This window comes from Oncorhynchus nerka, linkage group LG18 (genome assembly GCF_034236695.1).
Source record: "Oncorhynchus nerka isolate Pitt River linkage group LG18, Oner_Uvic_2.0, whole genome shotgun sequence".
NCBI lineage: Eukaryota > Metazoa > Chordata > Actinopteri > Salmoniformes > Salmonidae > Oncorhynchus > Oncorhynchus nerka.
In genome coordinates, this window is record NC_088413.1 from 42,129,613 (window position 1) to 42,273,791 (window position 144,179).

At 44.6% G+C, this 144,179-nt stretch overlaps 6 protein-coding genes and 1 pseudogene across 9 annotated transcripts in view; 2 read left to right on the plus strand and 5 right to left on the minus strand.

Moving 5' to 3' along the window:
• The first annotated feature begins 15,553 nt into the window (after nt 1-15,553).
• LOC115145894 (cell growth regulator with EF hand domain protein 1-like) lies at nt 15,554-25,589 on the plus strand. 2 transcript variants are annotated; one of them, XM_029687527.2, is made up of 6 exons: nt 15,554-15,691; nt 16,170-16,275; nt 16,800-16,865; nt 23,778-23,848; nt 23,922-24,046; nt 24,348-25,589. In XM_029687527.2, exons 1-6 carry the CDS (start codon nt 15,655-15,657, stop codon nt 24,738-24,740), a joined length of 798 nt encoding a protein of 265 aa, XP_029543387.1. In that variant the 5' UTR covers nt 15,554-15,654; the 3' UTR covers nt 24,741-25,589. The 2 variants fall into 2 exon arrangements, with proteins under 2 accessions (XP_029543387.1, XP_029543388.1); XM_029687528.2 differs by having other exon boundaries at nt 15,648-15,714.
• Nucleotides 25,590-25,997: 408 nt separating this feature from the next.
• On the minus strand, nt 25,998-31,281 carry LOC115145893 (cathepsin B-like). Its single transcript, XM_029687526.2, has 9 exons — nt 31,175-31,281; nt 28,441-28,652; nt 28,063-28,177; nt 27,869-27,984; nt 27,689-27,774; nt 27,436-27,582; nt 27,202-27,318; nt 26,965-27,093; nt 25,998-26,875 (listed from the first exon to the last, which is right to left on the minus strand). The coding sequence occupies exons 2-9, from the start codon at nt 28,644-28,646 to the stop codon at nt 26,802-26,804; spliced, it is 990 nt and encodes a 329-aa protein (XP_029543386.1). The 5' UTR covers nt 28,647-28,652; nt 31,175-31,281; the 3' UTR covers nt 25,998-26,801.
• An 876-nt stretch (nt 31,282-32,157) lies between these two features.
• Nucleotides 32,158-42,125, minus strand: LOC115146757 (XK-related protein 5-like). The gene is made up of 9 exons (XM_065003273.1): nt 41,928-42,125; nt 40,857-41,052; nt 37,176-37,342; nt 36,894-37,027; nt 36,730-36,808; nt 36,418-36,587; nt 36,216-36,327; nt 35,684-36,096; nt 32,158-35,379 (listed from the first exon to the last, which is right to left on the minus strand). The coding sequence occupies exons 1-9, from the start codon at nt 42,034-42,036 to the stop codon at nt 34,675-34,677; spliced, it is 2,085 nt and encodes a 694-aa protein (XP_064859345.1). The 5' UTR covers nt 42,037-42,125; the 3' UTR covers nt 32,158-34,674.
• Nucleotides 42,126-42,859: 734 nt separating this feature from the next.
• On the minus strand, nt 42,860-52,348 carry LOC115145892 (protein eva-1 homolog A-like). Of its 3 annotated transcripts, none has more exons than XM_029687524.2 (4): nt 51,760-52,348; nt 46,005-46,344; nt 44,829-45,179; nt 42,860-44,705 (listed from the first exon to the last, which is right to left on the minus strand). In XM_029687524.2, exons 2-4 carry the CDS (start codon nt 46,111-46,113, stop codon nt 44,593-44,595), a joined length of 573 nt encoding a protein of 190 aa, XP_029543384.1. In that variant the 5' UTR covers nt 46,114-46,344; nt 51,760-52,348; the 3' UTR covers nt 42,860-44,592. The 3 variants fall into 3 exon arrangements, with proteins under 3 accessions (XP_029543384.1, XP_029543385.1, XP_064860182.1); XM_029687525.2 differs by lacking the exon at nt 51,760-52,348 and adding an exon at nt 50,298-51,190; XM_065004110.1 differs by lacking the exon at nt 51,760-52,348 and having other exon boundaries at nt 46,005-50,039.
• A 16,901-nt stretch (nt 52,349-69,249) lies between these two features.
• On the minus strand, nt 69,250-82,747 carry LOC115145891 (intron Large complex component GCFC2-like; annotated as a pseudogene).
• A 1,385-nt stretch (nt 82,748-84,132) lies between these two features.
• LOC115146756 (intersectin-2-like) lies at nt 84,133-131,124 on the plus strand. The gene is made up of 39 exons (XM_065004111.1): nt 84,133-84,337; nt 100,334-100,412; nt 102,283-102,375; nt 102,475-102,538; nt 102,643-102,821; nt 102,904-103,254; nt 103,465-103,558; nt 103,708-103,850; nt 104,528-104,591; nt 104,719-104,856; nt 105,160-105,248; nt 105,398-105,660; nt 105,745-105,894; nt 108,336-108,476; nt 108,595-108,682; nt 112,372-112,511; nt 113,518-113,657; nt 115,162-115,895; nt 116,096-116,220; nt 116,339-116,565; nt 116,730-116,823; nt 118,326-118,522; nt 118,717-118,772; nt 118,862-119,028; nt 119,117-119,162; nt 119,285-119,406; nt 119,503-119,599; nt 119,729-119,923; nt 123,144-123,265; nt 123,348-123,454; nt 123,578-123,761; nt 124,032-124,130; nt 124,328-124,495; nt 124,598-124,810; nt 125,584-125,702; nt 125,841-125,923; nt 126,023-126,106; nt 127,930-128,103; nt 128,364-131,124. The coding sequence occupies exons 2-39, from the start codon at nt 100,406-100,408 to the stop codon at nt 128,519-128,521; spliced, it is 5,715 nt and encodes a 1,904-aa protein (XP_064860183.1). The 5' UTR covers nt 84,133-84,337; nt 100,334-100,405; the 3' UTR covers nt 128,522-131,124.
• Nucleotides 131,125-133,804: 2,680 nt separating this feature from the next.
• kcnk13a (potassium channel, subfamily K, member 13a) overlaps nt 133,805-144,179 on the minus strand; it is an 11,059-nt gene continuing 684 nt past the window's right edge. The window contains 4 exon segments of the mRNA XM_065004112.1: nt 133,805-135,909; nt 136,409-136,663; nt 137,098-137,444; nt 137,447-137,635. Coding sequence (XP_064860184.1) covers nt 135,748-135,909; nt 136,409-136,663; nt 137,098-137,444; nt 137,447-137,635 — 953 coding nt within the window. The 3' untranslated portion in view covers nt 133,805-135,747.

The window sequence follows — 144,179 nt, forward strand, 5'->3', positions numbered from 1 at the left end:
TAAATCTGCATGTAATGTGGGTGTATGATGCTCTAATACCCACAGGAGAATCCCCATGGAAACTCCTGTGACTACAATGAAAATAACAAACACGGGGCCTGATATCCCCAATCTCGTCCAGGGATAGCCCCTATCTCTGGACGACCTGTTAGTTGGTGTGCTGGGGAGTTGCTCCCACATCCTCACCAACTAAGGGTTCTGTGGTTGTAATCAAATTTAGGTCGCTCAAATCGACCCTGACTTCAGTCAGTGTTCTGGAAGGAGTCGGTGCTGGTGTACAATGAGTCAGGTGGTGCCAAGGTGCGCCCGATTTACCTTTGACCTGGACTGAGTGTGAAGTAACCTCCTTCACTTCGTACGGTCCAGTCCACCTGGGATCCGCCCACTTTCTTTTGTGGACCTTGATCCTTACCCAATCGCCAACCTTTACCCTCAGTTTCTCCGGATCTCCCGTCAGCTCCCCCTCGTGGACTTTGTGTATCTGTTTGGAAAGAGCTGCGGACAGTTCCGTCAATTTTCTTACATAGTCAGACATACCTATCTGGTGTACATCAAGAGGGGGCATATGACCTCCCTCTCTTGGTGGACCTGGCATTACTCTCCCTGTCATTATTTCGTGGGGTGAGAGATGAGTCCCTGCCCCAGGTGATGACCTCATGGCCATCAACGCCAGTGGCAGGGCCTCCACCCATGTCAGTTTGGTACCAGCACACACTTTGGCTATCTTACACTTAAGAGATTGGTTGCAGCGCTCCACAAGGCCTTGGGCCTGCGGCTTATACACGGAACCAAACTTGTGTATAATGCCGAACCTCTCCTCCACCTGTCTCAGATGTTTGTTTGCGAAGTGGGACCCATTGTCGCCCGGATATGTCTAGGGACCCCATATCTAGGTATTAGTTCTGACTGCAGCCACTTAATGACCGTTTGCCCATCCTCCTTAGCTGTTGGAATTGCTTCTACCCATCTAGAGAATCTATCTACCATCACTAGCAAATATCTCTTCCCGTTCTTTACATTGTCTTCTCCCATGTCTGTATAGTCTATACTGATGTCTTGGAAACATGCGTTTGGCACCGGGTAAGCCCCCATCGGGGTTTGGTAGGGCTTCTTTGGATTGTGGCTCCCACATATGTTGCATTCGTCACAGAATAAATCTGTCATGTCCTTCATGTGGGGGTGCCACCATATGTATGAAACCTTCTGTAAAGTTCTGGGTTTCCCTTCATGAGTGGGTCCATGGGCTTCCCTTATCAGTTCTGGACAGAGATTAGCCGGAGCCACCAGTCGGCCGTCATGGCATCTCCATATTCCATCTGGTCCCTTGGAGCCTCCCTTCTGTGTCCAAACCGAATGTTCGTAAGGGCCCGCCTCTTCCTGTAGTTCTAGTATGTGTTGGCTTGTCAATTCAGTCCTTGCCGGTTCTATCCCGAGCACCATCTGTCGGGGGCTGTATCCTCCTGCGGCCTTGGCTGCCAGGTCTGCGGCATCATTTCCTTGATTGATTCTGCTGGTCAGTCTTTGGTGGCCTCGGCATTTCATTATGGCCACTGTCTTTGGTAAGGACACGGCATGCATCAAACGTTCCATTTGGGCTCGGTGCTTGATGGGTAGGTTACCTGTAGTGGTAAAGTTGCGCCTAACCCATTGTGGTCCATCTATGTGCACAGCTCCGTGTGCGTATGCCGAGTCCGTGTAAATGTTTACAGTTTTTCCTTCGGCTTTCTCTAGAGCTTGAGTCAAGGCCACAATTTCCGCAAGTTGTGCCGATGCTGGCTGGGGGATAATTCCTGATTCCAACGTGACATGTGTTTTGTCATGCAGCTGCTGTACGACCGCATAGGCAGCTACGTTTCCTGTGTCTCCCTTGTAGCAACATCCGTCTGTGTACAGCCATAGGTCTGGAGATGTCAGTGGTTCATTTTCCAGGTCTGGTCTCAGTTTAAGCTCTTGTGCTGCCCTCTCTTGGCAGGAGTGTGCTAGGCCATCTTCTGCGGTAAGTGCATCTGCCATGTTCTTGTCGGTGTTCACAAAGGTGATGTGTGACTGGGTGCATTTGTTCTGGATTTTGTTTTTTCTGTCCGCACTGAAGGTAAATTCTTTGCTGATGAGGTATGCTGCCACCCCGTGGTGGGTGTGTATTTGCATCTTGTGGCACATTACCAGATGGGCCGTCTTCTCAATCGCCTTGGCTACCGCCGCAACGTACCTGGAGCAGGCGGTCTGGCCAGTTTCAATGTGGTCAAGTTTTGAAGAGTGGTACATAAGTACTCTTCTCTCCCCCTCATGTTTCTGAAAAAGGACGGCGGATGCAAAACCTTCCTTTTCAGAAACATCCAAGTGAAATGTTTTACCGTAGTCTGGTGCCGTGAGAGCAGCAGCCACGGACAGGTCAGTCTTCAGGTGCCCAAACGCCGTTGAAGCTTCAGGAGTCCATGTAAGTGGGGCCTGTAGGTTTCTTGGGCCAGCTTCTCGAACAATTTCTCTCAGAGGTTCAGTTCTTTCAGTATAGTCTGGGATGTGAGTACGGCTGTATCCCGTCAACCCCAGGAAAGAGAGCATTCCTGAAACAGTAATGGGCCTGGGATGATGTAAGATTGAGTCTCGGTGTGATTTTGAGAGTCCGGCCCCCTCGCTTGAGATTTCCCTTCCCAGGAACAGAACGGTTCGTCTGCATGATTGGACTTTTGACATCTTGACTTTGTAGCCTTTGACTGCCAGAAAGTCTAACAAGGTTTTAGTCATTTCTAGACAGAGGTCTGAGGTGGGAGCCCCCAGCAACAGGTCGTCTACGTATTGTATGAGTATCACTCCTTCTGGGATTTTCAGTTCTGCCAGGTGAGTCTTCAGAATATAATTGAAGATTCCCGGGAAGAAGTGTAACCTTGGGGAAGTACGGAATAGGTAAATTGCTGATTCTCGTAGGTAAAGGCAAAAAGTGGCTGGGAAGCCTCATCCAATGGGATGCTGAAAAAGGCATTGGCCAAGTCCACTACGGTGAAATACCGATGTTTGGGTGACAGGTTGCTCAGTATGATGTATGGGTCTGGAACCGGGAGATCGATGGGTGTGGTAACTTCATTTACAGCCCGGAAATCTTGCACCATCCGGTATGTTTCTCCTCCTGCCTTCAGAACAGGAAGTATGGGGGTGTTCCAGGGTGACCAAGTCCTGTATATGCACCCAGCTCCAAGGAGGCCTTCGATAGTGGGTCTGATCCCCTCAGTCTGTTCTTGCTTCAATCGATATTGGGTTCGAAATATTGGTATCTGTGCCGGATTGGTTAGGGTAATGCACACTGGTTGGACCTGTAACTTTCCCACTTCAAATGGTGTGGTTGTCCATATTGCCTTGTCTATGGACTCCAAGACAGCAGGAGAGGAAGGGTGATCAGAATATGGTTTCCCGTGATGCCTGGGGAGAGTGAGGCGCTCAGGCTGGCACTGTTCTTCAGTGTCCACCATGGTCAGACGCCACATCTCTTCGGTGGTGGCCTTCAACAGGCCTGGTGTACTAGTCGCTTCCCAAGTGAGTTTCGAGGCCCTTTTTATCATTGGACCCAGGCTTCGGGCCTCGTGTCCATTCCCTACTGCGAGGGTCACGTGTGGAGCAGAGTCGGGTCCCAGTTGATACCAAGGTTTAGTATGGTGTGGGAGTATGACTAGGGCTGCCACCCCCTCAGGGCCGCACACGATGGTAAGGCAGCGTATGTTTGGGGTAAGATGCATCATGTTTTCATCCCAATCTTGTGTGTAAGGTGTGTCTTCGTCGTCAGTGACGTTGAGAGTGCAGTGCAACTCTGCCAGTGGTGTCTTATAGGGATGAAAGGTGTATATTAGCTTCCTCCATTGGTTGAATTGAAATTGGATGGCAGGAGTTCCAGGTCCAGATTGTAGACACTTGAGCCAGTAAACCTCCTGTGTGGTGGATAGAGCAGGTGCGGGCAGAATTGGGAGCATCAGGATTCGGGCCCTTGGCGGTGGATCGAGCGCGACCTCCACACCTGACTCAGTTAGGTAGATTGCGCATCCTAACTTACAGAGTAGGTCTCGACCTAGTAGGTTGATTGGGCAATTTGGACAATATAGGAATTGGTGTTTCAAACTGGAAGGGCCCCACTGGAACAATAGGGGAGTAGTTTTGTATTGATCTTCAGGATTTCCTGAAACCCCCACCACCTTTACCTTGTCTGAAGAGAGGGGTTGATTAAAATTGATGGCGGAATATGTACATCCAGTGTCCACAAGAAACCTGTGGGTGACCCCTTGTACTACACATGTAATAGTGGGTTCCGTGTGGACAGAGAATTGTTGGCCATCTATTCCGACTGGTGGTGGTAGGCAGCCTCATTCCCATGGGGGATATCCCTCAGACATCCCCTGGAAGGTGGGACCGGTAGGGGGCGCTGGGTTGTATGCTGGTGGATATCCCTGGGCAGGGGCTAGTGGATATCCTTGGGCATGGGCTGGAGGATATCCCTGGGCAGGGGCAGGTGGATATCCTTGGGCATGGGCTGGTGGATATCCCTGGGCAGGGGCAGGTGGATATCCTTGGGCATGGGCTGGTGGATATCCCTGGGCAGGGGCTGGGTACCTTTGGGCCCCTCTTCCCCGTTGTCCACCTCTCCACCCCCTGTAGGCCAAGAATGACTGGCGCTGCGGAGAGATGGGAGTGGGGCAGTCTCTGGCGTAATGGCCTTCGTGGTTACAGTTGTAGCACTGAATGGGTCTGGCTTGTGGTGCCCCCCTCCCCCTCACTGGTCCTGGGGGGTTAGAGTAGCTTGGCTGGGCATAACCTCCATATCCGTAACTGGCTCCTGGATTTGGAGGGGCGGCGTATACGACTGGTGCCTGTGCGGGGGTCAGTGGTTCATGAGCGGCCACCAACATCTGGTTCATGGTCTGAGTCCAAACCTTGGCTATATCAGTGGATTCCTCCGCCACCAGTTGCTTTTTAGGCTTTGCGGTCTTTTGGGCCTCATTCAATTGTAATTTGAGCAACTGGAGTTGCAGCGACTGAACTTGTGAATCAGCCGTGCCTTTGTCTTTGTTGTATTGAGAGATGTGATGGTGGATATGGGAGTTGAATTGGGCAGTGGGCAAGGCCATCAGCCCCACTGTGGCCCTAAGTTTGGTTTTCACTTCTGTGGGTGTCCCATTCACCACCATCTCCTTCCACATGCTGAGAGTGGTTCCGCTTTGGTCATGGGATTCAATGTGGACTGACCTCCAGGTGGTCTTGGCCCTATCTAGGTATTGAGCTGCCTGCTCCCCGTCTTCCATCGCAAAAGAGGTAAGGGTTGCGTAATTTTTCTCGGTGGGATATGCCCTTCTGAGCTCATTCCACAGTGATACTCTGTATTTCTCAGGTTCTGTTGCTGACCCCAATTTTCCCAGTCCTGCTATGTTTATTAGGGCATTCATGGTCGTGTAGTCGGTTGACCTAGCCAATAAGGCCTTCATGTCCCCCAAGGCAAGCCGAACCCCGGAAGTTAGGGACTGAAGCTGAAGCAGCCAGGCTGAGGCTCCCCCATGTAAGCTCGGGAGCTGTTCCATCAGGGCCGTTAAATCTTGCATCTTCCAGGCAACGTATTCCTCTCGGTGCGTTGTGTCGTCCATCCTGAGTGGCATTTGATGCGACCCATGTCGTCTTTGGGCTTCTTCTTCTTCTTTTCTCCTTTGTCTGGCTATGAGGCGGCTCGACCGTCTTACTGCCGTTTCAACGGGGGTTGATTTTCCCTTAAAAACTCCTTGTATCAGGACTATTTCATCCGTTTCCCCTGCGACTTCTTCCATGAGTTTCAGTAGGCTTTCTGCCTCCCATACACCTGCGGCCGTGAGGGGAACGTCTTCCCCTGTCTCCTCTTGTGGTTCCATATCATCTCCTTCCTGTTCTTCCGGTTCGCTGAAAGACATTAAATTTTCTTCTTGTCGGCGGCCACTTGTGAAATACTCCTTACTAATATCGCTCCTTGGTTCCCCTCTATGTTCTCTGTACACACTGGATGTGCAGGAGGTGGGGGTTCCCCTCCCCTCTGACTTCAAGCTGCTCCCGTTGCCCCCTGCTCCATCTATGAATGGATTCCTCGTGTGGCCACTGGGGTGGAGCTGTTCTCGCATAGATCGAGGGGCATGCATGTCAGATGGCCCTGGTGTACACCTTTGTGCGCCCCCTGGTGTGGAGTGATCCTGTGGGCCAGGCTTTAATTCTTCACATTCCAGGTGGCCCCCTGTGATCAACGTATCCCCTCTAAGTACTCCTTCTTTTACAAGGAACACAGGGGCCTGTGTTGACGCGGGCCCGGCCCTTTTCCCCTCTTCAGTATAAGGTGGAGGCAGATTTGGTAGCACCGGGTAAAGGGGTCGGGTCGTTGAGGGCGCATGTGTTGGCGGGGCAGAGGGAAATGCATTTGGCGCCATCTCCTGGTAGTGGTCCGTCTGCTCATCTTCCCCTTTAGAGGGAGTGGCCACCCCCATCATTTCAGGTTTTTTATTCAGTTGTGCTCTTAGCGCCTCTTCAATGGCCCAAGTTCCTATCTTCAGTTCCATTTCTGCTCTTTCTCTCTTTTTAGTCCCTTCTTTCTTAAATACGTGATTTTTGTTCTTTTCTGCCTCTTTCTCTCTAGCTTCCCGCAGCGTCTCTCTTAACCCACATTCCATTGTTTTCAGCTGAACTGCGGATGGGGGTCCCCCTCCTAAATAACCTTCCTGTGTCCATTTTAGCTTTAATCCCTCCCAAACTTTCTTCATGTGCTTCCATTGTTCCTTACCCCCTGATCTACATTCTATTTTTTGTTCTAGGAACTCATTAAACCTCAGCTTTGGAGTATTGGGGTTCGCCATTGTGAATTTGCTTTAATCGTAATTTTATTTAATTCAATCGGAATTTAATCGTAGTTTTATTCGGGATTCTCTCCTTTTATCTGAATATAGTTAGTATATACTTCGCCCAATCGTTGACTAATAACCACTATGTACTCGAAGAGAGACTGCTGCACGTGCTCTGTCTTATCTCTGAGCTTCTCCTTTGTCTGTTTTAGATATAGAAAAACGCATGGGTCCGTATAGCGTTTGTGGAGCGCACAACCAAGGGATCTATTCGACTAATTAATCTCAACATTCAAATATTATATTCAGATATTATTTCAATTATACATCAGTCATTTCGTTTCTAATTATACATTTAACACAGAAGTCATAGGTACATACAATATAGAGGTTCCGGATTTATCCAATATCCCTTATTATAATTGTCTCTCTCTCTCTCTCTATCTAACCACCAACAATCTTAATGGAAACAATTACAACCACCTTGCATTTTAATATAAACAGTTACAAATAGACAATACAAGACAAAACATACAATTACAGGTTATATCTCTGACCTCTATTAATTCAACCCCTATCAGACCGAGCTAAGCGGATTTACTGGATAGAATTCAACTCTAGAATCCAATTCTATCCCCTACTGATCCCTATCGAATTGAACCCCTATCAGAATTAATACACGTTAATACACGATCTCTCTGACCCCTGAAAGCCGATCCCTATCGGCGAATCTCTTATCAGTCTAGCCTCGACCGGTTCCCGGGACAAAATTGCAATTTCTCCCCTCGGCGTTAGGTTTAATGAATAGTAGTTAACTATCCCCTGACTGATCTCTATTCCCGATCCCTATCGCACTAACCCCTATCAGCATTGATGCGCATGTCCAACCCCTATCGGAACTGAATTTATATATGTCCGATCCCTATTGGAACTTTTTAGGCCTTTAATTGATCTCTCATCATTGAAAGCTATCAGACTGTGACTGATATCTCATCATTGATTCATATCACACCAGCCGTCGCTGGCTTGTTTCTACATATCTTCACTACACTGTTCTTTTCGACTCGTCAGCAAATTATAAATTTACACAAGAATTCATACTTACTCGGAAATACTGATCAAAATTTAGGCAGACTATACGACAATATGCAAAGTTTGATTTAACAGGTTTTGCTTACCTTATTTACGGTGCACCTTTAGATCAGTTTCCCGAGTTGAGTAGAATTGTTGTCCACCCCCCGAGAATCAAATCACCCGTCCTTCTCGGATCTTCCTCTCCACGCGCTCACCCCCTCTCTCACACCCAATCTGCTCGCCCGACTGGACCGTTAGTTAACCATCCTCTGCTACCATTTCTGTTAGCAATTGGATATGTAGATGGGTGAGCCGGTCAAGGATCGATTCAGACTAAGTGGTAAATTTTATGACAAGTAAACAGTTTATTCAGAGTGAAAATATGTATTACAACGTAATTACGGCTCTTCCGTTAGTTCGTGTGGAACGGCAGGAAAGAGACCGTTCCTATTCAGTCCACCACTAATATACGGAACAAACAGAAGGTTGATTCTAGGAAGATCGGATCTCCGGATTGGTTCAGCTGGTAGTAGTCTTTGGTCTTCCGCCATTGGCTCAGTTGTCTGTCCGTCATCGTAGAATCTTCTTCGGGCACACAGTGTTCGGTTACAAAGGAGATTATGTGTAATGTGGGAGCTATCCTGTAGGGGACCCCACAGGCTTTACTGTGAGTTGTAGCCACGTAATTAGCAGTAAGTTAGTCACCTGCATACGAAATAGCAATTCCTTACAATGCCTCAAACAAGGGAAATGGATACGTGTGCGTGAGATATTTCTGTGTCTGATGAAGTGCAGTGCAAGCTACTTGACTTTTATTAAGACGGTGATGAAACTACAAATGGCATACATCAAGCTCTGATGAACTGTCTGGAAAAGCATGAACTTGATATTAGACACGTCACAGCCTTTGCAGCATTAATGCCAATGTCAACTTTGGAAAACACCACTCCGTTATTGGTTATTGAGCAGTGCCAACAATCGCATTCTGAAAGCTAATTGTCCAGCTCACATAACTCATAATGCCGTTTGCCTTTCCAATTGAATAATAATATGAATATACACTGTATATTAATTCACACAACACCATACCCACACCGCCGTGGCACCGTGCACGCCACCCTTTTGTCCCTTATTTCGTAGTATGTCACGAAAACGATGTGCGCGCTTCCATGGGGCAGAAGTCAGCCTGTTGTGATTTTGGATGGCCAGATTGTGAGCAAGAATGACACTGCCATGTGGGGAATAAGTTTCATCATGTCATCATGTTATTGATACCATGTCTCATTTTGAGGTGTTTTGGCTGATTTGGCTATTATTTTTCATGTCAATGCAAAAATGGCTAAAATTTGCGAGCTAGCTAACCAACAACTGTAATGATGTATGGTACCAGTACTATTTTCTACATTGTAGAATAATAGTGAAGACATCAAAACTATGAAATAGTGTCAAACAAATCTGTCCTTTGGTCTGATGAGTCCAAATTTGAGATTTTTGTTCCAACCACCGTGTCTTTGTGAGATGCAGAGTAGGTGAACAGATTATCTTTGCATGTGTGGTTCCCACCGTGAAGCATGGAGGAGGAGGTGTGATGGTGTGGGGGTGCTTTTCTGGTGACACTGTCAGTGATTTATTTAGAATTCAAGGCACACTTAACCAGCATGGCTATCATTCTGAAGTGATACGCCATCAAATCTGGTTTGCGCTTAGTGGGACTATCATTTGTTTTTCAACAGGACAATGACCCAACACACCTCCAGGCTGTGTAAGGGCTATTTGACCAAGAAGGAGAGGGGTGGAGTGCTGCATCAGATGACCTGGCCTCCACAATCACCCAACCTCAACACAATTGAGATGGTTTGGGATGAGTTGGACTGCAGACTGAAAGAAAAGCAGCCAACAAGTGCTCAGCATATGTGGGAACTCCTTCAAGACTGTTGGAAAAGCATTCCAGGTGAAGCTGGTTGAGAGAATGCCAAGAGTGTGCAAAGCTGTCAAGGCAAAGAGTGGCTACTTTGAAGAATCTAAAATATATTTAGATTTGTCTAACATTTTTTTGGGTTACTACATGATTCCATATGTGTTATTTCATAGTTTTGATGTCTTCACTATTAATCTACAATGTAGAAAATAGTAAAAAATAAAGAAAAACCCTTGAATAAGTAGGTGTGCCCAAACCTTTGACTGGAACTGTATTTGAAACAACAAGTGGGCACTCGTTTATTTTGCTCCATGGTTGCACGCATGTTGATTTTTGTTACTAAAGCAAGAACACAAGTATTGTGGACAGTGAAGGTTAAAGACAGTTGAATGTTAATCAGGTTTAAGATTGAGTGAACTGCTAATATCATTAAGGAACAGAAATGATCCCAGATTTGACCTTTAGCTCAATTCAGGTAAGCATTGTGTGTGTATATTACTTCTGTGTGTTTGTCTGTTCAGAATACTCCATATTGCTACGATATTACTGATATTGTGCCATCTCTGTAATAGTATAGGAGATCCAGACTAGGGATGGGCATTCTGGCTCTTTTCAGTGAGTCTGCTCAGCACACCAAAAAGAGCCTGCTACTTTTGGCTCCCACATGACTCTTTAAAAAAATATATGTATTATATTTTTTTCAAATCAAACAGTTTGTGATAGTTTGACTATGATTGGTGTTAAAACAATTCTAATTAAATTATTACATGAAATCATACTCTACCTTAACCACAATGCATTGATTTGTTATGAAAAAGAATGCTATTAAACATTTAAAGTATAACTTTTTCTCCATTTTCTCCCCAATTTCGTGGTATCCAATTGCTACAACTCCCGTACGGGCTCAAGAGAGACAAAGGTCGAGAGCCGCACTAATGTGTCGGAGGAAACACTTGTGCACCTGGCGACCTGGTCATCGTGCACTGCGCCCGGCCCGCCACAGAAGTCGCAAGTGCGCGATGAGACAAGGATATCCCTACCTTGCCAATTGTGCGTCGCCCCATGCAGTGCCTGAGACCACTGCTCCACCCAGGAGGCCCAAAAGTATAACTTTTTAATGTATATAAACAAAGTGCATATAAATGTAACAATTCAAAATGAATAAAATCTTTACAACATAATAATAGAATATTGCACCATATCAAAGAAAAATAAATAACAATGTGCAAAACTGCAGCATCCCACTTAAAACATTAAACTGGTCCTTCTTTTCTCTCTTCTTTATTGCCATGTTATAACCAGCAGCACACAACAATGCTGACCATATTTTTCTTTTATGAGAGATTTGCATTCAGAAACGCAAGCTGCCTCACTTGAGGGGCTGATGTGGTTCCTTCTCTCAGTAATTATCTGTACCGTTTTCGAGAAGACCCTCTGAGGGAACGGATGTGCCCACTATGCAAAGTCTCCTTGTCATGACTTTAGTAAGCCGTGGGTAGACAGAGGCCTTGTTCTTCCACCAGCTCAGAGGATCTGCAGGTCTTTGGAGGAGGGGCTCCTCGAAATAGGATCGGACCTCCATCATGGCATCTACTGAGGGATTCCTTCGTGCTGCATCCCTAGTTGCTCTCTCGTCAAACAGCAGACGTTTGTGGCACTACTGCTGGTGCTTCTGCTCCATCTGAACCCTCTTCTTCCTGTTGCCCTGGTGCCTGAGCCAGCTGACTGCTGGGGCTGTCCCTCCCTGCTGCTGAGGTTATTCTTTGAAGATCCTCAACAATCGCTCTGGCATCACTGAAGGCTAACTTCTTAAAACTGGCGCCGTGCACCGGTTTCTGATAGCACGTGCTTATATTCCATTCTGTGGAACTTAGGGTGTCTGTCACATGTTCTGTGGTTACATTTGAATTAGCTTCTCTCTGGCGGCTGGCTGTGATTCGCTGCAGACCCTTACACAAGAGTATCATTTTTGAGGCTGTCACATAGCTGAAAAGAGAGAACAGTAACTTATTAGTTCAGGTTCATGTTTTGTCTACTGATACTACATTCTCATCTACTGCTCATATACATATATACTTCTGGATTAAATAATGATGTAATAACTGCTTACTGTACCTCCACTGATCTCCACAGTGACCTGCTCAAAGGGTTCTAGGACTCTGCACACCTCTTCCACCACCTCCCATTCCTCATGAAACAGCATCAACAGGTGCATTGACAATGGCCAGAGTAGAGATGATGGCTTCCTTTGACTCAAGAAACTGCTTCAACATATAAAATGTTGAGTTCCACCTTGTAGTGCAGTCTTGTTTATTAGGCCTCAGCTCAGGCATCCCCATCTGGCGTTGTGTGGACTTTAGTTTTTCAGCACTTACTGTGCTCCTGTGGAAGTATTCACTTTGTCCACAGTGGGCTTCATCACCTTCAGAGTATCTCTTACAATCAGGTTGATTGTGTGGGCAAGACATGGATGATGGGTCCATTTTAAAATTTTAATGGCTTTGGTAATGTTAGCTGCATTGTCGCTAACACAACAGACCTCTTTTCCATCTTCTTGCCATTCTCTGGCCACTCAACAGCTCCTCTGCCATGTTCTCTGGGGTGTATCTGTCGCTGAACTCAAAACAGTCCAGAAGACATTGAAAAATCATCAATGAAGTGACATGTAACTGACATGGTTACCCTTGATGTCTAGTAGTCAGTGATAAGGCAAACTGCAGTAGCTTTTTGGACTCTCTCCCACACTGAAGCCTGTGTGCTCTCGTACAGTTGTGGAATAAGTGATTTTGAAAGGGTTTTCCTGAATTGTGTAAATTAGATTTAGACTATTGCTATCATTTCTGGAACCTCTGTCCTCCACAATGGAAAATGGCTGGAAATCAGTGACAATCATTTTAGCCAATGCAATATCAATTTGGCCTTGTTTTTCTACAGACAGACTTTGACATAAACTGGTCCATAGAAGACTTGACTGAGTGGATACATCTCCACTTGTGAAGGTGCTGGGTCCACCACTATCACTAGCAGGCCCGCTAGATTCTCGAAGCTCCGCTACAGCTAGCTTCACAGTTGGGTGCACAGTTTGCATATGCCGGTGTAGGTTATTTGTAAATCCGGCTTTATATGAGATTTTGTTTTTGCAAATTCTACACTGTGCTCTAACATTGTCTACATTATTAAAAATGCATCCAAATGCTTCTGTGCTTCCGACTCATTTTCCAGCTGTTGTTTTCAAAGCTGTCCTTTCTCTCCTCGGCTACTAAGTGTGTGACTGTGAGTGAATTGGCTCGGCCCTCCCTCATGCAGCTTTGGTTCATTGGTTGACACTGCGTGTCTGATTGGCAGGAACAACAGGTGAGGCTGTTAGTCTGTTCAGACAGTCAGAACAAATGTGTGTACGGTTGAGCATTTAGGCCTAAAGTTCCCATCATTGAAGGCAATCATACAGGCCACACTGACCATCCCAGTTAGCAGCTGTGAGAGAGATTTGACTGAAGGGAGGGCCATCCATTTTTATTTCAGAGAGCTACGATTTTCTCCAGGTGTCCCGCATTAAAAATAACATACAGTCCCTTAAAACCGAACAAACTGATGTAATTTGGACATTTTTAATGGAAAATCGTTGGCCTTTTGGGGGGATTGGCATATTCTCCCCGTCCCTAAGCGTCTTTTCTGTGCGTAAGAGAGAACCAACTTTACCCATGTCAACTCAATTGAAGCATTCATTCCATCGATTTATGACATTACACTAGTGAGCGAGGGTATTTATTCTATCTATATATGACATTATTCTGGTGAGCAAGGGTTTATTTAGCCTAGGGCAACAAGTAATGACAGAAGAGAAGCTGCATGTAGGCTATCTAATCCTAAAATGTGAACTTTATCACTGTAGCCTATAGTTGGGCGGTTGCGGATGGGTTATTGGAAATAGCCAGTGGGTGCTGAAGAAACAGCTGACCCGCGCATCTCTAGCGTGCGCGTGTCTGTGCCCTTGCCTCAATACGTGTGTGCGTGTCAGCCTCTCCCCGACAACCAATCTGGCGCTCCAGCACAGGGATCATGCTGAGATTGGGTAACAGAAGACAATATTTTCATCTCTCTCCTGCTCTCCATCCATCCCTCTCACCATCCTTCCCTTTCTGCCTCACTCTCCCTGATTTGAGACTGAGGCCCTCTGTTTGTTCTCTCCTTCCCTCTACCACATGTTCTTATTTCCTACCACCCTCGCCGCCTCCCTCTCGTTCTCCTCTGTTTGCATTACCGTCCTTTGGCCCACCACAATTCACAGAAGGAAAGAGAGGTCCAAAATAGGGAAAGTGTGTGTCAGACAAACTTTTTATTTCCATATCAAGTGAGAGACAACAGCACTGGGAGGAAATCCGCTAGTAAGACAATATTGCCGTCTAGTGGTGAAAACAAATCATTACAGTGGAACATTACAATAATGTGGTTAAACACACACGCAAACCTACACTGAGTATATCAAACATTAGGAACACCTTCATAATATTGAGTCCCCTCACCCCTTTTGCCCTCAGAACAGCATTAATTAGTCGGGGAATGGATTCTACAAGGTGTCAAAAGGGTTCCAAAAGGATGTTGACTTCAATGCTTGCCACGGTTGTCAAGTTGGCTTGATGTCCTTTGGGTGGTGGACCATTCTTGATATGCATGGAACTGTTGAGCTTGAAAAACCCAGCAGCGTTGCCGTTTGTGACACAAACCGGTTCTGCTGGCACCTACCACCATAGCCCGTTCAAAGGCACTTAAATATTTTGTATTTCCCATTCACTTTCTGAATGGCACACACAATCCATGTCTCAATGCTTAAATATCCTTCTTTAACCCGTCTCCTTCCCTTAATCTACACGGATCGAAGTGGATTTAACAAGTGACATCAATAAGGGATCATAGCTTTCACCTGGATTCAGTTGGTTCATTCTATGTAATGGAGAGTGCAGGCGTTCTTAATGTTTTGTATACTCTGTATACGTCGCCCTTTGGACTAATCATTGCTCAAACTCTCTATAACCAAGCAGCCACACCCTACTCCACCAAGCTTTTCCAACAGAGAGAGAGACAAGTGGACTACATTTTCCAAAACAATCCATTTGTTCCAACTGGAAATTCGTAGCTGTGTAGTCAAAAGAAACATTATAAATGAAGGTGAATGTTGTCATGTCAGTTATAATGATGAAAAGTAGGTATTGGACCAATGTAGTCTGCCAGTGAGAATGTGTGAGTGAGCTATTTTATTGCGGCTGCTGGCTGGCAAGGATGAGCGCCCTGCGGTGCACCATTTGCTCGGTAGCGGGGGACATCCATGCTCACAATTCGTGTAGAAAAGTGCAGTTCATGGGCTTATACGAGAAAGAGAGGCAGGGGGAAATTGCACTACAGAACAGTAGCAGCGCAGCTGCACACACAATCTACCGTCGTTCCCTCCCCGTCGTGCCTAGTCAGCTGCAGCTACGTGGCATCGCCAGTATAGGGCGGAAAGAGAGCCCTTAAATTGAAATTGAGAGAAAGCGAGAGACCGCACTGACCATGACACGTCCTCTCCTCGCCCGGGGTTCCACGTGGACCCAGTCATTGACCAAAACAGATCCCGTGGGCCAGTTCGAATACTTTCAAAATACATCCTTCCCCCCCATATATCGTCCACCTCTGCTGTTACGTCAGATCAGTGAACACTTAAAGGAAGAAAAGAAGGATGTATTGTAATGATTCGACCGGTGACTCGCTCTCGCCGCTGCGCAGTGCAGATATTACTGGGCTGAACTGTAGAATCTCCCGCTATGAAATCACAACCTCAATTTACAACACGGCGTTAGCATGCGTTTCTCTGTCTTCTCGTCAAACGGGCCATCAGGTAGGATAAGGCAACATTGCCATGTAAGATTGCAACTATTTAAAACGATGCATCATAACTTATTTGACAGACGTTTTTGAGTGAGAGATTGCTACGTTACTTTTGTAGCGTCAGATGGATACAATGTTGCAGCATTAGCATCACAGCTATCTCTGTAGTAATAATGGAGATGTTTTAAAGCACCAGGCCTACTGTATGTTATGATGATACCGCTTAATAATTCAACGTTGGACACAAATGCCAAATCACTGCAACTGTAAAATAGCCTACGCTCGCCTGGCCTTCCTACGGATGCAGAACTGATGGGCTGAAAGCATAAATGATTTCTCATAGCCTACGGTTATTTCCTTAGTTACATCTTCCAGAACATCATTCAGAAATGTTTGAATAACAAAATGAACGGCCTAAATGTTACAATACGCCTAAAATGTTTAATGTCGGAGCGGAATGACAGCCCCAGTTATTTTCGTACTTGCAGGTGCATCGTTAGAGACTGGCGCTGACATGTTGGTGACGGGTGTGCTTTCCCTGCTCCTACTCGCGCACCAGTGTGTTTCTGCACCACAGGTGCCCGGAGACCAAAGGTGGGCCCTGACACACACACATACACACATCGAAGGTATATGGTTTGGCCTCAAGTTTTTAATATGAACCTAGATGGATTTTCCAGCAGGTTTAGGTTTCCTGTTGGCTTGGGTATATTTTGCCTTCCTTTCTTTTGTTGTTTATTTGGTGAGCCAGTCAGACAACATGATGTGTAGTGCTCCTGACAGCATTCAGCCATCAGCCAGCACTGAGGGACTAGCGTTGTGTAGGAGTGATGCCACCTGAAGTAAAACATTTTTTTTTTTAACCGAGGAAGTCATATAGGAATAACAGAGACAGGAAGTATGATGTTTAGGGAATTACATCACATCCTGTCCCTGGGTGGTAACAACAACAGAGGAGAAATAGGGATCAGAGTTCCGAGTGAGCCTGTTTAAATAGTACCTCAGGTAGAGGTCAAAGATAATATTTCCCTGCACTTAATCCTATTAATAAAACCAACATAAAGTATTTGTTATCACAACAGTCTCTCTCTTTCTCTGTGTGTGTATTTGTCCCACAGAGTAGAGTCAGCAGGAGCCCCTCTCACACTGGCCAATCCCTTTGGCTCTGGAGACGAGGAGCGCAGGTGAGTGGCACCTTTTACTTTAATTATTACAGGGGTGGTCAACTCTACAAAATAAAGGGTTTAATGAGGCCAAATCTGGCCAACCCTCCTCCAGGAGAGCTGCTGTATGTGCAGGGCTTTGCTCGAGCCCTAATTTAACCCTTTAATCTGACAGGGGCATGTATATTATGTTAATTCACAACATCAGCTCTGGACTTTGAGTAGGTGTTATGATGTGTCTCCCAGACAGATAAGATACTGTATGTAGCTATGTTCTAACACAGGTTTATGATGCTGTTATAAAAAAATCAGTTTCTGCTATTACACAATTACCACATTTTTGGCGGCATGAATCTTGTGAAAGCGGGAGAAATCCATAAATTTGCCGTGTCATTGTATAAACCGCGAGGTTCAAAGCGTGGGAATAAAGTAGCGGCTTATAGTCCGGAAATTACGGTAGGCCTACTGTGTGATTTAAGACAGGTGAGCACAAGGGCATGCTAACTGTACACTAGGGGTTGAATAGCGTATTTCAGTCAGAACCCACTCCCTTTTCCTGTGATGAATAACTGCGAGAAACCGGTAAATTATAATAAATTCTTTCTATGAACAGCATGATGTGAAATGGAACTTTAAAATGTTTGTCTACAGACTTCTCTCTGCGATCTGCATGATCAATCATCATCACTCAGGGTGGGGGACAGACAGGGCATCTCAGTATGAAGCCCAGTTCACAATGCATATGTCATCTCATCATGGTTACTTTTTTTCTTGGCTCACCAATGTGCTGCAGCATAGCCAATACTACATTAACAGGCTATAAGTACTGAATCTGCGTCTTATTTACACATCTCCATCTGGCTTTCAGGGGTCAGCTTTTTAAAAATGTAATTTCAGCTGCAGAGTTTTAAAACAGCATATAGCTTGAATATCGTTGCTTTAAGTCAGTGCGCTCGCGAGCACTCTCGCAGTCTTTCTCTCTCGCCAAAATAGATCATTATGTTCAAGATTGATACTTTTGTATAAATAGTGTATGTGGACACCCCTTCAAATGAGTGGATTGGGCTATTTCAGCCACACTCGTCAACATTTCCCTTTACTGTGGCAATAGTGATCAAATCAGCGCAATATTAGCCGCTTTCATTGCAACATACCGAAACAAAACCAACTATGCAAGAGATTTCGGGAGTAGGAGTCTATTTCGCACGACCAGACCAATGCGGCATAACAAATCAGAGCTGCAGTAGGCCTATATGCAAATAGACCATTGTCATATATGGATATTACTTGAACTGTACTGTGCAGATCAAAGCAAGAGCTCCATGTAGCCATTTGTGCACATTTTGCTCATATCCTTTGCTAGTTAGTGAGATATTAGCCTGGTTATAGATAACTTCTAGTCCGCAATAGGGTCGTGACTGCCTACAAGAGCACAAAATGTGTACATTTCAAGACATCGTTGAAAAGCAAGTCAGGTAAAGAGATTTTTTTTTGTCATAAAGGGGCAGTGTTGTATTTTGAGGCAAGCTTGAATAAGCTAAGTAGCCAATAGGCAGAGAGCAGCATAATTTGTCTGATGCTCTGTAATAATGGTATGGGAATAATAATAGCATTTGATTTTGTAAAGTGGTTTCTTGCATCAAACAACAACATTTTCAGTCACCTCCTTGTCTGAAGGACAAGTGGATAAACAGGTTAATGTCAAGCCCTGCATGTTTTTTTTAAGTCTCATGGAATGTAGGTCTACTGTACATTGAACACCATACATTGGCTGCTACTGTAGGCTGAATGATAGAACAGCAATTTCCATGTTCATATGTCATGGGATGCATTTTCTCCATTGTTTTTTTATGGTAGGGCACTCTGGTAGGCGTATATTATGATCAAATATCCACAGTAGCCTAGTTGGCCACTGTTACAACTGTAACTTAAAGTGGGTACAGCCTCAGTGTTCACAGTAAACGCGCACAGGAAGTTGCACATAATCTTCATAACATTCAAGCTTGCGCTCAGCAGACCTGAAATTTGCTCAGTGACGAAACATTTTGAGGGAACATTGTGTACAGTAGTACATGCCATGCGCACCAGTTTGAGTGTGTCAAAAACTTTGCTGGGTTTTTCATGCTCAATAGTTTCCCATATGTATCAAGAATGGTCCACCACCCAAAGGACATCCAGCCAACGTCAGACCAGTGGTCGAAAACGGGTTATTGATGAAAGAGGACAAAGCTGGCTGTCACATTGTGCTGAGCAACAAACGGGCTACAGTTAGTCAACTGACAGTCCAGTACAACATTGGTGCCCAAAGACCCATAAAAGAATGCACAACATGTCGTACCTTGACACGAATTGGGTATGGCAGCCGACGACCTTATAGTTCTTTCAGCAAAAAAACAAGAAACTGTAGTTGCAGTGGGCTAAAGAACGAAAACACTGGACACTGGAGAATTGGAAACATTGCCTGGTCTGATGAATCCTGGTTCCTGCTGTTTCACACTGATAGGACGACTAGGGTATGGAGAAAACCACGAGTACATCCATCCATCATGCCTCATCTCAACATTGCAGGCTGGTGGTGATGGTGTGGGGTGTTTTCATTCCATACATTGGGTCCCTTGATAAAAGTGGAGCAACGTTTGCCACAGGATACAGTGAGGGGGAAAAAGTATTTGATCCCCTGCGGATTTTGTATGTTTGCCCACTGATAAAGACTGAAATGATCAGTCTATAATTTTAATGGTAGGTTTATTTGAACAGAGAGAGACAGAATAACAACAAAAAAATCCAGAAAAACACATGTCAAAAATGTTATAAATTGATTTGCATTTTAATGAGGGAAATAAGTATTTGACCCCTCTGCAAAACATGACTTAATACTTGGTGGCAAAACCCTTGTTGGCAATCACAGGGGTCAGACGTTTCTTGTAGTTGGCCACCAGGTTTGCACACATCTCAGGAGGGATTTTGTCCCACTCCTCTTTGCAGATCTTCTCCAAGTCATTAAGGTTTTGAGGCTGACGTTTGGCAACTCGAACCTTCAGCTCCCTCCACAGATTTTCTATGGGATTAAGGTCTGGAGACTGGCTAGGCCCCTCCAGGACCTTAAATTCTTATGGCTGCAATCGCGTTAACGGGAGCGATATGACAACAGCCAGTGAAAGTGCAGGGCGCCAATTTCAAAACATCAAAAATCTCATAAAATTCCTCAAACATACATGTATGTATCTCATACCATTTTAAAGCTAATCTTGTTGTTAATCCCTCCACAGTGTCCGATTTCAAATATGCTTTACAGCAAAAGCACCACAAACAATTATGTTAGGTCACCACATAGCCACAGAAAAGCACAGCCATTTTTCCAGCAAAAGATTTTCCAGCCAGAGTCACAAAAACCACAAATAGAGATAAAATGAATCACTAACCTTTGATCATCTTCATCAGATGACAATCATAGGACTTCATGTTACACAATACATGTATGTTTTGTTTGATAAAGTTCATATTTATCAAAATATGAGTTTACATTGGCGCGTTACATTCACTAGTTCCAAAAACATCCAGTGATTTTCAACAGAAATAATCATCATAAATGTAGATGATAATACAAGCTATACACATGGAATTATAGATATACCTCTCCTTAATGCAACCACTGTGTCAGATTTTAAAAAAACTTTACGGAAAAAGAAACCCATGTAATAATCTGAGACGGCACTCAGAAGTAAACGTCACAATAGCCGCAATGATGGTGTCAACATAAACAAGAAATTACATGATAAATATTCCCTTACCTTTGATCTACATCAGAAAGCACTCCAGGAATCCCAGGTCCACAATAAATGTTTGTTTTGTTCGATAATGTCCGTTATTTATGTCCAATTACCTTTTGTTAGCGCGTTTGGTATACATATCCAAAAGCTCATTCTGGTCAGTGTTACATCAGACAAAATGTTATATTACTGGTCGACGAAACATTTCAAACTAAGTACAGAATCAATCATTAGGATGTTTTTAACATATAGCTTCAATAAAGTTCCAACCGGAGTATTCCTTCGTGTCTTCATGAGCAATGGAACGCAAGTGGGTACCATGAGGAATAAGCGTGATCAGAAAATGGCTGACTGCCAGACACCTGATAGATTCTGCTCTCATTCACTCCCACAACACCGTAGAAGTCTCACTCAAATTTCTATGGATGGTTGACATCTAGTGGAACCCCTAGGCAGTGCAACATCATTAATATCTCAAGGGGATTTCATTGGGGACTCTGGTGAATACATACAAAGCTCAGATTTCTCACTTCCTGTTTTGATTTCTCCTCAGGATTTTGCCTGCCATATGAGTTCTGTTATACTCACATACATCATTCAAACAGTTTTAGGAACTTTAGAGTATTTTCTATCCAATACTAATAATATATTAGCAACTGAGACTGAGGAGCAGGTCGTTTACTTTAGCCAACTTATTCATCCAAGCTACTAAATACTGCCCCCCAGCCATAAGAAGTTAATATGCTTCTTTTTGAGCCACTCCTTTGTTGCCTTGGCCGTGTGTTTTGGGTCATTGTCATGCTGGAATACCCATCCACGACCCATTTTCAATGCCCTGGCTGAGGGAAGGAGGTTCTCATCCAAGATTTAACGGTACATGGCCCCATCCATCGTCCCTTTGATGCGGTGAAGTTGTCCTGTCCCCTTAGCAGAAAAACACCCCCAAAGCATAATGTTTCCACCTCCATGTTTGATGGTGGGGATGGTGTTCAGCCACCAGATCTCAATCTAATTGAGCATCTGTGGGATGAGATGGAACGACCTATTTGGAGTAGAGATCCACTACCAGCCAACTTGTCACAACTGTGGGAAGCATTAGAGTCGATATGGGAAAACACATTGTAGAGTCCATGCCCCGATTTAATTAAGGCTGTTTTGAGGGCAAAAGGACGTGCAACTCCATATTAGGAAGGTTTTACTAAAGTTTTGTACACTCAGTACACTGTGTGTATATATAGATGTCCTAGCATACCCCGTTCCAGGTAATACATTCAACGCAGTATTAGTCTTAAATTTAGCTAATGAATGATGGGTTATTGTCACGTCCTGACCTTAGTTCCTTTTTTATGTCTCTGTTTTAGTTTGGTCAGGGCGTGAGTTGGGGTGGGCATTCAATGTTTTTGTTCTAGGTTTTGTATTTCTGCTTTTGGCCTGGTATGGTTCCCAATCAGAGGCAGCTGTCAATCGTTGTCTCTGATTGAGAACCATACTTAGGTAGCCTGTGTTCCCACTATGATTTGTGGGTAGTTTTCTGTATTCACCTGACAGAACTGTTTCGTTTCTTCCTTTCACTTTGTTATTTTGTTTCGTGTGTTCAGTCTAATAAATAATTAACATGGACACTTACCACGCTGCATATTGGTCCGATCCTTCCTACTCCTCCTCAGACGACGAAGAGATGTATTACAGTTATGCATAAGCTTCTAACTTATAGCTTCTGTCTCTTGCACAATGCGCACCTTCACTCCGCTGGCTCCTTAGCTCTTGGAGTCCCAGTAAAAGCTAGACTATAGCTGGCTGGATTTTTAAAATCTAATAAGAGTGTTAGAAAACGGACGCAAGCTCTTTTTGGCTGACTGTTAACTACAGCAGCCAGTAGAACTCACGGCGAGTGAAAGAGTAGAGAACTCTGGATGGCGGTAGGCTACAGCAGTTATTTGTTCAGGCCCATAACCATTCGATCTTTAAGAGAAGTCAAAGCCGTCTGCATCTTATTCTAGTCCTATATTATTCAAGCATGTCATCACAATGATGAAGATAAGGACAGCGAAATGTATTTCCTTTAACTGTTGAAAGTCGAGGAAGGAATGACGCGACAATGGAGAGCGCAAGAGAAGGTAGGCTATTACGCACGCCGCACAACATTAGGGGAAATATGATGAAAGGTATATATGCTTCAGCCTGCTAATTATAAACATGTAAAATAGGCCTATTATATTTTAAAATGAAATTCGCCAGCCTATAATTGTAACTTTGTACTAGTTACGGTTTTGTACTGTATTATATGCACTGGAATTACACACCTCGTTCAATCCATGAAGCTGGGGGGAGAGCATGCAATGCTGGTGCAGGGCATGCGGCCGACAGTCCACACAAAGATTTTAGCCTACTGGAATTGTTTCATTCATTTACCCAAGACAGTATAGGCAGGCCTACATCTATGGGCTTTTATGTCTTTCTGTCGTACATAATGTGCGGTAGCCTATATATCATAGGCTATGTATTGGATAACGACGAAATCATTTGGGCTTTTTTGGGCTTAAGGATCTTTAATGTATGGCTCAAAGATTTAAGTGCCTTTGAACGGGGAATGGTAGTAGGTACCAGGCACACCGGTTTGAGTGTGTCATTAACCTCAATGCTGCTGGGGTTTTTCATGCTCAACCGTTTCCCATGTGACAACTGGGGGAAGCATTTTAGTCAACATGGGCCAGCATCCCTGTGGAATGCTTTTGACACCTCGTAGAGTCCATGCACTGATGATTTGATGCTGTTCTGAGGGTGGTGGTGGTGGGGGGGGGGGGGTGCAGCTCAATATTAGGAAGGTGTTCGTAATGTTTTAACATGACACTTCCGGTTTGGGTGGGGAAATATCTGCTTACACGGGAGAAAAGTGATTTATTCTCAGGATTGTTTGTACAAGAGCTATTTAACCCTACTGTACACAGAACACACCAGGGAGGGAACAGAGAGCTTGTTTGTAAAAACCTTGAGACATGTTGAGACTAGATTACACTTTCTGTACAGTGAAGTAATGTGCTACCCAGTCAGGTGGGCCTGAGGTTGAACCTTTTATCCCGAACCCTAACCTCTGTGAACCGTAACTGCTGGCCTCTAACCTCGTGTGTGTGTGTGTGTGTGTGTGTGTGTGTGTGTGTGTTAGGCTGCTGCAGAGCTACATCAAGGCCAACCTGAAGGAGGGACAGGGAGGACCAGATAGCACCTGGGAACAAGGTAAACACATCACACACACACAATCATTGACATAAATAATGAATAAAACATCTTCCTATTTTCTGCTGGTCAGAGGTGTTTTTCCTGTTTAGTCTCCATGACTATGACCGCAGCGGTGACATGGATGGCCTGGAGATGATGAGGCTGCTCTCTGAATACAACTCCCACAATAGGCCTGGAGAACAGTCAGCTGAGCCGGTGAGAGGGGGGTGTGTGTGTGTGTGGAACATCTGTAGAAAAGATCTTCATTGTTATGGTTAGGACATACTTTGTCTTGATCTTAGTCGGTTTGGCCTACTAGCTAGCAGGACATAATACAAGGGTTGTGTATCAGGATTCAAATAGATAATGTAGCCTGTACTGTTGTCAGTATGAAGATGTTACTGTTGGACTCACTTTAGCTGTAAGTAAATCTCCACTAACGCTGAAGTTGACCGTACAGTGTTTGTTAGTGAATATATACACTAAGCCAATGTTTTTTGTCGTGTGTGCGTCCCAGGTGGTGGACATGGTAGACTTTCTCCTGCAGACTCAGGATCTAAACATGGACGGTCTAATAGCACCCCCTGAGCTACTCTCTCCCCCCAAACTACAACAACCAGACTCCTACTCCCAGGGTGCACCTGAACAGGGAGGAAATGTGGCCCAGGAGCAGGTAAAGGTCCAAGTGGAAGTCAAAGTTGAGGAACCAAAACTAGAAAAAGCAGCACAGAAAGAGAATGTAGAAGAACAGCCCAAGGAAGAAGAATCAAAGCCAAGATTTGTGGGACAGGAAGTTAAGACCAATGAACATCCTATACAGGCAGAGGAGAAAGGACTGCATATCCCAGAGGCCCCTGCTGCTGATCATGAGCAAAATAGGCCTGCTCATCAGGGGCAGCCTGAAATGTAAACACACACAATAACATGCAAACAGCACTCCAACACTTCCGTCCAGACAATAGCAGGAGCCCTTTGACTGACAACAGAGTTAGCAAATCACAGCCCCTCATCTACCTTGGGAGGGGCTTGTTTCTTTCACATTGAGGGATTTTTCTTTGGTACTGAATTATAAGATGTCAGCCATATTGTTTAAGCTGCTGTTATTTCACATTGCACTTCTGAACAAGATCAATTGAGAATATAATTCAGTATTAAATGTATTTTGCCAAAAGATACCTTACACTGCTAAATAGTTCAGTTTATTGATTTTGGGGTAAATAGTTGCTTTCTGTTGAAGCTATGAAAATGAAGCCATATATTGGAATGGACAATCTGAAAAGTTAATGGACTGCATGCATGAACTTGTCAAACGCAATGCCTTTAAATGATACTTGGAGAAAGTATTCCCCTCTAGTGCAATATTAAAATGTTCACTCCTCATGGATGCAAAAGGAGTGGTTTGGTTTAAGAAATTCAGTGGGAAAAGCCCTTTAACTCATGGAATTGAGCTCCGTCACAGCAGCTGTTGACTAGATTCTCCCTTTTCCAGATCAAAAACCCCAGGCCTTTTCACTTAGTGAAAAACCTATAAACTGAAGTGCCATCTGGTGATCTATTTTGCTGCCTGCTCAGTAATACTAGAGCCCAATTTAGTCTCACTTCTAGGAGTGTGCACTTGTTCCTTTAAAATCCATGAGGGGAGTAAACACTTGAGTTGTGTAATCAATTTAGGAACATGGGATAAATATTTGGTTTGCTGTAAATTTCCTGAATTGGAAGGTTTGTATATTTGACCAAAAAAAAGCCAACATGACTGCCACCTTTGTAGTTTGTCAGTGGTCACTGATCGCACCTTGTTTTAAAAAGAAAAAAGGAATGTCCACTCACTTTTACATTTCCACTCGGGTTTTGGCATAGCAATTCCTAATTGGGCCCCTAAGCACTTGGAGCCAAGAGGATTTGACAGCTGTAAGCAATATTCACCACCTTGCCATCTAAGCTACCAGTATGTGGAAGGCTCACCATGTTGCTTACACTATTAAAACCCACAAGTGCCTATGGGTCCATACCTACTAATGACAATTCAGTCATCAGATGGGTCAAAGTAAAACAAAGAATGCCAAGGCATGCATGTATAGAACGTTAGGTGGACGTTTAGAAAAACATCTGGGGGGGGGGGGGGGGGGGGGGGAAAATCGACTGAAGGACATGACGGTTTGAGGCCAAGTCAAACATGTAAACTTTTATGTCATCATGCAACTCAAACAAGCATCTCAGAACACTTTTGATCAGAGTAAGGCGAGAACCATTAGAAAAATCATTCAAATCACAACCCATCAGTACAAAAAAAACACATCCATTTCTCAATGATGATCCAAGTTAACAAAATGTGCACAACTGATCACGTCGAATGAAAAATATATATAAAAAAAAAAAAAAAAGGGTTTAACACTTAAAAAGCATAATTAAATAAATGCATACTGGGACAGAAGTATTTTAGCATAGCTAGTGACCTTGCCATCACTGGCAACATCCTACTCACTCACTGGGGACGGTCTCAATAGTCTATAGTGATTATTCTCCCTGCACTGACAACACAACTGGACAGGTGAAAGCATATACGTCACAGGGATCCTCCATATTGCCTTCACCCATTCTGTGTTGTCAGATACAAGAGGAAGCCACTAGAGACACCCGGTGTGACATTGACCCAGAGCCACCCCGAGACATAGGTAACAGTACCACAGACATTAGTATTGTTCTGTCCTGTAGTTCAAAAAAAGTGAAATAGACTAAGCCATGGTCCAAATAGAACCCTAGCCACTACTCTTACACACTACTCAGATCTGAAGCAAATCAGAATAGGACAGGTATGAGCAATATGGTAGTAGCTCCATCTTTCCCTCTGATAGGGTGGAGTTTCCTTCTCTTAAATTATTTTGGAACTACAGAGTTGCCGGGTCTCCGTCTAATGGACAGGAAACCGGCGCATCTGCAGCCGCCTCATCACATCCCGTTAACATTGTCATGGTTACAAAGGGATGCCAGCCACCATCTCGGACTCGATGCCACAGTGGTCCTCACCTCGCACGATCTTGAAGAAACCTGAGACACAGGAGAGAAAATACACACATTAGACACCAGAAAAAGCTATTTCTCAACAGGTGAGGTCTTATTTGACCAGAGTGTCTCACCATTATCTCCCCAGTCAGTGTTCCAGGAGTTAGCAGCCAGCCAGTAAGGAGTTCCCCCCTCCTCTCCCCAGCCTAGGACCTTAATGGCATGGCCTCCTACTGCACTACCAGAGACATGCCGGTACACACCTATAGAGAGATAAGTGTTACGGTGTGAGAAATAGGAAAAATGTTTGATAGTGAAAAGTGAGTGGGTAAATGAAAGCAAAAGAGTGGAAAATAAGTGCGTGACCTCACCAGACTTGTAGAGCAGGAAGTCTTCATAGACAGTGAAAGCACCCTCTACAGGCCCATTCTTGTAGAGCTCCTTCATGATCTCCTTCTCGTCAGAGGGCACACTGTACGAACGCTTACCTAGAGGACAGGAGATAGGGCATGTGAATCTTCATGGGCCAGAGCCTTGCTTGAATACACTAACAGTACAGATTAAATCACTCATTTTCAAAGTAATACATAATGCATGTGTCTTACCGAAGTGCTTGTCCTGCTTGTAGCCAGGTGTGTATCCCGGCTCACACTGGTTGGTACATTGTGGGGTGTCACCCTCCTCTCCTTTACAGGGGGGTCGTGTGCCGTTGACATGGTGCTCACAGGGAGGGATGGAGTAGGGCCTGCAACCTGAGAGGAGACCAGACAGAGAATAAGTGCGTTTCACATGATGCTCAGAGAGGATGGAGTAGGGATGACTGTGGGGAAACAGTGAGAAAGTGTGCCCACTACTCACCAATGTGAGAGTCATAGAGTCCTCCAGAGACCAGCCCCTCTTTAGTCCAGAAGTCCCACGCAGCAGAGGGGTAACCACCATTACATCTAAGAACACAGACCAATGTAAGCGCACAAATCCCACCAACCTCCGATTCCTTGCGCAACCCCAGGGCACAGAGAAAAATTTATATGCACATACCCCATGCCACAACTTTCACAACAGCTGAGCAGGTCTTCAGAGGAGATCTCCACGCTGACTTTGGCATTGCTGTGGATACACACACGGTCTGAGATGGCCTCCGCAGCACCAAATGCCTTTAGAGGAACAAGCATGTCAAACACGCACTCAACTTCACAGATCAGTCACAGGAATATCCGTGTGTGTGTTCTTACCCAGCAGCTGCCACAGGAGCCCTGGTCCCTGACCTCCTTCAGAGTGGGGCAGTTGGGCCACTGCAGTCTGGGGTCAAAGTTCTTAGGCAGCTCCATGTCCCCTGTATACTGCACCCTACAGAGGAGAGAACAAGGCGGTCATTAACCCTACATGCTACAACCTACCTTACACACTAACCCTCCAGAGAGACAGCCATGGAGAAAGGGGAGAGAATAACAGGTGAGGACCAAGACTGAACATGTTTACCGTTACTGTGTAGTGTTGGTGGAATCAACCTGAAGTTGAGCCACTTTTCACTTCCTTCTTGCAGTCTCGATTCAGCACCAACACACTAGCTAGTACATTCCCTCAATACAACCCACACAGCTGACACTCACATGGTGGAGAGTTTGGGTCCTTTGAGCAGGGTGCCACACAGCTTCTTGACATAGCTGTAGTCCACATTATGAAAGTTGTGGCCAGCCTTCCATGTAGTGTTGGCCTCGTTGATGTAGTTTACCATCTCATGGGAGAGCGGAGGTAGGCGGGGCCGGGCACAGCTGATTGACAGCAGCCCAGATACCAGCAACAGCACACACCACATCACTTCCTGTAAGGACATGAAGGCATCATGGGAACTAGAGTGCAAACTAAAGAAGAGTAAGGCAATGTAGTTTTGGACATTTGCGTGCCCAGACGAAGTCAACCCCGCATCTAGACACCCACAGGTGGAAATTAGACTTAACTAAATGTGGAATATTTACCGAGATGTCGACTGACGATGGAAATTCTTCCACCAACTGTTGAAAGAGACTAGTCTCTCTATAACAGTATAACTTTAGACCGTCCCCTGGTCCATACCCGGGCGCGAACCAGGGACCCTCTGCACACATCAACAGTCACCCACGAAGCATCGTTACCCATCGCTCCACAAAAGCCGCAGCCCTTGCAGAGCAAGGGGAACTACTTAAAGGTCTCAGAGCAAGTGACGTCACCGATTGAAACGCTATTTAGCGCGCACCACTGCTAACTAAGCTAGCCGTTTCACATCCTTTACATCTCCACTCCATGTGATCCTTGTAAAGGTGAAGGCTAGGCCCTAATCAACAAGTTTGGTACGTAATCGCCTAGTTAATAACAAAGCTAATACCACATGCAGACCTACCACCTGCAGACTGGCGTCAGGTAGCCACAAGTGTTGTGACATGAGCATGCAGTCATGCAGGGACACAAACACGTGAGCTGAACTAAAGCAGCTCTTAAGAGCAAGGCCACAGAACAGACCACTCAGCACAATCAGATCAAGAGGACAGAAAGAAGTCTTCCGTTTAACGAGAGGGGGGACTTGGCTCAAACCCACAGATCAATACCAGGGCAGAGAGGGTGTGGTGTGTGCATGGTTCAGATACTGCAGTCAGTCTTGGTAGGGGAGTGGGGGGTGCTGCAATATTGAAGTCACATGGCAGGCATAAGTCAGCAGCAAAATCATCTAGAAAAGGGGCAAGTAGTTCAACATGAAATTCCCCTCAAAAACATGACTGCCTAGGACTCCTCTCAACTCAGCATTGACAATATTCAGCCAGGCAGGCAGCCAAGTACTACTTCCCTAATAGGCAGGGCCAGTAGCAATAACTTCTCTAATGCACAGGACCACTGGTCATATGGTATAGGAACATATGACTCACCAAGACTTTCAGATTTCATTTTTTGACTTGATTAGGGGTATTGCTACATGCCTATAAGACATTTTTTTCCCATCCTGTCTGAGACTGGTGCAACAAGCTATCCCATTGGCAATTGATAAAGCAGCACCATGTCTTCCATCAGTAGGTCAAGGTTAGGGTAACTCCAACCAACGTCTAAGCTAGTCTCAAAAGGAGATAAACAGGGCAACATTTAGTAAGGGGAAAATACCTGAACGTAGCTTATTCTTAATGTTTGTCCATAGGCTACCAGAGTGAGGACATACATTTTTTTCGGGAATAAACAAGTTGTGAAAACGTGATTAAATAGCCATCTTATTCTGCCGCTATACAACTTTGTATGCGTTGTTTGTTACCAACCTTGTTTTCTACGAAGTTGTTACAGATTCCTGTTGGAACGCACCACAAATTGTACCCACCCACTCATAAACACAGAGGAAATGGAAAGAGTATTTCTCAGCAGTGACTCTTATTGTTCTGCTTTGACATGAATCACTAGCCTCATCACATGGGAAATTAACTGACAAACGTTGGTTGGTCTGTCTGCAAGCACCCGCATATAACGGTCTAGATAGAACCTGTACGGACAGGATTTCGTTCTGGCTAAACACCAACACTCACGATTGAGCTAGCTACTCAATCAAATAACCATCAAGACATTAAGTTCGTTGGTTGAATTAAGTATTTGGCTAGTAGACTAGGACAATATGCCTGTACACAGGGTGACCAGGACAGGAGTGAATAACACTGCATATGAAATGGGGGGGTGGCCCAGGCACTTCAGATCACTTGACTTCGGACACCACAAGAGTCACTTTGAGATCCAATTACTAAGGGAGTGTCTGCCTTTCAATTTCTTATCCAGGGCTATCAGACTTGTTTACATTGAAACCAGGATTTCCGTTACATACCAGTCCAGACATGTTGTTTACATAGGGTAGGGAATTTATCCGAACCCTTTCAGAAAATGCCTTGAAGAAAAGGTATTGAGAGTTCTAGTCATTGCAAATTGTCATCGCACAACTCATAGCGCGCAGACGCGTATAGCGAAAACAAGTTGAGAGACGAGAATAGCATCAGGTTGCCATCAACCCATTTCAGAACTGGCACTCTGAAAGTAACGTAGCTGGCTGACAGAGACACCGCCCAAAACAACACCGCCGCGTTTCAAGCCGCATAACGTTAAGTCATTCCAAGTAACATTAATATCGATCTGTGTGTCACAACAAAAATGTACACCAGGAAATAAATAACTAGCTAACGGTATCTATCCATTGTTGTCTTATCCAAGAGGACAATCTTGCTCGCTTGCGAATTAACGTTAGTGTAGCTATTGTTGCCTACAGTAGTTAACGTAAACTAGCTAACGGTGTTGGCAGTTCCTGTAGTTACACTAACATTCCCCAAGTTGTGAATTCAGATACGTTACCTGTTGTCTGCTTGTCCGGTGTACCGAATAACAATTACACTACACGTGCACCTTTCTTAAACTGCTTTCGCCTTCCCGAGTCTGACGTTTAAATCCGGTGAATCACGTGACTTGTCACGAGCCTCTGGCGTATCCCTCGTGATTCTTGCAGATGCACGTTAGATTTGGTAACGAGTAAATTGATACAATAGGCCCGTGATTTAACCACTATAGGCCTATTTATTTATAACAACTATGATGAGTAGGGGATTTATTCAGGCGAGATGAAATGTGCACAATGTCAGACAGTTCTAGCCCAATAATGTTTGGACCATGTTTTTAACATGTTGGCTGTTGCCATGTTGTTGCTACCATACTATCTTGTTGTTTTAGGTCTCTTTATGTCATGTTGTGTTGTCTCTCTTGTCATGATGTGTGTTTTGCCCTATATTTTAATTACATTTATTTTTATTCTCAGCCCCGGTCCCCGCAAGAGGCCTTTTGGTAGGCCGTCCCCATAGGAGGCCTTTTGGGAGGCCTTTTGCTTTTTGGTAGGCTGTCATTTTATAAGAATAAGAATTTGTTCTTAACTGACTTGCCTAGTTAAATAAAGGTAAAATACAAAAATAAATACTCCTCCTGAACAGGCCCCTCGATGCAGGTAAAGCAGAAACGTAGGCCTATAGGATTTGCATTTACTAACACTTTCTACACAAAAGACTGCGTTTCAAGAACAACTTGTGACTGCAAAACAAGCCAAGTCATCATATAAAATAAAGCATCAAGAGGGCAAAATACATAAACCACAGCAAAGCTATTGTGTAACTAATAAATGATCAGTCCTCTTTCTGTTCCTCTGTTCGTTTAACTCAGCTGACAAACAACTTATTAGATAATCATGAAGAAACAGAATAAAGAAGGTGTGACAGATTGGGCTTGAACCCTGGTCGTCTGCATGACTAGATAAACAACAGCAACAGCATCCTTCCATCGTAACGGTGTTTATTCAGGTGTACTTTATACAATTATGAATAACCATTATATTATTTGAATAACGACATTAGATGAAGCAATCAGATGCATCACGTTCACCTGGTGTAACAATAATAACAACAACAACAACAAGATCTTATTAATACATTGTCAAGTACAGATACAAAACTTTACAGAGTCAAAACACAGTGAATCACACTACTGTACACATTTCATACAGTAAATGTGGGCAAAAAAAAGAAGAAAGCTGTATACAAATGCAGGAAGCTGGAAATTGAAGTGCACCATTCCATTCATTGTGACGAGCATATACAGATGTGACTGACAGCCATTGCAGCTGATGCTGTCGTTTCTACAAGGCAAGCGCTGATTATTTCATTATCAAGCCAGGCATTGAGATAGCATTCTAAAGCGTGTTTGTGCACCAAGATACATTTAAAAGTCCATACTGATATTAGTAGGCTATATTAGCTAGTATATTAACTTTGCATGGACATACATTCTAAAAGCTGGTTAATACAATGTGTGTGTAAGTGATTTCTCTTTTCACATCTATCATTAGATACAGTACACTGTCTTTGACAGGCTGTGTAAAAATAAGGACGAGCATGCAGTAGTACCATTTTCCTCAGCTCTAGGTAGCTCACACATTCCCTTTATATCAACAGAGATAAAACAATAGTTCTGAACTGATCTCGTCCCGAGCTGTCTCTCTCTCTCTCTTGAGTCTGGGGACAAAGTTAGTTCTGAATTCACTATAAACACAATCAAACAAAAATAAACAACAGTAAAAAACACAACATTCTGATAACACTGACCTCCAAACATTCATAGCAGCACATGACCTATAACCTATAGATTGGCCTAGCTCTATTTCTCTTCCTAGCCTCTTCTAGGAACAAAGGGCCCCCTTAGGGGGATAGGATAGGGATAGGAATAGGACCAGGCTGTAGAGGATCCGGAAGCTCATCAATACTACTAGCAGCTTGTTTCAGGCACTTCCACACTGATAGATACAGTCTGCTTTGATGCCACGTGAATAGATATGATTAGTTGGATCTTTCTCCTGTCTCAATGAACCCGACAATGGTTCACAAAGATCTTATATCTTCGCCATTTGAGGTAAATTCGAGACTTAGAAATAGCACCTATACTGACCGAAATGAATTGAACACTGAACACATTTGAATAATTTTGTATATATTTAAATACTAGTACCTATCAGACTTAAAGGTCTGATTGACATGTCGGGACTAGCTGTAAACAAATTTTAAATAAGAGTAACAATATCGGTTAAAATTTCACATAATGAAAGTATTTACGTACATTACCTATTATTGTTAGGTTACCTTTAGATTAAATATCACATTTGAATACTATAATAATGAATATATATACAGTAGCCTATAATAGTAGAGTAAAACCTAACATGTGATCAGAGCGTCTCCATTGACTAACTATTAGCACCCCTTCAATTATCCCAATCATATCATAATACCTCATAAAAGTGCAAACTGCCTCAAATTATTGCAGTTATATACAAGAAAGAAAGAAGCAAAGACAAACATATAAACTCTCTTCTCTGTCAAACCTTAATAAACCCCAACTTAAGCTATCATAGCCTAATGATGAATCATAATGCTTTATGATGGCACTAATTCAATCCATAGCATAAAGTAAACCACACTGAGGGTTCACTCACAATTTCTATGTCATAGAAATATAATCTAGTTTTAGATTCTATTTCTATGGTATATCCTCTAGCAGAGGTTTTAACCATGTTAAATCTGACACACCACACACGCCATTACTCTCACGGACATTATCATTTAATGTCAACATGAAACCGCATCTGTTATTAAAATAATACTGCATGGACATTCTGAGCATACTCACAGTGCAGTTTTCTTAATCTGTGATTGATTGAATCGGGGCCTAAGAGCAAAAGGACATCCCTCTGTTCCTTAACTAAAGACTACTTCCAGTGCAGTTTCTCTGTTAGTGTGTCTGTGTGTGATAGATACATGTGGATTCACAACATCACACCGGCTAATTCAAATGGATACTCAAGACAAGCTATTGTTATTTAGTGTGAAACACGTCTGGCTAACCTGGGTGCCGAGCTGGTTCTAATTTAGTCAACAAGCCCTTGGCTAGTAATAGACCAGTTGTCTGGCATGACAACAATTTTGTAATAGCACTGTTGAATACAGAACCAGCCTGACACTCAGGCTAACGTCATATATCTTGTAACATATTCTCTATATTTTGTGTTCTTTATCATCTCTAGACCTGGGTCAAATACAATAATGTTAAATACTTTTAAATACTTTAGGTACACTTGATTTAGCTTGGAATGGAATGGAACAGTGGTACAATGGAACCAATTAAATAGTCCCGAAAGTGTAAACCTCACCCACCCAGCTCCACCCCGGTCAAGCTAAATCAAATACACCTTAATAATTATTTGAGAGTATTTTACATGTATTTGACCAGGTCTGACATCTCACTCCACCCATTGTCCTCCTTTAGATCAATTTTTCTCTACGGTCTACAAACTGGACCAGTTGTTTTCTAGCGTGCGTGGTGGTGGCGGTGGTAGAGGGGCTAGGACCTGGTTCCTCTGGAACAGCACAAGGCTCCTGTCTGGGGGTGGAGGTAAAGAGGGGCTCCCTGATGCGGTAGGGTCTCCGGTAGGTGGAGATGGGTGACAGCTCAGAGCCCCAGCCCAGGTAACTGCCACTGGATGGGGAGACTGTGTCAGTGCTGAAGTACAAGGCGGTGCCAGACTCCGTGGGGTTAAAGTTCCGCTGGGGGCTTCCCATGCCCAACAGCAGGGACGGTGATCTCTCTGGAGACGAATCACGTCTGGCATCCAGTGACCCCGCAGAAGATGACCCTTCGGTGTTCGAGGTGACCACGTTGCTGTCGATGTGGCGGTAGTCTGGGTACTTGGGTGAAGAGGGTGTGGGGGAGCAGTAGGTTGCGCTCTGGAAGTCTTCCTCATCTCGTTCTTCAGAGGGAGGGGGACTGGAATGAGGGGGGCTGGAGTCGTCTTGCGGGTTGGAGGGCTCAGAGAGGTGACCTCTGAACTCCTCAACTAGGACCTCCACCAGTGGCGGGTTGACTTCCTGGATGGGAGAGGGTGAGGGCAGCACATGTCTCACCTCCCCCTGTCTCACTGCCTGTCTCACCTCACTGATGATGTCTCTGGCTGGGGCTGCCTTTATAACCTAGGAAGAAGAAGGACAGCTATGGTGAATGATATTCTATAATAATAATAATGTGGTTGGTTCTTATATTTGTCCTGTTTTCACATCCAGGAAATAGATAACTTATCAGAGAACATCCAACAGTAGTAGAGAATAGCAAATAAATCTGCACCCATTCAAAAACAGATACCAGAGTGCGGGTTTATTTGGAAAAGATTGGCGTTTTGAACATCTAAACATGACACAGAAACTTGACCAAAACAATAACCTGTCAAGGATACACTTCAAGGAGAAGGGGGAAAATGGAATTGGGTGCTCATCTCACCTCCTCCACCTGTCTGACCTCGTCAACCTGGGGAACGATGGGAGAAGATTGTGGAACGTTGAGAGAACGTTGCGGAATGTCTGGGGACCTTGGCAGAGTCTCTTCCTCTAGTCCCAGCAGCCTGACCAATCCCCCTTCAACATAGGCATGGCTTATTCTAGCCACATCACCTGTCTTCATGGCTAGGCGAATCAGCAACCAGTGGTGGTGCTTCCAGCCCTGCCATTGGCTAGGGAGCTCCAACAGATTCCCGCCACCCACAAGTTGACTGTGGCGATGGCTCTTCTCTTCCAATGAGAGAGAAGAGCCCCGGACTGCACAAGCTCCGCCCATTCCATGGTGACGTATGCTCTGGAAGATCTCAAAGGACTTAGGGTGGAGGAACCGGTAGTACAGGACTAAAGCTATCACTCCTGTAATAACAAAGACCGACATATGAGTGTGTGAGTATGAGTGTGTGTGCGTGTGTGCGCGCATGCACGCGTGCCTGTGTGTGTGTGTGTGTGTGTGTGTGTGTGTGCGCGTGTCTCACCAATGAGGAAACTACAGAACACGGCGGCTGGGATACCCATGCTATCCCATGATGCAACACTGAAGAAGTCGGAACCTGCCAGCAGAAGAAGAGCGTTCTCGATAAACATGACCTGCAGGAGAGAGTAGAGAGAGTTACACACACACACACACACACACACACACACACACACACACACACACACACACACACACACACACACCAAGTAGAAGCCGGCCATGCGGCATCTGGAGGCTCCGTCTTTGACGTTGAGGAAGAGGAAGATGTGAACAGCTCCCAGAACCAGGTTGAACAGGCGCCAGCGCAATGGCGTTTTAATGATGTCACTATGCTGCGACACCAACCAGAACGTAGCACCCAACCAGTGAAGACCTGAGACACACAGGAGCAGGACAAACATCACTGAATGTTCACACACACACACACACACACACATACACACACACACACACATCTATCTACAAACGCACACTAAAAGAGACACACACACACACATATATATACACACACTCACCAATAACACCAAGTACCCACTGGCGGAACAGGCGTGTGAAGAGAGTGAGGGTGGCGAGACGTGCTCCCAACATACTGACCTAAACACAATACAACAAGTCTGTTACTATCACACACACACTTCCACACACACAAAAACACACCCAGCCCAGCCAGCCCTCCTACCCTCCAGAGCAGTCTACAGGCAATAGCAGCAGGGGTCATGGGGAGATGTCCAGGTCTGATGAGGGAACAGGCTCTGGCATACAACACTAAGGCCCAGGACAGGGACAGCAGGCACACCGCAAAACACACTGACACTGGAGAGAGAGTGAGAGAGAGAGAGAAAGAGGTTGGGGAGAGAGGGAAGGGAAGGGGGAGAGAGGTAGAGGGATAGATAATATGAATACTCTGTAGGGTGATTGTATCAAACTCACACACAGACACACACACACAGACAAGTAGTACCTGGTGAAGAGAGTCCTACATCGGTACAGATGAGGACATATGTCTGCAAGACAGTCTGTGGCAGAGTTACTACCAGTGCCTCCAACAGGCGGAGAGCTGAAACATCAGCCTGCTGCATTATCTCACTACACCGATCCTCTCCAGTGGATGTCATAGTCTCCCATAACCTGGAACACATACACACAAAACAGAGTTAGAGGGAGTGAGACACTTGTTTTTGTTTCATCGCTGACCTCTGACCCCTAACCCTAAAGAGGTAGCACACAGCAAAATTTGCAGTGTTAAATCAACACTTAAATAGTTAATTTTAACACTATCTCTGAGTGTAAAAAGTGCTCTGATTATAGTGTTAATGTAACACTCTGTAGTGTAGAAAATGTAAACTGCATATATATATATATTAGTGTTAAACAAAAACACTGTTACAGTAAGTCATTTTGGGTGTTGTTTTAACACTGTATGGCAGGGACTAGATTCAGCCGTGGCCCAATTTTTTCTTGAGTGGATGATCAGGGGGACGGAATATAATTAAAATAATTTGTAGACCGCAAAAAGCCCAAACAGATATAATATTTGACTAAAACATAATCATTACAAACCTTGCTTACATTTTTTAATACAATCACATATATCTCTCTATTATTTGTAGGAATACTTTAGAACAGATTTCCAAATTAAAATCACTGAGCCTGCTGCCATTCCTTTCTTTTTCTTTTTTTTTTGGTTGTTTAATTTTTACCCCTTTTTTCTCCCCAATTTCGTGGTATCCAATTGTTTTTTAGTAGCTACTATATTGTCTCATCGCTACAACTCCCGTACGGGCTCGGGAGAGACGAAGGTTGAAAGTCATGTGTCTTCCGATACACAACCCGACCAAGCCGCACTGCTTCTTAACACAGCGCCATCCAACCCGGAAGCCAGCCGCACCAATGTGTCGGAGGAAACACCGTGCACCTGGCAACCTTGGTTAGCGCGCACTGCGCCCGGCCCGCCACAGGAGTCACTGGTGCGCGATGAGACAAGGATTTCCCTACCGGCCAAACCCTCCCTAACCCGGACGAAGCTAGGCCAATTGTGTGTCGCCACCCGGGAGGCCCCTGCTGCCATTCCTGAACAAGCTCTGTACTGGTGGTGCCCCGATCCCGCAGCTGAATCAACTTTAGGAGACGGTCCTGGCGCTTGCTGGACTTTCTTGGGCACCCTGAAGCCTTCTTCACAACAATTGAACTGCTCTCCTTGAAGTTCTTGATGATCCGATAAATGGTTGATTTAGGTGCAATCTTACTGGCAGCAATATTCTTGCCTGTGAAGCCCTTTTTGTGCAAAGCAATGATGACGGCACGTGTTTCCTTGCAGGTAACCATGGTTGACATAGGAAGAACAATGATTCCAAGCACCACCCTCCTTTTTAAGCTTCCAGTCTGTTATTGGAACTCAATCAGCATGACAGAGTGATCTCCAGCCTTGTCCTCGTCAACACTCACACCTGTGTTAACGAGGGAATCACTGACATGATGTCAGCCTGTCCTTTTGTGGCAGGGCTGAAATGCAGTGGAAATGTTTTGGGGGGATTCAGTTCATTTGCATGGCAAAGAGGGACTTTGCAATTAATTGCAATTCATCTGATCACTCTTCATAACATTCTGGAGTATATGCAAATTGCCATCATACAAACTGAGGCAGCAGACTTTGTGAAAATTAATATTTGTGTAATTCTCAAAACGTTTGGCCACGACAGTACAATACCTTTCAGAAGTTTGGGTTCACTTAGAAATGTCCTTGTTTTTGAAAGAAAAGCAACATTTTTGTCCATTAAAATAACATCAAATTGATCAGAAATACAGTGTAAACATTGTTAATGTTGTAAATTACTATTTTAGCTGGAAACTGATGATTTTGAATGGAATATCTACATAGGCGTACAGAGGCCCATTATCAGCAACCATCACTCCTGTGTTCCAATGGCACGTTGTGTTAGCTAATCCAAGTTTATCATTTTAAAAGGCTAATTGATCATTAGAAAACCCTTTTGCAATTATGTTAGCACAGCTGAAAACTGTCGTACTGATTAAAGAAGCAATAAAACTGGCCTTCTTTAGACTAGTTGTGTATCTGGAGCATCAGCATTTGTGGGTTCGATTACAGGCGCAAAATGGCCAGAAACAAAGCACTTTCTTCTGAAACTCGTCAGTCTATTGTTGTTCTGAGAAATGATGACTATTCCATGCGAGAAATTGCCAAGAAACTGAAGATCTCGTACAACGCTGTGTACTACTCCCTTCACAGAACAGAGCAAACTAGCTCTAACCAGAATAGAAAGAGGAGTGGGAGGCCCCGGTGCACAACTGAGCAAGAGGACGTGTACATTAGAGTGTCTAGTTTGAGAAACAGACGCCTCACAAGTCCTCAACTGGCAGCTTCATTAAATAGTACCTGCAAAACACCAGTCCTAACGACAACAGTGAAGAGGTGACTCCGGGATGCTGGCCTCAGACTGGCTAATAAAAAGAAAAGATTAAGATGGGCAAAAGAACACAGACACTGGACAGAGGAACCGTGCCTAGAAGGCCAGCATCCCGGAGTCGCCACCAGTTGAGACTGGTGTTTTGCGGGTACTATTTAATGAAGCTGCCAGTTGAGGACTTGAGGCATCTGTTTCTCAAACTAGACACTCTAATGTACTAGTCCCCTTTCTCAGTTGTGCACCGGGGCCTCCCACTCCTATTTCTACTCTGGTTAGCGCCAGTTTGTACTGTTCTGTGAAGGGAGTAGTACACAGCGTTGTACAAGATCTTCAGTTTCTTCTTTTTGCAGAGTAAAGCTTAGTTGTGTAATTGTACATCTAACTAGGATGTTTGGTGCAGTATTTCTCAAGTTTAAAAAATTCATGAAAACGAGTTGTCTATCGTTGAATGACAACAAACACTTTATTGAAGCATCCCTACTGTTGACCAATCACCGTCGAATCGGCGTAGACTTCGGCTTCTGATCTTCGGCATTGCCTCAATAATTTTTTTGTCTTCACAAACCCTTGCTGAAGGCCAAAACTAACAAAAACGTCACAAAATATCATAATATATGCACAAACTGTTTCGAACTGTTTCAGAGGGGAAGGATGCGGACGCCTTAACACAGTAGTGTTAGGAAACTCCAGGATTACAGGCCACATCAGGCCTGCAAGTCACATTATGCTGGCTTGCAAAGTGATGTGTAATTCCTATTTAAATCCAGAGTTAGGATATCCAACAGTTTTTATTCACCCGCAAACTGCATTCAGAATGGCTGTCAGGGTTAGAAAAATTGATAAAAAAGATTACCTAAAAATGTAAACCATTTAAATCAGTAACGGGTGCAGTAAATCTAACTAACTGGTTGGATTTGTTATGAAAAATGTATGTTATTTATCTTAGTGTATAAGATGAATCAATGTACATGCAAATACAGATATTAAAACAATCCTAAAGATTCTACCTACAGTAGAGCATGCTGGGAAATATAATGATGTGTATGGGACTGTTTTACTCTCCACAGTGTAAAACAATAACTCTGTTTATTAACACCAACACGGGGGGGCTCTTTTATGCCAATGAGTGTTAATTTCACACTTGCAGCGTGAATTTAAACACTTGAAATGTTACACTGAAAAATCAACACAGCTCAATTAGCTATGTAGTACATTACCTTCTAAAGATGCCCAGGTGCAGGATGTGAGTCCATTTGAGATCTTTGCTGCATATACGTCCATCTGCCTGGTACCACAGCCAACTAAGCAACTGGGGGCCCCATCCAGGGAGGAGAAACAAGGCTGTAAGCCCCGCCCAGTGGCCATAGCAATAGTTATGCCCTACCCACAGGTAGTACACGAAACAGTAGATCACTGTGGAGACACACGCACTGGTAAGTACATCTACACAAATGTACACTTTTGTTTGTAATCTACTTGCTGACAGTGTTTATGTACAAATGTGAACAGGCAAAATGTCATCGATATGTAATTAACATCGAACTAATGTGTAATTAATATCCTAATTAACATCTGTTCTGACTCGACACCACAAACGTGCTAAGCATTTGAACAAGTGCAGTTTCAGCATAGTATGTGTGTGTGCGACCTCCATCACGACTATAGGCTGAGGCCAGGGTAGGGTCTGGGAGATTCTGCGCTGTTTCCGTATCTCTAATTGGCTACAAAATGCACGCTCCTCATGTCTGGGAGAACCACTGAACGAACGATGCAGTGCTCTCTCCCTTCAGATCTGCATTTTCTTTCTCCTCCCCTACCCTCCCTCTTTCTCCCAGTCCTGTCTCGGCAATATGAACCATCTGCCGGACCAGATGGGCGGTATAGGAGTCCCCCCAATCCGCTATCCATTCATGGCACCCTGAGAAAGGCGCTCGAATATGACAAAAATGCGCCACTTTTCTATTAGCATAACTAAAGCTACAGCTGCAATGTGTTCGCGGCTGTGCTGCTGCATGGTTTCATAACCATCTGGGTAAATATAGAAAAACAACACCAGTGATGCACGCACCTATAAAGATTCGAATGTATCTGGAAATGCAGATGAACATTTTTATACTTTAGGAAATATGAATGAATTAAACCTTTATGCATGCAGCCTTTCGTGGTATAACCCTGTACTGATATGATTTGACGTGTAGCCTAGGTGTGGTGAGAGATATAATAGGCCTATCTCCATCACCGGAGAGGTGTGTTTCGGTCGTTCTCGGTAACGGCAGTGCTAAACTTACGCGCAGTCCGCTCAGCCACAATGAGAAATGCAGTAAACGCGAAAACGCAAACTTGGCAGCAGGCCACGCAGGAGCCTCCCCTGTCCCGGGAAGTGGTGTATTGTCTCATCGCGGATATGTAGAATCTTTAACTGTTGTGTTGTTATTGTGATGAGTCCCATGCAGCATAATCCGGTACAAGGTAGGGAGGGTACCCGGTTCTCTGCTCGGATCCGTAGTCCTTTGAAGATGGCTTCTGACGTCATGGCCCGTCATGGTCCATTAAAAAGTAAATCTGCAGTTGCTACATCTGTTTTTGGACATATAAATTAATGATATGTACCCATTGATTCTTGAAGAATATACCTTATAAATATCTCATGAGCTTAGTACAGTTGTCTTTCCCGCATCAGAATCCAAAATATTCGCTTTTTCTTCTTTCATTCCAATGTTTGTAAACAAACATAATATAGCCTCAAAACATGGTTACAATTATCATGTTCATATCATGGATGGTCAGTCCTTGTATTCATAGCTCTGTCTATGAATTTGAGAGTGGTTACACTTATCCAGTCCCATCCCTCAGCTTTTTACCGAAAGGGGAGGGGTGTGGCTTTGCTATTGTTTCAACTACCGATTGCCCCTTTAAAAGGCAAAGTCTCAGATTTTTTTTCATTTCAACTAATGAATAACATTGGTAAAAAGCATGACTTTCATAATACATAGTTAATACAGTATTTAGTGTCCTGTATTAGATAGTTAATACAATATTTGTCTCGTGATTGCATTTGTTACCAAATAACTAAGAATTTGACCAAATATTTGGAAAGGAAGCCCCTTCATCCATCCCATCTCGTTTTGGAGGAATTGAACAAGCGGTGTAGTACACTACAGTTAACATCAGATGGTAGTATAATCCCACAGGACAGACCGAAACAGGCAGACCATTTGTTTCCAAAGGGTTTTATTATTCAATAAAAGGTCCGTGTGTTAGTCTCAGTCATTCACTGTCCCTGTTTGAGTACTAAATTAAAGTGTCCTTCAATGCAATGTTTATTTCCCGTCTTTTCTCCCTTCCTTGAGGAAATCACTGATCTGTATGGACTGGATAAGTGAGAACGAGACTGTTTTCACCTAGACACCTCTCTCAGACCTGCGATTCCCTCAAGGAAGAGCGGAAGGAAGGATGCATACAGAACCTCTCTCTCAGACAGACTTTTCACTTCACAGACAGCTTTTCTAATATAGACGACAAGCTAGGGGAAACACCCAGAAACACTGCAGAGATAATAACACTGTTGTGTTGCGCCATTTACCCGATTAAAAACATCATAGTGTTCCACCACCCAGCTTCACTCCAAAAGCAACACATATAGTAGAGACTCTAGCTACCTCTTCAGGGTTTCACATCTGAAGGGAAAAGATAGGTGTTAGCAATATGGTGGTGGCTTCTTTTAGGGCTGTACGGGGACTGTATTGCACTTGTTGTCTGAAGGGCACTGTTCAGGAGCTGACTGAATTGGAGCAGTGCCTCTGTCTGCCGTGACCACGTTTAAGGCACACAGCCGTGCTAGTTACCTAACGAATGCACACTCCTGCTGACAAACCAAACTGACGCAGTTTTATAGTCACAGTCTCTCTAAGGAAGGATTGTTGCGTCATCTTCAAAATGCAAACATTTCCCCAACGACAACCCTTCAAAGCGTCCCTGAGACAAACTAAGAAAGTGTTGCTATTTTATAAAAAGGAATGAATCCACAAAGTACAACAGTGAATCAATTAAATGCACATTAAGATTGAGTGAAGGCAAAAAAATGTCATTCCAGTTGACAGGTCTTTTCTGTGGTCCTTGTCCTTGTAGTGAACTGTGCTGTGTAAGTCAGTACCTGTCTGGAACGAAGGACAAAAACCAGAACGTTTAGCCAGGAAAACAGAGATTTCCATAGATGTGAATTGTGGGCCGCTGTCAACGGTGATGGTGATGACGTCAGGAAGGTCACAGTTTACGCGCAGGTTGATGACAACATCCACCTCAGGTCTCGGGCGGGGGCTGACTCCAGAGGAACCACCCTGGGCAACGATTAGGCTACTGTATTCTCATGACCTACTTCTTTCCTCTAGTGTGAAGTGTGCACTTTCTCCCTCCCCATCACAGCTCCCAAGAGCCTTAGATTGGCGTAAGCTTGGTGTCATGTCAGACCAGTGGTGTTGTGGAGGGTAAATGCACGTAAAAGCTGTTTTACACACCTTTTTTATGTTTGCGCAATTTTTGTGGCAAATGCATTGAAAGTATAAGGAACGTTACTTTACTCACTGCGAAGGCAATCAAGCGTGTACCCACCTGTTTCTTTACCACTACATCACTGCGCCAGACACACCCTAAACCTCATGGTTCTGTGCCCAGTGTCAGAGGGACTGGATGGAGGTCATTGTCCTCTCCCTCATCCATTCCCATGTGTCACTATCCACAACTACTGAACACAAGCATTTCGCTACACCCGCAATAACATCTGCTAAATATGTCTATGTGTCCAATAATATCTGATTTGATTTGTAGGCTTCACGCACCCAATGCGACATTGTCTAAAATTGCATCATTTCCCTATCCTTTCTTTTTCTCTTCTTCCATCCGTATGTGTATCCATCACTCTCTTTGTCTCTCTCTTCCTCTCTTTCTCCATTCCTGTTAGTAGTATCTGTTGAGGCTGCGTGTGACAGTGTTGACATCAGGCTGTCCATTCATCCAGATCTCTCGCATGATCCTCTCTCGCTCCTCAACCCTCTGAGCTCGCTCCAACTCTACAGAACAGAACAAAACAAAACACAACCATCTTTATTTCAACTGCTTCCAGAACATTTTAATAATAAACTGTACACTTAAAAACAAAAAAGCACTTAAAATGTTTCCACAGTGTGTGTTACCTTCTGCGGAGGTGAAAACGCTGGTTTGCAGCAGCGTTCTCTCAAATCGCCTTCGTCGTCGAGCCGTAAGGTCAGAGTTCCTGTCGTCCCAGTCCTCTGAGTCGCTGTCTTCACTCGTCTCCGTGGTTACGCCAGGGTTGCCTGTGTTAGGGTTGCCAGGTTGGTGGTGACAGTGATGGTCCCCATGGTGATGGTGGTGAGTCCTGTTTCTATGCTGATGGTGATGTCGCCGTCGATTACTGTAGTGACAGTCGGTGCGACAGTGTATCTGCACCACCAGGGCACAGAGGGTGAGAAGGAGACCCACACACACACCACTAACAAACACAAGAGCTGCTCGCTCCGGCTGGTCTGAGACAAGAGAGAGAGGGAGAGGGAGAGAGAAAGAGAGACAAACAAAGAGCATGAGAGCAGAAAATATATATTTTAAATGTTACCTTTATTTAACGAGGCAAGTCAGTTCAGAACAAATCCTTATTTACAATGAAGGACTACCAGGGAACAGTGGGTTAACTGCCTTGTTCAGGGGCAGAACAACAGATTATTACCTTGTCAGCTCGGGGATTCAATCCAGCAACCTTTCGGTTACTAGTCCAACGCTCTAACCACTAGGCTACCTGCCAAGATTAATAAGAGTAATCTTCTTTATATATGCAAGTAAGACTGACAGACACCTGTCGAGCTCCCGAGTGGCGCGGTGGTCTAAGGCACTGCATCTCAGTGCTAGAGGCATCACTACAGAACCTGGTTAGATTCCAAGCTGTATCACAACCGGCCGTGATTGGGAGTCCCATAGGGCGGCTCACAGTTGTCCAGGTTAGGGTTTGGCCGGGATAGACCATCATTGTAAATAAGAATTTGTTCTTAACTGACTTGTCTAGTTAAATAAAGGTAAAAAACGTATATGTTTTTCAATCATCATTTGTAACAAAAATATATTCCAAACAATAGCAATAACACCTGTACAATCCAGGCGGCTGGAGGCACCTTAACTGGGGAGGATGTGCTCATAGTAATGGCTGGAACGGAATCAATGGAACGGTATCAAACACTTCAAACATGTGGTTTCCATGTGCTTGATACCATTCCATTCACTCAATTCCAGCCATTGATTTGAGCCTTCCCCCACTCAGCACCCTCCTGTGCTGTACAACTGTTGTATCAGTCAATATTTACCTGCTATGAAGGTGTAGGCCGCCAGGGCGTTGCTAAACAACGCCATCTCCTGGGAGACCACCTTCACCTCCATATTTGGGCTGGGACTTCCAGTGGGCGGGGCATTCATGATGATGTCACTAACTGTGTCTTTGGCCTCTCTGGTCTAGGCTAGTATCTTCTGTCTATAAGTCAGACTCGGCTGACTCTGGTCTGTAATCCAATATGGTTTTATGGAAACAAAATTTGAACCCTTAGGGCATCATAAGGTCTTCTGGCTACCCCCTTCCATAAAGTCTGAACTGAATTCTCTCCTTTCCTCAGCTGAGAACAGCACAGCAGTCTTCTCTGTCACTGTAGGCTTCAAATATGGGGGGAGGGAAAGAGGGAGGGAAGGAGAGTAGTGAGTGACAAAGTAAGATCATTTTAATTGATCTCATAATTATTGCATGATTTACAAGAAAGTTTGAGAAATGTCCCTATCCTGGTATCTCCTCGTTAGCCACATGTTAAATAAAAGTGTCACAAAAACATTGAGCAAGCGACGAACCCCGTCTCAAACTCTGATGGCTCTGGATGATTGTGGGTCTGTCTGACGAGTCTAGAGAAAATTACAGCGCCCGAGACAATCATTGGTTTCCACTTTTCCCCCTTCTAAACATGCCATTGCAGTTATGTAGTCAATAAAGCAATACAAAATGCTCTAATTTACCCCAGACATACCACTTAGATGTTATCCAAACACAGTGGCCTTCCACCCAATCAGAAGGAGAGGACACAAAGGCAGTATTTAGTGAAGGGAAAGACATTGTAAACACTGTAAACTTAGAAAGGCAGCGCTGCTTTTCATGGTTTGGCAAGCCTCGTTGTGATAAATAAAAAATATATACCAATTTAATTTAATGACCAAAAAATGGACAGCTGTGCCATATAAATGGCTAAATTGTTGGGAAGAGATTTTCAATGTACTGATTCCATGGCACATGGTTAATGAATTGACACGCAAAATTACGCCGGATTCAAAACTGTTTAAAATAATAAAGGTACAGTTGAAGTCGTAAGTTTACATACACTTAGGTTGGAGTCATTAAAAATAATTTTTCAACCACTCTACAAATGTATTGTTAACAAACTATAGTTTTGGCAAGTCGGTTGGGACATCTACTTTGTGCATGACACAAGTCATTTTTCCAACAGTTGTTTACAGACAGATTATTTTACTTATCCCACTGTATCACAAATCCAGTGGGTCAGAAGTTTACATACACTAAGTTGACTGTGCATTTAAACAGCTTGGAAAATTCCAGAAAATTTATGTCATGGCATTAGAAGCTTCTGTTAGGCTAATTGACATAATTTGAGTCAATTGGAGTTGTACCTGTGGATGTATTCCAATGCCTACCTTCAAACTCAGTGCCTCTTTGCTTGACATCATGGGAAAATCAAAAGAAATCAGTCAAGACCTCAGAAAGAAAATTGTAGACCTCCACAAGTCTGGTTCATCCTTGGGAGCAATTTCCAAACCCCTGAAGGTACCACATTCATCTGTACAAACAACAGTACGCAAGTATTAACAGCATGGGACCCCGCAGCCGTCATACCGCTCAGGAAGGAGACGCTTTCTGTCTCCTAGAGGTGAACGTACTTGGTGCGAAAATTGCAAATCAATCCCAGAACAACAGCAAAGGACCTTTTGAAGATGCTGGAGGGAACAGGTATCTATTTCCACAGTGAAACGAGTCCTATATTGACATAACCTGAAAGGCCGCTCAGCATGGAAGAAGCCACTGCTCCAAAACCACCATAAAAAAGCCAGACTACGGTTTACAACTGCACATGGGGACAAATGTCCTCTAGTCTGATGAAACAAAAATAGAACTTTGGCCATAATGACCATAGTTATGTTTGGAGGAAAAAGGGGGAGGCTTGCAAGCCGAAGTACACCATCCCAACCGTGAAGCATGGGGGTGGCAGCATCATGTTGTGGGGGTGCTTTGCTGCAGGAGGGACTGGTGCACTTCACATAATAGATGGCATCATGAGGGAGGAAAATTATGTGGATATATTGAAGCAACATCTCAACACACGTCAGGAAGATAAAGCTTGCGTCTTCCAAATGGACCAAGACCCTAAGCGTTCTTCCAAAGTTGTGGCAAAATGGTTTAAGGACCACACTGTCAAGGTATTGGAGTGGCCATCACAAAGCCCCGATTTGTGGGCAGAACTGAAAAGGCGTGTGTGAGCAAGGAGGCCTACAAACCTGACTCAGTTACACCAGCTCTGTCAGGAGGAATGGGCCAAAATTCACCCAATTTATTGTGGGAAGCTTGTGGAAGCCTTCCCGAAATACTAATTGAATGTACGTAAACTTCTGACCCACTGGAAAAGTGATGAAAGAAATGAAAGCTGAAATAAACCATTCTCTCTACTATTATTCTGACATTTCACATTCTTAAAATAAAGTGGTGATCCTAACTGACCTAAAACAGGGAATTTTTACTTGGATTAAATATCAGGGATTGTGAAAAACTGAGTTTAAATGTATTTGGCTAAGGTGTTTGTAAACTTCCGACTTCCACTGTATATGTATATGGGTATGTGTATGTATGTATTTAGATATATTTACCCCCAAAATATATAGGGGATTGGAAATGATGCAGACAATTACATCGATGGAAGCAACAATCTATCCACAATATTAAAGCTGATACACCCCCTAAAAAAAACATGTATATTTTTTATAAAGCCTTGTTCCTTGGGTTACGGTTTTCCAAGGAGAGGGAGAGAAAGAAAAAGAGCGAAGAAGAGGGAGAGAGTGAAGGTGTGGGAATATAGGGTCCATGAGTCATTGTCTGATCAGAATAGCAGACCGGCAACCCTGAAGAAAACAACCCTCTCTTCCATTTCCCCTCCTACCCACTTTCTCCTTGTCTCTCTTTCCTCCGCTCCCCCTCTCATTCTCTTCCCTCCTACACACATAGGACTCATATTCCAGACAGAAAATAAAGTTGCATGGGTATGTCTTCTCTCCTTTTCTCACATAAACTCAAGCAATCGTCCAGGCAGGCACAAGCACACACACTCAACAGAAAGAAGGAAAGAAATAACTTAAATAAGGGAGAAAGCCCTGTGTAAATTTGTGACAGGTACATATTCATCTATCTTCCGTGGAGATGATTTGGACAATACTGAAAATGTTTGAAGATGTACACAGTTTCAGCACTGGTTGTGTGTGTGTGTGCGCGCAATAATGTGTGTTTGCGTGTGAACTTAGCAGAGGTGTGGACTCGAGTCACATGACTTGGACTCGAGTCAGACTCGAGTCACAAATATGATGACTTGCAACTCGACTTTGACTTTAACACCAATGACTCGCGACTTGACTTGATACCCTCCCCAAGCCCAAATAGTAAAAATTATGCTATTAAAAAAAGTGTGCAGCGCATCAACTCTTAATTGAACAGATTACAGTTTGAATCGGACAGCAGCCAATCAAATTGTACCAGCTGAGAAAAAGTTGTGCGTGGCAGTGCAGAGGAACATCGGCGGGTGAATTCAGATGGAGCCCTTGGAAAGATGATACCCAAAATTATTATTTTTGGATATAAAGATGACGCTGTATCAACAAAAAACAGATTGCAACTTGCAAAACACGCGAGAAGAAAATGACAGACTGAGGCGCAACAACTTCCAACTTTGTTCGACATTTGAAGCTGCACAAAGAACGTTAAAAGTCGTGGCTAATATAGCCGACAGCTATATATTTTATTACTTTACTAGTGTAGCATGTAGGCTAATGTAACGTTAAATCAATGAGCCTCCACACAGTCAGTCAGTGCGGGAACGTGATCATTGCACCCAAGATTGAGCTACAACTGGCTAGGCAGTTGGCAGCCTAAATCCTGCCTGATGTTACTGCTGTTCCTAAAACCATTGACATACGTTAGCCTACTGTAACCACACAGAGAGTGTGTGCGTGTGTGTGTGTTGGACGATTGTGTACAAGCCTACATCGCCCGATTGTGCCCCATAGCGATCCTGGATAGTCGATCACTATTGGGGGGGTCTTTGTCATGGCTACCCATGTATTTCCATGGAAATATAACATTTATTTGGAAAGTAATAAATATAGATATATTTTTAAAAGCATTCATGATTTGCATAAATGTGAAATGGTATTACATTTGGTGAAGAGCACATTATGACTTGTTTAGGACTCAAAACTCAAAGTTTAGGACTTGAGATTTGACTCGGACTTGCCTGCCCTGACTTGGGACTTGACTTGGGACTCGAGTGCCAAGACTTGAGACTTACTTGTGACTTGTAAAACAATGACTTGGTTGGTCCCACCTCTGGAACGCAGACTGAGTTTAGTTGACTGTCAGTGAAACAATCCATGAAGGCTGCTTTGTGATGGACGGGGAGAGAGAAACAAAGAGAATAAGAGGGGAACAGACCAGGTCAGCTAAAGGTGAAATTAAATCTATTATCCAGGCGTGGTTTGTCGGATGCCCTTATCAAACAGACTGAGCTGATAATGAAAGGTGAGTTTTATAAGAGTCAGACTTGGCTCACACATAGCTCGTTAAAACTGGTCACAGCTCGTTAGACCTCATTAGAACACTCAACTCAACGGATTACAGTCTAATACAGTTAGAATGACTCGACTAAACACAGTTCATGAACTCTCCTTATTTTTTAGCCTCTCCTTTCCTCTCTCCTTCTCCCCTCTTCCTCCTTTCCATTCGTATGTCTCCTTCTTCTCTCCTTTTTTCTTCTTCTTCTACTCTGTTTCTGTGAGACTGCAGGTGCAGACGAAAACCTATTGCTTGGTAATTGACACAGACATGTACAGACAGAGACAGACAGACAGTCTTACAGCACAATAGTTCATTGTAGTGCAGAGTCCCTGTGCTGTTTTAAACTGGGCTCCTATTTCTCTCCTATAATGCTCAACTCCTACCCCACTTTGGCATGACTCCGATCCGTGTGTGCAGAATTCTGACAAAGCCCCCCCCACACACACACAGCCCTGACCATTAATATTCCAGAGAAGCCATGCCTCCAGCTTTCAGACCAAATTTAGCCAAAAAAGCGTGCATGTGCATGTGTATGGTTACTCCGAGACGATTGCAGTGACACTGGACTGTCTGCTTTTAACATACAACCATCTCATTAACCTGCTTAAAGAGTGAATGGGAATACAGAGAAAACAGACAGACAGACAGACAGACAGACAGACAGACAGACAGACAGACAGACCTATAGAAACAGAGAAAGGATATTGTAGTTAGAGCATGCTACAGTCCAAACACAGCAATACTACCGTCCACCAGTATTTTCAAAGCAAATGTAGATCACATCTTTTGAGTGAACGAGAAGGCGTTCACTCAGTTGGAGAGCGAGAGCAAGAAAGAGAAAGAGTCTGCACCCCCCTCCTCCCCTCACAACCACACTGTAGGAGCCCCCCATTCATAAATCAACTCAACAACTCTCTGCTGGTGCCTGTGTGTGTGTGTGTGTGTGTGTGTGTGTGTGTGTGTGTGTGTGTGTGTTCCCTACACATATACAATCATGCGCATCCTGTAGCCAAACCCACTGACCAGCAGTGGAGTCACAATGTGACACACTAGATTATTATGCTTCTCTAAATGCCACACATTATCCAACACACAACTTCATACACACACAAAGACACATACTATATGTCCCACTCATCCACCAGAAACGTTAAGGGAACATTAACGTCAACAAATAGGCTACTGTTCATACTTACACATCCATGATCCAGATTATTAATCCATTCCATTGAAAAAAAAAATACATTTCATGTTCTCCTTTCTTCATCTGCCCTCTTCTTTTTTCTCCTCCCGTCCTGTTTTTGAGCCGTGGAAAGTCACCAGTGAAACCAATATCCAAAGCCCAGAGACCCAGCAGCAGAAACAGAGGAAGTGGAGAGTAGAGAGAATCCCTCCTTCAACAGATTAGTATTTTCCGAGCGAGACCAGCAACAGCTCAAAGTCACAGCGAGATACAGGTTTACAGAGGTTTTACAATCACAGTTTTCCAATAATGATTTTTCAAAGTTTTCCAGGTCCGTCTCCCGGTAGACAGGGGTCGATCCCTGGAAGCTGGAATGTGACACGCGAGCAGCTCACCCCTACAGACACTCACTCACACACACACAAACACACTACCCTCACTCACATATACACACACTCTCTTGCCCCACACTCGTCTTCCTATAATCCCCTCACACTCTTCTTCCTAAAAAACCCTCACACTCTCATCTCCCATACTCAGTAAGACCCTCAGTCTCTGCCATGCATTCCCCCTCCTACCCCTCAACCTGATGACTATACTGAACAGAGAGAGAGCAACACTGGGGCACAAAGAAAGACGGAGAGAAACAGAGAGAGAGAGAGAAGCCAGGGGAGAGGGGGGAGAGAGAGAGCGAGAGAGCGAGAGGGAGGGAGGAGTGAGTATGACATGGGAATTTCATTCAGCTTTGACTGGGAATTTACCTGCTGAATTTTCCAGAGAACATTCCCTGGGGGCGTCAGATGCTATAACACACACACACACACATACACACACAAACACACACTAATCTAGTAGACAAAACAGTTATTCCAGATGTCTTGCCCATGTCTGCTTGAAACCCTGAGTTATCTGTTGTTGTCACCTGATCCAGTGGGCCGAACACCCATCCCCACTGCCCGACCACACACACCTGGGAGCAGACCTACTTTGACCTCCAACCCTTGTGAACCTTTTTAATATGTTGTGAAAAATTATCAGTATGAGATACCTGTGTGTGTGTGTGTGTGTGTGTGTGTGTGTGTGTGTGTGTGTCTGAGAGCTGCAACAATGATTGAAGAATATGAAAGAGCCAATCAAATGCAATCAGTGTTAGATGATAAGGAAACATGACATCTGTCTTTCGCTCTGTTGACTGCATCATTTATTCTACCAGACCTTAGTAATGCACAACATACCAATGCAACTTTTCCCCCTAGGGAACAACAATATACACAACTTTGACCAATAACGCACCATCGCTCACAACTCTCACACAACCTTTTAGAGAACAACACAACCACCATACAACCTACACACAACTCCCTTTCACCTACCTATTGACCGGCCAACAGGGCAGCCATTCAGTCCTCTGTGTGAGAACAGCTATTGTGTGCCTCTATGATTGTCCTCTCACTTTCTCTCTGTGTGTGTGTGTGTGTGTGTCAACTTTATATATACTGTATATATTATAAATATTTATATATTTCTTAATTCCATTCTTTTACTTTGAGATGTGTGTGTAATGTTGTGAATTGTTAGATACTACTGCACTGTTGGAGCTAGGAACACAATTCTGGATATTGTTTGCTTACAACTAGGAAATGTAGATGGCCCGTGTCTACCGGTGAGATGCAGAAATGCTCATTTTAAATGGCACATATTACATGTTAATAACATATTAATGACTAGATTAGGAGAGGGACTCACAGAAAGAGAGAGAGAAAGCCGGAGAGAGATATCTGGGTCGAGAGGAGAGGAAGAGGCAGATTGGGCCTCTGCTCCAGCTGACTCGGTCATGGGAATGATTCGATTAGCACTGTGCATGAGCACGACTTATGTAACATACACACAAACATCTCAAAAAATAATGAAGGGACTGTCTCTGAGCCAAAAACACAAACCAACCAAGACTGGCATTCAGATAGAGGTCACGTCAGGGAAGATACATGCACATACCCACACAGACAATCGTACACACACACACACACACACACACACACACACATACACACACACACACACACACGTGCGTCAGGAAAAATACACCTCCCTTTTTCACCAGCACATACAGTATACTGTATAAAAACACTCTTAGCAGTGTTAATACAAAAAATGACATGAACATGTCGCAATGGCAGTTGGTTGCACGACTCAAGACTGTGTGAGCCCACTGAGCTAAAAGTGTGAGCCCACTGAGCTCAAGATACAGGCAAGGGTAGCTCTGCTCCTTAGGGAATTGACAGATGTGTTAGTGCAGGGGTGGAGAAAACCCCTGCCTTAGAGTTCCAGTGAGAAGCTTCACTTTAATTAGTCACGTTAGATTTATATAGATACAGTATACTGCACAATGGAGATGGAGTGCTCTCAAAAGTAAATTCTTCTCTGATAAGTGGGTCATGGAGTGCACTTGAGAGTTGTCACTATGCAGACGTAGCGGCGTACAGGACACTTCAGAGTCGTTAGTGCGCACTGCTGCCCCTCACTTACCCACAACCCTCTGTGCCTCTATCTCATTGGAGGATCATTATGCAACCTTTCAGCCAGTGTCTCTCTGTGCTGAAAGAATTCCCTCCACTAACCCTAAGAAATCATCTGCCTTCAGGTTACAAAGATCGTTGTTTCTGTGAGTTGTGTTGACAATGCTTGCTCTCTATAGACGTGATGTTGTTCTCCATGTTGTTCTCCAACCATGTGTGCGTGCGAGTGTGCGTGTGCGTGTCTATGCCTGTTTGTCTCTGTGTATGTGTTTGTGTGTGAAACAACATGGATGTGTGGAGAGATTCTCTCACACTGCCTGTGCTCCATTTTTTTTTGAGGTTTCAACCAGAACTGAGCAACAAACGTAACACATCTTTAAGAGCACTTCGGGTCCTAACCACATGTGACAAGAGAGCAGCAGCAGAGTGTGTATGTTTGTGTACTGCCGTGCGTTCCTGTTAGTCTCTCTGCCTTGTGTGTGTGTGTGTGTTGGCCAGTGAACAGACCGAGATTGGTTAACAAACACACTGTATCACACAGCCTGTCATCCACTGGCTCCTCTCTAATGTTACACTGTCATATAGGCTTTACTGAGGGTTTGACCTCAGGGCCAGGTTAGGGATGATAAAAGCTATGTGTTTGTGTGGGTGTGTGTGTGTAATATTGGCTTTAGTGTGGGTTTAACCTCAGTGCCAGAAACGATTCATTCAGGCTACATCAGAGTTCAGCTGAACTGACAGTGCACTCAGATATAGATTTCCTTCATGAGTAAATTCATTTACACAGCTTCAACATGCCATTTACATCAAAAATAGAGATTTGGTTGTAAAAAATGATCCTTTAATACACATTCTAAATTCATTTGTCCAAATACTTTTGGTTCCCTAAAATGGGGCGACTCTGTACAAAAGGTGCTGTAATTTCTAAACGGTTCACCCAATATGGATGAAAATACCATCAAATGAAATCTGACAGCCTGCGCTTTAACCTCATCGTCATTGTAATAATATCAGGTGCAGAGCCAAAACAACAAAACATTTGTCCAAATGGACCTCACTGTATGCGACTGCAGACACACATGGCGTGCGCGCGCACACACACACACACATCCTGAGTGTATTAGAGCTGAGAAGCGTCCAGATACTTTTTTTTGCAATTTCACTTGTTTTTGAGAAACCCCAACCAGCGATTCACATCCTCATCCTCGTTGTGCAGTACGGGGGATCATGAACGAATGCTCCACAAACACTCAAATACGTCCTTTTAGAAACTGAAAAGCTCTCAGTACAGTGATGCAGGTCTTTAAATGTTTTTGGAGCATTTGTTAAAAAAATATTCTGAGCCCCGGTACTGCACAACAGGAAGTGAATCGCTGGTTGGGGTAAGTGCACTTAATTCTCCTTTAAAGTAGTCAAATATTTAGTATTTGGTCCCATATTCTTAGCACACAATGACTACATCAAGCTTGTGACTACAAGTCAGGTGTGTAGGCCTCCTTGCTCGCAGTTTGGCCAACATATTTTCCATATGATTGAGGTCAGGGCTTTGTGATGGCCACCCCAATACCTTGACTTTGTTGTACTTAAGCCATTTTGCCACAACTTTGGAAGTATGCTTACGGTCATTGTCCATTTGGAAGATCAACACATATTGAAGCAACATTGGAAGATGTTGCTTAAATATGTGTCACGTTCTGACCTTTATTTCCTTTGTTTTGTCGTTATTTAGTATGGTCATGGCGTGAGTTGGGGTGGGCAGTCTATGTTTGTTTTTCTATGATTTTGGGATTTCTATGTTTCGGCCTAGTATGGTTCTCAATCAGAGGCAGGTGTCGTTAGTTGTCTCTGATTGAGAATCATACTTAGGTAGTCTGGGTTTCACTGTTTGTAGGTGGGTGTTTGTTTCCGTGTCTGTGCTTTTCACCACACGGTACTGTTTCGGTTTTCGTTCGTTTCACGTTTATTGTTTTTGTATTCATAGTGTTCAGTTTATGTTTTTTAAATAAACAACCATGGACACTTTAAAAAAAATGTTTATTTCACCTTTATTTAACCAGGTAGGCTAGTTGAGAACAAGTTCTCATTTGCAACTGCGACCTGGCCAAGATAAAGCATAGCAGTGTGAACAGACAACACAGAGTTACACATGGAGTAAACAATTAACAAGTCAATAACACAGTAGAAAAAAAGAGGAGTCTATATACATTGTGTGCAAAATGCATGAGGAGGTAGGCGAATAATTACAATTTTGCAGATTAACACTGGAGTGATAAATGATCAGATGGTCATGTACAGGTAGAGATATTGGTGTGCAAAAGAGCAGAAAAGTAAATAAATAAAAACAGTATGGGGATGAGGTAGGTAAAAATGGGTGGGCTATTTACCGATAGACTATGTACAGCTGCAGCGATCGGTTAGCTGCTCAGATAGCAGATGTTTGAAGTTGGTGAGGGAGATAAAAGTCTCCAACTTCAGCGATTCTTGCAATTCGTTCCAGTCACAGGCAGCAGAGAACTGGAACGAAAGGCAGCCAAATGAGGTGTTAGCTTTAGGGATGATCAGTGAGATACACCTGCTGGAGCGCGTGCTACGGATGGGTGTTGCCATCGTGACCAGTGAACTGAGATAAGGCCGAGCTTTACCTAGCATGGACTTGTAGATGACCTGGAGCCAGTGGGTCTGGCGACGAATATGTAGCGAGGGCCAGCCGACTAGAGCATACAGGTCGCATTGGTGGGTGGTATAAGGTGCTTTAGTGACAAAACGGATGGCACTGTGATAAACTGCATCCAGTTTGCTGAGTAGAGTGTTGGAAGCAATTTTGTAGATGACATCGCCGAAGTCGAGGATCGGTAGGATAGTCAGTTTTACTAGGGTAAGTTTGGTGGCGTGAGTGAAGGAGGCTTTGTTGCGGAATAGAAAGCCGACTCTAGATTTGATTTTCGATTGGAGATGTTTGATATGAGTCTGGAAGGAGAGTTTACAGCTGCACATTGGTCTTCTGATCCTTCTCGCTTCTCCTCCTCAGACGAAGAGGAGGAGGAAAACCCTTACAATATGCCCACATATTTTCCTCCCTCATGACGCCATCTATTTTGTGAAGTGCACCAGTCCCTCCTGCAGCAAAGCACCCCCATAACATGATGCTGGCACCCCTGTACTTCACGGTTGGGATGGTGTTCTTCGGCTTGCAAGCCTCCCCCTTTTTCAAACAAACATAACTATGGTTATTATGGCCAAACAGTTTTATTTTTGTTTCATCAGACGAGGGGACATTCCTCCAATAAGTACGATATTGTCCCCATGTGCAGTTGCACACCGTAGTCTGGCTTTTTTTATGGTGGTTTTGGAGCAGTGGCTTCTTCCTTGCTGAGCAGCCATGTCGATATAGGACTAGTTTTACTGTTGATATAGATAATTTTGTACCTGTTGCCTCCAGCAACTTCACAAGGTCCTTTGCTGTTGTTCTGGGATTGATTTGCACTTTTCGCACCAAAGCACGTTCACCTCTAGGAGACAGAGAGCAGTATGACAGCTGTGCGGTCCCATGCTGTTTATACTTGCGTACTGTTGTTTGTACAGATGAACATGGTACCTTCAGGCATTGACTGATTTATTTTGATTATCCCATGATGTCAAGCAAAGAGGCACTGAGTTTGAAGGTAGGCCTTGAAATACATCCACAGGTACACCTCCAATTGACTCAAATTATGTCAATTAGTCTATCAGAAGCTTCTAAAGCCATGACAGAATTTTCTGGAATTTTCCAAGCTGTTTAAAGGCACAGTCAACTTAGTGTATGTAAACTTCTGACCCACTGGAATTGGGATACAGTGAATTATAAGTGAAATATTCTGTCTTTAAACAATTGTTGGAAAAATGACTTGTGTCATGCACAAAGTAGATGTCCTAACCGACTTGACAAAACTATAGTTTGTTAACAAGAAATTTGTGGAGTGGTTGAAAAACGAGTTAATGACTCCGACTTCAACTGTACATATCCAAACCAGAAGCCATGGATTACAGGCAACATCCGCATCGAGCTAAAGGGTAGAGCTGACGCTTTCAAGGAGCGGGAGTCTAATCCAGACGCTTATAAGAAATCCCGCTATGCCCTCAGACGATCCATCAAACAAGCGTCAATACAGGATTAAGATTGAATTTACAACACTGGCTCTGACGCTCGTCCGATGTGGCATGGCTTCAAAACTATTATGGTCTACAAAGGGAAACACAGACACGAGCTGCCCAGTGACGTGAGCCTACCAGACGAACTAAATGCCTTGTATGCTCGCTTCGAGGCAAGCAACACTGAAGCATGCACGAGAGCACCAGCTGTTCTGGATGACTGTGTAATAACGCTTTCGGTAGCCGATGTGAAGAAAACCTTTAAACAGGTCAACATTCACAAAGCTGCTGGGCCAGACGGATTACCAGAACGTGTACTCAAAGCATGCGTGGACCAACTGTCAAGTGTCTTTACTGACATTTTCAACATGTCCCTGACCGAGTCTGTAATACCTACATGTTTCAAGCAGACCACCATTGTCCCTGTGCCCAAGAACACTAAGATAACCTGCCTAAATGACTTCTGACCCGTAGCACTCACATCTGTAGCCATGAAGTGCTTTGAAAGGCTGGTCATGGCTCACATCAACACCATTATCCCAGAAACCCTAGACCCATTCCAAATTGCATACCGGTCCAACAAATCCACAGATGATGCAACCTCTATTGCACTCAACACTGCCCTTTCCCACCTGGACAAAAGGAACAGGTGTAGATAACAACACATCCGCCAAGCTGATCCTCAACACGGGGGCCCCTCAGGGGTGCATGCTCAGTCTCCTCCTGTACTCCCTGTTGACTCATGACTGCATGGCCAGGCACGACTCCAACACCATCATCAAGTTTGCCAATGACACAACAGTGGTACATATAGGCCTGATCACAGACAACGATGGGACAGCCTATAGGAAGGATGTCAGAGACCTGACCGTGTGGTGCCAAGATAGCAACCTCTCCCTCAACGTGATCAAGACAAAGGAGATGATTGTGGATTACAGGAAAAGGAGGACCGTACACACCCCCATTCCCATCGACGGGGCTGTGGTGGAGCAGGTTGAGAGCTTCAAGTTCCTTGGTGTCCACGTCACCAACAAACTATCATGGTCAAAACACACTAAGAGAGTCGTGAAGAGGGCACGACAAAGCCTATTCCCACTCAGGAGACTGAAAATATTTGGGATGGGTCTTCAAAATGTTCTACAGTTGCACCATTGAGAGCATACAGATGAACGTGGTTGCATCACTGCCTGCTCGGCCTCCGACCACAAGGCACTGCAGAGGGTAGTGTGTACGGCCCAGTACATCATTGAGGCCAACGCTTCCTGCCATCCAGGACCTCTATACCAGGCATTGTCAGAGGAAGGCCCTAAAAATTGCTAAAGACCCCAGCCACCCTAGTCATAGTGTCCCGCCCTGGTCTTAGTATTTTGTGTTTTCTTTATTATTTTGGTCAGGCCAGGGTGTGACATGGGTTTATTTATGTGGTGTGTTTTGTCTTGTTTTTTTTGTAGGTATTGGGATTGTGAATTAGTAGGGTTATCTAGAAAAGTCTATGGTTGCCTGAAGTGGTTCTCAATCAGAGGCAGGTGTTTATCGTTGTCTCTGATTGGGAACCATATTTAGGCAGTCATATTCTTTGAGTGTTTTGTGGGTGATTGTTCCTGTCTCTGTGTTACTGTGTTAGTTTGCACCAGTATAGGCTGTTTCGGTTTTCGTTTGTTGTTTTTGTATTGTTTGTGTTTATTCGTTATTAAACATGTATGAAAATTACCACGCTGCATTTTGGTCCGATCCTTGCAACACCTCTTTGTCAGAGGAGGAGAGGAAAACCGTGACAGAATCACCCACCACAACAGGACCAAGTGGCGTGGTGACAGTCAGCGGCAGGAGGAGCAGCGATCACAGGACTTCTGGACTTGGGGGAGATCCTGGATGATAAAGGACCCTGGGCACAGGCTGGGGAAGATCGCCGCCCCAAAGCAGAGCTGGAGGCAGCGAAAACAGAGAGGCGGCATTACGAGGAGCAGGAGAGGCAGCGATGTCAGGATTTTGGGACATGGGGGCAGAATCTGGACTACACTACTTGGGAAGAGATAGACAGGTGGTCGGTCGACCCAGGGAGAGTGCCGGAGCCCGCCTGGGATTCGATGGAGCAGTGCGAGGAAGGTTACAGGAGAATGAGGTTGGCGAGACGAACACGGTGGCGTGGAAGGAAGCCCAGGAGTCAGCACCAAACAATTATTGGGGGGGGCTCACAGGGAGTATGGTTACGCCAGGTAGGAGACCTGCGCAAACTTCCTGTGCTTACCGGGGGGCTAGAGAGACCGGGCAGGCACCGTGTTATGCTGTGGAGCGCACGGTGTCTCCAGTGCGGGTGCATAGCCCGGTGCGGTACATACCAGCTCCTCGTATCGGCCGGGCTAGAGTGGGCATCGAGCCAGGTAAGGTTGGGCAGGCTCGGTGCTCAAGAGTTCCAGTGCGCCTGCACGGTCCGGTCTATCCAGTACCATCTCCACGCATCAGCCCTCCAGTGCCAGCACCACGGACCAGGCCTTCAGTGCGCTTCGCCTGTCCAGCGCTGCCAGAGCCTTCCTCCTCTCCAGCGCTGCCGGAGTCTCCCGCCTGTTTAGCGCTGCCAGAGCCTTCCTCCTCTCCAGCGCTGCCGGAGTCTCCCGCCTGTTTAGCGCTGCCAGAGCCTTCCTCCTCTACAGCGCTGCTGGAGTCTCCTGCCTGTTCAGCGCTGCCAGAGCTGCCAGTCTGCATGAAGCAGCCAGAGCCGCCAGTCAGCCAGGATCCGCCAGTCAGCCAGGATCTTCCAGTCAGCCAGGATCTGCCGGAACCGCCAGTCAGCCAGGACCTGCCGGAACCGCCAGTCAGCCAGGATCTGCCAGAGCCAACTACCTGCCTGAGCTTCCTCTCAGTACTGAGCTACCCCTCAGTCCCGAGCTGCCCCTCAGTCCCGAGCTGTCCCGAGCTGCCCCTCAGTCCCGAGCTGCCCCTCAGTCCCGAGCTGCCCCTTAGTCCAGTGGGGTGCTTGGTGAGGGTTACTAGGCCAAGGTCGGCGGCGAGGGTCGCCAATCAAAGGATGCGATGCAGGTGGACTAAGACTTTGTTGGAGTGGGGTCCACGTCCCGCGCCGGAGCCGCCACCGTGGACAGATGCCCACCCGGACCCTCCCCTATGGGTTTAGGTGTGCGGCCGGGAGTCCACACCATATTTAGGCAGCCATATTCTTTGAGTGTTTTGTGGGTGATTGTTCCTGTCTCTGTGTTACTTTGCACCAGTATAGGCTGTTTCGGTTTTCCTGTTACGTTTCTTGTTTTTGTATTGTTCGTGTTTATTCGTTATTAAACATGTATGAAAATTACCACGCTGCATTTTGGTCCGATCCTTGCTACACCTCTTCGTCAGAGGAGGAGATAGAAGAAAATCGTGACACATAGACTGTTCTCTCTGCTACCGCACGGCAAGCGGTACCGGTGTGCCAAGTCTAGGTCCAAAAGGCTTCCAAGCCATAAGACTCTTGAACAGCTCATCAAGGGGCTACCTATTTGCATTCCCCCCCACACTTATCTATTTTTTTACTGAACACTTATTTATCTTAACTGCATTGTTGGTTAAGGGCTTGTAAGTAAGACTTTCACTGTAAGGTTGCATTCGACCCATGTGACAAATAGAATTTGATTTATTTCCCTTTATAATTTATTCGCCTTAGTATGACCTTCGTACACGTACACATTTTTTTCCAAACAGTTTTTTTTGTGTCAGCAATTAGACATTGTTCTTAGGGGGGGCTAGTTACCCCCTAGTACCCTAATATTGCCTGGATCCACTTTAGATCTAATATCCCTAGCGAATTGATCTTGATCATCTGTTGTCTGCTTGATATACAGCAGGGTTAAGTTTGATTTAACAGAGAAAGCATCAAGGTAATGAGTCCATGTTTTTTTTTGTGTCGGATTGGACACCGACTTTAATGTGCACAATTTTGTGTAGGATCGAATACTACACAACACCGAACGCTATTCCTTTGAATTATTCTGGATATAATGACAACAAATGACATAGCCTAGTGGGCTATTCACACTATGATCTGGTAATGAAATAACATACATTTTGTTTTCCATGTTACACCTTCAATTTTAAACTTTACAGGTAGGGGACAGATCGAAATATACTGGGGGGAGGGGTGGTGAAAAATATGGAATCCAAAACTGAGGCTTGATTTCAAAATAAAGATGTTTATTGCAACAATCATGGTGCCCAGAGAATATATCATAGTGCAAGAAAGTGCATAAATTAAAGGTAAAAACAAACGTTTCAGCCTCAGGCCATCATCAGTGTAAATTATCACACACACCTGGTTTCTATTGCAATGTTAATTGCAAATGTCACATGATCGGGCAAGAAAATACATCAGAAAATCTATCAATTGTATTTATTTATTTTATTTCACCTTTATTTAGCCAGGTAGGCAAGTTGAGAACAAGTTCTCATTTACATCTGAGACCTGGCCAAGAATAAAGCAAAGCAGTTTGACACATACAACAACACAGAGTTACACATGGAATAAACAAAATGTACAGTCAATAATACAGTTGAAGAAAATCTATATACAGTGTGTGCAAATGGGGTAAGAAAAGGGAGGTTAGGCAATAAATAGGCCATGGTGGTGAAGTAATTACAATATACTGATTAGACACTAGAGTGATTGATGTGCAGAAGATGAATGTGCAAGTAGAGATACAGGGGTGCAAAGAAGCAAGATAAATAAATAAATACAGTATGGGGATGAGGTAGTTGGATGGGCTATTTACAGATGGGCTATGTACAGGTGCAGTGATATGTGAGCTGCTCTGACAGCTGGTGCTTAAAGATAGTGAGGGAGGTAAGAGTCTCCAGCTTCAGTGATTTTTGCAATTCATTCCAGTCCTCAGCAGCAGAGAACTGCAAGGAAAGGCGGCCAAAGGAGGAATTGGCTTTGGGGGTGACTAGAGAGATATACCTGCTGGAGCGCGTGCTACGGGTGGGTGCTGCTATAAGGCGGGGCTTTACCTAGCAAAGACTTGTAGATGACCTGAAGCCAGTGGGTTTGGCGAAGAGTATGAAGCGAGAGCCAGCCAGTTAGTATATGGGGCTTTGGTGACAAAAATGGATGGCACTGTGATAGACTGCATCCAATTTAATTGAGTAGAGTGTTGGGGGCTATTTTGTAAATGACAGTACCTAGTACAATAGAATGCATGATCTACATTATATACAAAATATACAAAAGCGGAAAGCGAAACATCATAAATTACTGCCTATACATATACTGTACCATGTGAACATTTCCTCATAAGAAATAACACAGGATTTAAAGAGTAGGAAGCTAGAGACACCACTAGATGGGGGTATAAAACACAAAGAGGAAATATACCAGTTATGATGGGTGTAGAATTTTTAAATAGAACATCCACCTGCATTCTATCTGGAGAAGACCTCGTTGAAGATGGACACCTCTTCGTGAACGTTTTATCTGCTGTTTAACACAGAAGGATATGGAAGAGACGGGGTGACCGGCCTCTGAGAAATGACGAGCGATAGATTTAGAGTCAATTCTCCTTACAGCATTCTTGTGTTCTATAATACGTGTTCTTGTCGGTCTGGTTCTTACTGGTTTTGCCCACATATTGCTTATTGCATGGACAAGAGATAAGGTATATGGCATTAAAAGAGCTGCGAGTGAGGAACTGTTTGATAATGTATTGTTAGCCAGTGGCTGAGCTGCTGAATACGTTCACTTTAAAACTTTTACGTTCATTTTTTTACAGGAATCCCTACATGCCGCACAACTGCGACAGGGGTAGAAGTCACCTTATCCAGTCTTCCGTCATTTCTTATAGGGGAGACATGAGTGTCAGCCCGAGCAATGAAGTCCCTGATATACCTGCCCTGCAGCGTGAAAGGAGAGGGGGGTCAGATACATTTTTACATTTTCATAGTCTCGTTTTCAAAGTCTGTTTTACCAGTACACATGCGTTTCAGTCTCAGAGATTGTGTGTAGGGTGATCCCTTTTTCAGAAATGTGGGATGAGCACTTGCTGCGTATAGGATACTTTTCTTGTCCGTAGGCTTTGTGTACAAAGTAGTGGACAACGTAGACCCTGAGTGAAGGTGCACCAGTGCAACAAGGAAAGACATATCGCCATTACCAATCTCTGATGTAAACTTGATAGATTGAACCATATCATTAAGGTCGGCGAGAAAATCAAACACATTGAAGGGACCCTTCCAAATGAGAAACACATAATCAACATATATTTTACACATACATATATGATGGGAGAAGGGTTATTGTGCCAAATGAACTGGTCTTCAAAATAACCCACAAATAGACATGAATTGTTAGGGGAGAAAATAGAGCCCATAGTCGCTACCTGTTTTTGTACATAGTAACAGTCTTCAAACAAAAAATAGTTATTGAACAAGGGTATACTCCGACAGCTGCATTTTTAAAAACCTTTATTTAACTAGGAAAGTCAGTTAAGAACACATTCTTATTTTCAATGACAGCCTAGGAACTGCTTTGTTCAGGGGCAGAATGACAGATTTTCACCTTGTCAACTAGGGGATTCGGTCTGCAACCTTTCGCCTACTAGTCCAACGCTCTAACCACTAGGCTACCTGCCGACCTCACTTGAGGCGAGGAAGACGGTTTCCGGTCTACCAGAGTTGCTCCTTTAATCTAACAATATAATGCTATCTTCATACAAAATATTTGGATCGAAAATTAACGAATTACCCCCCTTCTGTACGTCTATATTTGTTATAGCAGACGCAGTAGCCATCTCACAAAAATAAATGCATGCCTCCGGCATATCGCTATCCCTCTGGGGTTAGGCCTAAGCTTCTCTTTCTTTATACTGTAAGCTGTACAGGGTTCTGTAAGATCAAACAGAAGTTAGACATTCAGATATGTCCATATTTAATGTGAACTCAAAAACAGAACTGGGTATTCAACAAGAATGTTATATGATCTCGACAAACAATTTCTGTATGGACCTCGCTTTGTGCATGGGGGGCATTGTCATGGTGAAACAGGAAAGGGCCTTCCCCAAACAAAGTTGGAAGCTCAGAATCGTCTAGAATGTCATTGTATGAGGTAGCGTTAAGATTTCCCTTCACTAGAACTAAGGGGCCCGAACCATGAAAAACAGCCTCAGACCATTATTCCTACTCCACCAAATTTTACAGTTGGCACTATGCATTGGGGTAGTTAGCGTTCTCCTGGCATCCGCCAAACCCAGATTCATCCGTTGGACTGCTAGATGGTGAAGCATGATTCATCACTCCAGAGAACACGTTTACAACTCGTAGTGAGTGTTGCAGCCAAGGACAAATTATTTTTACATGCTACACGCTTCAGCACTCAGCAGTGATGTTCTGTGAGCTTGTGTGGCCTACCACTTTGCGGCGGAGCCTTTGTTGCGCCTAGATGTTTCCACTTCACAATGATAGTACTTACCGTTGACCGGAGCAGCTCTAGCATGGCAGAAATTTGACTAACTGACTTGTTGGAAAGGTGGCATCCTATGACAATGCCATGTTGAAAGTCACTGAGCTCTTCAGTAAGGCCATTCAACTGCCAATGTTTGTCTATGGAGATTGCATGGCTGTGTGCTCGATTTTATACAACTGTCAGCAACTGGTGTAGCTGAAATAGCAGAATCCACTAATTTGAAGGGGTGTCCACATACTTTTGTATGTAGTGTATATTGAAAGGCTTTCCCAAAAACGTTCGCAATTAGTTGTTAAAAAGAAAGTAGCCTATGCTTACCTGGCAGAATGGCTATTTTCATCAATCCAGTGGGCATTTGTTCTGCAAACTCTACCATCACATGTTCACTACAAAAACACCACTTAACAATAGCCTCTTGATAAGTGCACACTTAAATGAAAGGGTACCCCAAAATAAAAATGTATTCTCTTTTCTTTTTATTTACAGACCTCCAAAGTGATTTCCTGATGTTGTTTAAGCATTGTGGTGCACTTAGAACACCCCATTTAGTTGTTTTTCTATTAACAAAAGTGTGATATTGAGAGCGAAACCATTTTTTTGTGTGTGTTTTAATTTTTTTGTACAGTTTTGTTTTGTTGATTTTTTTTGTAGTTTACCCCGTTTTTCATGATATCTAATTGCGATTTTGTCTCATCGCTGCAACTCCCCAACGGGCTCGGGAGAGGCATGCATCCTCCGAAACATGACCCGCCAAACCACGCTTCTTAACACTCGCCCGCTTAACCTGTAAGCCAGCCCCACCAATGTGTCGGGGGAAACATCATCCAACTGACGACCCAAAGCCAGCCTGCAGGCACGATGAGCCAAGTAAAGCCCCGCAGCCAAACCCTCCCCTAACCCAGACGATGCTGGAACCCCCTATGGGACTCCCTCCCGGTCACAGCCGGTTGGGACACCGCCTGGGATCAAACCCGGGTCTGTAGTGACACCTCAAGCACTGCAATGCTGCGCCACTCGTGAGGCCTCATTTTTCAGTTTTAATAAAATGCATAACTTGAAGAACAAACATTGTGGCAATTCATATCTTGCAGTAAAACTGTAAATACGACTTTAATCTCAAGAGAAGACAGGCTAAATGTTAAAAAGGTTGAATGTTCTATTAGAAAATAGTCCTGATCATTTAGGCCTAGGCAATATCCAAAACAACTAACAATACACTGAATATAAATTCAATCATTTCACTGTGTATTTCAGATGGAATTTAGGCATTAGAATGTACCACCAAAAGAGAACCCTGGGGGATGCCTGGCTGGTAACTTGTATTATTTGGCTGGCTGCTCTATGTACTTGTGGAAAACACTGGTCTAAGTGAATGTTATGTTTAAAATGTTTTACTCTTTATGACAATACTACATGCAGATAACAGCCAAAATAAAGGAAACACTTGATTAAATGAGGAATACAAAGTATATTGAAAGCAGGTGCTTCCACACAGGTGTGGTTCCTGAATTTAACATAAATGCCCAGTTGCCCATTATTTTGGCTACCATGGCTAGAAGAGATCTGGGACTTTGAAAGAGGCATCTCAAAAGGAACTTATGCGGTTTAAAGGTTACGTGTTTGTGTCTCAGTCACCAGATCTCAACCCAACTGAACACGTATGGGAGATTCTTGTCCTTCTAAAAACCTGCTCGATGTAAAATATTGTGTGATATAGCTTGGAAAATAAACATGACTGGAAGACAACATGTTTGTTTCCAACATTTCGTAAAGAAGTTCACTTCTCATGTTTTGTTTCTTTGCCACGAAATGAATGAATATCGCGATACTGGTATTGTCCCGGCCCTATTATTAAGACACTTTATGTTGGTGTTGCTTTATGATATACAGGTAACTGCCAAAATAAAGGCCTTTCTTAGGGTATAACTCTCAAACACATTGTTCTGAAACTACTGAACATCAAGCCTGCAAGCCATGTTATGCTGGCTTGCAAAGTGATGTGTAATTCCTATTGGAATCCAGCCAGAGTGGGGATGTCTTGAACTTTTAAATTGTTTTCAGACGAGAATGAAGAAGAATTGATTATTGAGACTACCTAAATAATATCAACTGGAACAGCCATCTCAGTAACAGGTGCAAGTCCAACTAAAATATTGAATTAGTTTAGAAAAATGTATGGCTAATGGTACTGATATTCAGCCAATCAGGTTGCAGCAGTCTGAAAGCAGTATGCAACATCAAGGAGTGATGCCACTCTAGCATGGTGATGGAAAATTATATTTTATTAAGTGGTAAATCGGTGGGGTTTTAGCCTACCAGTATCATCGGACCGGGCCAGTGTCTCCCGACCCCTCCTGTCTCAGCCTCCAGTATTTATGCTGCAATAGTTTGTGTCGGGGGGCTAGGGTCAGTCTGTTATATCTGGAGTATTTCTCCTGTCTTATCCGGTGTCCTGTGTGAATTTAAGTATGCTCTCTCTAATTCTCTTTTTCCCCTCTCTCTCTCGGAGGACCTGAGCCCTAGGACCATGCCTCATGACTGCCTGGCATGATGACTCCTTGCTGGCCCCAGTCCACCTGGCCGTGCTGCTACTCCAGTTTCAACTGTTCTGCCTGCGACTATGGAACCCTGACCTGTTCACCGGACGTGCCATCTTGTCCCAGACCTGCTGTTTTCAACACTCTAGAGACAGCAGGAGCGGTAGAGATACTCTGAATGATTGGCTATGTAAAGCCAATTGACATTTACTTCGGAGGTGCTGACCTATTGCACCCTCGACAACCACTGTGATTATTATTATTTGACCCCGCTTGTCATCTTTGAACATCTTGGCCATGTTCTGTTAAAATCTACACTCGGCCCAGCCAGAAGGACTGGCCACCCCTCATAGCCTGGTTCCTCACTAGGTTTCTTCCTTCCTCTCTAGGGAGTTTTTCCCAGCCAACGTGCTTCTACACCTGCATTGCTTGCTGTTTGGGGTTTTAGGCTGGGTTTCTGTACAGCACTTTGTGACATCAGCTGATGTAAGAAGGGCTTTAGAAATACATTTAATTGAAATTTGATTGAAATTGAGGAAATGGATGCCCTTGCACCCTGAATGTAGGATGTTTTATATACGAGCCGGGCGCTGGGGGGGATACGAGTGTATAGCCAGCCGGCTGTAGAGATTCCAGTTGGACGCAGACAAATGACCTAAAAGGAAAAATACCGCCATCTGCCGGCCACCCATGATACAATGTGCACACGTCAATAAAAAAACTCCACTACCACTGCATACTGTAAAATAAGTTGTTTTCTCCTCATGTACACACTAAGACTTATTCAACAACATTTTTTGAATGATGGATGCATACTCAGCCCTGGGGATGAAGTTACAAGCAGACTTTTTCTGAAAGAGGTAAGACAGAAACAAAAACAGTTTGGAGGGGAACTGGACCAAACATCTACATTTATTTATATATATATAAAAATAAGTACAAATACAGTTGTGTAATGTACAACATTACAACAAATATTACATGATGTATGGTTGACACAGTAGGACACACTAGGACACCAGGTCTTTGTAATGGTATTTGTCTGATATCGTCAATACCTTGTCCCAGGCCTTGATGCTTCCCAGAAAAGTTAGCACGTCGCTCACCACGGGCCTACAGGAAATAGAAACCACCTTACATACATTCCCAAAACACTACCCTGACCATATCACATGATTCTTCCTATATCATAAAAGTATATGTTTGAGGTAGGTAGGCAATGTTACCGTGTGTTGGGGTGGTCAGGCTGTTGTTTGTATACTGAATGGGCTGTCTGGAGGAGATGGTCACTGAAGGACTTCAGGTGAGAGGGACAGGAGCTCACGTCTTTAAACCAGGACTGAGGAAAACACGCCGCGACCTGCTCAGCGAAAGAGATGGAGAGAGACGAGAGAGAGCAATAAATCTCAGTTCAATTTGAGAAAAACCTGAAAATGACACCACTAAACTTGAGCCATCTCGAAAACGGCCATGCAATTACTCCCCTAGGGAACACCCTGAAACCTCCGTAGACAACACATCAACATTAGACACACGCAATTCACCTACACACCTTTTTGCATTTATGGACAGAGTCCTAGATGGGGTCTCGTTGAATAGTGTCATCATTCAGGTAGCAGTTCAGGAGTTTGTCCAACATCAAGCTCCTTTAGAGCGTGTTCAGGTATCAAACCACCCCACCAGCCCACGTTACCTAAGAGCTGACACGCAAGATGGAAACACCACTAAAGCAATGGATGTCACAGAAATGGCAAGAGAGACCACGCAGTAAAGGCAGGGGAATTAGCTGCACAAGGCAACACGCAAGGAGCTGTGACGAAAGCCCTCAATCTCTCGACTGGACTTTACTGGTAGATGTTGTTACGGGCTAACTAGCCACATGGTCAGTCACCACAGTGCACTATAAACCCTCTCTTAGAAAACGCATTGTGGAAAAAAGATCTTTAAACTGAGTGTTGTTTTATGTACTTTCACGGCTGTCCAGAACTGCTGGTCTCTGAACCGCCTCTGTGGAGAAGATTTGTCATCTAAAAACCCGCCAGAACACCAGGGCGGCTGTAAGCTACGGCATGACAAGCTTGGTATGACACATGAATTCCAGGAACTACTTAAATAAATCACAGATCCTCTAAGTGTTGAGATAACTGGTGGAGTCACTCACTTCTTAGGGTCATGAGGAATGAAGATTTCATCACGGACGGACGGACAGACGGTGAAGTGACGGAGTGAGAGAGAGAAAGTAAGTGTGTTTGTGTGCGACTTAGAAAGTAGAGGGGTGAATATCTTACCTGTTCCCCAGGGTGTCGCTTGACTCGCTTCCCAATCTGTTGCTCCTCCCACAGGTTATTCTCCTCTCTCTCCTGGTCATCAGAGCCACTGTCATCACCATCACTCCCTCCACTATTAACAAGCACGGAGTGAGCGACAGAGCCATATACAGAAATACAGAGAGAAAGACATTCACTTCCTCCTGTACCACCACAACAAGGACTAAAAACAAAGTGCATAACGACAACTGGTTTCAGCACCCAGTCAAAGGAGGTGTGATAAACACTGAGTATACAAAACATTATGAACACCTACTCTTTCCATGACAGACTGACCAGGTGAAAGCTAGGATCCCTTATGGATTCCATTTGTTAAACCCACTTCAAAATCAGTGCAGATGAAGGGGAGGAGACAGGTTAAAGAAGGATTTTAAGCTTTGACACAATTGAGACATGGATTGTGTATGTGTGCCATTCAGATGGTGAATGGGCAAGAAATAATATTTAACTGCCTTTGAACAGGGTTTGGGTAGTAGGTGCCAGGCACACCGGTTTGCATCAAGAACTGCAATGCTGCTGGGTCTTTCACACTCAACAGTTTCCAGTGTGTATCAAGAATGGTCCACCACCCAAAGGACATCCAGCCAACTTGACACAACTGTGGGAAGCATTGGAGTCAACATGGGCCAGCATCCCTGTGGAATGCTTGACATCTTGTAGAGTCCATGCCCTGATGAATATTAGGAAGGTGTTCCTAATTAGAGGTTACACCAGCCTCATCTTGGGAGTTGATAGGCTTGAAGTCATAAACAGAGCAATGCTTGACGCACAACGAAGAGCTGCTGGCAAAACGCACGAAAGTGCTGTTTGAATGAATGTTTACACGCCTGCTTCTGCCTACCACCGCTCAGATACTTGTATGCTCAGTCAGATTATATGCAACGCAGTACACGCTAGATAATATCTAGTAATATCATCAACCATGTGTAGTTAAACTAGTGATTATGATTGATTGTTTTTTATAAGATACGTTTAATGCTAGCTAGCAACTTACCTTGGCATTTGCGTAACAGGCAGTCTCCTTGTGGAGTGCAACGAGAGAGAGGCAGGTCATTATTGTGTTGGACTAGTTAACTGTAAGGTTGCAAGATTGGATCCCCCGAGCTGACAATGTGAAAATCTGTCGTTCTGCCCCTGAACAAGGCAGTTAACCCACCGTTCCTAGGCCGTCATTGAAAATAAGAATGTGTTCTTAATTGACTTGCCTAGTTAAATAAAAGGTATAAAAAAAAGTATTATTATTATTATATATATTTTTTTTAAATCGGCGGCCAAAAATACCGATTTCCAATTGTTATGAAAACTTGAAATCGGCCCTAATTAATCGGCCATTCTGATTAATCGGTCGACCTCTATTCCTAATGTTTGATATTCTCACTATTAGTTCAGCTACAACTCTCACGCCACTTTCTATAACCGACGCATATAACATCCTGGGGTTTGATTATAGATTGTCTGTTTATTATCCATGCATTAGCCTAATGTTTAGTGCAACATTTTTAAAAAGCTTAAACGGTCATCCAAGACAACAAATCAATAGAGCATTCTCTCCTCCTGTTACCCATCTTCTTTGCTATCCTCTCCCTGATGGTTTTGGACCGTGGGGCAAACTTGATCCTTCGCTCATGGTCATCTGGCTTATCATCATCATCATCATCACTGTGTTCCTCCAGGTCCTAGTGGTCTGGGGTCCGGGGGGGGGGCTCTCCCAGTCTCTGCCCAGGGAGATGTCAGAAGGCCAGAGCCCAGAAGGACTACGCTGCCTCCTGGCTGCCTGGATCCTCCTCGCGTCCGGGATCACCACTACACACAACAACACAAGGCATATCATTCAGAACACTGATTATCTGTGTTGACCAGGGGTGGACCTGGACCTGAGATTACAAGAAATCCTGCTATGCCCTCCGACGAACAATCAAACAGGCAAAGCGTCAATACAGGGCTAAGATTGAATCATACTACACCGACGCTCGTCTTATGTGGCAGGGCTTGCAAACATTTACAGACTACAAAGGGAAGCACAGCCGAGAGCTGCCCAGTGACACGAGCCTACCAGACGAGCTAAATCACTTCTATGCTCGCGTCGAGGCAAGCAACACTGAGGCATGCACGAGAGCATCAGCTGTTTCGGACGACTGTGTGATCACGTTCTCCGTAGCCGACGTGAGTAAGACCGTTAAACAGGTCACCATACACAAGGCTGCGGGGCCAGACAGATTACCAGGACGTGTGCTCCGGACATGTGCTGACCAACTGGCTGGTGTCTTCACTGACATTTTCAAAATGTCCCTGATTGAGTCTGTAATACCAACATGTTTCAAGCAGACCACCATAGTCCCTGTGCCCAAGAACACAAAGGAAACCTGCCTAAATGAATACAGATCTGTAGCACTCACGTCCGTAGCCATGAAGAGCTATGAAAAATTGGTAATGGCTCACATCAACACCATTATCCCAGATACCCTAGACCCACTCCAATTTGCATACTGCCCAAACAGATCCACAGATGATGCAATCTCTATTGCACTCCACACTGCCATTTCCCACCTGGACAAAAGGAACACTTATGTGAGAATGCTATTCATTGACTACAGCTCAGCGTTCAACACCATAGTACCCTCAAAGCTAATCACTAAGCTCAGGATCCTGGGACTAAACACATCCCTCTGCAACTGGATCCTGCACTTCCTGACGGGCCGCCCCCAGGGGGTGAGGGTAGGTAGCAACACAGCTGCCACGCTGATCCTCAACACTGGAGCTCCCCAGGGGTGTGTGCTCAGTCCCCTCCTGTACTCCCTGTTCACCCATGACTGTATGGCCAGGCACGACGCCAACACCATCATTTACCAGCAGCATACCACCCTGCATACTACTGCTGGCTTGCTTCTGAAGCTAAGCAGGGTTGGTCCTGGTCAGTTCCTGGATGGAAGACCAGATGCTGCTGGAAGTGGTGTTGGAGGGCCAGTAGGAGGCACTCTTTCCTCTGATCAAAAAAAATATCCCAATGCCCCATGGCAGTGATTGGGGACACTGCCCTGTGTAGGGTCCCGTCTTTCGAATGGGACGTTAAACGGGTGTCCTGACTCTCTGAGGTCATTAAAGATCCTATGGCACTTATCGTAAGAGTAGGGGTGTTAACCCCGGTGTCCTGTCTAAATTCCCAATCTGGCCCTCAAACCATCACGGTCACCTAATAATCCCCAGTTTACAATTGGATCATTCATCCCTCTCCTCTCCCCTGTAACCATTCCCCAGGTCGTTGCTGCAAATGAGAATGTGTTCTCATTTGGTAAAATAACGGATAAATTGCAGATGACACAACAGTGGTAGGCCTGATCAGCGACAACAACGAGACAGCCTATAGGGAGGAGGTCAGAGACCTGGCCGTGTGGTGCCAGGACAACAACCTCTCCCTCGATTGTGGACTACAGGAAAAGTAGGACCGAGCACGCCCCCATTCTCATTGACGGGGCTGTAGTGGAGCAGGTTGAGAGCTTCAAGTTCATTGGTCTCCACATCAACAACAAACTAGAATGGTCCAAACACACCAAGACAGTGGTGAAGAGGGCACGACAAAGCCTATTCCCCCTCAGGAAACAAAAGATTTGGCATGGGTCCTGAGATCCTCAAAAGGTTCTACAGCTGCAACATCAAGAGCATCCTGTGACTGGTTGCATCACTGCCTGGTATCGGAGTGCCAAGTCTAGGACAAAAAGGCTTCTCAACAGTTTTTACCCCCAAGCGATAAGACTCCTGAACAGGTAATCAAATGGCTAACCAGACTTTTTGCATTGCGTGCCCCCCCCCCCCCCCCAACCCCTCTTTTACACTGCAGCTACTCTCTGTATATCATATATGCATAGTCACTTTAACTATACATTCATGTACATACTACCTCAAATGGGCCAACCAACCAGTGCTCCTGCACATTGGCTAACCGGGCTATCTGCATTGAGTCCCACCCACCACCCCCTCTTTTACGCTACTGCTACTCTCTGTATATCATATATGCATAGTCACTTTAACCATATCTACATGTACATACTACCTCAATCAGCCTAACTAACGTGTCTGTATGTAGCCTCGCTACTTTTATAGCCTCGCTACTGTATATAGCCTGTCTTTTTACTGTTGTTTTATTTCTTTACCTACCCAATGTTCACCTAATACCTTTTTTGCACTATTGGTTAGACCCTGTAAGTAAGCATTTCACTGTAAGGTCTACACCTGTTGTATTCGGCGCACGTGACAAATAGGATGGACAAATGAAAGTTTATCTTGCAAAGACAGGTGTGGAGGCAAAAAAACTAGTGAAGACAAACTCACTCTTGATAATACTGTGCATGGAATTATTCTTACTCTTTGATTTTGTTTACTTAATTAATTGCGGCCTTTCCTTTGGAGAGCGAGCCTAGCTATCTGCGTGAATGACCTGGTTTATGTTTCTGAGTGGAGGACTTCGAAGATCTGGATGACATGGAGGAGGCAGGAGTGGATGTGGTTGACTTGGCGTCTCAGTCGCTCTCCGGGGACAGCTCTTCCCCGGACACATCACTACCGGACTGCTGTTTCGGGGACGCAACCACAGTCACATCTCTCCTGGCTGGGGTCAACACCGAGACATGGTTAGAGAGATCAATCATGTATCCTAAACAGGGTTGTGTTTTTACAACAATATAGATAGGTGAGCATAAAGAAATTGTGTTTTTATGTCTGTGACTATAGTGCCTCTTGTCTAGATTATTTGTGGTTGTAGTAATAGACAATAAATGCCAATGTCGTGCTTGCCATTAGGACGGGAAGTCTTTGCAAGGGAAGCCTCCTTCCTCCTGGCTTGGAAGACCACAGCTTTATCTGACGATTTCTTCAGTTTGAACTCGCATCCTTCAAATGGGAAGAAAAGAAGAGTTGGGTCGTTCCATGAAAAGAGTGCCTTTAATTTAATGTAGAAATTGTGCACCAAGATTGCATTTTTAAAAGCCTGTTATATATTAAATGAAGTTCCCCTTAATATAGAATTCAATAAAACAGATTTTTTATATAAATAGACTTGCAAAAGGACCAAAATCCAGCATTTTTACATGTCCCTCCATGCACCCTCTAACTTCTAGGAAGTTGGATGGGACTTGATTTGAACCCATTTAACCCCAACATTTCTCCAAGTTTTCATAATCATTGTAAAGCCCTAATTATTGAGTTTATTTGACAAAGACATTTCTGAAGATTAAATAAATAATAATGTGACTAGGGATTTATTTAAGTCTGTCCCTCATTTTAAGGTCAACCCCATTACGTGAACTGAACTTAAATCAAAGTTTATTTGTCACGTGCGCCAAGTACAACAGGTGTAGGTGGACCTTACAGTGAAATGCTTACTTACAGGCTCTAAATAATAGTGCAAGAAAAGGTGAGTGTGTATATGTAAGTAAAGAAATAAAACAACAGTAAAAAGACATTTGAAAAAAAGAGTAGCAAGGCTATATACATACACCGGTTAGTCAGGATTATTGAGGTAGTATGCACATGTAGGTATTGTTAAAGTGACTATGCATACATGATGAACAGAGAGTAGCAGTAGCGTAAAAAGAGGCGTTGGCGGGTGGTGGGACACAATGCAGATAGCCCGGTTAGCCAATGTGCGGGAGCACTGGTTGGTCGGGCCAATTGAGGTAGTATGTACATGAATGTATAGTTAAAGTGACTATGCATACATGATGAACAGAGAGTAGCAGCAGCGTAAAAGAGGGGTTGGAGGGGGAACACAATGCAAATAGTCCGGGTAACCAAATCAAATCAAATGTATTTATATAGCCCTTCTTACATCAGATGATATCTCAAAGTGCTGTACAGAAACCCAGCCTAAAACCCCAAACAGCAAGCAATGCAGGTGTAGAAGCACGGTGGCTAGGAAAAACTACCTAGAAAGGCCAGAACCTAGGAAGAAACCTAGAGAGGAACCAGGCTATGAGGGGTGGCCAGTCCTCTTCTGGCTGTGCCGGGTGGAGATTATAACAGAACATGGCCAAGATGTTCAAATGTTCATAAATGACCAGCATGGTCAAATAATAATAATCACAGTAGTTGTCGAGGGTGGAGCAAGTCAGCACCTCAGGAGTAAATGTCATTTGGCTTTTCATAGCCGATCATTAGGAGTATCTCTACCGCTCCTGCTGTATCTAGAGAGTTGAAAACAGCAGGTCTGGGACAGGTAGCATGTCCGGTGAACAGGTCAGGGTTCCATATCCGCAGGCAGAACAGTTGAAACTGGAGCAGCAGCCCGGCCAGGTGGACTTATGGTTTGGGGGTAAAAACTGTTGAGAAGCCTTTTTGTCCTAGACTTGGCACTCCGGTACCGTTTGCCATGCGGTAGTAGAGAGAACAGTCTATGACTGGGGTGGCTGGGGCCTTTGACAATTTTTAGGGCCTTCCTCTGACACCGCCTGGTGTAGAGGCCCTGGATGGCAGGCAGCTTAGCCCCAGTAATGTACTGGGCAGTACGCACTACCCTCTGAAGTGCCTTGCGGTCAGAGGCCGAGCAATTGCCGTACCAGGCAGTGATGCAACCGGTCAGGATGCTCTTGATGTTACAGCTGTAGAACCTTTTGAGGATCTCAGGACCTATGCCAAATCTTTTTAGTTTCCTGAGGGGGAATAGGCTTTGTCGTGCCCTCTTCACGACTGTCTTGGTGTGTTTGGACCATTCTTGTTTGTTGTTGATGTGGACTCCAAGGAACTTGAAGCTCTCAACCTGCTCCACTACAGCTCCGTCAATGAGAATGGGGGTGTGCTTGGTGCTCCTTTTCCTGTAGTCCACAATCATCTCCTTAGTCTTGGTTACGTTGAGGGATTGGTTGTTATTCTGGCACCACCCGGCCAGGTCTCTGACCTCCCTATAGGTTGTCTCGTCGTTGTCGGTGATCAGGCCTACCACTGTTGTGTCGTCTGCAAACTTAGTGATGGTGTTGGAGTCGTGCCTGGCCATGCAGCCGTGGGTGAACAGGGAGTGCAGGAGAGGACTGAGCACGTACCCCTGGGGAGCTCCAGTGTTGAGGATCAGCGTGGTAGATGTGTTGCTACCTACCCTCACTACCTGGGAGCGGCCCATCAGGAAGTCCAGGATCCAGTTGCAGAGGGAGGTGTTTAGTCCCAGGTTCCTTAGCTTAGTGATGAGCTTTGAGGGTACTATGGTGTTGAACGCTGAATAGCATTCTCACATAGGTGTTCCTTTTGTCCAGGTGGGAAAGGGAAGAGTGGAGTGCAATAGAGATGGCATCATCTGTGGATATTTTGGGGTGGTATGCAAATTGGAGTGGGTCTAGGATTTCTGGGATAATGGTGTTGATGTGAGCCATTACTAGCCTTTCAAAGCACTTCATGGCTTCGGTACGTGAGTGATATGGGTCTGTAGTCATTTAGGCAGGTTGCCTTTGTGTTCTTGGGCACAGGACTATGGTGGTCTGCTTGAAACATGTTGATATTACAGACTCAATCAGGGACATTTTGAAAATGTCAGTGAAGACACCTGCCAGTTGGTCAGCACATGCCCGGAGCACACGTCCTGGTAATCAGTCTGGCCCCGCAGCCTTGTGTATGTTCACCTGTTTAACGGTCTTACTCACGTCGGCTATGGAGAGCGTGATCACACAGTCGTCCGGAACAACTGATGCTCTCATGCATGTTTCAGTGTTACTAGTCTCGAAGCGAGCATAGAAGTGATTTAGCTCATCTGGTAGGCTCGTGTCACTGGGCAGCTCTCGGCTGTGCTTCCCTTTGTAAGTCTAATAGTTTGCAAGCCCTGCCACATACGACGAGCGTCGGAGCCGGTGTAGTACGATTCAATCTTAGTCCTGTATTGACGCGTTGCCCGTTTGATGGTTCGTCGGAGGACATAGCGGAAATACTTATAAGCTTCCCGGGTTAGAGTCCCGCTCCATGAAAGCGGCAGCTCTATCCTTTAGCTCTGTGTGAATGTTGCCTGTAATCCATGGTTTCTGGTATTTACTTACAGTCACTTTGGGACTACGTCCTCGATGTACTTATTGATAAAGCCAGTGACTGATGTGTACTCCTCAATGCCATCGGAAGAATCCCGGAACATATTCCAGTCTGTGCTAGCAAAACAGTCCTGTAGTTTAGCATCTGCTTCATCTGCCCACTTTTTATAGACCGAGTCACTGGTGCTTCCTGCTTTAATTTTAGCTTGTAAGCAGGAATCAAATCAGGAGGATAGAGTTATGGTCAGATTTGCCAAATGGAGGGCGAGGGAGAGCTTTGTACGTGTCTCTGTGTGTGGAGTAAAGGTGGTCTAGATGTTTTTCCCCCTCTGGTAGCACATTTAACATGCTGATAGAAATGAGGTAAAACTGATTTAAGTTTCCCTGCATTAAAGTCCCCGGCCACTAGGAGCACTGCCTCTGGATGAACATTTTCCTGTTTGCTTATGGTGGAATATAGCTCATTGAGTGCGGTTTTAGTGCTAGCATCGGTCTGTGGTGGTATGTAGACATTTACGAAAAATACAGATGAAAACTCTGTAGGTGGGTAGTGTGGTCTACAGCTTATCATGAGATACTCTACCTCAGGCGGGCAAAACCTGGAGACTTCCTTAGATATCGTGCACCAGCTATTGTTTACAAATATGCATCGGCTCCCGCCACATGTCTTACCAGAAGCTGCTGTTCTGTCCTGCCTATAGAGTGTATAACCCGCCAGTTTATGTTCTTAATGTCGTCGTTCAGCCACGACTCTGTGAAACATAAGATATTACAGTTATTAATGTCCTGTTTGTAGGATATACGTGCTTTCAGTTGGTCCCATTTATTTTCCAGTGATTGAACGTTAGCTAGCAGGATGGAAGGCAAGGGCAGATTAGCCACTCGTCGCCTGATCATCACAAGGCACCCTGATCTCTTTCCGCAAAACTTCTGCTTCCTTTTCTAGCAAATCATGGGGATTTGGGCCTGGTCGGTGTCTGTTGTAGTATACCTCTCCCATCCGACTCATTGATGAAAAACTCTTCGTCCAATTTGAGGTGAGTAATCCCAGTTCTGATATCTAGAAGCTATTTTCAATCAGAAGAGACGGTAGCAGCAACATTATGTACAAAACAAGTTACAAACAACGCGAAAAAAAAGAAAAATAGCATGGTTGGTTAAGAGCCGATAAGACGGCAGCCCCCCTCCCGGGGACATTTTTCTTCACCAGTTATAACACTGATTAATGAGTATGGAGATGTGAATCAGGAGTCATTACTGACCCAATTAGAGCAATGTTAATCTCTGAGCCATTCTGCAATTATGCAAGCATGACATGCAAAGTTATAAAATAGAAAATTAGGTAGTGCCAGGCCTCCTAAATTATATGGTAGCTTCAGTTTACTAATTGTCAACCTTGTTCAATTTTCTGTACCATATAAAGAAAAGGTATTTATTGAGTTAATTAAAAGTATTTTTCGTTTATATATATATAATATATATATATTATATAAATGGGAACGCCTGGGATGGATACAGTCTGGGGAAAATATTCATTTGAAATCAAATTCATTCTACCCAACCATTATAATGGCATGTCCCTCTACCTACCTAGGTCTTCCTTAACTGCCCGAAGTACAGGTGCAAAGTTGCCATTAGACAGGTTGTGAAGTTTATTTGAAATGTTTAACCCAGGATAAACAAAATCATTTTTTGTCCAATTGAACAGGAAGTCATTCAAATTGTTGTTGTCACTCAAGCTCCGTAGAGGCATAGCTTCTGATTTATTCAAATGTCCTATGTGGCCAGAGAAATAGCCAAATCTCTTAATTAAGTCAGTAAGAATGGGAATAGAGGTTTCTGGATTAGAAATCAATAGCATAATAGTATCCGCATATAGAGATATAATGTGGGTTTGTTTTCCAATCTTGACACATGTAAGACCTTCCTGGCTATGTAGTGCATTTGGAAAGTATTCAGACCCCTTACAATTTCACAAATGTTGTTACATTACAGCCTTATTCTAAAATGGATGAAATAATTGTTTCCCCTCATCAATCTACACACAATACCCCATAATGACAAAGCAAAAGCAGGTTTAACATTTTTTGCACATTTATAAAAGATTTTAAAAAACAGAAACACCTTATTTACGCAAGAATTTAGACTCTTTGCTATGAGACTCGAAATTGAGCTCAGGTGCATCCTGTTTCCATTGATCATCCTTGAGATGTTTCTACAACTTGATTGGAGTCCACCTGTGATAAATTCAATTGATTGGAAATGATTTTTCAAAAAAAGGTACACATCGGTCTATATAAGGTCCCACAGTGGACAGTGCGTGTCACATCAAAAACCAACCCATGAGGTCGAAGGAATTGTCCGTAGACCTCCAAGACAGGATTGTGTCAAGGCACAGATCTGGGGAAGGGTACCAAAACATTTCTGCAGCATATAAGGTTCCCAAGAACACAGTGGCCACTCTTAAATGGAAGAAGTTTGGAACCACCAAGGCCCTTTTCATAGCTGGCCGCCCGGCCAAACTGAGCAATCAGGGGAGAAGGGAGGTGACCAAGAACCCGATGGGAACTGACAGAGCTCCCTCTGTGGAGATTGAAGGACAACCATCTCTGCAGCACTCCACCAATCAGGCCTTTATGGTAGAGTTGCCAGACAGAAACCCCTCCTCAGTAAAAGGCACATGACAGCCCGCTTGAAACCAAGATTGAACTCTTTGGCCTGAATGCCAAGCATCACATCTGGAGGAAACGTGGCACCATCCCTACGGTAAAGCATGGTGGTGGCAGCATCATACAGTGGGGCTGTTTTTCAGCAACAGGGACTGGGAGACTAGTCAGGTTCAAGGGAAAGATAAACAGAGCAAAGTACAGAGAGGCCCGCGAGTGAACCTGATCCAACATCTCTGGAGACACTTGAAAATAGCTGTGCATCGACGCTTCCCATCCAACCTGATGAAGTTTGAGGAAATCTGCAGAGAACAATGAGAGAAACTACCCAAATACAGGTGTACTGAGCGTGTAGCGTCATACTCAAGAAGACTCAAGGCTGTAATTGCTGCCAAAGGTGCTTCAACAAAGTACTGAGTAAAGGGTCTGAATATGTATGTAAGTGTGATATTTAAAAACACATAAAAATGACTTCCAAAAATATCTAAACCTTTTTTTGCTTTGTCTTTATGGGGTATTGTCTGTAGATTGAGAGGGGAGGGACAATTTAATCAATTTTAATAAGGCTGTAACGTAACAAAACGTGGAAAAAGTCAAGGGGTCTGAATACTTTCCGGGTGCACTATGTGGCTAAGGAGAGGAGTGAATCTCAAAATGTATTCTTGATTCCTCATATCCTCCCTAGTCTTCTCAAAAATAACTTTAGGATTAGTTCTGAGGTCCCTCTTATCTTCTCTTCCAATGTGTTTTGAGGAGGCAAGGAAATACAATTGATTCACCACTCCTTGTTAATGTCCTTTCTTCTACCTGCACTATGGAACTGGGCAGGTGAAAGCAACATCCTGGAAGATGTTTTACATATTGCTGCGATCTGTCCTGTGTTTTCAGATAAATACAAAGTAAGGCACAAGGAGGGAAGCCACATAACAGTACAGTGGGCTTCTTAAGTTAGTGACGTTAGACATGTCTTGGGCCCGTACTTAACCTTTTTAGTCTTTGGGTGACAGTCTATGGTGCTTACATAAAAAAAAGTAAAACCCTACCTTTGTCGTCAGAGAAGCTGAGCATGTTAATTTTATTTCGTACATCCTTGTTCTCTTTGTGAGGCGATCTAGTAACCGCGATCGATCAATTCTGTGATCTTCCACTACGTCTTCAGCACCACTCGAGTCTGACTTTGAAGGGCTTTATGCGGTAAGTTGTGTTTTACATACATCATCACCCTCTCCGCTCTTCTGTTCAGCTTCATCGCTCGATTCTCCTTTCTTTTGCCTAAATGTCTTCGTGGTTTTTTGTTGAACATATTTTCTGTATCGGGGTATCGCCATGTAAATAAATCACAATACGGTAAGTCGTAAATACATTTCAGATGTACATATTTCGCAATCTTCTCGCAATGCATTCGGGGTCTTGTAGTTTGTCAGTGTCGAGGACTCGGTTGTGCTTGGGGTGCATTCACAATCCCAATTTTACCAATATTTGACATGATAGCTTAATGAAAAAACACAATGGGAGTCTGGAAAAACACTGATATTAAATATGTTTTCTTAAAATTGTTTCCTATTCCTTCTTTTTAGCTGATCTAACAAGAGGAATAGAGTACCACAGTATGAGTCATACTACCCATATGCCTAGTGATCCAACAGGGAAATGGTTCCAATAGTTTTCCCACCATTCATTTTTCCCATAGGGGATTTTAGAAACACTTAACATAAGGGCTGTGTTTCATGTAGGCTTACCCTGGCGTGACGTTTTGATAACTGTGTAAATCTCGCTTGGTCAAGGTGACTTTTATCAATATATTCCCCCGTATTTACCCCCCAGAAATGAAATTCTAATTAGATTAAAGAACTGCACATGCCATGATGATCTGAAAGAGACTGCTGAATCGAAGCAAAGGTAAGAACCTCTGGATTAACTATCTAATGTTACATTTAATTAAATGTACAATTCTGTGAACTATCATGGGGAAGTTTTAAATTGACACTACCCGTTAGCAAAGGTGTCAGTTAGAGATGACATGGAGGAGCTTACAGGGATTTGCAGTTTTGCAATGTCTACGTTGATGCTTATTAGCATTTTCGAATAGGAGTAACATTAGATAGTTAATCCAGCGATTATTACCTTTGCCTCGATTCAGCAGTCTCTTTCAGATCATCATGGCATGTGCAGTTCTTTATGATAGCCACATTAGCATCTAATTAGCATTTCATTTCTGGGGGGTAAATACAGGCGAATATATTGATAAAAGTCACCTTGTCCTAGAGAAATTTACATGGTTATCAAAACGTCACACCAGGATAAGCCTACACGAAATACAGCCCTTATTTTAAGTGTTTCTAAAATCCCCTATGGGAAAAATGAATGGTGGGAAAAGGATTGGAACCATTTCCCTGTTTGACCGCTAGGTTTGACGGGTAATTGTGACAGCTCCACTGTGGTGCTCTAAATCCGTAATTGGAAATGTTCTGTCCTCATATGGGGCTCCGATCCTCTGTTACCCATGCACTGAAATTCAAAATGGATCAAATAACAGCAACTTCGAGGAGTGAGCCTTGTGGGTGTGTGTATGTGTGTGTGTGGCTGGTTTGGGAGGTCGGTATGGCCGTAGGCATATACATTCTGGATCAGTTTACCCTCTCGCAGTACCAGTCTTAACCGCACAATAGCTGACCGCTGAAACTGACCTTAGATCAGCGTTTAGGGCAAATCCATGCGCGCGCCCCCGACGCTGTCTCTCCACCTCCCAGTCCAGGTCAAACAGAGCCGTTCTCGCGCACCGTCCACCCACACCCGCCTGTCAGCCATGTTGTTCGTGTGACCCAGCTGTCAGCAACAAGTCCAGTTGACTAAACTAGACATTCTTCTTGGAATTACCTCATTTTGCCAATACGCGACGACTGCATAACGCCAGGGAGACTTTCATTGCGGACAGAAAAGTGGAGAAAGTAGTTGTTGTTTTTTGCCGGATGATTGTGAGAGGTAAGCGACGTAACGCGTTAGTCACCCGAAACTGCCAAGCTGCTTTCCTAGCGAGTCCATGTTATTGCTTGAACATTGAGCTACTGCTAGGCGTACAATACAATATTGATTGAATATTACTATTATTATAACTACTTAACTAACCACGTTATTACGCTTAGCGATTTTGATACACTGAAATATGTAACGTATATCAACCATTAGAAGTGTACGGTCACACGAACTTGTTTGAAGTTAGTAGAAGGAAAACGACCTAACCTAAAGTAATGTTAGTTAACGTAGTTAGCTAGCTACGTTAGCTCCCTCCGATTTCTCAAACAGAACTGGTTGAACAGGTTACAAACGTGTCGCTCTTGCTTTAGACAAGTAAATGAGATTGCAATAGTACTTACTGTACAATGTAGCACTCTGCGAAGTGGGTCAGATTCTATTGCTACTCCTATTCACGAATTAAACTATCCTCCACTTGAACTCAGGGACTCCACATCAATGTCAATCATTATTATACCAGGTCATTCCAAACAGAATCATGTTTGTTTTCTGGCAGCAAAGCTTGGTGTTGTGATTCTACACTTACCTAAAATCCCGTGCCCGATGCAGGCTCCTGTTAAAGCTTTTATTAATAGTGGACGTGGTATTAAAATTGTTAGCCTGTACTGTCCTGCCTGTATTCATTTGGGTAGTGCTGAATGGTCCGGACTCACCTGATGTCAGTATACAGATGATGAAGGTTGATTATTTAACACTCAAACAGACTGCAGCCAAACTACTTTCCATAACTTTAGGGCCATCTAACAGGGATCAGCAACAGAACTAGTGAGGGTCAGGGATAAACAGAGCTGTGTCAGGGCACGGGCTGGTTGGCTGTGGTCCAAGGATCCTTGTGTAAAGTGCCGATTGCATCCCCGGCCGGGGGACAGTGGTGGTCGCCCTATTGTCATCTCTCTCTCCACTGTCACAATTGTTGTGGGATGTGTGCTCCGGCACAAAATGGCTGCCATGGCATGCATCAAACCTGATGGGTACTATGCCTACACATAACCCCACAGTGCTCGCCATCATGTGTACAGTTAATAACAGAAAGTACAGTTATTTTAACAGTAACATTCTGTCTTAGGGTATACCATTGGAGAGGCGTGCAAGATATTTGCTGTACTTGTGCCTGTTTGGTAATGCTTTTCCCAAGCCTGAGTATATCCGTAGTTCGTGGAAGGAATGTGTTTTTTACATCGTCGACCAGTGCCCAGGAAACAATTAAATCCACTTGTTAGATGCTACCACCCTCCTCCAAATCAAAACCAAACATGGATGTCAATGTTGCGCGCACGCGCTTCGTTCTACTTCCTGTGCGGCAGCATGATACCAGGATTGGAAGGCTGATAAGGTAGACAAACAGGAGTGAAACCCTGACAGGTGTGTGCACGCTAAGCGAGACACCGCATGGAGTACATGTTTTAATTTGGAAGGGGGGTGGTAGCCTCTAACAACTGAATATCATTATTTCTTGGACACTGCTTGGCGACGCAAACAACAAGTTTTCAGTCAGAACCGTCTACCGATTACGTATTTACCTTTTGTCGCGGGAAAAGTGTCGCCAAACAGTCACGGGCCAGCAAATAACTCACAAGGTGGGTGAATGTTATACAGCTAGACCAGAGTTCTACTTTGGTCAAGGAAATGGGCTAGCCTACACATTGGTGGTGTATTGGTTGGTTTCCTGGTGAAAAGCACTGTTTCGGTCATCATTGGTGATGGAAGTGACCCTCGGTGTCATGGCCGCTAGCCTACCTTTGTGCACAGATATAGCAAACAAATCCATCTGCCTTTTAACACACAGCACAGCAGTTCACAGAAACAACTGTTCTGCCAAAAATGTCACTTTCCTGTTCATGCAGCATCAATGCACATTCCACCAAATAGTTTTATAGTATTTAAAAGAAAAATGGTGTGTCTCTTGTTAAAGATCGAGCTTTGATGTCCGTTTGAGTACTCTACAACTCAGGCCCGTCCCTACTAGCAATCAGATTTCCAGCTGTGATCAGGAATATTTTTTTTGTTAGTAGTTCCACATCCGCTAATCCAGATTAGCCTTAATCCAGATAGTCAATTCAGTTTAGAAGAGTTCAATTGAGCTAATCTTTTCTAGATCTTCTCTCTCTGAGCAGAGGACTTGATCTCCATCCTCTCTCTGTGGCTCGCTGGGGAGGCGGGGGCGCAGGTCCAATTAGATCAATTCTATGTGGATCCACACAGCTAATGAAATCTTTACAATGTCTGGAGAGGTGTTCAACATGTTTCACGCTATAACGAGAATCTGAGCTGGCCTGTGTAGAATTGGAGCGTGTTGATGGAACCCACCCAAAGGCTCCAGGATGAAGCAATGTAGGTAGAGCTAGGGCGAGACGTGCTTCGAAAGAAAAAAGTAAACATTAATCTAAGCCAGTCGGAGATGTCGCAATATGGACACTGCAGGGCTTAGAGAGTTGAAAGTGAATTTGTCCATCTGTGTTCATTAGAGCTAGTGATATAATTAACTTCCATCACCACGGTGTCTGTTAGGTGAAAGAGCGCAGTAGTTGAAGTGGTGAACCATTAATTTCAAGTACAGGCCATGTTGCAGTGATTCTTTCCAAAGCTCCTATTGTCATTTAAACTCATTATATCACCATAGTGAGATCAGCTTTAGGCCACGTCACTGCTAGACCTGTCCCTCTATATTTACCTTACATCAACTCTGTCCTCCTCTTTCCTTCTCTCGGCCTTCATCCTTTCTCTCCATCTCCCTCTCAGAACTGTCAGTCTGAATTCCTGAGCTGTGACAGGATAACTTGTGTGTGTGTCTGTTGGGGATGGGCATGAGTACTCGAACTGATGCCAAAGCTCATTTTTTTGTTGGTGGAATGTGCTTTGTGTCTGCCGGAACGAGCAAGTGAAATTTTGTCTTGACGACAATGTTATTTTGCTTTGACTCTCGTGTTCCATTTGTACAAGTGCGTTTCCCGGGCACAACAAAAAAACGAACCAAGCCAAGAATCACACTCTTCTCCCTAAATTCCCTTTCCTTTCTGTGTCTCATTCACTCAATTGCATTTTGACCGCTCCCTCCACACACGAGTGCGCACACATCCTCCCGTTAGGCCTACAGAAGTAAATGCCTAAAAATGTATATAACTGATGGGGTACACAAGCTACATTCCTTGCCAAATGATGACAGTTTTATCACAAATTCAAAATGGACTGTTTGATTGAAGTAGGAAAATATGTGTTCCAAAAAAACGAGCAGCCATTTTAGAATATTTTCTTTCCTGTCTATTTTTCACTTAAGCTACTTTGAGCTGCTAGTGGCATCTAAAGTTGGTTAGCCTAAGCCAGGTATTCCCACCCAGGGGTGTACGCCAAATAATACAGATTTTCAAGCAGTCCATTTATATTTTCCAGTTGGGCTATACATTTGGGTGAGTTTTTTTCTTTTTTTTTCTTGCCTGAGTGGCCTCATTTCACTGCTAAAATTAAACCATCTAGTGTTCAGCGAAATAACAACACAATGTCAAATACAGCCTAGTAGCCTAGTCAAATAATTAACATCCAATCACATTAACTGTTATTCTCTCGCAGCAATTCCACTAACGGTCCGTATGTGGCCAAACGTAGCTGCTGCTCATTTCATTTGCTCGAAAATAGCTAAATAAAATGAAGCCCTGCGTCCATAGAGAGACATACCAGCTCTACTGGTAGTACTGCTACTACAAGAAGTACTACACCTGCCGACGACAAGTTGTTCTGTTTCCATGAGCACATCCAATGCAGCCGAAGAGCTACTGCCTCCTTACCCGGGAAAGCACCGAACAACAGATGGGGACGTTGGACCATCGAAGAGGCACAAATATGATGAGAACTACATTGATTTGGGGTTCTCTTATATTGGGAGTAGTGCCTTCCTTCAGCCACAGTGTGTTATATGTGGAAAAGTACTCTCTCACAACTCTTGAGAGAGAGTTGCACAGACATTTAGAAACAAAACATGCCAATTTGAAAAATAATGGCAGGAGATGTTTTGAAACAATTACTGCTTCGTATACAAGCCAGTGAATTCTATGTGTTACAGCTGGATGAGTCAGATGTGGAGGGCCTGGCACAGCTCCTGGTATATGTAAGTGATGTTTATGGGGGGTCAATTAAGGAAGACATCCTCTGCTGGAAACCAGGACAACAGGAAAGGATATTTTTTAAGTACTGGACAGCTTTGTGACATCAAATGGACTTTGGTGGGCAAGATGTGTTGTTATCTGTACTGATGGCGCAAAAGCCATGACGGAGACATAGTGGAGTGGTAACGCGATTCCACTTGGGTATACTGCAGCATCCACAGAGGCTCTTGTTGCGAAGGGAGTGCCTGACAGCTTGAAAGATGTTTTGGACACTACAGTGAAAATGGTTAACATTGTTAAAGCAAGGCCCCTGAACTCTCGTGTATTTTCTGCACTATGCAATGATATGGGCAGCCACCATGTAATGCGTTTACAACATACAGAAAGAAGTGTGCTGGTTATCAAGGGGCAAAGCATTGACACATTTTTTTAAAATTGAGAGACAAGCTGAAAGTGTTCTTTTACTGACCATAATTTTCACTTGTCTGACCACTTGCACGATGACGAGTTTCTCACACGACTGGCCTATCTGGGTGATATTTTTTCTCGCCTGAATGATCTGAATCTAGGATCACAGGGACTCTCCGCAACTATATTCAATGTGGGGTACAAAATTGAGGCAATGATTAAGACGTTGGAGCTCTTCTCTCTCTCCATTATCAAGGACAACACACAGGTCTTTCCATCGTTGTATGATTTATTTTTTGTGTGCAAATGAACTCAAGCTTACGGACAATGTCAAATGTGATATAGCGAAGCACCTGAGTGAGTTTGGTGCGCAATTACTTTCCCGAAACAGATGTCACAAACAATTGGATTCCCTTTCATGCCCTGCCTCCAGTCCACTTACCGATATCTGAACAAGAGAGCCTCGTCGAAATTGTAACAAGCGGTTCTATGAAATTGAATTTAATCAGAAGCCACTGCCAGATTTCTGGATTTGGCTGCGCTCAGTGTATCCTGCATTGGCATATCGCGCTGGTAAGACACTGATGCCCTTTGCAACCACGTACCAACGTGAGTGGATTCTCGGCCCTCACTAGCATGAAAACTAAATACAGGCACAGACTCTGTGTGGAAAATGATTTAAGACTGAGACTCTCCAATACAAACCAACATTGCAGAGTTATGTGCATCCTTTCAAGCACACCCTTCTCATTAACCTATGTGAGTTATTCCCATTTGTTGATGAACAATTAATGTTTTATATGTAAGATGGTTAAATAAAGAGCAAAGTTATTGATTATTACATTATTTGTGCTCCGGTCCTATAAGAGCTGGACAACTCACATTTATTAAACATAAGAATAACTGCATTGTATAGTGTGTGTGTGTGTGTGTGTGTGTGTGTGTGTGTGTGTGTGTGTGTGTGTGTGTGGTAGGCTTACAATGATGGCGAAAAACAACATTTGAGAGTACACTGACCCTGGTGCTGGAGGGGGTACGCAGCTGGAGGTTGAATATTTGAAGGGGTACTACGGGACTATAAAACATTTGGGAACCACTGGCCTAGGCTATTACCCCCCTCTAAATATAGACGGGTTCCACACTGAAAATAAACAAAAACATTTGTGTGATATTTTCATCAGAAAAGCATATATACGTACTCACCAAACATGTCGTGTCCAAGGACAGGCAGAATCAACTAAATAAAATGTCTGTATATCGAAAGACTGATTTTGGTTTGTCACCTTGAAAAAAGTGATTAAATCGGTGAACGCACCAATTTGTAAGTCGCTCTGGATAAGAGCGTCTGCTAAATGACTTAAATGTAAATGTAAATGTAAATCATCCCTTATTGATGTAACTTGTTAAATCCGCTTCAATCAGTGTAGATTTTTTAATTTTTTAAATTTCACCTTTATTTAACCAGGTAGGCTAGTTGAGAACAAGTTCTCATTTGCAACTGCGACCTGGCCAAGATAAAAGCATAGCAGTGTGAACAGACAACACAGAGTTACACATGGAGTAAACAATTAACAAGTCAATAACACAGTAGAAAAAAGGGGCAGTCTATATACAATGTGTGCAAAAGGCATGAGGTAGGCGAATAATTACAATTTTGCAGATTAACACTGGAGTGATAAATGATCAGATGGTCATGTACAGGTAGAGATATTGGTGTGCAAAAGAGCAGAAAAGTAAATAAATAAAAAGCAATATAAAAACAGTATGGGAATGAGGTAGGTGAAAATGGGTGGGCTATTTGCCAATAGACTATGTACAGCTGCAGCGATTGGTTAGCTGCTCGGATAGCTGATGTTTGAAGTTGGTGAGGGAGATAAAAGTCTCCAACTTCAGCGATTTTTGCAGTTCGAAAGGCGGCCAAATGAGGTGTTGGCTTTAGGGATGATCAGTGAGATACACCTGCTGGAGCGCGGGCTACGGATGGGTGTTGCCATCGTGACCAGTGAACTGAGATAAGGCGGAGCTTTACCTAGCATGGACTTGTAGATGACCTGGAGCCAGTGGGTCTGGCGACGAATATGTAGCGAGGGCCAGCCGACTAGAGCATACAGGTCGCAGTGGTGGGTGGTATAAGGTGCTTTAGTGACAAAACGGATGGCACTGTGATAGACTGCATCCAGTTTGCTGAGTAGAGTGTTGGAAGCCATTTTGTCGAGGATCGGTAGGATAGTCAGTTTTACTAGGGTAAGCTTGGCGGCGTGAGTGAAGGAGGCTTTGTTGCGGAATAGAAAGCCGACTCTTGATTTGATTTTCGATTGGAAGGATGTGAGTCTGGAAGGAGAGTTTGCAGTCTAGCCAGACACCTAGGTACTTATAGATGTCCACATATTCAAGGTCGGAACCATCCAGGGTGGTGATGCTAGTCGGGCATGCGGGTGCAGGCAGCGATCTGTTGAAAAGCGTGCATTTGGTTTTACTAGCGTTTAAGAGCAGTTGGAGGCCACGGAAGGAGTGCTGTATGGCATTGAAGCTCGTTTGGAGGTTAGATAGCACAGTGTCCAATGACGGGCCGAAAGTATATAGAATGGTGTCGTCTGCGTAGAGGTGGATCAGGGAATCGCCCGCAGCAAGAGCAACATCATTGATATATACAGAGAAAAGAGTCGGCCCGAGAATTGAACCCTGTGGCACCCCCACAGAGACTGCCAGAGGACCGGACAGCATGCCCTCCGATTTGACACACTGAACTCTGTCTGCAAAGTAATTGGTGAACCAGGCAAGGCAGTCATCCGAAAAACCGAGGCTATTGAGTCTGCCGATAAGAATATGGTGATTGACAGAGTACAGTACTGTCTTTTATCGATGGCGGTTATGATATCGTTTAGTACCTTGAGTGTGGCTGAGGTGCACCCGTGACCGGCTCGGAAACCAGATTGCACAGCGGAGAAGGTACGGTGGGATTCGAGATGGTCAGTGACCTGTTTGTTGACTTGGCTTTCGAAGACCTTAGATAGGCAGGGCAGGATGGATATAGGTCTATAACAGTTTGGGTCCAGGGTGTCTCCCCCTTTGAAGAGGGGGATGACTGCGGCAGCTTTCAATCCTTGGGGATCTCAGACGATATGAAAGAGAGGTTGAACAGGCTGGTAATAGGGGTTGCGACAATGGCGGCAGATAGTTTCAGAAATAGAGGGTCCAGATTGTCAAGCCCAGCTGATTTGTACGGGTCCAGGTTTTGCAGCTCTTTCAGAACATCTGCTATCTGGATTTGGGTAAAGGAGAACCTGGAGAGGCTTGGGCGAGGAGCTGCGGGGGGGGGGCGGAGCTGTTGGCTGAGGTTGGAGTAGCCAGGCGGAAGGCATGGCCAGCCGTTGAGAAATGCTTATTGAAGTTTTCGATAATCATGGATTTATCGGTGGAGACCGTGTTACCTAGCCTCAGTGCAGTGGGCAGCTGGGAGGAGGTGCTCTTGTTCTCCATGGACTTCACAGTGTCCCATAACTTTTTGGAGTTGGAGCTACAGGATGCAAACTTCTGCCTGAAGAAGCTGGCCTTAGCTTTCCTGACTGACTGCGTGTATTGGTTCCTGACTTCCCTGAACAGTTGCATATCACGGGGACTATTCGATGCTATTGCAGTCCGCCACAGGATGTTTTTGTGCTGGTCGAGGGCAGTCAGGTTTTGAACGGAGCATGCTTATCTAAAATGGTGAGGAAGTTATTTTTAAAGAATGACCAGGCATCCTCAACTGACGGGATGAGGTCAATGTCCTTCCAGGATACCCGGGCCAGGTCGATTAGAAAGGCCTGCTCACAGAAGTGTTTTAGGGAGCGTTTGACAGTGATGAGGGGTGGTCGTTTGACTGCGGCTCCGTGGCGGATACAGGCAATGAGGCAGTGATCGCTGAGATCCTGGTTGAAGACAGCGGAGGTGTATTTGGAGGGCCAGTTGGTCAGGATGACGTCTATGAGGGTGCCCTTGTTTACAGAGTTAGGGTTGTACCTGGTGGGTTCCTTGATGATTTGAGTGAGATTGAGGGCATCTAGCTTAGATTGTAGGACTGCCGGGGTGTTAAGCATATCCCAGTTTACATTTACATTACATTTAAGTCATTTAGCAGACGCTCTTATCCAGAGCGACTTACAAATTGGTGCTTTCACCTTATGACATCCAGTGGAACAGCCACTTTACAATAGTGCATCTAGGTCTTTTAAGGGGGGAGGGGAGAAGGATTACTTTATCCTATCCTAGGTATTCCTTAAAGAGGTGGGGTTTCAGGTGTCTCCGGAAGGTGGTGATTGACTCCGCTGTCCTGGCGTCGTGAGGGAGTTTGTTCCACCATTGGGGGGCCAGAGCAGCGAACAGTTTTGACTGGGCTGAGCGGGAACTGTACTTCCTCAGTGGTAGGGAGGCGAGCAGGCCAGAGGTGGATGAACGCAGTGCCCTTGTTTGGGTGTAGGGCCTGATCAGAGCCTGGAGGTAGTGAGGTGCCGTTCCCCTCACAGCTCCGTAGGCAAGCACCATGGTCTTGTAGCGGATGCGAGCTTCAACTGGAAGCCAGTGGAGAGAGCGGAGGAGCGGGGTGACGTGAGAGAACTTGGGAAGGTTGAACACCAGACGGGCTGCGGCGTTCTGGATAAGTTGTAGGGGTTTAATGGCACAGGCAGGGAGCCCAGCCAACAGCGAGTTGCAGTAATCCAGACGGGAGATGACAAGTGCCTGGATTAGGACCTGCGCCGCTTCCTGTGTGAGGCAGGGTCGTACTCTGCGGATGTTGTAGAGCATGAACCTACAGGAACGGGCCACCGCCTTGATGTTATTTGAGAACGACAGGGTGTTGTCCAGGATCACGCCAAGGTTCTTAGCGCTCTGGGACGAGGACACAATGGAGTTGTCAACCGTGATGGCGAGATCATGGAACGGGCAGTCCTTCCCCGGGAGGAAGAGCAGCTCCGTCTTGCCGAGGTTCAGCTTGAGGTGATGATCCGTCATCCACACTGATATGTCTGCCAGACATGCAGAGATGCGATTCGCCACCTGGTCGTCAGAAGGGGGAAAGGAGAAGATTAATTGTGTGTCGTCTGCATAGCAATGATAGGAGAGACCATGTGAGGTTATGACAGAGCCAAGTGACTTGGTGTATAGCGAGAATAGGAGAGGGCCTAGAACAGAGCCCTGGGGGACACCAGTGGTGAGAGCACGTGGTGAGGAGACGGATTCTCGCCACGCCACCTGGTAGGAGCGACCTGTCAGGTAGGACGCAATCCAAGCGTGGGCCGCGCCGGAGATGCCCAACTCGGAGAGGGTGGAGAGGAGGATCTGATGGTTCACAGTATCGAAGGCAGCCGATAGGTCTAGAAGGATGAGAGCAGAGGAGAGAGAGTTAGCTTTAGCAGTGCGGAGCGCCTCCGTGATACAGAGAAGAGCAGTCTCAGTTGAATGACTAGTCTTGAAACCTGACTGATTTGGATCAAGAAGGTCATTCTGAGAGAGATAGCGGGAGAGCTGGCCAAGGACGGCACGTTCAAGAGTTTTGGAGAGAAAAGAAAGAAGGGATACTGGTCTGTAGTTGTTGACATCGGAGGGATCGAGTGTAGGTTTTTTCAGAAGGGGTGCAACTCTCGCTCTCTTGAAGACGGGAGGGACGTAGCCAGCGGTCAGGGATGAGTTGATGAGCGAGGTGAGGTAAGGGAGAAGGTCACCGGAGATGGTCTGGAGAAGAGAGGAGGGGATAGGGTCAAGCGGGCAGGTTGTTGGGCGGCCGGCCGTCACAAGACGTGAGATGTCATCTGGAGAGAGAGGGGAGAAAGAGGTCAGAGCACAGGGTAGGGCAGTGTGAGCAGAACCAGCGGTGTCGTTTGACTTAGCAAACGAGGATCGGATGTCGTCGACCTTCTTTTCAAAATGGTTGACGAAGTCATCTGCAGAGAGGGAGGAGGGGGGAGGGGGAGGAGGATTCAAGAGGGAGGAGAAGGTGGCAAAGAGCTTCCTAGGGTTAGAGGCAGATGCTTGGAATTTAGAGTGGTAGAAAGTGGCTTTAGCAGCAGAGACAGAGGAGGAAAATGTAGAGAGGAGGGAGTGAAAGGATGCCAGGTCTGCAGGGAGGCGAGTTTTCCTCCATTTCCGCTCGGCTGCCCGGAGCCCTGTTCTGTGAGCTCGCAATGAGTCGTCGAGCCACGGAGCGGGAGGGGAGGACCGAGCCGGCCTGGAGGATAGGGGACATAGAGAGTCAAAGGATGCAGAAAGGGAGGAGAGGAGGGTTGAGGAGGCAGAATCAGGAGATAGGTTGGAGAAGGTTTGAGCAGAGGGAAGAGATGATAGGATGGAAGAGGAGAGAGTAGCGGGGAGAGAGAGCGAAGGTTGGGACGGCGCGATACCATCCGAGTGGGGGCAGTGTGGGAAGTGTTGGATGAGAGCGAGAGGGAAAAGGATACAAGGTAGTGGTCGGAGACTTGGAGGGGAGTTGCAGTGAGGTTAGTGGAGGAACAGCATCTAGTAAAGATGAGGTCGAGCGTATTGCCTGCCTTGTGAGTAGGGGGGAAGGTGAGAGGGTGAGGTCAAAAGAGGAGAGGAGTGGAAAGAAGGAGGCAGAGAGGAATGAGTCAAAGGTAGACGTGGGGAGGTTAAAGTCGCCCAGAACTGTGAGAGGTGAGCCGTCCTCAGGAAAGGAGCTTATCAAGGCATCAAGCTCATTGATGAACTCTCCGAGGGAACCTGGAGGGCGATAAATGATAAGGATGTTAAGCTTGAAAGGGCTGGTAACTGTGACAGCATGGAATTCAAAGGAGGCGATAGACAGATGGGTAAGGGGAGAAAGAGAGAATGACCACTTGGGAGAGATGAGGATCCCGGTGCCACCACCCCGCTGACCAGAAGCTCTCGGGGTGTGCGAGAGCACGTGGGCGGACGAAGAGAGAGCAGTAGGAGTAGCGGTGTTGTCTGTGGTGATCCATGTTTCCGTCAGAGCCAAGAAGTCGAGGGACTGGAGGGAGACATAGGCTGAGATGAACTCTGCCTTGTTGGCCGCAGATCGGCAGTTCCAGAGGCTACCGGAGACCTGGAACTCCACGTGGGTCGTGCGCGCTGGGACCACCAGATTAGGGTGGCTGCGGCCATGCGGTGTGGAGCGTTTGTATGGTCTGTGCAGAGAGGAGAGAACAGGGATAGACAGACACATAGTTGACAGGCTAGAGAAGAGGCTACGCTAATGCAGAGGAGATTGGAATGACAAGTGGACTACACGTCTCGAATGTTCAGAAAGTTAAGCTTACGTAGCAAGAATCTAATTGACTAAAATGATTAAAATGATAGAGTACTGCTGGGGTAGGCTAGCTGCGTTGTTGACACTACCCTAATCAAGTCGTACCGTTGAGTGTGAAGTTTCTACAATGCTGCTTATCGGGAGCTAGCTGGCTAGCTAGCAGTGTTGGTTACGTTACGTTGCGTAGGAGAACGACAATAGCTGGCTAGCTAACCTAGAAAATCGCTCTAGACTACACAATTATCTTTGAAACAAAGACGGCTATGTAGCTAGCTACGATCAAACAAATCACACCGTTGGGACTGTAATGAAATGAAGTGAAAAAGTGATACTACCTGTGGAGCGACGCGGAATGCGACCGAATGCGAAAGTTCTATTCAGTAGACGTTGGCTGGCTATTGGCTAGCTAGGAGTGTCTCCTACGTTAAGGACGACAAAATAGCTGGCTAGCTAACCTCGGTGAATTAAGATAATCACTCTAAGACTACACACTCTAAACTACACAATTATCTTGGATACGAAGACAGCAAAGACAACTATGTAGCTATCTAATACTACACTAATCAAGTCGTTCGGTTGAGTGTGATAGTTACTACAGTGCTACGGTAGCCGGTGAACGTATGCTAGCTGCTAGGCAGATAGGAGGGCGACGAAATACAATAATAACGCAATTATCACTCTAAGACTCCACACTCTAAGCTACACAATTATCTTGGATACGAAGACAGCAAAGACAACTATGTAGCTAGCTATGTAGCTAGCTAACACTACACTAATCAAGACGTTCAGTTGAGTGTGATAGTACTACAGTGCTACGGTAGACGGTGAACGTGTTGGACAGATAGGAGACGACGAAATACGATAATTACGCAATTATCTTTGATACAACGACGACTATGTAGCTAGCTAAGAGGAAATTGCTAAGATTAGACAAATCAGACCGTTGTACTATAATGAAATGTAATGAAAAAGTTATACAACCTGCAGACCGAAGCGCGGATGCGACCAACCCAGTTTAGGTCACCTAACAGAACAAACTCTGAAGCTAGATGGGGGGGCGATCAATTCACAAATGGTGTCCAGGGCACAGCTGGGAGCTGAGGGTGGTCGGTAGCAGGCGGCAACAGTGAGAGACTTATTTCTGGAGAGAGTAATTTTCAAAATTAGTAGTTCGAACTGTTTGGGTATGGACCTGGAAAGTATGACATTACTTTGCAGGCTATCTCTGCAGTAGACTGCAACTCCGCCCCCTTTGGCAGTTCTATCTTGACGGAAGATGTTATAGTTGGGTATGGAAATCTCTGAATTTTTGGTGGCCTTCCTGAGCCAGGATTCAGACACGGCAAGGACATCAGGGTTAGCAGAGTGTGCTAAAGCAGTGAGTAAAACAAACTTAGGGAGGAGGCTGAAGGGGAAGAGACAGGTTAAAGAAGGATTTCTAAGCCTTGACAATTGAGACATGGATTGTGTATTTGTGCCATTCAGAGGGTGAATGGGCAAGACGAAATATTGAAGTTCCTTTTGGGAACAGGGTATGATAGTAGGCGCACTGGTTTGTGTCAAGAACCGCAATAGACACCCAGCCAACTTGATACAACTGTGGTAAACATTGGAGTCAACATGGGCCAGCATCCCTTTCGAACGCTTTTGACACATTGTAGAGTCCCTGCCCCAATGCATTGAGGCTGTTCTGAGGGTAAAAGGGGGGAGAGGGGTGCAACTCAATATTAGGAAGGTGTTAATGTATTGTACACTCAATGTTGATAAATGCTGAAATTATTTTCCAGTGTGGGCCTTGTTCAGTTTTTTATTTATTTATTAGACCACTCAAAATAAAATGTGTGTACTCATCAGTCAAATGCCCATCCCTAGTGGAGGTGTCTGTCTGTGTGAGCTCTGTTTCAGACAGAGAGACTCTTAATGCTCAGATGGGAAATCGACCAGTGATAGGTATATGCAGTGACTCTGCATTGTTCCTACTCTCTCTCCTTCCTGTTAACTCTCTGGATCTCAGCCCTGATTGGGTGTCAGGTAAAAAACATAAACACTTGTGTCTGACAGAGAGGGGAGAATAATGACAGGGTTAACTCGTGTGGTGATGATGCCATCTCTACTGGCCCAGAGTTCCCACACTGTTCACACACTGTACCTGTATTTTATCTTTCATTCTCAACGAGGATGTAGTCAGTGTAGAATCATCTGATCTGATGCTTTCTTTATTTTTCACATGGTGTTGTCTGATCTGTCGAGACTCCAGTCTCTACTGTTGTGCTGCTCAGTGTTCACCTTTTTTCAGCTTGACCCGCTCCTGATTTTACCACACGATGCAAAACACATGCAAATAACATCAAGGCAGGGGGCTTGTGTGTGTTTGTACAGACAGAGCAGACTGCTGTATGTGTCAGCAGGCTCCACAGGGATCCCTGGGTGTTTGTTCACTGAAACCAATTTGCATCCTGTATTTCTGTGCACGGACACCTCTCTCACTGATGCAGACATAGGCAGAAACAACCCCTAACCGCTTCCACCTTAAATTAAGTTATTTGGGAGGGCGAAGGAGAGGGACACATGGGTTCAGAGGGAAAGTGATATGAGGAGGGACTAGGGGGACCGAAGAGGGATAAATACCCACAGGAAGAAGGGAATAGATGGAGCAGATGGTTAGCACGCTCCCCATTGTGAGGCCATCTTGCTTGACCACATTCTCCTGTACTACCCCCCCTCCTATCGTCTTCCTCCATCCCTCCCTCTGTCTCTTTGCCCTACACTAATACCACACTTGTGTGCCACCAGTACACCCATCCAACCCCTTCACATCTGTGTTTGAAATTCACTGCTCGACAGAGGGACCTTACAGATAATTGTATGTGTGGGGTACAGAGATGAGGAAGTCATTCAAAAGTCAAGTTAAACACTATTGCCATGCAGTCCATGCAACTTTAATATGTTTTATTCCTGAACTTATTTAGGCTTGACATAACAAAGAGGTTGAGTACTTATTGACTCAAGACATTTTAGCTTCCAATTTAAAAATAACTTTAAACTTTCCAAAAACATAATTCCACTTTGACATTATGAGATATTGTATGTAGGCCAGTGGCAATCTCAATTTAATCCATTTTAAATTCAGGCTGTAACACAAATATTTTTTGTCACTGGGTGTGAATACTTTCTGAAGGCACTGTAGAAGGTTCTAGGGCTAAGGGTTGATATGGGGACTGGACAGGTCAACTCTAAGGCCTGGACCGCCAGCATCCTGAAGGGCTTCTGTAGAGTACATTTATTTTTTACTGTTTTATGGCTGAGTCATGTAACCGCCACAGAGGGCTGCCACAGGAAGAACCTCAGAGCTGCCAGGGACTTCCTGTCAGCTGACTGGCTGGACAGGAAATGCTGGTATCCGTGTGTGACTGGAAAGGAACAGGAAGGGGTATAGTCATTGGAATTCTCCCTTTTCCTTGTATGGCCTCATTGACATGCCCTTCCCTTTCTCCATACTTTTCTGTTACTTTTCCTTGTGAGCTCTCCTCGGTGTTGCAGTATTGACCACTGTCTGCGGGTTGTGAAGGTGCTTGTGTTGTTTGTACACACCTTCCTTCATACACCTCTCTACCTGCCCTTTACCTGTGGGGACAGACAGACAGGCAGACATGCATGCAAGTGACGGGTGTTTTCATTCAGGGGGACAATAAGGGTTTCTTCTAAGAAATAGAAATAGAACACACATATCATGGTTGATCAGTATGTATACAGTCTACCATGATCTCCTTCTGACCAGTGTAATCACTATTATGGCTCTTTTGTTGTTCATGTTGTATTTATGTGTTGGCTGCAGTTTTTCTCTTTTACGGGTGTCATGCTTGTGATGTAGCCTTGGTGGGATGTGTGTGTCCACTTGCAAGCAGGATAAAAAGGGAATTGATGGAAGTTTAGGGAACAACGAGAGGAAGCTATGTAGCAGAGTTGGGACGTGGCCCTGGTGTCTCTGTGTTTGACTCCCTGACTGAGGAACAGGAGAAACCCTGTTGAAACCTGCTGACCAATGAGAAACGGGGCAGCTGCTACACACTCTCTCTCTCTGAGTTGGTGTGAGCAGCGCTCTGCCCTCCCTCCATTATTAATGAGCGGAAGTTTCGCTTGTTTTGTGTGTGTGCAGACACTAATGTGTGTGTTTTGCAGATGACTGCGAGCTAGCCGGCTGAGTAGAAGAACGGGAGTCCCCCCCCCCCGCCCCCTCTGCCACCTGCAGCCATGAATGGTAAGACCACGTCTTTATTACTCTGTGTGTGCTGTGACGTTCTCCTGCTCTCTCAAGGGCACATTTAGCTGGGTTTTTTTCCTGTCTTTTTCTGCTGAGCCTCTTTTCTTGCCCTCCGGTGCAGCAGCAGTGTGAAGTGTATCGCTCACAGGGCTGTTCACTGCAGCAAGACTCTTGTCTGTCTCTGTCCAGCTCCTATATCTGCTGTACCTGATGCTGTAGCAGTGTTGTATCTAACTCTACAGCCCTGTTCATAGATCCTATCAAACACTACGCCCGAGTGGCGCAGCGGTCTAAGACACTGCATCTCAGTGCTAGAGGCATCACTACAGATACCCGAATCCAGGCTGTATCACAACCGGCGCATAATTGGCCCAGCGTCGTCCGGGTTTGGCCGGTGTAGGCCGTCATTGTAAATAAGAATTTGTTCTTAACTGACTTGTCTAGTTAAATTTAAAAAATGTATCCTCTCTAAGCCCCTGTTCATAGATCCTGTCTGACTCGACGCCCTGTTCAATCCTGTTCAGTGTAACTTAAATTCATTTCAACTGAACATTTTATTCACATTTTGTTCTGTTCTGTGCTCTGATTGAAACAGGGAATAACGGCACTGAGATGACGGATCTAGTTTTAAGTCAGTCGCATCACAGCAGTGTTTCCCTTCACATTTGGTTTCCAGCAGCGATGGCAGAGTTTTACATTTACATTTTGAGGTGGCAGCCACGATATAGCAGCAGCAGTGCGCCGCTGCTAAATGCATATAGGGGAAACGCTGCACAAACATATTCTACCTACTTGGTCAAAATCAATAGACTGAAAAAAAATTGGCCTGAACTGTACTGTAAGACCATGGCCCAATTACAGTGAGCCTACTGTGTTCCATGGTGCAGGGCTGGAATTGATTGTGTCAGGGACAGTCCCCGAGCCTGCCAATGTAGACCGAGATAAGAGTGAACTGGTTCATCTTTATTTATTTATTACCGTATAATCAGTGGTTTTAAACACAGACACTAGAAGTGATGTTAGTAGTATTGATGTGGACAATAAAACAATAAAGAAGCGATAACTCAAACGGGATACGAGATGTGCTTGTTTTAATGTTTGGAATTTCTGTTGATTACTACGGCTCCCCCTTAGGCCTATCAGTGCGTATTTTACAAATGCCGCATCTCTATGGCAAGACTCAGCCCTCAGCTAACTTTCATCAAACTCATGCTTGTAGTGTTTGAGATGCTTGTAGAATGATTTGTTTTCATTGTGGGGGACTGTAACAATGTTTGTCCTCCACCTTTTTAAAAGAAGAAACAAGCGAAAGATAAAGGGGACTGAGTGGTTCTGTCTTGTATGACTGCTGGGTTTCACTAACCATGAATAAAAAAAGGCAACAGTAAATATAGTACCCCACGAATGATGCAGCGCCCCCCTTGGGCCAATAAGTGTAATTTTGTAAATGAAGGATCTCTATTGCAAGACACATCATTCACCCAAGTTTCGTCTAAAATTGGGCCAGAACTGTCAGATATATCGCGTGTGCCTAACGGACGGAGACAGATCCACAGTCCCCTCCCTGATGTCATCGTGGGGGACAATTGAATGTCTAAATTCCATCCTTGTTCTGTCTATTCATACAGTCGCTCTTTGGTCATATTAAGAGGCTTTGCCTGGTGTGTGTTTATTGCGTGTCTTTTAGCTTGAGGTTGTCTTGTGAAACCTCAGCTGTTTCCTGTGTTGGGAGTTGTTGCTCAACCTTTGTGTGTGTGTTGCTACCATACACCTCTGTTTGCCTTGTACCTATAGATTCGTAGGCCTTTTCCCACAGAGGGCTGAGATTGGTATCTGAAAATGATTTATCTCTCCTCTCTTTCTCCAGGCGGCCGCAATGTGTGGGCTATCTCTCCAGAGGAGAGGGACAAACATGATAAACAGTTTGACACCCTCTCTCCCGCGACGGGCTTCGTCTCAGGTACCAAGACGATGCTTGCATGCACACCAATATTTTAATCTCTCCCTACTGTAATGTCGCACACTCACTCTCTCACTCTTTCTCTTGTTTGCACTCCAGGGGAGCAGGCCAGGAAGTTCTTCCTGCAGTCGGGTCTTCCCTCCTCAGTGCTGGCAGAGATATGGTGAGCTTCCTCCTCTGTGCTGGGAGAAATCTTGTAGGCAGCTGCTCTCCAGTCACCCACACTTGATTGTCCTGAGGAAGTTATGACCCTCTCTCTACCCCCAGGGCCCTGGCTGACATGAATAAGGATGGGAAGATGGACAGGTTGGAGTTCTCCATCGCTATGAAGCTCATTAAGCTCAAACTTCAAGGCACACCCCTTCCCTCATCTCTACCAATCATCATGAAGCAGCCGCCAGTGCCCGCCCCTTCCTCAACAGGCGCCATGTCCTCCTCACGCTATGGTACGTTAACACTTCTATTCTATTTTTATTTCGATGTTTTATCTTATCGTTCTAATAATGTGTGTTTCCTCTGTCTCTCCAGGAATGGGCTCCATGCCAAACCTGTCGATGATGCCTGGAGCCATCGCCATGCTCACCCCCATCCCCATGACACCCAACTTCACAACCATGACCCCTAACCTCTCAACCATGACCCCTAACCTCTCAACCATGACCCCTAACCTCTCAACCATGACCCCTAACCTCTCAACCATGACTCCTAACCTCCCAACCATGATCCCTGTGACTGGCCTCACTCCTATGGTCCCAATGGCAACAGGCATGGTCCCCCTGGTTGCCACGTCAACAATGCCCCTGCTGCCGTCCCTGGGCAGCCCCGCTCTCCCCAATGGCACTATGGGTATCCTACAGCAACTTCCACCAGGACACATGGGTAAGAGGAGGACAGGCTCTCTCTTTCTCTCTCTTTCCTTCAACCCCCAACCTCTCTCTCTCAATCTGTATGGAAGTGAATAGAGAGTAGAAACTGCTGTGTCACCATTCTCAATAATTGAGTGGATATCATGGTGTATTTGCAATGTAACCAAATGGTAAATCTCAGTTGAAATTGATAAGGACTTTTATAATGCGTGTGTGTGTCAAGGCCTGCCTCTCTCTGTGTCCTACACCTCCTCTCCTCTGGGTTTCTCTCCTGGGATGAACAAAGCTACGTCACTGCTGGACCTAGGCTCAAGCAGGTAACACACACACTTTATAGGATCTGACCTACATCTCTACCAATTTAGATGCCAATGGACTGTTTCTACATAGGCTAACTCTATAATATGCTCTCTCTCGCCATCCATCTTTCTCGCTCTCTATCCAACTGCGTCTCTCTCCACTCCAGCTCCAACTCTTCATCCACCACCTCCCTGGCAGGTAGTTCTCCTAAGACGGCGCCCTCTGACTGGGCCGTGCCTCAGGCCTCGCGCCTGAAATACAGACAGCAGTTCAACAGCCTCGACAAACACATGACGGGATACCTCACAGGTGGGTGCTGCTGGGAAATATAGGCAAACAGATGGGCAGCCGTCCGACAGGAGGGTGGCTATGGGTAATGTAGTTTACCTAAGGAACCTCAATGGAATTAAGTAATTGACTTTACTGTGTTATCCATGTCAGTTTTCAAAATGCATGTACTGTGGATAATGCAGCTATATGAGAGATGGGGGTAATGTTCATGTGGTAGTTAGGAAGGGAAGACACGCGAGTCGATTAAGATGCACCTCGTGATGGGTGGAAAGCCTGGCATACCTGTGTGTGTGTCATACTTGAACCAAAGCATTTGTGGAATGCGGGGTGTGGTTGTCGAATTTGTGTCCACTGGGTTGACGACTTTGCCTTTAACATTCCTAACTTATGCCCTTGTTGCCCTGTTGTGGAAGACTGCTGCTCTACTGGCCGTTCGTGTGTGTGTGTGTGTGTGTGTGTGTGTGAGATTGTTCTACACCTTCTCCTTTCCTCTCAGCTACCTCTTGACAGACCTGTTCTGGGGAAACTGCCATTGTATCTTAAGACTCACTGTCGGAAACCAGTGTAGGATCACTTGGCAACTGTTTCTGAATCCTTTTAAATCATTCTTATAATTTGGAGGTTGTCCACAAAGGCTGCAAGTTATAAAACTTGACGTAATCGACTGAGATTTATTCTGTGTGTGTGTATTTCAGGTCAGCAGGTGAGGAATGCCATGGCAACCACTCTGCTCACTCAGACACAGCTGGCCACCATCTGGTGAGTACACCTTCATCAACTTACAGTTGTACCTGTATAAGAACGTTTGACCTTTGCAGTAACGTGCTTCAAAGGAGGAACCTAAGAATGTGTGTGCGCTAATCTCTCGTATCTCTCTCTCTGTCAGGACCCTGGCCGATGTGGATAAGGATGGGAAGCTAAGAGGAGAGGAGTTTATTCTGGCCATGCATCTAGTGGACATGGCCAAGACCGCCCAACCCTTACCTCTCACACTACCCATAGAACTAATACCACCATCACAGAGGTAAACACACACACACACAACCCCCCACCTAACCCTTACCTCTCACACTACCCATAGAACTAATACCACCATCAGAGGTACACACACACACACACACACACCCCCCCCTACCTAACCCTTACCTCTCCTACTACCCATAGAACTAATACCACCATCACAGAGGTACACACACACACACACACACACACACACCCCTACCTAACCCTTACCTCTCACACTACCCATAGAACTAATACCACCATCACAGAGGTACATACACACAAACAAACCCTACCTAACCCTTCCCCTCTCTCTTTCTGGAAGGGGTGCTGTGAATGGGACCAGTTTATCTCTCTATGCTGGCATCACTGAAGAACTGGAGGCTGAGCCACCACAGAAACCCAAAAGCAACTGTATGTACACACACGCACGCCCACTCACTCTTCTCCTGTATGACTACAACACATACATTATGCATCTGTACACATCTAATGACTATTGACTTATGACACTCGTCTCCCTATCCTTTCTCTCCCCACCCATCCCTCCCTCCCTCCTTCAGTATCGTTTGAGGATAAATTCAAGGCCAACCTGGAGCGAGGGAACGCGGAGCTGGAGAAAAGACGACAGGCTCTGCAGGACACACAGAGGAGAGAGGAGGAGAGACGCCAGCAGAAGGAGAGAGAGGAGCGAGAGAGGAGAGAGCGGGAGGCCAGAGAGCAGGAGGAGAGGAGAAGGAAGGAGGAGGAGAGGAGGCTAGAGCGACAGAGGGAGCTGGAGAGACAGAAAGAGGAGGAGAGGCTGAAGGAGATTGAGAGAAAAGAGGTGAAGAGGCATGTTCTATAATGGGCCAGGGCTCTGTGTGTGTGTGTGTCCACGTGTGTGTTTGACTGCGTGTGGCTTCCCCAGGCGGCGCAGCGTGAGTTGGAGCGCCAGAGGAAAGAGGAGTGGGAGAGGAGGAGGAGAGGAGAGCTGCTGAGCCAGAAGAGTCAGGAGCAGGAGGACATCGGCAGACTAAAAACCAGGAAGAGGAACCTGGAGATGGAGCTGGAGGCTGTGGTGAGGCTACACTAGGGCTGTTAAGGTGACCGTATTACTGCCACACCGGCAGTCACGAGTCATGACCGCAGTCACGGTAACTAGGCTTCTCCAAGCTCTGAAACTGCTGATGGTCATTAGTAACTTACCAAACGTGGTAACTGCCTGGTACTCAGCACTCTATTGTCCTTCTAATAACGCTGACGTCAATGCAAATGAAATTGAACATCCAATCAAACATGAGAGCCTATGATCTCATGTTGCTCAACATTTCATTAGGCTATGCATTTGCGTGAGAAAACAGAGTTTTAAAAAGAGGATCCCATCAGAATTCTATAGGCTAGGCCTATTGTATTTATTTCTCAACTCTCCTAATATTAAGCACATTGCTTATATTTACAACAGGAGTATAACTTATTTGGCTGGCAAGAAAATGAACCACAGGAAAAGCGTCCTCCATTCACTATTTAAATGCTTAGATGACATGTATTTTTCCCCCCGGTTCCGAGACAGATAATGGTCCATTCTAAATCGAAACTAATTTCACACTTTTATATTAATTTCAAATATGTGAAGACAGGATTAAATCAAGAACAGTCTGATGGGTGACAATATTAACCTATCACTTGTGAATGATGCCCAGTTTGTGTGCAGTAATGCAAGAAACAGCGCATGCCTTTTTTTTGTGCAACTCTTTCAAGTCATAGTCTCACCTCTTGTAGCTTAGCCCATAGGCCTATATGTTTCGATAAGGTTTGTATCACAACTAAAGTGGCCAAATAACTTCTTGAAATTAAGCACATTAATCTGCTTTACAACCGATATAGAACCTAACTGGCATACGTAGGCTGCACGTGAGTTTCAAGTTTAGGAAAGATCACTTTCACCATAAAAATGCACCTTTATAATAAAGCATTTCATGCGAAATCGCATTTGCAGTCACTTTTGAGAATGGTGTTTTCCCGCTAATTGATTGCGTTTTGGAACATTCGTGCTTTTAGCCTACTGCCGTGTGCGCATGGCTGCGCTTATAATGTGACGAAATAGCCTAATAGTTTAGTAACATTTTAAGCTAAACGTTCTGATCTGTTGCGTCATGCTCATTGCTTTCGAAAGTTTTTTTCGGTGTGAGTGGTTGTGTTAATTTGGGATCTATCGCATCCCACAACTGTCCCAGACTGTTTGGAATATTTATTTCTCGCACAGAAGGACAAGTTGATCAATAGAATAGGTAAACTTTTGTACTATAGGGGATAGTAGATTGACATAGGCTAGTGCTTTTGCTGTTTGTTAGGGCTACTCCTCTTGTTGGCTGATGAAAAGTAAATGTGGATAGTTCTTCTAGCATCTTCAATATGTACCTCAGAATTCAATAAGAAGGACGTGCGCAACTGCGTCCCCGACGTGTCGGTCTTCACCTGTAGCCTACTTTGGAGCTGAGATGGATGCCTGTGAGAGGAACCCGATCACGTGACCGGCATTGGCCAATAAGTATTTAGATATCTGAGAGAGCCATGTGAGTGAGAGGTGTTTCGGAACACGCAGCTTGTGATCAGGCATCCTGGAAACACGCAGCCTGGAAATTCAAGGCATTATCAAGTGCTTGTCAAATTGTGAATGAGAGACTGATGAGCTTTTTTCAAATCATCATTAGAGTCCCATCATGCAGCCTTAGAATTAAAAAAAAAATCTAAACATATCGCCCAACTTTTGTAACTAAAGTTGCATAAATTACTCTTAATTAAGCATATAAGAGGACCTGTGTCTTTGTTAACTGCTCAACACAGAATAGCCCCATGTGCGCACTCCCTCAGAAATCATTTGGAGAAACCATCCTTTCAATTTTATTCAGCTATGTTCAATTGTATTCTTCATACTATGAAATAATATAAAATAATACCACGGAATTCTAGGCTAATCTTGTCTGCTAAATGAATTAGTGTAGCCCATATGGCATAGCCGGATCAGGACCTAACATAAGGACATCTCAGAGTATGCTATTCTGTTCTTCTGAAATAAACGACATTTTCTTCATGTCATGTTTCTTTAGTCCTGTCTAAAATAAATCATGGATTTATTCTGATGGGTGTAGGCTATATTAAATGGATTTTCGACTTTTTCAAATGGAGATATTCCAAAGGTCTGCATCAGTGGCTTGTATTCTATGTGTGGAAGCCAGGAGATGCTAAATGTGTTTTGTTAATTAACGGTAAATTATCGTGAGACCGGCAGTTATTTCCTTGACAATCGACAGCTGACAATTTCATGACCTCCACAGCCCTAGGCTACACTTACGCACGGCTATAGTCAGTCACACTCACTCTCTTTCAATCTCTCCCATTTTCACTCACTTAAATTCAAATGAGCTTCATTGGCATATTCAATCACTCTGTTTCTCCATTGGTGTCATAGTTCCTAATCTACCAGAATCCCAACGGTACCTGACCACATCTCTCTCCTAGGGTAACAAACACAGGCAGATCTCTGAGCGGCTGCATGATGCTCAGAGCAAGAGGACGATGCAGCGGAGCGAACTGGAGCTGACCAACCAGAGACGAGACACAAGCAGACTGGACATCAACTCCCTGCAGAGACAACTAGAGGTGTCTGTCTCAGTATTAACTGTATTCTCAGTTACTGTTTTCCTCATTCCTTCCTTCGTGTTTCTGGTGTGTCGTTGTCTCCCCCCCTCCTGATGATGCGTTTGTTCCTGTGCTTAAGGAGTACCAGAGGAAGCTGTCCCAGCTGACTCCAGAACAGCAGAGGCTCAGTGACAAACTGAGGAACATGGCCCTCAACAACCTGCCAGGTATGGGCTGGGGTTAGGTTATCAAATCAAATCAAATCAAATTTTATTTGTCACATACACATGGTTAGCAGATGTTAATGCGAGTGTAGCGAAATGCTTGTGCTTCTAGTTCCGACAATGCAGTGATAACCAACAAGTAATCTAACTAACAATTCCAAAACTACTGTCTTATACACAGTGTAAGGGGATAAGGAATATGTACATAAGGATATATGAATGAGTGATGGTACAGAGCAGCATACAGTAGATGGTATCGAGTACAGTATATACATATGAGATGAGTATGTAGACAAAGTAAACAAAGTGGCATAGTTAAAGTGGCTAGTGACATAAGAATGCAGTCGATGATCTAGAGTACAGTATATACATATGCATATGAGATGAATAATGTAGGGTAAGTAACATTATATAAGGTAGCATTGTTTAAAGTGGCTAGTGATATATTTACATCATTTCCCATTATTAAAGTGGCTGGAGTTGGGTCAGTGTCAATGACAGTGTGTTGGCAGCAGCCACTCAATGTTAGTGGTGGCTGTTTAACAGTCTGATGGCCTTGAGATAGAAGCTGTTTTTCAGTCTCTCGGTCCCAGCTTTGATGCACCTGTACTGACCTCGCCTTCTGGATGATAGCGGGGTGAACAGGCAGTGGCTCGGTGGTTGTTGTCCTTGATGATCTTTATGGCCTTCCTGTAACATCGGGTGGTGTAGGTGTCCTGGAGGGCAGGTAGTTTGCCCCCGGTGATGCGTTGTGCAGACCTCACTACCCTCTGGAGAGCCTTACGGTTGAGGGCGGAGCAGTTGCCGTACCAGGCGGTGATACAGCCCGCCAGGATGCTCTCGATTGTGCATCTGTAGAAGTTTGTGAGTGCTTTTGGTGACAAGCCGAATTTCTTCAGCCTCCTGAGGTTGAAGAGGCGCTGCTGCGCCTTCTTCACGACGCTGTCAGTGTGAGTGGACCAATTCAGTTTGTCTGTGATGTGTATGCCGAGGAACTTAAAACTTGCTACCCTCTCCACTACTGATCCATCGATGTGGATAGGGGGTGTTCCCTCTGCTGTTTCCTGAAGTCCACAATCATCTCCTTAGTTTTGTTGACGTTGAGTGTGAGGTTATTTTCCTGACACCACACTCCGAGGGCCCTCACCTCCTCCCTGTAGGCCGTCTCGTCGTTGTTGGTAATCAAGCCTACCACTGTTGTGTCGTCCGCAAACTTGATGATTGAGTTGGAGGCGTGCATGGCCACGCAGTCGTGGGTGAACAGGGAGTACAGGAGAGGGCTCAGAACGCACCCTTGTGGGGCCCCGTGTTGAGGATCAGCGGGAGGAGATGTTGTTGCCTACCCTCACCACCTGGGGGCGGCCCGTCAGGAAGTCCAGAACCCAGTTGCACAGGGCGGGGTCGAGACCCAGGGTCTCGAGCTTGATGACGAGCTTGGAGGGTACTATGGTGTTGAATGCCGAGCTGTAGTCGATGAACAGCATTCTCACATAGGTATTCCTCTTGTCCAGGTGGGTTAGGGCAGTGTGCAGTGTGGTTGAGATTGCATCGTCTGTGGACCTATTTGGGCGGTAAGCAAATTGGAGTGGGTCTAGGGTGTCAGGTAGGGTGGAGGTGATATGGTCCTTGACTAGTCTCTCAAAGCACTTCATGATGACGGAAGTGAGTGCTACGGGGCGGTAGTCGTTTAGCTCAGTTACCTTAGCTTTCTTGGGAACAGGAACAATGGTGGCCCTCTTGAAGCATGTGGGAACAGCAGACTGGTATAGGGATTGATTGAATATGTCCGTAAACACACCGGCCAGCTGGTCTGCGCATGCTCTGAGGGCGCGGCTGGGGATGCCGTCTGGGCCTGCAGCCTTGCGAGGGTTAACACCTTTAAATGTCTTATTCACCTCGGCTGCAGTGAAGGAGAGACCGCATGTTTTCGTTGCAGGCCGTGTCAGTGGCAATGTATTGTCCTCAAAGCGGGCAAAAAAGTTATTTAGTCTGCCTGGGAGCAAGACATCCTGGTCCGTGACTGGGCTGGGTTTCTTCTTGTAGTCCGTGATTGACTGTAGACCCTGCCACATGCCTCTTGTGTCTGAGCCGTTGAATTGAGATTCCACTTTGTCTCTGTACTGACGCTTAGCTTGTTTAATAGCCTTGCGGAGGAATAGCTGCATTGTTTATATTCGGACATATTACCAGACACCTTGCCCTGATTAAAAGCAGTGGTTCGCGCTTTCAGTTTCACGCGAATGCTGCCATCAATCCACGGTTTCTGGTTTGGGAATGTTTTTATCGTTGCTATGGGAACGACATCTTCGACGCACGTTCTAATGAACTCGCACACCGAATCAGCGTATTCGTCAATATTTCCATCTGACGCAATACGAAACATGTCCCAGTCCACGTGATGGAAGCAGTCTTGGAGTGTGGAGTCAGCTTGGTCTGACCAGCGTTGGACAGACCTCAGCGTGGGAGCCTCTTGTTTTAGTTTCTGCCTTTAGGCAGGGATCAGCAAAATGGAGTCGTGGTCAGCTTTTCCGAAAGGGGGGCGGGGCAGGGCCTTATATGCGTCGCGGAAGTTAGAGTAACAATGATCCAAGGTTTTACCACCCCTGGTTGCGCAATCGATATGCTGGTAAAATTTAGAGAGTCTTGTTTTCAGATTAGCTTTGTTAAAATCCCCAGCTACAATGAATGCAGCCTCCGGATAAATGGTTTCCAGTTTGCAAAGAGTTAAATAAAGTTCGTTCAGAGCCATCGATGTGTCTGCTTGGGGGATATATACGGCTGTGGTTATAATCGAGGAGAATTCTCTTGGAAGATAATGCGGTCTACATTTGATTGTGAGGAATTCTAAATCAGGTGAACAGAAGGATTTGAGTTCCTGTATGTTTCCTTCATCACACCATGTCTCGTTAGTCATGAGGCATACGCCCCCGCCACTCTTCTTACCAGAAAGATGTTTGTTTCTGTCGGCGCGATGCGTGGAGAAACCCGTTGGCTGCACCGCGTCGGATAGCGTCTTCCCAGTAAGCCATGTTTCTGTGAAGCAGAGAACGTTGCAGTCTCTGATGTCCCTCTGGAATGCTACCCTTGCTCGGATTTCGTCAACCTTGTTGTCAAGAGACTGGACATTGGCAAGAAGAATGCTGGGGAGTGGTGCGCGATGTGCCCTTTTTCGGAGTCTGACCAGAACACCGCCTCGTTTCCCTCTTTTTCGGAGTCGTTTCCTTGGGTCGCTGCATGCGATCCATTCCGTTGTCCTGTTTGTAAGGCAGAACACCGGATCCGCGTCGCGGAAAACATATTCTTGGTCGTACTGATGGTGAGTTGGCGCTGATCTTATATTCAGTAGTTCTTCTCGACTGTATGTAATGAAACCTAAGATGACCTGGGGTACTAATGTAAGAAATAACACGTAAAAAAACAAAAAACTGCATAGTTTCCTAGGAACGCGAAGCGAGGCGGCCATCTCAGTCGGCGCCGGACTAGGTTGAGACTGGGGCTAATTTAGGCTGTGGTGGAGTGTTTATGTTTATGGATTGTTTATACAGTAGGACTAGGTTATATGGCTAGACTCGACAAATTTTCCCGTTCAGTCAAACATAACAATCTCACATGACTGAATAGGAACCTATGTTGGAAAACCATAGTGAATTCTACTGAACATTTTCCTCCTGTCATTCTCAACTCTTCTCCAGTCTCCACCATGTCCACGCTGAAGCGCAGCGCCAGTGAGAAGGACGGAGTGTGTCGCAAACTGAAGCAGCAGCTGGATGCTCTGGAGAACGAGACTGCTGCTAAACTGGCCGACATGGACCAGTACCAGAACGACATACAGGTACGGACATTTAACATTTTAGGTCAGATGGATGTCTAACACCCATGTCTCGGTGAATATTAACACTCACTCGCTCAAATGTTATGGTAATATGTTGAAGTATTTATTTCAGCTTTATTTAACCAGGTAGGCAAGTTGAGAACAAGTTCTCATTTACAACTGCGACCTGGCCAAGATAATGCAAAGCAGTTTGACACATACAACAACACAGAGTTACACATGGAATAAACAAACATACAGTAGAAAAATCTATAAACAGCATGTGCAAATGAGGTAGGATAAGAGAGGTAAGGCAATAAATAGGCCATGGTGGCAAAGTAATTACAATATATACAATAAGTATAACTTTCGACCTGAAGTGGATATATGATATTAACGTGATTTGATTTGAGACTGGGCTGGAATGATTCAGTATTTGTGTGGCTAATATGATTGATAACCAGTCTGCTCTGCTGCTTCTCTCTGTGTCTAAACTACCACTACAACACTGGCCTTTTTCTCCTCCTTTTCTTCCTCTCTTTCCCTCCCTCCCTCCATCCTTTCCTGTCCCCCTTCCCTCTATCTCCTTCTCAACTTTCTCTCTGCCCCCTACATATTCCCTCCTCCCTCTCTCCTGGCCTGTCTTGCTGCAGTATGGGGATGCTGATGACTGCCTGCTTCATGGTCTCCTCTCTCTGGTCAACTGCCTTAGTAACCTCTTCTACCTCCTTAAGGTGCTCTCTCACTCTTTCTTTTCTTCTCTCTCTCTCTCTCTCTGTATTTGTGTCTAGACTCTAAACCACTATTCCCTGAGTTCTCCAACCCCTCTCACCCCTGTGCTTGCTGTGCCACCTTGTGGGTTTGTAGTTTGTGCTTCATGTCAAATCCTATGCCGTTTACCTCTCCCTCGTCACAGGTCATTGTCGGTCAAAGATCATGTTGTGCCTTTGTTATTCTGAATATGTCCCAACCCGTTTAGTATGTGAAATGTGCCCTCTTATTGATGTTGTGCATATGGTAATATCAGGATCTGAGAGAGAGCCAGCGGAAGCAGCAGTCGGCTCTGGATAAACTACGGAGCATCAAAGAGGACAAACGGAGAGAACTGGAGAGACAGAGGGCGCAGGAGGAGGAGAGGAAGAGGAGGGAGGAGGAGGAGGCCCAAAGGTGACCTGGTCTCTCCTCTATGCACACATATACACGAACACACACACACACACAGTGTATTCAGACCCCTTCACTTTTTCCACATTTTGTTACGTTATAGCCTTATTCTAAAATATATTCAATAAAACATTTTCCTCATCAATCTACAGACAATTCCTCATAATGACAAAGTGAAAACAGGTTTTTAGACACTTGCAGATAAAAAGTATTCAGACCCTTTGCTTTGAGACTCAATCTGTTTCCGTTGATCATTCATGAGACGTTTCTACAACTTGATGATTTGGAAAGGCACACACCTGTCTATATAATGTCCCACAGTTGACAGTGCATGTCAGAACAAAAACCAAGCCATGAGTTTGAAGGGATTGTCCGTAGAGCTCAGAGACAGGATTGTGTCGAGGCACAGATCTGGGGAAGGGTACCAAAAAATGTCTGCTGCATTGAAGGCATCCAAAAACAGTGGCCTCCATCGTTCTTAAATGGAAGAAGTTTGGAACCACCAAGACTCTTCCTAGAGCTGGACGCCCGGCAAAACTGAACAATCGTGGGAGAAGGGCCTTGGCCTGGGAGGTGGCCCAAGGGCCTTGGCCTGGGAGGTGGCCCAAGGGCCCGATGGTCACTCTGAGAGCGCTCCAGAGTTCCTCTGTGGAAATGGTTTTCCTTCTGGATGTTTAGCCCGTCTCTGCAGCACTCCACCATTTACGCCTTTTTGGTAGAGTGGCCAGACGGAAGTCACTCCTCAGTAAAAGGCACATGACAGCCAAATTGGAGTTTGTCAAAAGGCACCTAAAGACTCTCAGACCATGAGAAACAAGATTCTCTGGTCTGATGAAACCAAGATTGAACTCTTTGGCTGAATACCAAGTGTCACGTCTGGAGGAAACCTGGCACCATCCCTACTGGGGATGTTTTTCAGCGCCTGGGACTGTGAGACTAGTCAGGATCCAGGGACAGGTGAACGGAGCAAAGTACAGAGAGATCCTTGATGTAAACCTGCTCCAGAGCGCTCAGGACCTCAAACTGAGGCGAAGGTTCAGCTTCCAACAGGACAACGACCCTAAGCACACAGCCAAGACAATGCAGGTGTGGCTTTAGGACAAGTCTCTGAATGTCCTTGAGTGGCCCAGCCAGAGCCTGGAGTTGAACTTGATTTGAACATCTCTGGAGAGACCTGAAAACAGCTGTGCAGTGATGCTCCCCATCCAACTCTGCAGATCCTCTTAAGCTCTGTCAGGAAGAATGGGAGAAACTCGCGAAAATACAGATGTGCCAAGCTTGTAGCGTCATACCCAAGAAGACTCGAGGCTGTACTGAGTAAAGGGTCTTAATACGTATGTAAATGTGATATTTCAATTTAATTTGAAATGCATACATTTGCAATCATTTTTGAATAAGGCTGTAATGTAACAAAATGTGGAAGTCTTTCCAAATGCACTGTATACACGCTCAAGCATGATTTGTTTTGACGTTGACCGCTTTCTCCCTGCCTCCCCTGTCTACCCAGGCGCATTAAGCTGGAGAAGGAGCATCAGTGGCAGAAGAAGCTGCAGAGAGAGGAGGAGGAGAGACAGATGAGGTTGCAGGAAGAGAGGGAGGCCAAACTGAGAGAGGAGGAGGAGAAGGAGGTGCAGGCCCGCCTCTTAGCTGCTAAAGAACAGGCAGAACGGGAACGCAGAGCAGAGGAGAGGAGAGAGCAGGAGAGGAGGATGCAGGAGGAGAGGAGAAGACTGGAGGAAGAGGAGAGGAATATGAGGGAGGAGGAGAGAAGGAAACAGGAGGAGGAGAGGAGAGAGGAAGAGAGGAGGCGGCAGGAGGAGAGGAGGAAGCAAGAAGAGGAGGATAGGCGCAGGAGAGAGGAAGAGAGGAAGAGGTTAGAGGAGGAGATGGAGAGGGAGAAGGAGGAAGAGGAGAAGAGGCGGCAGCGGGCTGCGGACGCAGCAATCCGAGACGCAGAGGAGAGGAAGAGAGTGGAGGAGGAGAGGAGAAGGCAGGAAGAGGTGGACAGGAAGAGGCGCGAGGAGGACAGGAAGAGAGTGGAGGAGGAGAGGAAGGAGGAAGAGAGGAGGCGGCGGCGGCAGGAGGAGGAGGAGGAGGAGAGGAAGCTGAAGGAAGAAGCGAAGAGGAAGCTGGAGGAGGAGAAGAGGAAAAGACAGGAGGAGTCGTTGCGGCCGAGTGCAGGGAAGACAAACATCCATGACAAACTGTCAGCCCTTCTCAGAGGACTAGAGGAGAGGAAAGGTAAGGAGGGACAACTAGACATTCAACTGTTTCATTCCCCTGCATTCATTCATTACCTTGATTAAACCTATATTACGATATCGAAAACAAAAAGGCACATGATTCCTCTGGTCAAATGTAGCTCGCAATATAGGTGTAATGAAAGATTCATATATTTTCAAATGTAAACTGAGGTGCTGTTATGTGAATGGCTGTTCCAGGTGGTCTGCAGCCCCAGGCCATGGAGCACAGGAAGTCTGCGGCGCTCACTTCCTTCCGGGCGCTCTACCCTTTCACAGCTCGCAACCAGGACGAACTCAGCTTCGAGGCCGATGAGCTCATCGAGGTTAGAACCATAGAGATGACTAATTCTAAATGTAATTCTACACTCTGTCATAATTTCTGAGTACAGGTTTGTGCTTCTTTGTTGTTTGACCTTTGTGTGCCCTTTCATGCGTGTCTAGGTGGATGAGAGTACGGAGCGGGAGCAGGGTTGGCTGTATGGCTGTCGGCAGGGGAAGATGGGCTGGTTCCCAGAGAGCTACGTGGAGAGACAGGCCAAACCAGAGACACCTGCTGTTATTAATGCAACTCCAGCTGCCACTACCACTGCTGTTGCTACTACTGTTGTTTATGCTACTGTTGCTAAACAGGCCCCCAGACCACAACTCTCCACTCCCAAACACACAGGGTAGGATGGCTACCACACACACACGCACAATTACTACCCATAGGTCCTTTGCCTAGGACTGTGTTACCTTTCCTCAACCCTGATGAGACATTTTATATGGTGATTCATGTAAATACTGTACTACTGACACAAGTTCATGACATTTGACCCTTGATGTCTTCTAGGAAACCCGGGGGAGACGCTACCATGCCAACGGGACAGAACTCCGCCTTCACTCCCACACACGCCCCTCACCACGCCCCCTTGGATCAGATACAGGTATAGGAGAGGGGTGGAACGAGCCAATTGGAAGCAAGGGATGAGTTGGTGGCCAATATCGTGATTGGTGATGGATGGCTCCACCTTCTCAGGAGCACAGCACACTGGCACACCTGTTTCAATTAGTCAAAGACTTTATGATTAGTTGACTAATTGAATGAGGAGTGCCAGCTTAGGGTTAAAACTAAAATGTAAAACGTCTGCCCCGGGGGGGCCCGAGGAAAGGGTTGGGTAACCCTGGTCTGGACTCTAAAGACGGTCTGTCTTAAATCTCTTAACACTGAAGGGATAGGGGCAAGGGGTTGTTATTGCTCCAGGTATTCCACAGTACTGTGCTGCCATAGCCGCCCTCACCGTCGCCTGTACACAATATAACCAGGACGTTGGAGTGGAGGAGCAGGAAGTGTTGGGTGATATTTACACTGTAACACCCCACACAGATCACGTTGCTACGTAGTTAGCTAGAGGACTCATTTTTGTATCTGTTCCACAGGCAGAGCCATTGAGGCCATCTCCGTTTTGAAATGGTCCTGAACCATATCTTGTGTGTCATTCATTTGTTGTGGCCACTAAAGGGCAGGGATATAGTGTAAAGAGATTCCTATTGGTTGGGAGCGCTCAGCCAATGATCAGAGCATTGTCTTCAAATTTGGTTGCCTTGCAGACAAGCAAGAAAATTTAAAGACAATGCTCTGATCATTGGCTGATCGCTCCCAACCAATAGGAATCCCCACCCAGTTGACTACTTTAAAATGGTGAAGCCCTCACTGGCAATATCCCTGCAAAAAAAAACGGTTATATCCGTGATGAGTCCTCTAACTCCGTGTTTACGAACTCGAGTACTCCCAACAGTACACATTTTTATTATAGCCCCAGACAAACGTACCTGATTCAACTTGTCAACTAATCATCAAGGAGGTGTGTTTGTCCCGGGCTAAAAGACCTACAGAGCTCCATGTATGTGTGTGTAAATATATGATGCGGGTACTTGAGGACCAGAGTTGGGGAAACACTGCTCTGACTTAACGCTGTGTTGCTACCAGACTAGACCGATTATTCCTTATGCCTACTCTGATATACACACAGATTCAGACTGCACTGGTTAAAAGGAAGGGACTGGTGTAAGGAATATGACAAACTCCCTCCAGCCTGCTTACACCAGTCTAGAACCAGTCTAGAACTTTTAAATTCACGAGGAGTGAAAAAGGAGAGCTAGGGTCCTGTAGGTTTTTTGCTCAAACCTTAATCTAGCGCACCTAATTCTAATAATTAGCTGGTTGATGAGCTGAATCGGGTTAGTTACGACTGGGGTTGGATTGAAAACCTGCAGGAGGGTAACTCTCCAGGAGCAGGGTTGGGAGAGCCCTGAACTACAATGTCCCAATTTGACTTTGACCCCTGTCCTTCGGCTCTCTCTCCCCCTCAATCTCTTCCATCCCTCTGTCCACCCTCTTCCTTCGCTGTCTTTAACTCCCTCCACCCCTTGTTCTTTCCTTCTGTAGGTGGCGGGTAGCCTGCAGGCCCAGGCTCTGTGTTCGTGGACAGCTAAGACAGAGAGCCATCTGAACTTCAGTAAGGACGATGTGATCTGGGTGCTGGAGCAGCAGGACAGCTGGTGGCTGGGGGAGCTCAACGGGGCGCAAGGCTGGTTCCCCAAAACATATGTCACACTCCTGGGAGAGAATGAAGACTCCACCAAGTAAATACACGCCACACACAGTTTTTCTTTGTGTTTTTTTCCCCTTTACACACACAGTTTTGGCAAACAGGCCCTTTTGTTATCAGTGAAGGAATTCAGTCGTGTGTGTGTGTGTTTTTGTGTAGAATTCCGTTGTGTGCATGTGTTTACTTATGTTATAACCGTTTTCATAATGTATATTTGTCTTGTTCCAGCTCGATAAATTCCCCTCCGGATGGCTCTGAAGCCACAGATGCTGCTCAACAGGAAGGTAGTTTGACGTTTGTGTCTCTGAGAGCTCAAGTTTTGTGTCATCCAATCAGAATGTCTCTGAGGTTATGTTTTGTGTCGTACAATCAGAGTACGTGGCGCTGTACACCTATGAGAGCCCAGAGCCTGGCGACCTGACATTTAGGGAGGGTGATGTCATCCTGGTGACCCAGAGAGAGGGAGAGTGGTGGAGCGGAGGCATCGGAGACCGCACCGGGGTGTTCCCTTCTAACTACGTCAAACCCAAAGAGACAGACGTAAGACGCATGCAAACACACGCACAGTGTACTGCAACTTGTACCCGGCTTGCACTTAAGACCTAAGTACGGTAACTTGTTGTTTCAGACATCCAGCAACTCTGGAAAGTCAGGTCAGCCTGGGAAGAAACCAGGTAAGGACATCACACTACATTATTCCCATGCTGGAAAGTACAGCCTGGCTGCTCCTTTTTCCCCTCCTTTTTCCCCAACGTTCCTCTAAATCTGATGGAACTCCCTACTTGTGCGCGTGCAGAGATAGCCCAGGTGAGCACAACATACACGGCCACGGGGACAGAGCAGCTCAGCCTGGCGCCAGGACAGCTTATCCTCATCCTCAGCAAGAACCCCACCGGCTGGTGGCTCGGAGAACTGCAGGTTGGCTGACTGACTGGTTCAGACTAGAATGAAATCAGGCAATGTGATTTTGATCGATACAATTTGCTTTAAATTGTTGATTGATTCATCTCTAAGGCGCGGGGAAAGAAGCGTCAGAAGGGTTGGTTTCCTGCCTCACACGTCAAAATGCTGGGATCCAACAGCGGCAAGTCCACGCCAGCACCTCTACCAGGTAAAACACACACCTATCTCAGGAAACACACGTCTTTAGTAGGTAATGGGTGAAGAAGACCGGCTATCCTTTATTTGGAACTTCTATGCCCTCTCACACCTTGCTCTCCTCTCTCTCCCTCTCCTCCAGTGTGTCAGGTCATTGCCATGTACGACTACAAGGCAGCCAACGAGGACGAAATGAGCTTCTCCAAGGGTCAACTGATCAGTGTGTTCGACAAGAACGACCCCGATTGGTGGAAAGGGGAGGTCAACGGGGTCACCGGTCTGTTCCCAACTAATTACGTCAAGATGACCACTGCCGACACCGACCCCAGCCAGCAATGTGAGTACATCACTTTTTTGATGTGCTTTTCCAAAGTTTCTCAATTTAAGTGTTCACATGACAGGGTGGGCAGATAGATGCCTACCAGTACACATGACAGGTAAGATGGTACGTAAGATGTTAGTAGAGCCAGTTAGCATGGTGAGTCAGACTAGTCTAAAGTTTACCACCCCCCCCCAAACTACACAACTGATTCAAATAATCAAAGCTTGATAATGAGTTGGTTATTTGAATCAGCTGGGTATCGCCAGGGCAAAAACCAAAACGTGCACCAACTTTGGGAAACCCTGGGTAAGAATTTAGCAACAGTGTTATTTATACTCTTGGGCGAAATCTTTCCCTGTTGATTCCTTTCTACCATTTCTTCTAATTGTCACCTGTTCATCAATCCATCCATTCTTCTCACTCATGTTTTCCTTTCACTTCTCTCCCTCTTTCCCTCCCTTCCTCTTTTCTCTCCCCTCTTCATCTCTTTCTCTCTGTAGGGTTGTAGTGTCTCCTTCTCCTCCTCTCCGTCTGAGACCCACTATCACGCTCTCGACTGTTGGAGGCCCCGCCCCTTTACTAACCTCTGACCCCTGTCTGGTCACACCTCTCTGACCTCTAACCTCTGACCTTCTGCCTGTGTCTGTTTGGAGTGGGTTGACGTTATCCTTGAACACAAATCTAGGGTCAGACTAGCCAGCCCATAATGCTAACTTGTTAAAGGGATAGTGCAAAATATGGAAATTAAGCCATTTTCTTACTTACCCAGAGTCAGATGAACTCGTGGAAACCATTTTTAAGTCTGCATGCAGTTTGAAGGTGCAATCATCCATGACTTAATCTGTCATTGGGTAAGTAGAAAAATGCTGTAATTGCCATAATCTTGCTCTGTCACTTTAACCACGAGGGGAATGAAATAACATCTGTGCCAGTGGTTAGGGTTTAACTTCTACCTACTCTACCACTGATACAGGGTCTGATAGGTTGTCATCCCTTAGTGCAGTGTTGCCCAAACTCTGTCCTGGTGACCCAAGGGGTGCACGTTTTTGTCCTAGTACTACACAGCTGACTCAAACAATCAAAGTTTGATGATGAGATGATCATTTGAATCAGTGCTAGGGCAAAACCCCTAATGACCACTCCTTGGGTTACCCAGGACTGAGTTTGGGCAACGCTGCCCTAATGATCAGAGTTAGCAATAACGTTAGGTAACCTGATCCTAGATCTGTGGTTCGGGGAAGCTACCTGGAGCATCTGTCCCTTTCCTTCCTGCTTTTTCAAGTCAACTCCCACCAACTGGCTTTTTTTAACCTGGGACTGAACCAAGAGCTGAGATTTGACCCGTCTGTCTGTATCCCTGCTGTCCTTAATGCATCCAATGACTTTTCTGACCTGATGTAGGACCCCTGGCTGAATCTAAAGAAAAACGTATGCAAGTTGAAACAAACATGCACATTCCTAAACGGTTTTCTATATTAGGACAATGTTTTGGTGTTTGGTGACCCTGAAGTGTAATGACTCTAATGTTGATCTAGTGGGTCTCTCTCTGTGGTGTCCCCCTTCACCTGCCCCCTCCTTTCCTCCCATTTTCTCTTAGAAGGAGCGACAGATAATTTTATTAGCCCCATTTTTATTTTATTTATCATTTAAGGAAGTTCAGCTCGCAAAGAACCCACTGATTCCTTACTGATTCAATAATGTCGAGTCGTTTGCGTTGGCCACTCTGTATTTGTTAGAGGATTTGTGACAATCAAAAAGGAGTCCCCTCTGATTCAACTGGAACGATTCATCATTGACTGAATTCTAACAATTAATTTGCTCGGGCCACTGTGTGTGTTTTTCGAAAGCCGTACCTGATTGTGATGATTCATTGCTCTTTGAATCAACTCTTTGAGCTTTGCAGTGTTCAAGAGCAGAACAAACAACTAGTTAGAATCGCACCTTAATTCCTCTGGCGTTGACTATATTATTCTGATTACTGATGCTGTTTCTCTGCTGTGCCTATTTCCGTTTTAGTGCATAATCAAGCTAGAGTGAAGTAGCTAGTTGCTGTAACACTGAAAAGGAAACTAATCTATGCAAACTAATGGATGTTGTTGGACAACCAAGCACTGTCCAGGGGTTGGATTGCTCTTTCTCTGCATCCTACTACAGCTCCTCCTACTCTCTTCTGCTAAGGGGCTTGTTCCACATAACACAGTGAGATGATTTTTGAAAATGTACCTCTGTCTTTGCTTCTATCTGAGTCTTGCCCAACCGGTAGTGTGGAGCCGGCTGCGTAGAGTCCAGTTGGACACCAATGACAAAGGAATAAGGGCGCCATCTGCCGCCCGGTTTGGGCTAATCTGAATCCATGGTGAAATTAAAGGCTGCTTTTGAAATGTGTGTCGTCATCCCTGGGTGTGAATGTTAGGACAGCACTAACGGTATGACCATTTGTCTGTGGAAGAGATCAGTGTGTGTTTACAGTCAACACAACACCATTGCTATCTGAAATAAACACCCACAGTTTCAGAACTGGAACACAGTATCTAGATATTCTGATCTCTGGTTACCGTTTTATTTACCCGGTGTCTTCCCAAGGCAGGGTGACCGTTATCTTGGTCATCTGGAAGTACACACAGTCCTTCTCCTATTTTGGTACAACAGATTTAGCTGCTTGTCTTGCTATGGGCTTAGTGTCTGTGGATGAGAGGGCAGGAGGGATAGAGAGGACAAGGTGAGGGAGAGAGGAGAACACCAGTTAGAGGGTTGGCTAAAGCGAGAGCATCTCATAGTCTACCTGGGCAGAGAGAGACAGCAGAGAGAGCATGAGTTTACACAGTGAAGATAAGCTGCAGTTTCTAAGGCTCTGGGATAAAACAGAAGAGGGGAGGGATACTGGGAAAGAGAAGGAGACCACCTGTATGGGACTCCACGGCTGTCAGAATGGGCACTCTGCACAAGGTAAGAGTGCCCTTGCTTTGGGTGAATGTGTGTGGTTGGTTCTGAGACAGACTATCGATTGATGGGTTTAGGAGAGTGTGTGTGTGTGTTTTCAGAGTGACTGTGCGTTACTGTTCTGAGTATATACAGACGTAGGATCCTAATTTGACCATTATTGTCTCAGCAAAATAATCCTGCAGCTACAGGAAAATTGATCAAATTAAGATCCTGCATCTGTATGATTCCCTCCTCTCACTTGCTCTCTCTCTCTCTCTCTCTCTCGCTCTCGCTCTCGCTCTCTCTCTCTCAGGGTGTGCTGACCTGAACAGTCTAGACTCTATGAGTCCCCAGGAGAGGAAGAGACAGGGCTACATCCACGAGCTCCTCCAGACAGAGGAGAGATATGTGGAGGACCTCCAGATAGTCATGGAGGTAACACACCAACACAGACGCTAGAATCCGTCCGCACACACACACAGCAAGCACACTTATGTACTCTACTCCGTGTGTTCAGGTGTTCCATAAGCCCATGTCTGAGTCGGGCCGTCTGACAGAGGCAGAGATGGCCATGATCTTTGTCAACTGGAAGGAGCTCATCGCCTGCAACACCAAACTGCTAAAGTAGGTATTGATGTGGAGTGGGTTTAGGTGTGTGTGTTCACCAGTATGAGTGTCTCGGGCCAGATGGTAAGAACATGTGGTGTTTGTGTTTAAATGTGTGTGTGTGTGTGTGTGTGCTCGTAGGGCTCTGCGTGTGCGTAAGAAGACAGGGGGTGAGAATATGCCTGTCCAGGTGATCGGGGACATCTTGGCGTCCGAGCTGGCTCACCTCCAGCCTTACATCCGGTTCTGCTCCTGTCAACTCAACGGAGCTGCTTTGCTACAGAGTAGGACTGACAACCAACAGGACTTTAAAGACTTCCTCAAGGTGAGAGGGGGAGACTGGGAGGGAGGGAGCATGAAAGAACATGCAGTGAGTGAAGGAAGACAAGAGTACAGAGAGAGAGAGAGAGGAAATTAATGAAAAGACAACACATTTAAGTTGGAAGAAGAAGGGGCGGGAGGTAGAATACAACAGGAGAACGTGCGGTGAGTGGAGGAGGAGAACGTGAACATTTCTGATGCATACCAACCGGAGAGAGCTGATTATACATGGAAGGTTGTGTGTTCATATTAAATATAGTTTTTTCTCCATCAGAAAATCGCCACAGACTACCGCTGTAAAGGCATGCCCTTATCCAGCTTCCTGCTGAAGCCCATGCAGAGGATCACACGCTACCCTCTACATATCAAAAATGTATGTGTGCGCGTGCGTCTTTGTCTGCGTGTATAGTACCTGTGTGTGTGTATAAGTCATGTGAGTATGTGTGTGTACTTTTAACCCGTGTGTATTTTCCATCTGTGTTTGCTCTTTGGAAAGCACTTTGTGACAACTGCTGATGTAAAAAGATTGGTGTGTGTGTGTATTTAACCCCTGTCCATTGGTTGTCTCAGATCCTGGAGAGTACCCAGGAGGACCATGCAGACCGCAGGCCTTTGAGAGAGGCTCTGGAGCGGGCTGAGGAGCTCTGTTCTCAGGTCAACGAGGGAGTCAGGGAGAAGGAGAATTCTGACAGGCTGGAGTGGTTACAGTCACATGTACAGTGTGAGGGAGTCACAGAGGTAGACACAGACGCGCACACCGTATATACACACACACACACACACACACACACACACAGTATCTCAAACACGTCTGTAACCCTCCCTCTCTCTCCCTCGCAGAACTTGGTGTTTAACTCTCTGACTAACTGCCTGGGGCCCCGTAAGCTGCTCCACAGTGGGAAGGTGTATAAGATTAAGAGCAATAAGGAGCTGTGGGCTTTCCTCTTTAACGACTTCCTGCTGCTCACCCACGCTGCCAAACAGTTCAGCTCCTCAGGACCGGACAAGCTCTTCAGCACCAAGAACAACACACAGCTCAAGATGTATAAACCGGTGAGAAACAAACGGCATGGACGTGCTCGCACACGCTGGCATTTATTCCAAATGGCTCATTTTGACAAGGTATAGAAAGGGCACTTCCTATTTGAAAAGCGTCACTCATCGGAGCCCGTTCAAATTGAGAACATCCCAATGGTTATGGCATGGATTATGGCACGTTTATGACAGCCTTATGAAGTGTAAAGGGAGGGGTTGAGACTAGTAATGTAAATAAATCAACTTTCTCCAGCACCTATACCTTTATTGGTTGACCACATTTTTAAATTCCGATTTCAATCCAACTCCGATCTGAATACTTTCTGAGTGTACAGGCATAGCTTTATTACAAATATTTTTGTCCCAGGACCCCAAACGTAAGTCATTTTTGTTTGATCTCCTACGTCATCGTTTCCCGAGCTCTGTCCTTGGGACCCCAAGGGGTGCATGTTTTGGTTTTTGACCTAGCGTTACACAGCTGATTCAAATTATCAAAGCTGGATGATTAGTTGATCGTTTGAATCAGCTGTGTAGTGCTAGGGCAAAACCCTGAGTTTGGGAAGTCCTGTCCTATGTAGATGGTGGGACACACGGATGCAGGGAGGTAATGTTTAGGATAGGATAAAGTAATCCTTCTCACCCCCCTTAAAAGATTTAGATGCACTATTGTAAAGTGGCTGCTCCACTGGATGTCATAAGGTGAATGCACCAATTTGTAAGTCGCTCTGGATAAGAGCGTCTGCTAAATGACTTAAATGTAAATGTAATGTGTATTATGTTTCCTCCTGTAGCCGGTGTTCCTCAACGAGGTTCTGGTGAAGTTGCCGGACCCCTCCAGTGAAGAGCCCTTCTTCCACATCTCCCACATCGACCGAGTCTACAGCCTCAAAACCGAGAACATCAACGAGAGGTACGCATAGGCACAAACACAAATGCAGGTGCACACACACTAAAATGCAGGTGCACACCCACTAATATGCAAGGACTCCACTCGCATTCCATTACCCTTGCTCATGGTGTGTGTGTGTGTGTACTTTTCGCTCTGCAGGACGGCCTGGGTGCAGAAGATTAAAGCTGCCTCAGAGGACTTCTTAGAGACCGATAAGAAAAAGAGAGAGAAGGCATACCAAGGTCAGTTTTCTGTTTTTCTCTCTCTCACACACACACACACTCCAATAGTTAAAGCAGGAGTCCTAGTAGTGGTGTGACTATTCTCGTGTGTGTGCGCAGCTCGTTCCCTGAAGGCCAGTGGAATCGGCCGGCTGTTAGTCACCATCCTGGAGGCCACTGAACTCAAGTCCTGCAAATCCAACGGTGAGTTTTATAAACATTCATACATACAGTGGCAAGAAAAAGTATGTGAACCCTTTGGAAATACCTGGATTTCTACATAAATTGGTCACCAAATTTGGTCGGACCTTCTTCTAGGTCACAACAATAGACAAACAGTCTTAAACTAATAACACACAGAATTATGTTTTCATGTCTTTATTGAACACACTGTGTAAACATTCACAGTGCAGGGTGGACCATTCCTCTTTACAAAACTGTTTCAGTTCAGCAATATCTGGTGTGAACTGCTTTCTCGAGGTCATGCCTCAGCATCTCAATCGGGTTGAGGTCAGGACTCTGACTGGACCACTCCAGAAGGTGTATTTTCTTCTGTTGAAGCCATTCTGTTGTTGATTTACTTCTGTGTTTTGGGTCGTGGTCCTGTTGCATCACCCAACTTCTATTGAGCTTCAATTGGCGAACAGATAGCCTGACATTCTCCTGCAAAATGTCTTAATAAACTTGTGAATTCATTTTTCTGTCGATGGTAGCATGCTGTCCAGGCCCTGAGGCAGCAAAGCAGCCCCAAACCATGATGCTCCCCCACCATCATTTACAGTGGGGATGAGGTTTTGATGCTGGTCTGCTGTGCCTTTTTTTTTCTCCACACATAGTGTTGTGTTCCTTCCAAACAACTCAACTTCAGTTTAATCTGTCCACAGAATATTTTGCCAGTTCCGCTGTGGAACATCCAGGTGCTCTTTTGTGAACTTCAAACATACAGCAATGGTTTTTTTGGACAGCAGTGGCTTCTTCCATGGTGTCTTCCCATGATCACCAATCTTGTTTAGTGTTTTACATATCGCACACTCGTGAACAGAGATGTTAGTATATTCCAGAGATTTCTGTAAGTCTTTAGCTGACACTCTAGGATTCTTCCTCACCTCATTGAGCATTCTGCGCTGTGCTCTTGCAGTCATCTTTGCAGGACTGCCACTCCTAGGGAGAGTAGCAACAGTGCTGAAATGTCTCCATATAGACAATTTGTCTTACCGTGGACTGATGAACATCGAGACTTTTGTAACCCTTTCCAGCTTTATACAAGTCAACAATTCTTAATCTTAGGTCTTCTGAGATCTCTTGTTCGAGGCATAGTTCACATCAGGCAATGCTTCTTGTGAGTGTTTTTTATAGGGCAAGGCAGCTCTAACCAACATCTCCAATTTTGTCTCATTGATTGGACTCCAGGTTAGCTGACTCCAATTAGCTTTTGGAGAAGTCATTAGCCTAGGGGTTCACATACATTTTCCAACCTACACTCTGAATGTTTAAATGATGTATTCGATATCAACAAGAAAAATACAATAATTTGTGTGTTATTAGTCTAAGCACACTGAGTCTGCCTATTGTTGTGACTTAGATGAAGATCAGATCAAATTTGATGACCAGTTTATGCAGAAATGCAGGTAATTCCAAAGGGTTAATATATACTTTTTCTTGCCACTGTAGTTTACCTACACCGCAGACATGAACTAGTACCACTTATTACAATGAGGAAGGTTCACTTAAGCAGTAAAGCCCGGGCGGGGGCATATACCACAAACCCCCGATAGGTGACTTATTGCTATTATAAACTGGTTACCAGTGTAATTAAAGCAGTAAAAATAAATGTTTTGTCATACCCATGGTATACGGTCTGATATACCACGGCTGTCAGCCAATCAGCATTCAGGGCTCGAACCACCCAGTTTATAAACATGGCACATGTACAGACTGTATTCGTGTCTTGAGCACTGGTATGTATTAAAACCTTTCCCTCCTCTTCCTCTCTCCTTGTCATCCCGCTCCTCCTCTTCCTCTCCCAGGTAAGAGTAACCCTTATTGCGAGGTAACCATGGGGGCTCAGATCTACACCTCTAGGACCCTCAGTGACACGGTCAACCCCAAGTGGAACTTCAACTGTCAGTTCAACATCCGAGATTTGTACCAGGACGTCCTTTGCATCACCATCTTCGAGAGGGACCAGTTCTCCCCTGACGGTCAGCACGCACACACAAATCCAGACATTCTGGCCGCGCTGGCCAGGCAGACTCAATTCAGATGCGTGCCAGGTCTCAAATAGTTGTTGAACATATCAGCTCACCACGTCAAATGATAGAGCAATCGCATGCCCGACTGTGCAGTTGGTGTAGTTACGGTTTATGTATCGCAGCGTCTGCAATGTAGTTGGCCTGGAACGCAACCTCTATGTATAATGTGTCGGACTGCTAACTAGTCTCTCCTCTCTGCCGTTTCCCAGACTTCCTGGGTCGCACGGAGGTTCCCGTGGCGACCATAAAGAAGGAGTTGGAGAACAAGGGTCCAGCGACGCGCCGTCTGCTCCTCCACGAGGTCCCCACTGGAGAGGTGTGGGTCCGCCTCGACCTGCAGCTCTTTCAAAACAGAGCATCCAAATAAGGACCTCTGGGCCAACACTGGACGTCCAAATAAAGACGTCCTGCAACTCTTCCAAACGAAGGACGCCAAAATAAGGACATCCTGGTCTGCCGCCACGCTGGAGGTTCTTGGTAGAAATTGTATGTAACTGCTGGTCCTAATGGTTAAGTTTGGGGTTGCCGAATCCTAGATCTGTGGTTAAGCCAGGGCTAACTTTTACCTGGAGCTGCCATGGGTAACACTAACCACCTGATGAGCTAATGGGAATCCTCCCCTCCCTCATCGGAGATCAGACGTTCAGTCCTAAGCACTGATCTGAAGACAGTTTCTAGCCTTTGAGGTTTGACTGGGGGTAGGCAGGGTTGGGTTAGTGTGATCCTAGATCTGTGTTTAGGAGCAGCTTCTAGCAGTAGTGGTTCTTCTTGAACCAGCACAAACACTTATGGCCTATGCACTCCTCTGCTACTGACTCTCACTCTGCCAAGTATGCTTGTTGTAAACTCAACCCAGGCCAATGTTTGTTGAAACTGTATTTATTTCATTACAGAAAGTCTCAAATAAATAAGTAAATATTTGTTAAAGCTAAGATTTTGTTTGGGAAAGTAATATGAGGTCAAATGGAGAGCGGTTGGAAAAGTGTGGTCCTTCTTGCCACAATAGTTTACCACTGGACATGAGACTAATCTCAGGATTGAAGTCTTCTTCCTTTTGCTGCCAGTCTATATTACTGTATCAAAACCTGCTTCTTTTATTTTGTCTCAATCCGTTCATTTTTCTCTCTTATTAGTATAGTAACGTTAAAGATACATGTGCAGAGGATTTTTAAGATACTGTGGCGACACTGAGATCTGACTGAGTTTTAAAACGACCGGTCTGTCTGACTCCCTTTAATGCTTGTTATACTAGACAACATACTTCTGCCATGTGCTCCCTCTCCAATATATGGGTGTTTCAATGGTATAGTTTATTTTGTCTTTGATCTCTTATAAATGTTGGGGAGGTCTTGTTCTTTAATTGTGGTTTAGTTGCCTCAAATCCTAAAAGGGAAAAGTCTCTTTTTGTTTCTTCCACTCCCGGGCCCATATTCACAGAGGTTCAGAGTAGGAGTGCAGACATGGGATCAGTTTTTCCTTTTAGATCATAATGATAAGATGATATGGATAGAGGGGACCTGATCCTAGATTAGCACTAGCCTGGTTCCAGATCTGTTTGTGCTTTTGCCTACTCCATTGTCAAGCCAAACATGTTCTGCATGATAATTCGGTTAGGAGTAGGCAAGAGAGCAGAAACAGACTGACACCCAGGCTAGATCAGCACTCCTACTCTGGGATACTCAGTGAATATGGGCCCAGATGCCTCCAGTGGCTCTATAACCATTAAGTGGTGTGGCTGCAGATGACTGGTGAGCCAGATTTATTGATTTTAATTTATGCAACTATCCAGAGATTTTTATCATCAAAGCATTGTATTCAGTGTCTGAAAAATCTTTCAGTAGCCTTTCATATTTTACAAAGGATTTCCAAGAATAGTCTTTGAAGGATAACATCCCATTTGAACTATATTATGTAAGTCTTAAGTTTGTAAGACAGGAAGTGATTAGCTGGACAGCCAAGTAAAGTACCGATCTATCAGACTCTCGCTGCCTTTTCTCCTAATTTTATACTGAACAAAAATGTAAACAAACAATTTCAGTGATTTTACTGAGTTACTGTTCATATCAGGAAATCAGTCAATTGAATCAATTCTTTAGGCCCTAATCCATGGATTTCACAAAACTGGGCAGGGGCGCAGCCGTGGGTGGGCCTGGGAGGAAATAGGCCCACCCACTGGGGAGCCAGGCCCAGCCAATAAGAATGAGGTTTCCCCCACAAAAGGGCTTTATTACAGACAGAAATACTCCTCAGTTTCATCAGCTGTCTGGGTGGCTGGTCTCAGACGAACCCGCATGTGAAGAAGCCGGATGTGGAGGTGCTGGGCTGGCGTGGTTACACGTGGACTGTGAGGCCGGTTGGACATACTGTAAAATTCTCTAAAACTAAGTTGGAGGCGGTTTATGGTAGAGAAATTAACTTTAAATTCTCTGACAACAGCTCTGGTGGACATTCCTGCAGTCTGCATGTGTGACAAAACGGCACATTTTAGAGTGGCCTTTTATTGTCCCCAGCACAAGGTGCACCTGTGTAATGATCATGCTGTTTAATTAGCTTCTTGATATGCCACACCTGTCAGGTGGATGGATTATCTTGGCAAAGGAGAAATGCTCACTAACAGGGATGTAAACAAATGTGTGCACCATATTTGAGAGAAATAAGCTTTTTGTACATATGGAACATTCCTTGGATCTTTTATTTCAGCTCATGAAACATGGGACCAAAACTTTACATGTTGTGTTTATATTTTTGTTCAGTATAATTTGAGCTGCACAAGTCTTCTATTGGGTTTTATTCATTTGAGGTTTAACTTTAAATCATGTTTTTTGTGTCAATGATTCTATGTAATTATTACAGTGCTAACAGTGTGGATTCTACATTGCTACCTAACATGCAGTGTGTTCACAATGGGCACAGCATGGCACTCACTGAATCATGGCTCTTTTAACGATAATAAAAGGTATTGAAAACAAACTGTCCAAGATATCTAAACTGAGATTGCCCCTATAGTCATTGGTTTGTATAGACCTCACCAGCTTGTAGTCCTAAAAAACAGAAATGATTTACCTCCAGTTCGTTCAGTTATTCCTATGGGCAAAGTGAATTAGGAAAGAATTGGATTTTGGAATAAATGCAGAAAAAAAGGGCTCAATCAGATCCGCTTTAGCCAGCATTCGCATAGCGGTTGTTTTGATGGGTGTCTGAGGTGGAACTGCTTTAGTGCTGTCAAATCCACAATTGGGGCGGCAGGGTAGCCTAGTGGTTAGAGCATTGGACTAGTAACCGAAAGGTTGCAAGTTCAAATCCCCGAGCTCCTCTGTCGTTCTGCCCCTGAACAGGCAGTTAACTCACTGTTCCTAGGCCGTCATTGAAAATAAGAATTTGTTCTTAACTGACTTGCCTAGTTAAATAAAGGTAAAAAATAAAAAGTGGCCCCTGCCATTATACCTAAAGCGGACATTGCCATTGGCTGCACGGAGTCGCATTAACAGAAATCCCATACAGCCTTGTTAACAAGTTTGAACACTGGGATGTGAGATGTAATCTTCACCTCAATTAGGATGAGAGAAATCCTCATTTTGTTTAATGATTTTTGATGGCAATTATTTCGATATCACCTACACTCTCCTGTTCTGAACTTGTAATGCTAGTGGGGCAGGTGTGGCTTCCTGACAAGGATTGCAAGAACAGCTGCTCACCAATTTGATGACTCCAATGCATTTCTGTTTCCGACACCGCCAAAACATCAGCCGTGTGGGTGTCTGTGGTCGCAGTTAAAGCTTGACCAGATTTAATCTTGGCCAAGGTTAACAGGCTTATGAGATCTTACACATGTTGTTCTATGAGATAATATCAGTTAACATGACCTTGATGAATTATAAAGCCTTTGTGTGCCTTGTTTAATGACATAAATCCTTCAAAATTCACAAGAAGTGAGGTTCGCTGATGAAGATTACCTCATAGAACAAAATGTATAAGATCTCCTAAGCCTGTGTTTATTTTTTTGCTTTTATCCAAAAACACATTTTCCCCATATGCTTTGTTCAACGAAACATGGCGGAGTTAGTGCCTGCACAAAGATACCAGTACTATAATTGCTCTCTATTGTCTACTCTGGGTGGTTGCCATGGCAACATAAAGCATTCTTTCACACCTGAATGTGTATGTTGTATTACAGTACCAGTCAAATGTTTGGACACATCTACTCATTCAAGGGGTTTTATTTGTACTATTTTCTACATTGTAGAATAATAGTGAAGACATGACAACTATGAAATAACACACATGGAATCATGTAGTAACTAAAAAAAGTGTTAAACAAATCAAAATAGATTCTTCAAAGTAGCCACCCTTTGCCTTGATGACAGCTGTACACACTTGGCATTCTCTCAACCAGCTTCACCTGTAATGCTTTTCCAACAGTTGAAAGCGTTCCCACATATGCTGAGCACTTGTTGCCTGCTTTTCCTTTACTCTGCGGTCCAACTGGGTTGAGGTCGAGTGATTGTGGAGACCAGGTCATCTGATGCAGCCCTCCATCACTCTCCTTCTTGGTCAAATAGCTATTACACAGCCTGGAGGTGTGTTGGGTCATTGTCCTGTTGAAAAACGAATGATTGTCCCACTATGTGCAAACTAGATGGGATGGCGTATCACTGCAGAATGCTGTGGTAGCCATGCTGGTTAAGTGTGCTTTGAATTCTAAATAAATCACTGTCAGTTTCACCAGGAAAGCACCATCACACCACCACTTCCATGCTTCACGGTGGGAAATACACATGCAGAGATAATCCGTTTTCCTACTCTGCGTCTCACAAAGACACGGCAGTTGGAACCAAAAATCTCAAATTTGGACCAAAGGACAGATTTCCACTGGTATAATGTCCATTGCTTGTATTTATTGGCCCAAGCAAGTCTCTTCTTATTATTGGTGTCCTTTAGTAGTGGTTTCTTTGCAGCAATTTGACCATGAAGGCCTGATTCACGCAGTCTTCTCTGAACAGTTAATGTTGAGATGTGTCTCTTACTTGAACTCCGTGAAGCATTTATTTGGGCTGTAATTTCTGAGGCTGGTAACTCTAATGAACTTATCCTTTGCAGCAAGAGGTAACTCTGGGTCTTCCTTTCCTGTGGCTGTCCTCATGAGAGCCAGTTTCATCATAGCGCTTGATGGTTTTTGTGACTGCACTTGAAGAAACTTTAAAAGTTCTTGAAATTTTCAAGAATGTCTGACTTTCATGTCTTAAAATAATGATGGACTGTCGTTTCTCTTTGCTTATTTGAGCTGTTCCTTCCATAATATGGAGTTGGGTCTTTTACCAAATAGGGCTATCTAATGTGTGCCATCCCTACCTTGTACACAACTGATTGGCTCAAACACATTAAGATGGAAAGAAATTCCACAAATGAACTTTTAACAAGGCACACTTGTTAATTGAAATGCATTCCAGGTGAAGCTGGTTGAGAGAATGCCAAGAGGGTACAAAGCTGTCAATCAAGGCAAAAGGTGGCTACTTTGAAGAACCTCAAATATAAAATATAACACTGTTTTGGTAACTACATGATTCCATATGTGTTATTGCATAGTTTTGATGTCTTCACTATTATTCTACAATGTAGAAAATAGTCCAAATAAAGAAAAACCCTTGAATGAGTAGGTCTTCTAAAACTTTTGACTGGTACTGTATGTACCAGCCGCTTTCACTCGGGTCTATCCTGTTGAGAAAATACACTTTTTCCACACAAACATCTTTGAAAAGTTTGAGGGCTTGAGAGAAACAGTTTATCCCTGGTGTTAATTTGGGTATGATACATTTTAAAGCATTAATAATCTTTGTGTATTAGTAGAGTGAATTGTTTGACAGGGGCAACATAAGCCTGTTCAATGTTTTTCTCTGCCTCCAGTGAAGTGCCAACTGACAAATCGTAAGAAACAATGTCCTGTTCCATAATATATAATAATAGAAACCTTTAATTATAGCAGTGGCAGATGATAATGCATTGCCAGAAGGATGCAAGCCCCTCCAGAAAAGAGGCCTACACTGCTGACATAATGTGCAATATGATCCTAACCTAAAATTGACGTTGAAACACGCAAAGAGCCAGTCAATTCAAATGTCTATCTCCACATTGGTTATACAATCCCTTTCATTCTCATAAAATCCTAACACATTGCTCTGTTCACCTTATTTCAACACACTGTTAGGGATTTCTTGCATCGTTTCAAGTAGCGCACAGGGACTGTAACAGAGAGAGAGATGGGAAGACGATATTATGAATGCTTTCTGAGGTTGCTTTTTTATGTAAAACAAGGCTCCAAACCCTGCACTCAACCCTGCGTTGTCGTGACTCGGGAGTCCCCTGATTTAAAGTGTCAAACTTCCCAGACAGAAATTCGAAGAAGATCAATGGGAGAGAGGAAAAAAGAAAAGGTATTTTGATGTCCTGCATCATCCATTATTCAGGTGTGTGGTGACTCCATGTTCCAGACTACCCACACATACATCAGGTATCCAGCTACAAAAAAAACAGCTGTCCGATTAGCAATTCAGAGCCACATGTACATTAAGTTCTACCTTCAAAAGACGAGAAGTGGAGCGCTGAGATATGAACAGAATTTATAAGTAAATTGTATTTATTCCTGCATACTTTAATTGATTTCAGTTTTTCCTGAAACATTGCAAATGTCTCCTTTTTAACTATTAAAAGGGGTGCATGGTAAGTTTGAAATTAGTATGTGCAATTTCAAGTAATAGATTTGTCTTCTTTCAATTTGTCTTTTTCTTAAAAACCAAAGAGAGGAAGAAGTAATACTCTGTTACAGATAAATGACAGCTAGCACTTTTAGAATCAATCAAATGTATCAGTACAGTGTTTTCCTTGTAGTTTATAACATTTTTGGAACAGTATTTACAATATAGTGTGATATCTTGATGATTTTTTTTATGGCAGAGTGAAGGGGAGTTCCTCAATCAAGATCTTTATGAATTTGACAATTGATTTCAATTTCTGAGCACCTATTCAAGCATAAAAGCATGATATGTCTCCTACAAAACAACACCATAGCTGTCAATAACAAATACTGTACACGTGTCAATAAGGGAAAGGCAAGCATGATCGTGGACAAGACCGTTTGGCGTCATAACCCCTAACATCACCACAATGGCTGATGTGTCACGGTCACTGAACATTCTGGGACAAAATGGCTGCCATGCATAACGAAGAGTGCCACACGTTGCTGATAAACGATGAGTCATTCTCATGCTATGTAAAAGCTCTGATGAGGTCTGCTCTTTGAGGCTCCATAGGATGTTTTCTGATATTCTCATTGTAGTTGTTTTCTCTACAGTGTACAGTGTCTCTATGGACCACGTTCAATGGGCTACAGCAAATGGTTCCATTCCAAAACCTTTTCCAACTGTGACCTATGTAAAACTTTTGGACCCGACCCAAACCAGTTCTTGGGAATTCCTCCTTCAGTGAGCACCTGCTGTCCACTTTGTCTCTTGAATCACATGGTCTTGAGAGATGTAGTATCTGTTTTGATCATTCTCTGTATGGTGTGCAGTAAGCCTACATAATGACTGTAATATTCAGTCATCTATCCACACTGGTCTCAGCCAGCATGTTGTTCATGATGCCCAGTGCCCCTACTCCCCCAGAGAAACCATTCTGTCTGTTTTGGTTGGAGACGGAAGGCCGAGGGATCCCATTGGTTGCTGCCTCCGACAGCTGCTTCTGCATCAGGTCCAGGTTCACCTGGAGAGGTGAGGAGAGGTTCACACGATACTTTCATAACTAGACAAAAGATAAGACATTATAAAGGCTCCTACATGTTCATAACAAGATTTAAAGCAACGCTTCTTAGGGCTCGGTTCAATCCGTAGCACAGGAGATCTGTGTTGTAGCCCGGTTGCCATTTAAAGGTCAATGTGTTTACTTCGTGCATGCAACTTCATCTCACTGAGTGTACCTTTAAGTGTTACCAAACTTTACTGTCCCTTTGTAACAGTTACATTTGTGCAGGGTTTGCATCTCCGATACACATAAATATATTTCCAACAATACAGACAATATATCACACATTCCATATTGCATGACAGCATTAACTAACATAGATCAGGTGCAGTCTGAAACATTGATTTAAATTGGGCCCTAGCCCTATTGGCCACTCCGGGTAATAGGGCAACACTTTTGATTAGAGATGAACGTAACAGAGGGAACTTTTAATGTTATTTTTACCCGGTGACCCTCTCACCTTATTGGCTGCCAGGAAGTCCCTAATGGAGATCATCTCCCCTGACATCCGCCGTCCTCCGTCCGTCTCACTCTCGTTCAACGCGTCCGTTTCTATAGAGACCGTTCGCCGCGCCCGAGAGTGTCCATGTCCATTGCCGCTGGGCATCACGGCATTCCGGCGCGGGGGCAATCTCTTCGCGATCCCGGCGGGGCAGCAGTGGCAGCAACCTCGGTAGGAGAAGATGTCCAGCTTTCTCAGCAGCCAGTTGAGTGTCTGCTTGAGTTTTGGGAAAATGTATTGTTTTTATGAAACTTTGAAATTCTGTAACATTGCTAATGATAGTGCTCTGGTAAAACGCCCACATACCTAGAGAAAGAGGCTGGTGTGTGTGTGTGTGTGTGTGTGTGTGTGTGTGTGTGTGTGTGTGTGTGTGTGTGTGTGTGTGTGTGTGTGTGTGTGTGTGTGTGTGTGTGTGTGTGTGTGTGTGTGTGTGTGTGTGTGTGTGTGTGTGTGTGTGTGTGTGTGTGTGTGTGTGTGTGAGAGAGAGAGAAAGAGAGGAGGAAGAGCAAGAGAGGGATAGCCAATAGGAAAGGACAGAGTAAAGACAGAGAGTGAATGCACGCCATCTCCCACAATGTGTGTGTCTGTGCATGCGTGCAACCACAACTGCTCATAAAACAAACATAAATGAAACAAGAAATCGTCACCTGCTTGATAACAATGGATATGACGTTGAACAGCGAGTAGATACAGCAGACACCCATCAATATAAACAGGAAGTTCCCCAGTCTGTAGGCTGTCTGGTTCCCATCGTACGTAACCCTCTGGCTGCTTACCATGTCCCCGAACCCGATGGTGCTGAACGCCACAAAACAGAAGTACAGCGAGTCCAGATAGCCCCACCCCTCCACCGCTGAGTACATGGCCGAGGCACAGCAGGATATCACCACAGCAGCTACACAAAGAATCAGCATCACGTAGTACACAGAAGGCTTCCATCCAGCCAGACTGTCCCTGCCTCTATCTCTGGGTCCTGGCGGTGGCGCCCCCTGGGGCCATCGTGGGGCATGACGCCCTGGCGCCGGCGCTTCAGATCGTGGCATGACTTGAGCATGAATGCGAGCACGGTGATGATGCGCTCCAGGAAGAGGTTGAAGAATAGGATGGTGGAGGCGCAGCCGATCAGGCCATAGAAGATGAGGAAGACTTTGCCACTGACCGTGGTTGGGGTGGTCATGCCAAATCCTGACCAGAGACAGGGGGAGGGGTGGAGGAGAAGAGAGAGGTTTAGAAGAGAGAGGTTTGAAGGGAAGGGGAGATGGAGAGAGAGAGGGAGAGAGAGGGAGAGAAATTAAAATGGTAAAGTTCCATTCATCATAATTACCTTACCCTCCCTCCCTGTCTGTTCCTATAGTCCCCCCCCTCCCTCATCCCTCATCCACTTCTAAGCAGAAGAAAGTAAACCAGGTTGCCGTAGGTGGCGATGTCTCATAATACCTTTTCTTGGCATTATCGCTCTCTCATCCATCGCTATACTCCTCCATCCCATTGAGTTCAATGCTAATTTAGCAACTGGGGGTTTTAATTACCATTCTCACAAATGTGCTCCTCAGAGATGAAAGATCCATCCCTAAAAACTCATTATTTAAAAAATAAAGAGAGTCAGGGCTGAAGAACAGGCTTGAGACTACTGGAGGAGAGGGAAATGAGATGCTAGCAATAAAGCATGGCCTTTATTGGCTTCTGTTAGTGTGTCCAACGTATCATTCTCTCATTGACATTGACGGAGGTATATCCTATTGCCTATACCCTATATTATAACCTTTAAAAAAAAACTTTATTTAACCAGGTAGGCCAGTTGAGAACAAGTTCTCATTTACAACTGCGACCTGGCCAAGATAAAGCAAAGCGGTGCGACAATAAACAACAACACAGAGTTACACATGAGATAAACAAAAGTACAGTCAATAACACAGTAGAAAGTCTGTATACAATATGTGCAATATGTGCAAATGGAGGTAAATGGAGGTAATATGTGCAAAAGAGGGTAAGGCAATAGATAGGTCATAGTAGTAATTACAATTTAGCAAATGAATACTGGAGTGATAGATGTGCAGATGATGATGTGCAAGTAGAAATACTGGTGTGCAAAAGAACAACAAATAAGTTTATAAAAACAATATGGAATGAGGTGGGTAGTTGGATGGACTATTTACAGATGAGCTGTGTACAGCTGCAGTGATTGGTAAGCTGCTCAGATAGGTGATGCTTAAAGTTAGTGAGGGAGATATAAGTCTCCAACTTTAGTGATTTTTGCAAATCATTCCAGTCATTGGCAGCAGAGAACTGGAAGGAAAGGCGGCCAAAGGAGGTGTTGGCTTTGGGGTTGACCAGTGAGATATACCTGCTGGATCACGTGCTACGGGTGGGTGTTGTTATGGTAACCAGTGAGCTGAGATAAGGCAGTTTTACCTAGCAAAGACTTATAGATGACCTGGAGCCAGTGGGTCTGGCGACGAATATGTAGCGAGGGCCAGCCGACTAGAGCATACAGGTCGCAAGTGGTGGGTGGTATAAGGGGCTTTGGTAACAAAACTGATGGCACTGTGATAGACTGCATCCAGTTTGCTGAGTAGAGTGTTGGAGGCTATTTTGTAAATTACATCACCGAAGTCAAGGATCGGTAGGATACTTAATTTTACGAGGGTATGTTTGGCAGCGTGAGTGAGGGAGGCTTTGTTGCGAAATAGGAAGCAGATTCTAGATTTAATTTTGGATTGGAGATGCTTAATATGAGTCTGGAAGGAGAGTTTACAGTCTAGCCAGACACCTAGGTATTTGTAGTTGTCCACATATTCTAAGTCAGAACCGTCCAGAGTAGTGATGCTAGTCTGGCGGGCGGGTGAGCGCAGCGATCGGTTGAAGAGCATGCATTTAGTTTTACTACCTTTACCCAAAACCGTTTCAAATAGCCTGTGGTCCCTGACAAATACATTTTCAAACCAGTAACATAATATTCTCCCTCCACTCCAAAACAAACATGTCATTGATATACAGTTGAGATAAAATTGAGGGCGAAAGGTAGCCTATCGGTTCGAGATTTGGGCCAGTAGCCAAAAGGTCGCTGGTTCGAATACACAAGCCGACAAAGTGAGAAATCTGTCAAGGTGCCCTTGAGCAAGGCACTTAACCCTCATTTGCTCCAGGCCGCCGTACCACTATGGCTGACCCTGTAAAACAACACATTTCACTGCATAAAACATCTTTATTATTTTTGGTTTTACATTGTTTTGCCAGGTCTCCGAAACCAAAGAAGTGTTTTTTTGCGGCGCTAGAAAATGGACTGTTATTGACTTATCTAATTACTAAGATAGAATATGACAAGACCACCGCACCACAGTATGATGTTTCTTTCAGCCTTGACCATGAGGATAGAGAGAAGACACTTGTTGTCATTCTCACTAAAACTCAGTGTTCAGAAAAGACTGGTTTCCCTTGAAACATATCATTAAGAATGCATGAGGTGTCTGTCTGCATAGTGGGGCTAGCCTGGGGGGTCACCCCATACTGCGCAAACAGCCGTTGAGCATCATCATGTTCTATATGAGCATCATGTACTCAACTTCTAACCTCTGGCTGTGTCGTCCGCTGCCTGTAGGTGATATACTTCATTTGTGTTACACACTTTCAGTAAAGGATATATGGACGCGGAGGAGGGAGGCAAAGTGCTCAACTGTATCTGACTTGTGATGGTTGACAGCATACTGGAAACAAGAACAAGAATATGTAGGTGCGAGCAGCAAAGAAACAGGGTTCACGGGATGACAGAAAGGATACAAGCTCAATTAGATAGAGCAAGAACTCCATCATGTAGGAACTTCCTTCCTTTATGTGTAATCAGTGAAAGTATTACCATGTTTTATCTCTCAATACCATAAGGACGACACGAGCGAAGTTTAGTCTAGTGCTGTAGGTTGGTCTGAGCAATGTGAGCACGTCCACGCACCAAATAATATAAATATGGTTTGAATATGATTTGTGGTTTCAGAATTGTTCTCTTAACTGTTTTGTTTTTGACTCTTTGACTCTTTCTGACAAATAGGATTCACCAGAGTTTCTTAAGCCAATTTGTCCAGAGGCAACAAGGTGAAAATGTACAACTTATTCAATTCTCAGTTGGTAAACTCTACATTAGCATTCCGAAATACTTAAATTCCACTCTCACAGCTGTAATACGCTGACTGTGCAAGCGGCAGGACTTCCTGTTTCACATTTTCCTGAATAAAATATCAACTTTTTACTACAATGAGACCAAATAATAGGGCAACAATGGGTGATTATACAGATATACTAATCACAATATTTCAGTAAGAAAATATTTAAAATATATGTATTTATTTAAAAGAATGTATATTTACAAGAAGGAGAGGGATATGTAGCATTGGAAATGATGCAGATAATTACATTGACAGAAGCCACAATCTATCTGAAATAATAAAGCTGATCTACCCCCTAATTAAAAATAAATACAAATAAATCACGACATTTCACATTGTTTGTCTGCATAATATAAATCTGACATTCATTTGCATGAGACAAAGTCCACTTGATCAATAGTTGTCTGCACCAGACCATTTGTTGGCACTATAGATACTAGAGCAATAACTGTTGATCAAGAGGACTTTGTCTCATGCAAATGAATGTTATATTTACATTATGCAGATGAACAATGCGAAATATCGTATTTTTTATATTTTTAATTAGGGGGTAGATCAGCTTTATTATTGCAGTGACTTTATATTCACACAGCTTCTAAGGACATATGCATAAGGTTTACATACCAAATTTTATGGCCCCTTGTTCGATTCAGTTCTTATAGCCCTGGTGTGATATGGTGCCATCTAGTGGTGTAGCTTGGTCGACTTTGAATGCAGCAAATACTCATTCTCAAATGTATTAGAGGCTACTTTATTGAGTCTACGTACTAAATCTGCAGTCAATATGATTTATAGTTCATGAGAAGAAGTTCATTAAAGCCTTTTTAGCTTTTATGTAAGCATACAGGGCATTCGGGAAAGTATTCAGACCCCTTGACTTTTTCCACATTTTGTTAGGTTACAGCCTTATTCTACAATGTATTAACTCGTTTTTTTCCTTCATCAATCTACACACAATACCCCATAATGACAAAGAAAAAATGGGTTTTTAGATATTTTGCAAATGTATTAAAAATAAAAACTGAAATATTACATTTACATAAGTATTCAGACCCTTTACTCAGCACTTTGTTGAAGCACCTTTGGCAGCTATTACAGTCTTGAGTCTTCTTAGGCATGATGTTACAAGCTTGGCACATCTGTACTTGGGGAGTTTCTCCCATTATTCTCTGCAAATCCTCTCAAGCTCATTCAGGTGTCAGGTCTCACCAGAGGTGTTCAATCGATCAACGCTCCCCATCCAAAATTGAAAGCTTTTACCGGAGAGCCAAGTCTAGGACCAAAAGGCTCCTTAACAGCTTCTATCCCAAGCCAAAAGACTGCTGAACAATTAATCAAATGGCCACTCAGTGAATTTACATTGACGCCCCTTTGTTTGTACACTGCTGCTACTGGCCGTTTATTATCTATGCATAGTCACTTAAGAAATTACATTGACTAACCTGTACCGCACCCCTGTATATAGCCTCGTATATTTTTTTATGTTACTTTTTTTCTTTTGTACATATTTTCTTAGAGCATTTCTTGAACTGCACTGTTGGTTAAAGGCCTGTAAGTAAGCATTTCACAGTAATATCTACACTTTCCATTCTATTCGGCGCATGTGACAAATAAAGTTTGATTTGATCTGATTTTTAATCCATGAGAAGATTTTTTAAGATTATTATTATATATTTTTTTAAAGTGTAACTGTATAGCTTCCGTCCCTCTCCTCGCCCCTACCTGGGCTCGAAGAAGGGGAACAACCACTTCAAGTTCTCAGAGCGAGTGACGTCACCGATTGAAACTCTATTAGCACGCACCACCGCTAACTAGCTAGCCATTTTACATCGGTTACATAAGCATTAGTGTTACACTGTAAAAAAGTGAATTGTTAATAGTTCCCTTATTTTTTAAGATACACTGTACATTAACATGGTTCATCAAGGTAATATCTGATGACCCTGAAAACTAAAGATGATAGGCCATTGTGGAGTGGAGTGGAGTTACAAAGGATTTAAATGTAAAATCACATATCGGATTTCCTGATTTATCAATAGCTCAGTCATCTCTTAACCAATCCCTTAGCTGTTTTCAAACTAAGTTAAGAGATGCATCATGGGTATGAGGGTTTAATTGAGACTGCTTATAACGGTTCCCCCAATCTGTGCCACTCTTTTTGACCAAACCAAATCAAATGCCTTGCTTGGGCGGAGCTCAAAAACCGTGAGTGAAGAAAGCCGGGAAATCGCTGTCATTTGGTGCTATGGTTCATTCATTTTTAGCATATTTTAGCATATATTTAGTATGTGCTAATATGCATCTACTGGTAAAGTAGATGGGCTCCCAAGAGGCGCAGCAGTCTAAGGCACTGCATCTCAGTGCTAGAGGCATCACTACAGACCCCGGTTTGATTCCAGGCTCTATCACAACCGGCCATGATTGGGAGTCCCATATGGCGGTTCACAATTGCCCCAGCGTCGTCCGGGTTAGGGTTTGTAAATAAGAATTTGTTCTTAACTGACTTGCCTAGTTAAATAAAGGTTAAAAAATAGTTACATGGTCAAAAAAGTGAATTGTTAAATAGTTTCCTTATTTTTAAGATATCAATGTCAAACAACATGGTTCAATCATGGTTATGTCTTTGATGACCCTTAAAAGTGTCAAGTTGATTGGCCATTGTGGAGTGGATTTCCAAAGGACACTTACAATTGTATTTCCTGATTTATCAATAATTTAGCCATCTTTTTGGCCAATCCCTGAGCTTTTCTCAAACTAAGGGCTTGTTTTTGCATATTACCTTTTCCCCCCATTTTGATGTTTTTCAAAGGTTTTCCACAATTTCCATGATGGAGGAAAATCTATCCTGATGGACCTTATGGGTCCTTGAGGTAAATTTGTTCAGCATGAGGAAAGATACCTACTTACATACAAAGTTTCAAGTCTATGTCAAACGGGGCAACAGATATGAGGGTTTAAGTGAGACTGCTATAGGCCAATAAGTACCTTTAAAAAATAAAATAAAAACTATCAAATGCGTTGCTTGGGCAGTGCTCAAAGGTGCCCACTAGTGGCTTATCCGTGCCATTCTATTTGACCAAATTACTCATGGCCTCTCGTTTCTGTGTGCCAAATTAGACATTTATTAATAGGTGTTTACAGAAAAGAAATATCTGCAATGAAAATAAATAACCTGAATGATTAATAGCCATATCATTTTTGACAAAACTGATGTCATCACTCATGTCATCAGTAATTTGATGTTCATTTTCCTTCTAGCCTTAAAGCTAGCAATGATTGGGAGAAATAGGAGCCGCCAATTAACGGAACAATGATTTCTGAGACTGGGTCAACTTCATCTTCCTGAGAAGGGCCAACGTTAAAGCTCTTTGTCACATGGAGAAAAGTATATTTAATGTCTCCAATATGTAATTCGTTTCTGTCTCCTTTATCTGCATGGTGATCTACATTAGACTAAAGGAGAGTATTTCCAGTACCAAAATGCCTACATGTTTATCTACCGTGATTGTATCCTGCTATATCTATTAAATCGCAGACCTGCCTATATATATTTTCCCGGCATAAATTCAGTA

Coding starts and splice junctions, on each gene's coding strand:
- LOC115145894 (XM_029687527.2), top strand. CDS start 15,655: ATGCGTTTCTCTGTCTTCTCGTCAAACGGGCCATCAG. Junction 23,849..23,921: donor AGATAGCACCTGGGAACAAG/GTAAACACATCA, acceptor TCTGCTGGTCAG/AGGTGTTTTTCCTGTTTAGT. Junction 24,047..24,347: donor GAGAACAGTCAGCTGAGCCG/GTGAGAGGGGGG, acceptor TGTGCGTCCCAG/GTGGTGGACATGGTAGACTT.
- LOC115145893 (XM_029687526.2), bottom strand. CDS start 28,646: ATGTGGTGTGTGCTGTTGCTGGTATCTGGGCTGCTGTCAATCAGCTGT. Junction 27,985..28,062: donor GCTCCTGTGGCAGCTGCTGG/GTAAGAACACAC, acceptor GTTCCTCTAAAG/GCATTTGGTGCTGCGGAGGC. Junction 26,876..26,964: donor CACTGACTGGGGAGATAATG/GTGAGACACTCT, acceptor CCTGTGTCTCAG/GTTTCTTCAAGATCGTGCGA.
- LOC115146757 (XM_065003273.1), bottom strand. CDS start 42,036: ATGAGACAATACACCACTTCCCGGGACAGGGGAGGCTCCTGCGTGGCC. Junction 36,328..36,417: donor GCATGGCCGGCTTCTACTTG/GTGTGTGTGTGT, acceptor TCTCTCCTGCAG/GTCATGTTTATCGAGAACGC. Junction 36,097..36,215: donor GTTCTGTAGTTTCCTCATTG/GTGAGACACGCG, acceptor TTGTTATTACAG/GAGTGATAGCTTTAGTCCTG.
- LOC115145892 (XM_029687524.2), bottom strand. CDS start 46,113: ATGAATGCCCCGCCCACTGGAAGTCCCAGCCCAAATATGGAGGTGAAG. Junction 45,180..46,004: donor GGCCTACACCTTCATAGCAG/GTAAATATTGAC, acceptor CTCTTGTCTCAG/ACCAGCCGGAGCGAGCAGCT. Junction 44,706..44,828: donor CGTTTTCACCTCCGCAGAAG/GTAACACACACT, acceptor TCTGTTCTGTAG/AGTTGGAGCGAGCTCAGAGG.
- LOC115146756 (XM_065004111.1), top strand. Junction 118,523..118,716: donor GAGAATGAAGACTCCACCAA/GTAAATACACGC, acceptor GTCTTGTTCCAG/CTCGATAAATTCCCCTCCGG. Junction 126,107..127,929: donor CAAGTCCTGCAAATCCAACG/GTGAGTTTTATA, acceptor TTCCTCTCCCAG/GTAAGAGTAACCCTTATTGC.